The sequence below is a fragment of the Oncorhynchus tshawytscha genome, linkage group LG26 (assembly GCF_018296145.1).
Source record: "Oncorhynchus tshawytscha isolate Ot180627B linkage group LG26, Otsh_v2.0, whole genome shotgun sequence".
NCBI lineage: Eukaryota > Metazoa > Chordata > Actinopteri > Salmoniformes > Salmonidae > Oncorhynchus > Oncorhynchus tshawytscha.
Genome location: NC_056454.1, coordinates 43,493,506 through 43,619,307, shown reverse-complemented (window position 1 = coordinate 43,619,307; position 125,802 = coordinate 43,493,506). Strand labels below are relative to the sequence as shown.

The 125,802-nt window shown below is 42.7% G+C and overlaps 2 protein-coding genes across 3 annotated transcripts; both read left to right on the top strand.

The window, feature by feature from the left end:
• The first annotated feature begins 4,469 nt into the window (after nt 1-4,469).
• On the top strand, nt 4,470-83,005 carry LOC112225649 (SH3 domain-binding protein 4). 2 transcript variants are annotated; one of them, XM_024389775.2, is made up of 6 exons: nt 4,470-4,593; nt 4,819-4,870; nt 46,235-46,461; nt 46,621-49,010; nt 80,375-80,563; nt 81,260-83,005. In XM_024389775.2, exons 3-6 carry the CDS (start codon nt 46,338-46,340, stop codon nt 81,482-81,484), a joined length of 2,928 nt encoding a protein of 975 aa, XP_024245543.1. In that variant the 5' UTR covers nt 4,470-4,593; nt 4,819-4,870; nt 46,235-46,337; the 3' UTR covers nt 81,485-83,005. The 2 variants fall into 2 exon arrangements, with proteins under 2 accessions (XP_024245543.1, XP_024245542.1); XM_024389774.2 differs by lacking the exon at nt 4,819-4,870.
• A 37,805-nt stretch (nt 83,006-120,810) lies between these two features.
• Nucleotides 120,811-122,822, top strand: LOC112225648 (ADP-ribosylation factor-like protein 4C). The gene has a single exon (XM_024389773.1). The coding sequence runs from the start codon at nt 121,468-121,470 to the stop codon at nt 122,044-122,046; it is 579 nt and encodes a 192-aa protein (XP_024245541.1). The 5' UTR covers nt 120,811-121,467; the 3' UTR covers nt 122,047-122,822.
• The last annotated feature ends 2,980 nt before the right edge of the window (nt 122,823-125,802 follow it).

Below are 125,802 nucleotides of genomic sequence, written 5' to 3'. Positions count from 1 at the left end.
CTGTCATTCGACAATTTACCAATTTCACACAAACAATCCTTTAACCTGTAGAAGTTTACTCGCAGGACAAGAAACGATACCGAAAACTGAGTCAAACACTTAGACATGAGTGATGACACTCAACATAAGCAAAACCACAAACCAGTTTTGAGGACATGACAGAACACGTGCTCCCCACTGTGTTGTGTAATTCTGCCCATGCACATATTGCACCTGAGCAGCTCCTCCTCTTTGCAAGGGTCACAAAACAGAAGTAGCTATGTAATATTTATAAATATAAACTGGATGGTTCGAGCTATAATACTAGAATGCTGATTGGCTGACAGTCGTGGTATATCAGACTGTAAACCACTGGAATGACAAAACATGTATTTTTACTGCTCTAATTATATTGGTAACCAGTTTATAATAGCAATAAGGCACCTCGGGGTTTGTGATACGGTGTATATGGCCAATATACCATGGCTAAGGGCTGTGTCCAGGCACTTAGCCGTGGTATATTGGCCACATAACACACCTCCTCAGGCCTTATTGTTTAAATAGGCATTGCTTACGGCTTTGCTAGTCATGAGGCCTTTATTCCAGTTGCTTATGGTCTGAGGCATGTGATGTTTGCAAGTTTTAATGTCACATCCACAAGTACAGTGAAATGCCCATAATAGTTTCAGTTGTATCTGTATAACGGATTCATTAGCTAATCAATCACACAACTTCTATTAGATCAATCACACAATTGTCAATATTTGAATCTGAAATGCAACAATTACTATGTGAAACAAGACTAAGATCAACTGTATATCAACTTAAATACCACACTCTCTCTGCCAAGGAAGACAGTTGTCCCACCCAGAAACGCTTCCATTGAATTTAATTTTGATTGAATTGGGCTTTCAGTCCGTAGAAATAGATTAAGTATATACAGTGCCTTGCGAAAGTATTCGGCCCCCTTGAACTTTGCGACCTTTTGCCACATTTCAGGCTTCAAACATAAAGGTATAAAACGGTATTTTTTGTGAAGAATCAATAACAAGTGGGACACAATCATGAAGTGGAACGACATTTATTGGATATTTCAAACTTTTTTAACAAATCAAAAACTGAAAAATTGGGCGTGCAAAATTATTCAGCCCCTTTACTTTCAGTGCAGCAAACTCTCTCCAGAAGTTCAGTGAGGATCTCTGAATGATCCAATGTTGACCTAAATGACTAATGATGATAAATACAATCCACCTGTGTGTAATCAAGTCTCCGTATAAATGCACCTGCACTGTGATAGTCTCAGAGGTCCGTTAAAAGCGCAGAGAGCATCATGAAGAACAAGGAACACACCAGGCAGGTCAGAGATACTGTTGTGAAGAAGTTTAAAGCCGGATTTGGATACAATAAGATTTCCCAAGCTTTAAACCTCCCAAGGAGCACTGTGCAAGCGATAATATTGAAATGGAAGGAGTATCAGACCACTGCAAATCTACCAAGACCTGGCCATCCCTCTAAACTTTCAGCTCATACAAGGAGAAGACTGATCAGAGATGCAGCCAAGAGGCCCATGATCACTCTGGATGAACTGCAGAGATCTACAGCTGAGGTGGGAGACTCTGTCCATAGGACAACAATCAGTCGTATATTGCACAAATCTGGCCTTTATGGAAGAGTGGCAAGAAGAAAGACATTTCTTAAAGATATCCATAAAAAGTGTCGTTTAAAGTTTGCCACAAACCACCTGGGAGACACACCAAACATGTGGAAGAAGGTGCTCTGGTCAGATGAAACCACAATTGAACTTTTTGGCAACAATGCAAAACATTATGTTTGGCGTAAAAGCAACACAGCTCATCACCCTGAACACACCATCACCACTGTCAAACATGGTGGTGGCAGCATCATGGTTTGGGCCTGCTTTTCTTCAGCAGGGACAGGGAAGATGGTTAAAATTGATGGGAAGATGGATGGAGCCAAATACAGGACCATTCTGGAAGAAAACCTGATGGAGTCTGCAAAAGACCTGAGACTGGGACGGAGATTTGTCTTCCAACAAGACAATGATCCAAAACATAAAGCAAAATCTACAATGGAATGGTTCAAAAATAAACATATCCAGGTGTTAGAATGGCCAAGTCAAAGTCCAGACCTGAATCCAATCGAGAATCTGTGGAAAGAACTGAAAACTGCTGTTCACAAATGCTCTCCATCCAACCTCACTGAGCTCGAGCTGTTTTGCAAGGAGGAATGGGAAAAAAATTGCAGTCTCTCGATGTGCAAAACTGATAGAGACATACCCCAAGCGACTTACAGCTGTAATCGCAGCAAAAGGTGGCGCTACAAAGTATTAACTTAAGGGGGCTGAATAATTTTGCACGCCCAATTTTTCAGTTTTTGATTTGTTAAAAAAGTTTGAAATATCCAATAAATGTCGTTCCACTTCATGATTGTGTCCCACTTGTTGTTGATTCTTCACAAAAAAATACAGTTTTATATCTTTATGTTTGAAGCCTGAAATGTGGCAAAAGGTCGCAAAGTTCAAGGGGGCCGAATACTTTTGCAAGGCACTGTATCTATGCCTCAGACTTTACACAGGCGGCATCAGGTGTCTGTCTTCCTGTCTTTGTTCTGTGAGCTCAGTTCCATTGCTGGCGCATGCCTGCTGCTGTTGTATGTTTAACTAACAGTTCTGTCACTCAGGATGTGGAGTCAGACAAGCAGCCAGGTCCCACTCTCTGGTTGATTAGACACTGGCTCCCAAAGCCAATTACTCAACACATCCCTAACTCGTCATCTATCAACCGACCCAGCTGATTTAAAACGTTTGTATAATTTCAGCCAGTAGTTTTGAAAGTGGTGCTCATGAGCCAAAAACATTTTGTTTGTGTACTACGTCATCCAAATGTGTAACACGTCGTCCATTTTGCATGATATGTTACGTCCTGCAATTTTTAGCAATTCTTATTATATGTTATTATATGCTGCTAATGTCTAGTTGATTAACCTACATGTCACATTGGTTTTGCAAACACCATTTGCATATGGTCAGATAAGCCTATTTTGCCAAATCGCAGCCAGAGGCGTCTGCAAATAGGTTTTGTTTGCTCCTAGGCATAAGCGAATGTCTGTGCTTGCATACTCCCAAAAAGGCCTTCGCTTGCAAAACAAGAAAAAAAAGGTAGTATTGCTGTTGTTTGTCCCTCTTGAGACACCATAGCAACAACACAGCCAGTACACTTCCTCTCTAAGAGAAATCAAGAAATCTGCAATTAATTTTGACGTTTTTTGCCAAGGAGGTCTTAGTCGCAAAATGTTACATCAAAATTTGACATCCAGCTAAGATGTTTGTTGCAGTATTTCTCAAGTGAAAAAAAGCTGCATGAAAACTAGTCGTCTCTCGTTGAATGACAAACAAACACTTAATTGAAGAATCCTGTCCATAGTTCCCGCTCTTACTGGGAGTAGTACTGTTGACCAATCACAGATGAAGGTGAGTAGACTTCGGTCATCGAACTTCGACATGCCTTAAGAAAAACATGTGGTGTGCGCAAACAGCTGAAAAAAAACCCTGCCGAACACATAAACTAACAAAAAAGTCACAAAATGTGGTTATAATGCTGTATATGCACAAACTATTTTGATGGGAAGCCACAGGCATTATAACCTCCCTTGTCTGTCAGACACAGGTTTGGCCCTGCATGCCTTTATCTCGCCTCATTTGCACACACTGTATATAGACTTTTTCTACTATATTATTGACTGTATGTTTGCTTATTACATGTGTAACTCTGTGTTGTTGTTTGTGTCGAACTGCTTTGCTTTATCTTGGCCAGGTCGCAATTGTAAATGAGAACTTGTTCTCAATTAGCCTACCTCGTTAAATAAAGGTGAAATGAAAATATATAAATAAATGCCTGATCGGTAATCCGGCCATGGGTAGGCTACCCTTCCTTCCTACTATCCTCACTCACACCTTCCCATAAACCCAGAATGGGCTACTAATGGTTAGCAATAAACAATATCATAGCCTACACTGCAAACAAATGAAGTCAAAAAAATCAAGTATGTTATTTAATGGAATTACTTGAAACTTCCAAGAACCTGTTTCTTCTTCTCTCTTGCATAAAATACAGGAAGATTGGTTGGATGGTGTGATTCACTGAGAATAAAATGCAACCAGCCATTACCAGGACCAGTCATAGATAGGCTCTAGCTCCTGATAAAGTCCTTCTGTACTTCGTACATCTGATTTTGACATTCAATGGGTCTGTTTATGAGAACTATATGCCTATTGATCTTACAAATCTCTTACGTGGTATTTTCAAACAGTGAGGTATGATGAGAATGAGAGTAGTAGGCCAGTATATTATATCTTTTTTTATGACATTACAGTAGTACAGTGAAAAGTAATCTGAAACTCCTAAACTGACATCATATCCATATGAAAGTACTCTGATCCATGCCCCTCCCTCGCGGTGACATCAGCAGGGTCCTGCTCTCTCTTCCCATCGCCAAAGACTCACAAAGGACTACAACTGGATAGTCGGGAACTCGCAAAACTACGCCCGTTTGATGCATTTATTCCAAAGGATTTATTTAAGGGACTTTTACTAGGTGAGCTAAGATTTTAAAGTTCTTATTCCCACGTTTTCAAATGTTAAACTTATGCTCTCATCCAAATAGAAGTGCTCCCGTCGACAAAAACAGTTTGCATGATGTAGTTGCGTTCTCATAGTTTAGGAACCTCATTAGCTCATTTATGAATAACTTTAAAAAAAAATCAGAATGGAGACCGTAGTTGTGATGTTATTTTAATGGAAACTATTGTATTTTTAATAGTTGGATATTTTTACGAGCCGAAGGGGCAGTGCAGCCACTTAGCTGACCAAAGGTGGGTGGGTTTTTCTGTCTTTGCGGTGCTAATTTGTAGTTCTTACCTACATTGTTTCTTCTTACCACGTCATGCACCCTATAAATCACTATATTTCTCTGCCTCCACACAAGTTTTGCTGCCAATTATAAAAACAGTTTTGCCTTGAGTAATAGCAGTCATAAATTGTCGAAATTGTCTCCACTCTCCATCACCTATTGAACACAACAATTTAAAACGTTTTAAGAGTGGTGCATTAGCAACATTGATGTAATGCAGTGACAGTCGGTGCCGATCAAGATTAGGGAGGACGATTTTTTTTAATGATCATTATTTCTATCACAATATATTGGATGACTGATTCATATTCCATTCACCCAGCTCAAGGCTACTCGAATATGCTATATACCCATCATGAGCTTACTTCAACCTAGCCTACAACTGAAAGTTTATAATTTAGGTGAACAGGTCTATAGATAAATTGGAGTAATCTAGGTGACACATTCCATAATGCCTTGTATACTCTTGCCTGTATCGAACTGATCTTGTCTGTAAACATTAGTCCAAACAGTTAAAATGAGAGTTTCTATTGGACAAATTAATATAGGCCCCTCCCCGTTTCATTCCGTTTGCTTCCGTTTAAGAAACATTTTCGGCGGGAATGAATACACCCTTAATCACCTGCGTGCGCACAAGGTTCTTTCGTAGCAGCCACATTCAGCATTATCACTTTGCTCAATGTAAACTCAGCAAAAAAATGAACATCCTCTCACTGTGTTTATTTTCAGCAAACTTAACATGTGTACATATTTGTATGAGCATAGCAAGATTCAACAAATGAGACAACAGAAATGGAATAATGTGTCCCTGAACAAAGGGGGTCAAAATCAAAAGTAACAGTCAGTATCTGGTGTGGCCACCAGCTGCATTAAATACTGCAGTGCATCTCCTCCACATGGAATGCACCAGATTTGCCAGTTCTTGCTGTGAGATGTTACCCCACTCTTCCACCAAGCCACCTGCAAGTTCCCGGACATTTCTGGGGGGAATGGCCCTAGCCCTCAATCTCCGATACCAACAGGTCACAGACGTGCTCAATGGCATTGAGATCCGGGCTCTTCGCTAGCCATGACAGAACACTGACATTCCTGTCTTGCAGGAAATCATGTACAGAAAGAGCAGTATGGCTGGTGGCTTTGTCATGCTGGAGGGTCACGTCAGGATGAGCCTACAGGAAGGGTACCACATGAGGGAGGAGGATGTCTTCCCTGTAATGCACAGCGTTGAGATTGCCTGCAATGACAACAAGCTCAGTCCGATGATGCTGTGACACACCGCCCCAGACCATGATGGACCCTCCACCTTCAAAACGATCCCACTCCAGAGTACAGACCTCATAATCGTGGTATACAGTCTGATCTACCACAGCTGTCATCCAATTACCATTCAGGGCTCGAACCAACCAGTTTATAATTCCTTCTTACATCTACTCTCCTCCTCTCACATTTTCCTTTCGCTTGTGGACTTCAGTGCACAACACAACAGCTGTCTTTGACCAGGTGCAAAAACCTCTTCAAGCCAAACCTTCATACCTTAACCACTAACCACTTCACAGGCTACATCATTGCCACTAGGTCCTGGACCATACTAGTATCACAATACTTATTAGTATCGTGGCAAGGAAACAAAATACAAAGCGAATTTTACTTTTTTAGGAAAATAGCCCTAATCAGAAAAAAAGAAACAACAAACATAATTAAATTGTCATCCAGAGTCACATTTATTTCCCAAGCTATAGAACACAGTACTTTACATACTGCAGGTTTTGTTGATGGACCATAGAGTTTGGTCTGCTTCATGTTTGACTTTTTGCCATGGAACAAATATTGCAATACTGGGATCTTTTGGTATCAAGTTGTAACCATATTAACGTTATAGTCAACAAACTAGAACTAATTTGTTAGTAAACCCACGATCCAATAGCATTTCTCTATGTCTGAGTCGGGTTGGTGAGTAGGCTAGAGTAGCTGCATTGCCTAAGGGAAGGTAAACTAAGAAGAATAGAAAATACCACACAATAATAGCTCTCTTTCTCTCTGCTGCTTCTCCTTAATTTAAGAACTTAATTTACTCAAATCTGTTCAACTATTGTCTTTCTCTCGGAGTCAACTACTCACTACACTTCATGCACTGCAGTTCTAGCTTGCTGTAGTTTACTTGTTCAGTTCTAGGTTCCTTCTCTGGTCCTTTCATTGGACGGACAACATGTCAGAGGGTGCTGTTGAGGCTACTGTAGAACTTCATTGCAAGAAAATATTTTAATCAGTTATTTGGTGAATATTTTTAGTATAGTTTTATCCAGAAAGGATTACTTTTTTAAATGTTTCACTATTTTTCTTTTCATAAAATTCACTGAGGATGGTCCTTCCTTTCCTCCTCTGAGGAGCTTCCACTGACACAATCAAGTCTCCCCGCCATTGAAAAGCTGGTCAAACATCACTGGCTCGCATGCATGATATTCGTTGCCATGGTATCAATCAAACCAAACTCACACAACATGTAAATTAGGAGTTTGAATAGGAGTGAAATTGTGTCATATGGATATGGTGCACTTTCTCTTGTTAATTTTAAGTTTTCCCCGAACCTCATGCAATATTTCCTCGCAGGTCTCTGCGTTTAATTCTGAAGACTTGCTCGGGGGGAGAAGAGCTTCATTGGTCAGAATGTTAATTTATTCATTTAGCGCAGAGTGAAATCTCTTTACTCATCACTCTCCTCATTGACCAAGGCCTTGAGGAAGCGTTCAGTCAATGTGCTTCAAAAAATCTAATCACATCGACACATGCTTTATCATTTTTTTACATTTTATTTTTATTTTACCTTTATTTAACCAGGCAAGTCAGTTAAGAACACATTCTTATTTTCAATGGCGGCCTTATGATGTTGCTTCAATATATCCACATAATTGTCCTGTCTCTTGATGCCATCTATTTTGTGAAGTGCACCAGTCCCTCCTGTAGCAAAGCACCCCAACAACATGATGCTGCCACCCCCATGCTTCACTGTTGGGATGGTGTTCTTTGGCTTCCAAGCCTCACACTTTTTCCTCCAAACATAACAATGGTCATTATGGCCAAACGGTTCTATTTTTGTTTCATCAGACCAGAGGACATTTCTTCAAAAAGTACGATCTTTGTTCCCATGTGCAGTTCCAAACCGTAGTCTGGCTTTTTTATGGTGGTTTTGGAGCAGTGGCTTCTTCCTTGCTGAGCGGCCTTTCAGGTTATGTCAATATAGGACTTATTTTATTGTGGATATAGATACTTTTGAACCTGTTTCCTCCAGCATCTTCACAAGGTCCTTTGCTGTTGTTCTGGGATTGATTTGCATGTTTCACACCAAAGTACGTTCATCTCTAGGAGAAGGACGTCATATAGGCACTGCTGTTATTTCGGGAATATAAAATAACATATTTTCAATGCAAATGTGTCCAACTTCACGTCATGATTTGTGATCCCGGATGCTTAAGAATTTGTATTTTAGTAATTTTCTGTGATCGGGAATGTTTTTTTTTTTAGCTGTCAGGACACATCCCTATACAACTCAGCTGCCAGATTGAAATTTGAAACAACTCAGTTGGCTAGTTCAGCTGTATGTCAAGTAGTGATTTAGAGGTCGACCGACTATGATTTTTCAACGCCGATACCGATTATTGGAGGACCAAAAATAGCTGATAACAATTAATTGGCCTATTTACATATTATTTTTTTGTAATATATTTCTAATAATGACAATTACAACAATACTGAATGAACACTTATTTTCACTTAATATAATACCTCAATAAAAATCCATTTAGCCTCAAATAAATAATGAAACATGTTCAATTTGGATTAAATAATGCAAAAACTCAGTTCCCTGCTCAGAACATGAGAACATATGAAAGCTGGTGGTTCCTGAGCTTACTTGAGACGCAGACGTCCCACCTAGAGCTCTGGAAATGCACATGCGCTACGCTACACGCTAATAGTATTAGTTAAAACGCAAACATTCATTAAAATACACATGCTTGGTATTGAAATAAAGCTACAGTCATTGTGAATCTAGCCACCGAGTCAGATTTTTAAAATGCTTTTCGGCGAAAGCATGAGAAGCTATTATCTGATAGCATGCAACACCCCAAAAGACCCGAGGGGATGTAAACAAAAGAATTAGCATAGTCGGCGCTACACAAACCGCACAATAAAATATAAAACATTAATTACCTTTGACCATCTTCTTTCTTTGCACACCTTGATGTCCCATAATCAATACTGGGTCTTTTTTTGGATTAAATCGGTCCATATATAGCCTAGATATCGATCTATGAAGACTGTGTGAAAAACGGAAAAAAATAGCGTTTCATAACGTAACGTCATTTTTTAAAAGTTAAAAATTCGACGATAAACTTTCACAAAACACTTCGAAATACCTTTCTAATGCAACTTTAGGTATAACTACACGTTAATAAGCTATAAAAATCATCAGGAGGCGATGTAAATTCGATAGCCTGCCGTGTGGAAAAATGTCCGGAAAAAAAGACAGACAATGCCTCGGGTTGGTGGTCGGAGAGAATCGGTTCCCTTTGGTCGGATCTACCAAGAATCAATTCAGATTCAAATGAGGAGACTCTATACACCCTGTGGAAGCTGTAGGTACTGCAAGCTTGGCCTCATATATTACGGTTCACCTTTAACAATTCATGGGAGTGGCGCATGGATATTTTTTCCCATCTCCAGTGATCAGATTTTCCTGCGCTTTTCGATGAAACAGACGTTCTGTTATAGTCACAGCCGTGATTTAAACAGTTTTGGAAACGTCTGAGTGTTTTCTATCCACACATACTAATCATATGCATATACTATATTCCTGGCCTGAGTAGCAGGACGCCAAAATGTTGCGCGATTTTGAACAGAATTTCCGAAAAAGTAGGGGGAAGCTTAACAGGTTAACATGAGTCTTCAATATTCACAGGTAAGAAGTTTTAGGTTGTAGTTATTATAGGACTATTTCCCTCTATACCATTTGTATTTCATTAACCTTTGACTATTGGATGTTCTTATAGGCACTTTCGTATTGCCAGTGTAAATAGTATAGCTTCTGTCCCTCTCCTCGCTCCCTCCCTGGGCTCGAACCAGCAACACAACAACAGAGCAAGGTGAACAACTACTAGAAGGCTCAGAGCGAGTGATGTTTGAAACGCTATTAGCGCGCGCTAACTAGCTAGCCATTTCGCTTCAGTTACACCAGCCTCATCTCGGGAGTTGATAAGGTTGAAGTCATAAACAGCGCAATGCTTGACGCACAACAAAGAGCTGCTGGCAAAACACACGAAAGTGCTGTTTGAATTAATGTTTATTCGCCTGCTTCTGCCTACCACCGCTTAATCAGATACTTAGATACTTGTATGCTTGTATGCTCAGTCAGATTATATGCAACGCAGGACACGCTAGATAATATCTAGTTATATCATCAACCATGTGTAGTTAACTAGTGATTATGATTGTTTTTTATAAGATAAGTTTAATGCTAGCTAGCAATTTACCTAGGCTTACTGCATTCGCGTAACAGGCAGTCTCCTTGTGGAGTGCAACGAGAGAGAGGCAGGTCGTTATTGCGTTGGACTTGTAAAGTTGCAAGATTGGCAACTGCAACTGTAAAGTTGCAAGATTGGATCCCCCGAGCTGACAAGGTGAAAATGTGTTGTTCTGCCCCTGAAAAAGGCAGTTAACCCACCGTTCCTAGGCCAAAAATAAAAAAATCGGCAGCCAAAAATACAGATTTCCGATTGTTATGAAAACTTGAAATTGGCCCTAATTAATCGGCCATTTCGATTAATCAGTCAACCTCTAGTTTCTTCTAACATGAGACTTCAATATTCCAAGGTAGGAGGTTTTAGGTTGTAATTAATATAGTATTTATAGGACTATTTCTCTCTATACCATTTGTATTTCATATACCTTTGACGATTGGATGTTCTTATAGGCACTATAGTATTGCCAATGTAACAGTATAGCTTCCGTCCCTCTCCTCGCCCCTACCTGGGCTCGAACCAGCAACACAATGACAACAGCCACCCTCGAAGTAGCGTTACCCATGCAGAGCAAGGGGAATAACTTCTCCACGTCTTAGAGCGTGTGACGTGCGCTCTAATAGCGTTTCAAACCCCACTAACTAGCTAGCCATTTCACATCGGTTACACCAGCCATTAGGCTGATAGGCTTGAAGTCATAAACAGCGCTGTGCTTGCGAAGAGCTGCTGGCAAAACGCACGAAAGTGCTGTTTGAATGAATGCTTATGAGCCTGCTGCTGCCTACCATCGCTCAGTCAGACTGCTCTATCAAATCATAGACTTAATTATAACATAACACACAGAAAATACGAGCCTTCGGTCTTTGATATGGTCGAATCCGGAAACTATCATTTTGAAAACAAAACATTTATTATTTCAGTGAAATACGGAACCGTTCGGTATTTTATCTAACGGGTGGCATCCCTAAGTCTAAATATTCATGTTACATTGCACAACCTTCAATGTTATGTCATAATTCCGTAAAATTGTGGCAAATTAGTTTGCAATGAGCCATGCTGCCCAAACTGTTGCATATACCCTGACTCTGCGTGCAATGAACGCAGGAGAAGTGACACAATTTCACCTGGTTAATATTGCCTGCTAACCTGGATTTTTTTTAGCTAAATATGCAGGTTTAAAAATATGTACAGTCATCCAACGATTGTGCTTTTTTCGCAAATGCGCTTTTGTTAAATCATCCCCCAGCGTTTCATCGATTATATGCAACGCAGGACACTCTAGAAAAACTAGTATTTTCATCAGCCATGTGTAGTTATTATTTTTTTAACCTTTATTTAACTCGGCAAGTCAGTTAAGAACAAATTCTTATTTTCAACGACGGCCTAGCAACAGTGGGTTAACTGCCTGTTCAGGGGCAGAACGACAGATTTGTACCTTGTCTGCTCAGGGGTTTGAACTTGCAACCTTCCGGTTACTAGGCCAACGCTCTAACCACTAGGCTAACGTTTTTTATAAGATAAGTTTAATGCTAGCTAGCAACTTACCTTGGCTTCTACTGCATTCGTAACAGGCAGTCTCCTTGTGGAGTGCAATGAGAGGCAGGTGGTTAAAGCGTTAACTGTAAGGTTGCAAGATTGGATCCCCGAGCTGACAAGGTGAAAATCTGTCATTCTGCCCCTGAACAAGGCAGTTAACCCACCGTTCCTAGGCTGTCATTGAAAATAAGAATGTGTCCTTAACTGACTTGCCTAGTTAAATAAAGTTGAAATAAAGGTGTAAAAAAAAAATGTATATATATAATTTTAAAAAATAAAAAATTTGGCAAATCGGCGCCCAAAAATACCGATTTCCGATTGTTATGAAAACTTGAAATTGGCCCTAATTAATCGGTCATTCCGATTAATCGGTCGACCTCTAGTCTCAACGTCAACAATGAAGACGCTACTCCGGGATGCTGGCCTTCTAGGCAGAGTTGCGAAGAAAAAGCCATATCTCAGACTGGCCAATTAAAGATTAAGATGGGCAAAAGAACACAGACACTGGACAGAGGAACTCCATACAAAATCAGCCGTTTCCAGCTACAATAGTCATTTACATCATTAACGATGTATTTCTAATCAATTTCATGTTATTTTAATGGCACCCTAGTTCCAGAATCAATTCAGTCAACTTTCACCCGGTGAAAAAATATGCCCTCTCAGATGAATCTGATTCACTCATTCTGTTCTCTTTCCTTCATCCGATCTGCATTAGAGGGACTCTTGGGAGAATAATAGCAATGATCAGCCTTTACAGTGTGGATAATTAAAATCTGAGTAGCAGCAGCATTTGCATTCAGAAAGTATTCAGACCTTTTTCCACATTTTGTTACGTTACAGCCTTTTCCAAAAAATTATTAAGTAAAAAAAAAAACATCAATGTACACACAATGACAAAGCAAAAACATTTTTTCTTGAAATTTTGCGAATTTATTCTAAGTTAAAAAACAGATTCCTTATTTACGTAATTATTCAGACACCTGGGAGAATAATAGTTAGCCTTTTAAAGTGCGTACTTAAAATCTGCCTGTGGAACGGTATATCAACTCAAATGCTTGTCTTTTCCCATCATATTTCATAGTCACCTTCAAGCTTCATAATTAGTACAAAATCTCTACAAATGTATTTTGCACAGCTGTTCATTCATCTTTATACAGTGAACAAAAATATAGACGCAGCATGTAAAGTGTTGATCCCATGTTTCATGAGCTGAAATGTAAGATCCCAGAAATGTTCCATATGCACAAAAAGCTTATTTCTCTCATTTTGTGCACACTTCAAATCAAATTTTATTTGTCACATACACATGGTTAGCAGATGTTAATGCGAGAGTAGCGAAATGCTTGTGCTTCTAGTTCCGACAATGCAGTAATAACCAATGAGTAATCTAACCTAACAATTTCACAACTACCTTATACACACAAGTGTAAAGGGATGAAGAATATGTACATAAAGATATATGAATGAGTGATGGTACAGAACGGCATAGGCAAGATGCAGTAGATGGTATCGAGTACAGTATATACATATGAGATGAGTAATGTAGGGTATGTAAACATTATATTATGTGGCATTGTTTAAAGTGGCTAGTGATACATTTTTTACATCAATTTTTCCATTATTAAAGTGGCTGGAGTTGAGTCAGTATGTTGGCAGCAGCCACTCAATGTTAGTGGTGGCTGTTTAACAGTCTGAAGGCCTTGAGATAGAAGCTGTTTTTCAGTCTCTCGGTCCCTGCTTTGATGCACCTGTACTGACCTCGCCTTCTGGGTGAACAGGCAGTGGTTTGGGTAGTTGTTGTCCTTGATGATCTTTATGGCCTTCCTGTGACATTGGGTGGTGTAGGTGTCCTGGAAGGGACCTCACCTCACCCCTCTGGAGAGCCTTACGGTTGTGGGCGGAGCAGCTGCCGTACCAGGCGGTGATACAGCCCGACAAGATGCTCTCGATTGTGCATCTGTAAAAGTGTGAATGCTTTTGGTGACAAACCAAATTTCTTCAGCCTCCTGAGGTTGAAGAGGCGCTGCTGCACCTTCTTCACCACGCTGTCTGTGTGGGTGGACCAATTCAGTTTGTCCGTGATGTGTACGCCGAGGAACTTAACTTACTACCCTCTCCACCACTGTCGTGGCCATGCACGTCTCCAACTCAATCATCAAGTTTGCAGACTACACTACAGTGGTAGGCTTGTTTTTTGTTTACATCCACCTGACAGGCGTGACATATCAAGAAGTTGGTTGTACAGCATGATCATTACACAGGTGCACCTTGTGCAGGGGACAATAAAAGGCCACTCTAAAATGTGCAGTTTTTCCCACAACACACAACGCCACAGATGTCTCAAGTTTTGAGGGAGTGTGCAATTAGCATGCTGACTGCAGGAATGTCCACCAGAGCTATTGCCAGAGAATTTAATTATAATTTCTCTACTATAAGCCGCCTTCAATGTCATTTTAGAGAATTTGGCTGTACTTCCAACCGACTTCACAACCGCAAACCACGTGTATGGTTGGCATGTGGGGTTATGGAATGGGCAGGCATAAGCTACGGAAAATGAACACAACTGCATTTTATCTATGGCAATTTTAATGCACAGAAAAACTGTGCCAAGATCCTGTGGCCCATTTAAGGTATCTTTGACCAAAAGATGCATATCTTTATTCCCACACATGTGAAATCCATAGATTAGGGCCGAATTCATTTCAAATGACTGATTTCCTCATATGAACTGTAACTGAGTAAAATCATTGAAATTCTGGCATTTTAGATTTTTGTTCAGTATAAAATAAATTACTTATCTTGGAGCAACATTAACCCATGTTTTTGCACAAGACAGGGATCTATTTTAATGGATTAAAACGTTTTTCAGTTTGTCGGCCTGAGAAGAGTCTTGTTATTTTACTTGGACTGAAGTTCATGTTGAATAATGCATAGACTTGGTTAGTCCTTGTATGTTTTATTTAGTCACCCGGGGCAGAGCGTCTTCGTGCACTAACGGGTGACATGGAGATCAGTCTTTTTTTAATTTACATTTTTTGACCCACTTTTTTTCTCTCCAATTTTTCAACGGGAGGCGACGGTTGAGTCATGAATCTTCCGATCTTCCGTTGAGTCACTGCGCTTCCTAATACCCCGTCCTCTTAACCCGGAAGCCAGCCGCACCAATGGTCACTTGTATAATACCAAAGTCTCTGCCTACTTTCTGCTATTTCTCAGGTCACTTGTATAATACGAAGCCTCTGCCAAAGCATAACTCATTTTTCCGTCTTTCAGAGCTCCCTCTTGAGTGACAAATGATTTAAATGGAGTTCATTGTGTGAGTGAATGTGCATGTGATTCTAGATAAGCTGCTCCCACAGTGAGAACGTGCCTCTCCGCACTCTCTCTCTCTCTCCGCACTCTCCCTGTGGACATTAGTGCTGGGTCCAGCTGGTTATTTACACCGTCCTTTACAACAGAGGGCACACTGGCACAATTGGAATCAGACAGGGCAGCTTTGTTGGCCCCGGGGCACCCTGGGACCCTGTCTGACTCATGGATAATAGTCACTTATTGCCAGGTGTCACTCATACTAGAGGTTTGGTTGGGTCATTCTGTATTGTTCCATTCAGCCTGGGTTGTAAGTGATTGTGTTCTCTAAGTGTTGAACAGTTTTAATCAACAGTGATTTCTTAAGATGGAGTAGGCCGATCCCTCTAGTAGCTTCTGTTTGATCTCCACAGGGATGTATTAACTGGATTACCCAGGCAACACTTCTCTCAGCTTTGTTTGTGTAACATTATCCCATCAGCTTTGTTTGTGTAACATTAGCCCATCAGCTTTGTTTAACATTAGCCCATCAGCTTTGTTTGTGTAACATTATCCCATCAGCTTTGTTTGTGTAACATTAGCCCATCAGCTTTTGTTGTGTTCCAATTCTGAGTCTTGAATGTACAACCAGTGTTGTTTATAACCTGGAACACGCAGTGTCTTTTAGAAAGGGAGATTTAGGAAGTGAAACCAGAGGCTACATTTCCCTTTTGGATTCCAATGTTACCATAGCATTCCTCCTACTTCATGGTGAGACTAGCGATGTGATGAGAAGAGAATTCTACTTAAATGTCTGATTTTATAAAGCCTGCATTGACAGTTGGAAGGCACCCTAATTTTTTTTTATCGAAATAATGATTCCTTTTCACTTCATCCCTTGTGCCAATTCACAATGAAATATTTATGTTCAAAGCTTTCAAGTGAATGAAGTGGAGAGGGATAGCCAAAGCTCATAGCCATTTTCCCCTCTTTTTAGCAAAAAGGGGTTTTCCACAGTCATTTAATAAGGCATAATGCCAGTTTTAGACTCTTTGCAATGTGATACACAACCACAACATAGTTTTAATGCATTTTCAGTTAAAGTGTTGAAAGGAAATTGTATTACCATGTATGATTTGCAAGACAGAATTTTGCATGCATAGAAATGTCGGGCTATTAGACAAATGTTTACCAACCCATTCAAATCTCCTCACTGGCTGTAAACCCATCTTAATACCATGTGAGACAGATGATGTCACTGAAGAATCTAGAATCTGATGCTGTCATCAGAATCAGTCAATGTACACAGTGAGGCTTCTGTTATGGTTCTCCGTCAACATTGGTCTTTGATTACATTATCTTTGACTGGCCAATAGTCAATAGAGCCACACATAGTGTCATGAAGAGTGTCTCTGTATTATGTTTGAGCTACATTTGTAGAAAGATTTATGGTCTCCTAGACCACCGTTTATCTGCAGGCTATAAGGACCACAGGGTGTTTATAAAACTCACGACACAGAGGACTCTAGACCGCTGCTGAAACATTCACCTCTGGGATAACACCTATTCTTTAGTGCAGGGATCAAATCAAATGTGTCACATGCGCCAAATACAACAGGTGTGACCTTACAGTGAAATGCTTACTTACAAGCCCTGAACCAACAATGCAGTTTTAAGAAAAATAAGTGTTAAGTAAATGGTTAAAGTGCAGCAGTAAAATAACAGTAGTGAGGCTATATACAGGGTATTACAGTATAGAGTCGATGTGGAGGCTATATACAGGGTATTACGGTATAGAGTCAATGTGGAGGCTATATACAGGGGGTACCGGTACAGAGTCAATGTGGAGGCTATATACAGGGGTACCAGAGTCACAGAGTCAATGTGGAGGCTATATACAGGGGGAGTACCAGGTACAGAGTCAATGTGGAGGCTATATACAGGGTATTACGGTACAGAGGCAATGTGGAGGCTATATACAGGGTATTACGGTACAGAGGCAATGTGGAGGCTATATACAGGGTATTACGGTACAGAGGCAATGTGGAGGCTATATACAGGGGGTACAGAGTCAATGTGGAGGCTATATACAGAGTCAATGTGGAGGCTATATACAGGGTATTACGGCACAGAGTCAATGTGGAGGCTATATACAGGGTATTACGGTACAGAGTCAATGTGGAGACTATATACAGGGTATTACGGTACAGAGTCAATGTGGAGGCTATATACAGGGTATTACGGCACAGAGTCAATGTGGAGGCTATATACAGGGGGTACCGGTACAGAGTCGATGTGGAGGCTATATACAGGGGTAACGGTACAGAGTCGATGTGGAGGCTATATACAGGGGGTAACGGTACAGAGTCGATGTGGAGGCTATATACAGGGGGTACCGGTACAGAGTCAACGTGGAGGCTATATACAGGGGGTACCGGTACAGAGTCAATGTGGAGGCTATATACAGGGGGTACCGGTACAGAGTCGATGTGTGGGGGCACCATTTAGTCAAGGTAATATGTACATGTAGGTAGAGAAAGTGACTATACATAGATAACCAGAGAGTAGCAGCAGCGTAAATGTGCGGGGAGGGGGCACACAATGCAAATTGTCTGGGTAGCCATTTGATTAGCTGTTCAGGAGTCTTCTGGCTTGGGGGTAGAAGCTGTTAAGAAGCCTTTTGGACCTAGACTTGGCGATCTGGTACTGCTTGCCGTGTGGTAGCAAAGAGAACAGTCTATGACTAGGGTGTCTGGAGTCTTTGACAAGTTTTAGGGCCTTTCTCTGACACCGCTTGGTGTAGAGGTCCTGTATGGCAGGAAGCTTGGCCCCAGTGATGTACTGAGCCATACGCACTACCCTCCATACGCACTACCCTCCATACGCACTACCCTCCATACGCACTACCCTCCGCGGCCGAGCAGTTTCCATACCAGGCAGTGATGCAACCAGTCAGGATGCTCTCCATGGTGCAGCTGTAGAACCTTTTGAGGAGCTGAGGACCCATGCAAAATCTTTCCAGTCTCCTGAGGAATAGGCTTTGTCATGCTCTCTTCACGACCGACTTGGTGTGTTTGGACCATGATAATTTGTTGGTGATGTGGACACCAAGGAACTTGAAGCTCTTAACCTTCTCCCCTACAGATCTGTCGATGAGAATGGGGTGTGCTCGTCCTCCTGATATCTCTGTGTCTTTCTCATGCAAATCACGGGGACTTGGGCCTTGTCTGGTGTCTGAAGTAGATCCTTCTCATCTGACTTGTTAAAGAAAAAATCTTTGTCCAGTACGAGTTGAGTAATCGCTGTCCTGATATCCAGAAGGTCTTTTTGGTCATGAGATGGTGGCAGAAACATTGTGTAAAAAATAAGTTACAAAAATGTGAAAAAATACACACAGTAGCACAATTGGTTAAGTGCACAAAAAACGGCAGCCATCTCTTCCAGCGTCTTTTTTTCCATCATCATATTTTTCTTGAGTGGGTGGTCGGGGTGACGGAACATAATATATTTTTACACTGCAAATTGACCGCAAGAAGCATAAACCGATGTAATATTTGAGTAAAACACAATACTTTGAAACCAATTTTGATTATATTTGGGAACATTGTTCTGCGTAACGTGGTGTCTTTCAGATGGGACGTTAAAACGGGTGTCCTGACTCTGTGGTTATTCAAAATCCCATGGTGCTAATTGTAAGAGTAGGGGTGATCACCCTGGTGTCATGGCTGTATTCAAAACCTTGCGCATTCCATCATGGCAACCTAATCTTCCCCCTCATTCCTAATTGGCATATACTGTATCACTCCTCACCTCTCCACCTGATAGCTGATGTGTGGTGAAAGTTATGGCACAAAAATGGTCGCTGTGAATCACCCAGGTGTGTGTTACACATTGATGGTGGATGAGGTGAGTTTCCCCCTACAATATAAAGTGATTTAAGTACCTCAGTTGGTAGAAAAGTGCTATATAAATCCAATCAATTACTGTGCCTTGCAAAACTATTCACCGCCCCGGCCTTTTTCCTATTTTGTTGTATTACAACCTCTAATTTAAATAGATTTTTATTTAGATTTCATGTAATGGATATGCACAAAATAGTCGAAATTGGTGAAGTGAAATGAAAAAAATTACTTGTTTCAAAAAATTATTAAAAACGGAAAAGTGGTGCGTGCATATGTATTCACCCCCTTTGCTATGAAGCCCCTAAATAAGATTTGGTGCAACCAATTACCTCCAGAAGTCACATAATTAGTTAAATGAAGTCCACCTGTGTGCAATCTGTCACATGATCTGTCACATGATCTCAGTATATATACACCTGTTCTGAAAGGCCCCAGAGTCTGCAACACCACAAAGCAAGGGGCACCACCAAGCAAGCGGCACTATGAAGACCAAGGAGCTCTCCAAACAGGTCGGGGACAAAGTTGTGGAGAAGTACAGATCAAGGTTGGGTTGTAAAAAAATCTGAAACTTTGAACATCCCACATTAAAAAATGGAAAGAATATGGCACCACAACAAACTTGCAAAGAGAGGGCCACCCACCAAAGCTCATGGACCAGGCAAAGAGGGCATTGATCACCAAAGCTCATGGACCAGGCAAAGAGGGCATTGATCACCAAAGCTCATGGACCAGGCAAAGAGGGCATTGATCAGAAACTAAGAAAATAAGAATTTGTTCTTAAGTGACTTGCCTAGTAAAATAAAGGTAAAATATATATATTTTTTGAATTAAAAGAAAACAACGAGACCAAGATAACCCTTAAGGAGCTGCAAAGCTCCACAGCGGAGATTGGAGTATCTGTCCATTGGACCATTTTAAGTTGTTCACTCCACAGAGCTGGGATTTACGGAAGAGTAGCAAAAAAAAATAAGTGAACATGTTTGTTGTTTGACAAAAGGCATGTTTGGAGACCCAAACATATGGAAGAATGTACTCTGGTCAGATGAGAATAAAATTGATGAATCAAGGAAAACACTATGTCTGGAACAAACCCAACACCTCTCATCACCCTGAGAACCCCATCGGCAGGGACTGGGAAACTGGTCAGAATTGAAGGCATGATGGATGGCGCTAAATACAGAGACATTTTTGAGGGAAACCTGTTTGTCTTCCAGAGATTTGAGACTGGGACGGAGGTTCACCTTCCAGCAGACCCTAAACATACTGCTACAACAACACTCGAGTGGTTTAAGGTGAAACATTTTAAATGTCTTGGAATGGCCTAGTCAAAGCCCAGACCTCAATCCGATTGAGAATCTGTGGTATGACAAAGATTGCTGTACACCAGCAGAACCCATCCAACTTGAAGGAGCTTGAGCAGTTTCCCCTTGAAGAATGGGCAAAAATCCCAGTGGCTATATGTGCCAAGCTTATAGAGACATACCCCAAGAGACTTGCAGCTGTAATTGCTGCAAAAGGTTTCTCTACAAAGTATTAACTTTGGGTGGGTGAATAGTTATGCATGCTAAAGTTTTTTTTGTGATGTCTTATTTGTTATGTTTCACAATAAAATATATTTTGCGTCTTCAAAGTAGTAGGCATGTTGTGTAAATCATGTGATACAACCCCCCCCCCCAATCAATTTTAATTCCAGGTTGTAAGGCAACAAAATAGGAAAAATGCCAAGGGGGGTGAATACTTTCACTAGCCACTGTATTCATATTATTATTATTTGTTTACAATCACATATCTCTAACAGATTTCCTAAATTAAATCCATTGGACGTGATTTCCTAGTGTCTTACACTCTTATGTCCAACTATGAAAATTCTACCGTTTTTTTTTTCTTTCTGCTCGGAGTACGTGGGGGGCCAAATAAAACCATGCGCAAGCCTAATTCGGCCCGCAGGCCACTAGTTGGGGACCCTGCTTTACTGTAAGCTTTCAGTAGATTTGTGGTAGCCAAAGATAATCAAGTTTTAGGAAGACTGGTTACAATGGATTGCCTTATTCCATAGATTTTTAAAAAACTTCTCAATATTGGCTTGCAGTTTATTTTTAATTTGCAAGAGCTGAGAACAATGCACAGTCAAGCTGAGTCACAGTTGAAGTCAGGGGATGTTGGGGAGGAGACAGTGAGGCGCATGGGGGATCTGGCTTCCCCTCATCACAAAGGCATTTCCTTCTTGTTGTTGCTCCTCGGGCATGAACATGAACAGCCATCCTTAGACATAGAAGCAAGAACCTCCTCTGTTCCTATGTTCTAGGGATGGACATTTGAAATTATTTCACTATTCAAACAATATCATAGTATTTTTTTCGGATATTCGGATAGTTGAAATGCATGTTTTAAAGACATGTTTATTTTATTAATTGTTTTACTTCAATGGGGCCTTGTTTGAGCGACTCAGTAGAGGCGATGCACTCAGCGTGTTGTTAGACTCGCGCAAGTTAGACTAACGTGTCACTGCAATAGGTTATCAATAGGTTATCTATCATCTCATCTGGTAGGGTCTGTCTTGACTGCATCAAATCGATGTAAACAAGCTTCAACAATAACAAGATAGGTGTGAATAGTGTTTAGGCTACCGGCAATGGTGTAAAGTACTTAAGTAGAAATACTTTAAAGTACTACTTAAGTAGGTTTTCGGGGTATCTGTACTTTTTTGACAACTTTTACTTCACTACATTCCTGAAAATATTGTACTTTTTACTCCATACATTTTCCCTGACAACAAAAAGTACTCTTTACAGTTGGAATGCTTAGCAGGACAGGAAAATGGACAAATTCAAGCACTTATCAAGAGAACACGTGGTCATTCCTACTGCCTCTGGCCTGGCGGACTCACTAAACACAATTGCATCTTTTGTAAATAATGTCTGAGTGTTGGAGTGTGCCCAGGGCTATCCGTACATTTTACAAAACAACAAAATGGTAGTCTGCTTTGGTTAATATAGGGAATTTTAAATTATTTATACTTTTACTTGTATTTTTTAATACTTAAGTAGATTTTAGCAAATACATTTACTTTTGATACTTAAGTATATTTAAAACCAAATACTTTTATTCTTTTACTCAAGTAGTATTTTACTGGCTGACTTTCAATTTTACTTGAGTAACTTTCTATTAAGGTATCTCTACTTTTACTCAAGTATGACCGTTGGGTACTTTTTCAACCACTGGCGCACTCATAACTGTTGTTTTATTAAAATGTCTAATATCATGGTCTATCCTTGTATGTCACACAGATAATTGCATTTTCAATGAAATAGGCCTCCATTTTTTTTAAATGAATACTCTCGCAAGTAATCAAATACTGTCGTCTGTTCAGATATTGGAATAACTGTGCCCATCCCTACTCTGGACTGTATGCCAAAGAGAATATGAACCCAAATCTCTTAAGATATTCAATATCCTTCTTCTTACCACAGGGTGCAAGCTTGTCCTGTGTCTTTGGCTTTGAACACACATTTACAACAATTGTAATGACAATGTTCAGCGTTCGTCTCTTCCTGTACATGCACACACTCCCCCATAATGTTCTGTGAATGTTCCCCACTCCTCTAACTACAGACAGTTTCCCTTCCTGCACACACACACACACACACACACACACACACACACACACACACACACACACACACACACACACACACACACACACACACACACACACTCCCCCCATAATGTTCTGTGAATGTTCCCCACTCCTCTAACTACAGACAGTTTCCCTTCCTGCACACACACACACACACACACACACACTCCCCCATAATGTTCTGTGAATGTTCCCACTCCTCTAACTACAGACAGTTTCCCTTCCTGCACCTAATGTTCTGTGAATGTTCCCCACTCCTCTACTACAGACAGTTTCCCTTCCTGCACACACACACACACACACACACACACACACACACACACACACACACACACACACACACACACACACACACACACACACACTGCCCCATAATGTTCTGTGAATGTTCCCCACTCCTCTAACTACAGACAGTTTCCCTTCCTGCACACACACACACACACACACACACACACACACACATGTTCTGTGAATGTTCCCCACTCCTCTAACTACAGACAGTTTCCCTTCCTGCACACACACACACACACACACACACACACACACACACTGCCCCATAATGTTCTGTGAATGTTCCCCACTCCTCTAACTACAGACAGTTTCCCTTCCTGCGCACACACACACACACACACACACACACACACACACACACACACACACACACACACACACACACACACACACACACACACACACACACACACACACACACACACACACTCCCCATAATGTTCTGTGAATGTTCCCACTCCTCTAACTACAGACAGTTTCCTTCCTGCACACACACACACACACACACACACACACACACACACACCCCCATAATGTTCAATGTTCCCCACAACTACAGACAGTTTCCCTTCCTGCACACACACACACACACACACACACACACACACACACACACACACACACACACACACACACACACACTGCCCCATAATGTTCTGTGAATGTTCCCACTCCTCTAACTACAGACAGTTTCCCTTCCTGCACACACACACACACACACACACACACACACATGTTCTGTGAATGTTCCCCACTACAGACAGTTTCCCTTCCTGCACACACACACACACACACACACACACACACACACACACACACACACTGCCCCATAATGTTCTGTGAATGTTCCCCACTCCTCTAACTACAGACAGTTTCCCTTCCTGCGCACACACAAACACACACACACACACACACACACACACACACACACACACACACACACACACACACACACACACACACACACACACACACACACACACTCCCCCATAATGTTCTGTGAATGTTCCCCACTCCTCTAACTACAGACAGTTTCCCTTCAGACAGTTTCCCTTCCTGAATGTTCCCCACTCCTCAACTACAGACACACTGCCCACACACACACATAATGTTCTGTGAATGAATGTTTCCCTTCCTGTGCGCACACACACACACACACACACCACACACTCCCCATAATGTTCTGTGAATGTTCCCCACCTACAGACAGTTTCCCTTCCTGCGCGCACACACACACACACACCACACACACACACACCCACTGCCCCATAATGTTCTGAGAATGTTCCCCACTCCTCTACCTACAGACAGTTTCCCTTCCTGCGCACACACACCACACACACACACACACACACACACACACACACACACACACTGCCCCATAATGTTCTGAGAATGTTCCCCACTCCTCTACCTACAGACAGTTTCCCTTCCTGCGCGCACACACCACACACACACACACACACACACACACACACACACACACACACTGCCCCATAATGTTCTGAGAATGTTCCCCACTCCTCTACCTACAGACAGTATCCCTTCCTCTTGAGTGGAACACTTTACATTACACAGTGATCTGCAGTACAACAGCAGGAAAGTGGCAGTCCATTTTCATGATATTCAAACTAGCGTTTGAAAGTTGTTACTCACGCTCACTCACTTTTACAGCTGTGATGTCTGGTAACTTCCTCGGCCAGCAAGCACTGTCATTCCCAAAACAGGACAGCAGCAGCTCAAGCCTTAGGTTGAATTAATAACACCACAAAGATTGTAGTACTTTACATAAAAATATACTGTATGACATACAGTTGAATTCGGAAGTTTACATACACTTAGGTTGGAGTCATTAAACTTGTTTTTCAACCAGTCCACACATTTCTTGGTAACAGACTATAGTTTTGGCAAGTCGGTTAGGACATCTACTGTATTTCAAGGCCTACCTTCAAACTCAGTGCCTCTTTGCTTGACATTATGGAAAAATCAAAAGAAAACAGCCAAGACCTCAGAAAAGAAATTGTAGACCTCCACAAGTCTGGTTCATCCTTGGGAGCAATTTCCAAATGCCTGAAGGTACCACGTTCATCTGAACAAACAATAATACGCAAGTATAAACACCATGGGACCACAAGGCCATCATACCGCTCAGAAAGGAGACGCATTCTGTCTCCTTGAGATGAACAAACTTTGGTGCGAAAAGTGCAAATCAATCCCAGAACAACAGCAAAGGACCTTGTGAAGATGCTGGAGGAAACGGGTACAGAAGTATCTATATCCACAGTAAAACGAGTCCTGTATCTACATAACCTGAAAGGCCGCTCAGCAAGGAAGAAGCCACTGCTCCAAAACTGCCATTAAAAAAGCCAGACTACGGTTTGCAACTGCACATGGTGAAAAAGATCGTAGCCAATAGCCAATATTACATAGCCAATATTACAATAGAAAAAGTCTATATGCAGTGTTTGCAAATGAGGTAGGATAATGGAGGTAAGGCAATAAATAGGCCAGAGTGGCGAAATAATTACAATATAGCAATTAAACACTGGTGTGGTAGATGTGCCGAAGATGAGTGTACAAGTAGAGATACTGGGGTGCAACGGAGCAAAAAATAAATAAATAGATAACAGTATGGGAATGAAGTAGTTGGATGGGCTATGTATAGGTGCAGTGATCTATGAGCTGCTCTGACAGCTGGTGCTTAAAGTTAGTGAGGGAGATATGAGTCTCCAGCTTCAGTGATTTTTTTTTGCAATTTGTTCCAGTCATTGGCAGCAGAGATCTGGAAGGAAAGGCAGCCGAAGGGGAATTGGCTTTGGGGGTGACCAGTGAAATATACATCCTGGAGCGTGTGCTACGGGTGGGTGTTGCTATGGTGACCAGTCAGCTGAGATAAGGCAGGGCTTTACCTAGCAAAGACTTATAGATGACCTGGAGCCAGTGGGTTTGGCGATGAATATGAAGCGAGGGCCAGCCAACGAGAGCATACAGGTTGCAATGGTGGGTAGTATATGGGGCTTTGGTGACCAAACGGATGGCACTGCGATAGACTGCATAAAATTTGCTGAGTAGAGTGTTGGAGGCTGTTTTTTAAATGACATTGCCGAAGTCAAGGATCGGTAGGATAGTCAGTTTTGCGAGGGTCTGTTTGGCAGCATGAGTGAAGGATGCTTTGTTGTGAAATAGGAAGCTGATTCTAGATTTAATTTTGGAATGGAGATGCCTAATGTGAGTCTGCAAGGAGAGTTTACAGTCTAACCAGGCACCTAGGTATTTGTCCACATATTCTAAGTCAGAACCATCCAGAGTGGTGATGCTAGTCGGGCGGGCAGGTGTGGGCAGCGATAGGTTGAAGAGAATGTATTTAGTTTTACTTGCAGTGAAGGAGAGTTGAATGGCATTGAAGCTCGTCTGAAGGTTAGTTAAGACAGTGTCCAAAGAAGGGCCAGAAGTGTTCCAAATGGTGTCGTCTGCATAGAGGTGGATCAGAGAGTCACCAGCAGCAAACCTGACTGTGACACCAGCTGTGTCAGGAGGAATGGGCCAAAATTCACCCAACTTATTGTGGGAACATTGTGTAAGGCACCCAAAACGTTTGACCCAAGTTAAACAATTTAAAGACAATGCTACCAAATACTAATTGAGTGTATTTAATTTTCTGACCCACTGTGAATGTGATTTTAGAAATAAATGTTGAAATAAATCATTCTCTCTACTGTTCTGCCATTTCACATTCTTAAAATAAGTGGTGATCCTAACTGACCTAAAACAGGGAATTTTTACTAGAATTAAATGTCAGGAATGGTGAAAAATTGATCTAAAATGTATTTGGCTAAGACCTATGTAAACTTCCGACTTGAACTGTATGTATTACTAATGAGGTACGCACAAGTGAAATCTCATCACTGGACCGCTCTGTCCATCTGGTGTCAGTAAACATTTTTGGAGCACAATCTGTCAGGGACACAGTGCCACTGTCAATAGGGAGCCAACAATGAGCCAACACAATGTACCCTCCAACAGAAGAAGAGCTCTACATGGAAGGCTAACCACATCACCTTGGTATATGAGTCTTTATCCTGTGTGGAGGGTGATGGTGGACTATGTCAAGGGCCTTTTAATTTTTAAATCAAACAGCAAAATGATCCCTAGTATGACCTTAAAACATTTCCATATAGCTTAGTAGGACCACCCCCCCACCCCCACCCATGGTGTCTGAGTCCAAATCCTGTGTGGAGGATGATGGGGTATTGAGAATAGCTTTATACCTGAAGACATACTTGTTTTGGTGGAAATGGCTGGAAATGATGTCATTGTTGTTTTGACTGTTGGAAACATTACACCGTACAATATCCTTTGTTGGTATTGTTTTACTTTGTTTCCTTTGGACACGCCATCCCTTTGAAATGTGAAAGCAGGGTCACACTTCTCTTCCGTATTTCAGTTGGACCTCTCAAGACCTCTTCACACTAATCCTCTAATAAACTGTAGGGCTGCTATCTTTTTCCATTTTCACATTCAGCAGATTCAGTATGAGAACAGAAAGTAACCTCGCTATGCAGGAGAGCTGGATAGATATGGTGCCAATTCAAGAACACTGTTTCAGGGATTCTTTAATTATCTTTTCACTTTCTTATGCACCTATGGTTTTTGTGAGCATAGATATATTCCTACAGTATGAATAATGTCAGCACCAGGGCCCATTTCATTTACATTTCAGTGGACATATTGATGACTTTTGCAGGATCTATTTAATGACATATTTCCTCATGTCACACCTTAGATGAGGAATAAATGAGCACCTGTATCTGACCTGGAAGTAAAAGACAGGCGTAGTATCATCATCCGCTCCTTTGTAATAAAACCCATTTGCACCAGCGCTCCCCTGGGGGCCAGAACACAGCATGAACCAAATCACTGGATAAAATGAGTGGTTGTGGAGGAGATTCATAGTGCGTTTCCTCTGTGGTGATTTTTAGCGAAAAGGGAAAGAGCATTTTGGCTGTTCTGTCATAGCCTCAGAGCTGTATCAGAGTTTGATAGGCTAATCCGCTTACGCTGCCTTCCTGGTGCTGCGGTTGAGTTACCCGTCACCATCTAGCTGCCTGCCACTCTTCTCTCTCACTCACTCTTCCCTTTGAACGTAGGTTTAAACTCACTAACACATACACTGACAACAGGCTACACACGCTGTAGACAGATCTTGGTAGGCAGAGTTATAAGGCAGCCATTTGAAGTTAAGAATGCTGACTGGCAGTACTGGTAAAGTAAAAGTATGAGGAGCAGTAGGGCAGTTTTAATTTCAGCCTTAAATTATTGTTTTTCATTTTCTTCACGTGACTTTAATGGTGTAATTTATTTGGCAAGCAAGGTTTACAATGAGATGGCCTGTAGTAATGGTAGATATCAGGTTTACTATGAGATGATGGCCTGCAGTAATGGTAGATATCAGGTTTACTATGAGGAGATGGCCTGCAGTAATGGTAGATATCAGGTTTACTATGATGGCCTGCAGTAATGGTAGATATCAGGTTTACTATGAGGAGATGGCCTGCAGTAATGGTAGATATCAGGTTTACTATGAGGAGATGGCCTGCAGTAATGGTAGATATCAGGTTTACTATGAGGAGATGGCCTGCAGTAATGGTAGATATCAGGTTTACTATGAGGAGATGGCCTGCAGTCATGATTTAATTAAAGGCATCACATTTAGGTTGATTTGATTTGTTTTAAAAGACAAATTAAGAAACCTCATGCAGACCGCATCCCCCCTTACTGTCATTCATTAGTCCAATTCATTTTGTTTTGTAAACATTGGCTACTACCGCTTGCCTGACGATTCATCCTGCATTTAATTCCACTGCTCTATCCATCAGTTTGAATGTGTTGGCATTCCAAAAGTCATCGTGGAGAAGAAACGTTAGAGGGCGTGGCGTTTGACCAGCGCCATGTGGAAGGGTAGCCAGGCAGTATTACCACTGTCTAAGGGAGTTATTTTGACTGACAACGTGTCATATTTAAAGCATATTTTTTAAATATGCACTTTTCTTAAGTTGTGGGCTAGAATAGATGCTGGTGCTTTGAGAGCAAGACATGAGAGAAAACATGTAACAAGCAGTTCAACCTGTGCTACGTTGCTGTAATATCCTGCTAAAGCACCCACGTTTGAGCATGAAATAGTCACAAGATAAATCCCTGATTAGTTGTATGAAGTAGCCATATTAACTTTATCTCCCTATTAGGTGAACCAAGGAGGCAGAGAGAGCAGCTAAGCAGAGCAAAAATTGTGTCTGGCACATCCAGTGGGACTCCAGACGACATGAAACCTCATTTAGCTCTCTCTCCAAACACTTTGTTACGGAGTGTGCTACTTTTGCAACGACTTAGATTTAAGTCTCAGGTAACATCCTTACGAGTTGTTTCTGTTTGTTGAATTCCAGACGCCACTTCCCGCTATTGTCCTTGAACTGCTGCTGTGAGGTAAAGTATGGTATGGTGGTCACTGGTCAAGGCCAGGGGATGGTCTAGAGATGTACATTGGCTTGCGAAAGTATTCACCCCCTTGGCATTTGTCCTATTTTGTTGCCTTACGACCTGGAATTAAAATGTATTTTGGGGGGGGGGGTTTGTGTCTTTTGATTTACACAACATGTCTACCACTTTGAAGATGAACAATATATTTTATTGTGAAACAAACAAGAAATAAGACAAAAAACAGAGCTTGAGCGTACATAACTATTCACTCGCCGAAAGTCAATACTTTATAGAGCCACCATTTGCACCTTTCACTCGAGTGTTGCTTTAGCAGTATGTTTAGGGTCATTGTCCTGCTGGAAGGTCAACCTCCATCTCAGTCTCAAATCTCTGGAAGCCTGAGACAGGTTTCCCTCAAGAATTTCCCAGTATTTAGTGCCATCCATCATTCCTTCAATTCTGACCAGTTTCCCAGTCTCTGCCGATGGAAAAACACCCCCACAGCATGATGCTGGTTCTCGGGATGATGAGAGGTGTTGGGTTTGTGTCAGACATAGCGTTTTCCTTGATGGCCATAAAGCTACAGTTTAGTCTCATCTTACCAGAGTACCTTATTCCATATGTTTGAGGAGTCTCCCCCATGCCTTGACCCAACCCTGATATGTACTTCTCCACAACTTTGTCCCTGACCTGTTTTGGAGAGCTCCTTGGTCTTCATGGTGCCGCTTGCTTGGTGGTGCCCCTTGCTTAGTGGTGTGGCAGACTCTGGGGCCCTTCAGAACAGTATATATACTGAGATCATGTGACACTTAGATTACACACAGGTGGACTTTATTTAACTAATTATGTGACTTCTGAAGGTAATTGGTTGCACCAGATCTTATTTAGGGGCTTCATAGTAAAGGGGGTGAATTCATATGCACGCACCACTTTTCTATTTTTAATTTTTTTTAATTTTGTGAAACAAGTTTATATTTTTCATTTCACTTCACCAATTTGGACTATTTTGTGTATGTCCATTACATGAAATCCAAATAAAAATCCATTTAACAGGTTGCAAGGAAACAAAATAGGAAAAAGGCCAAGTGAGTGAATACTTTTGCAAAGCACTGTAGGCCAACCAGGGGTAGTGTGAAAGTAGATGGACACATGCATTTGATACAGACCATCAAATTCCCCCAAACTCTTTATCAAAGGCTTATGTTGGCAGTCGTAGGACAGAATGGGCTCATCTTTACCACTTTGTGGAGCAACGCTGCATTCCTCTTCTTTCACAGCCTGGGGGAGTAGAATCACTCATGCTTTAGTAAAAACATGTCAGTGGTATCATAAGTCATTTATCCCATGAAAAAGAGGTTATTGAATTATAGATGGGATGTTAAAAAGCTCAGAGTAGTTTGTTGGTATGTGTCGAGACAGAGCTGGGTTCCATTGACCCACATCTGGTTTCAAAGATAGGCCAAGAGTTGAGAGATACAGGTAAAATAATGGAAAAACACTAGACTAAATGAGGGATACAAAGTAGGGATGCACGATATATCAGTGAACATACCGGAATCAGATGATATTATCGAAAAATGGCAACATCGGTATCGGCCCGATGTCTATTTTAACGCCAATGTGAAAAACCGATGTCAAATCTGACGTGTTTACCTATATAACGTAGATACATGAAATATGACGCCACATAAAATGTTGCGCTACACGTGCAACACAGCATTCCTAACCTAGCCCACAATGTCTGCTGTGTGGATTGAGCGGTCAACAAGTCGAGCAGTCAACAAGTCCAGCAGTCATTTGAAAGAGTAAGAACATTTCAGAGAGCTAACTCAAAGGTGAAATCCATTAACGACAAGATGATGGTATTCATTGCCCTTGACAATCAACCGCTCTCTGTCGTGGGTGATGTTGGCTTTCGCGACTGGCGAACGGCCCAGCACATCACTGGGGCCAAGCTTCCTGCCATCCAGGACCTCTATACCAGGTGGTGTCGGAGGAAGGCCCTAAATATTGTCAAAGACTCCAGCCACCCTAGTCATAGACTTTTCTCTCTGCTAATGCACAGCATGCGGTACCGGAGCGCCAAGTTTAGGTCCAAGAGGCTTCTAAACAGCTTCTACCCCCAAGCCATAAGACGCCTTAACACCTATTCAAATGGCTACCCAGAGTATTTGCATTGCCCCCCCTCTCCCCCTCTTTTACACCGCTGCTACTCTTATGTTATCATCTATGCATAGTCAATTTAATAACTTTAATAACTCTACCTTCATGTACATATTGGTTCAAAATGGTGCCGGAAGAAATGGCAGCAGTTTTACCGGTGCCTAACCAATTGTGCACTTATGTGCTTACGGCAAAAAAAGAGCTTCTGGATATCAGGACAGCGATCACTCCCCTCAGATTAGAGTAAGATGTTTTCTTCAACAAGCAGGAAGCACAGGATATACTGCGAACACGCAACAAGGCCGGCATCCCCGTTATTGGCAAGAGAAAGAGACAAAGTTACAAGAGGACACAGAGCGGGGTGCCTCATAAGGATCCGGAGAAGAAGAGTGGGAAAGCTGCCGTTATCGTCAATATTACTTGCCGTACAACGTACAATCATTGGACAATAAATTAGACGAGGTAAGATCATGAATATCCTACCAACGGGACATCAAAAACTTGTAACATCTTATGTTTCACGGAACCATGGCTGAATGATGACTAGGATATTCAGCTAGCAGGATATACGCTGCACCAGCTAGATAGAACAGCGCACTCCAGTAAGATGGGGGGAGTTCTGTGCGTATTTGTAAACATCAGCTGGTGCACGAAATCTAAGGAAGTCTCTCGATTTTGCTTGCCTGAAGTAGAGTATCTTATGATAAGCTGTAGGCCACACTATTTACCAAGAGTGTTTTCATCTATACTTTTCGTGGCTGTTTATTTACCACCACATACGGACGCTGGCACTAAGACCGCACGCGGTCAGCTGTATAAGGAAATAAGCAAACAGGAAACCACTCACCCAGAGGCGGTGCTCCTAGTGGCTGGAGACTTTAATGCAGGGTGACTTAAATCAGTTTTACCTCATTTCTATCAACATGTTAAATGCGCAACCAGAGGGAAAAAAATTCTAGATCACCTGTACTCTACACACAGAGACACGTACAAAGCTCTCCCTCGCCCTCCATTTGGTCAATCTGTCCACAATTCTATCCTCCTGATTCCTGCTTACATGCAAAAATTAAAGTAGGACGCACCAGTGACTCGGTCTATAAAAAAGTGGTCAGATGAAGCAGATGCTAAACTACAGGACAGTTTTGCTATCACAGACTGGAACATGTTCCGGGTTTCTTCCGATTGCATTGAGGAGTACACCACATCAGTCACTGGCTTTATCAATAAGTGCATCAAGGACGTCGTCCCCACAGTGACTGTACGTACATACCCCAACCAGATGCCATGGATTACAGGCAACATTTGCACTGATCTAAAGGGTAGAGCTGCCACTTTCAAGGTGCGGGACTCTAACATGGGAGCTTATAAGAAATCCCGCTATTAGACTACAAAGGTAAGCACAGCCGCAAGCTGCCCAGTGACACAAGCCTACCAGATGAGCTAAATCACTTCGATGCTCGCTTCGAGGCAAGCAACACTGAGGCATGCATGACAGCATCAGCTGTTCTGGACAACTGTGTGATCACTCTCTCCGTAGCTGACGTGAGTAAGACCTTTAAACAGGTCAACATTCACAAGGCTGCAGGGCCAGAAGGCTTACCAGGACGTGTGCACCGGGAATGTGCTAACCAACTGGCAGGTGTCTAAACTGACATGTTCAACATGTCCCTGATTTGAGTCTGTAATACCAACATGTTTTAAGCAGACCACCATAGTCCCTGTGCCCAAGAACACTAAGGCAACTTGCCTAAATGACAACAGACCTGTAGCACTCACGTCCGTAGCCATGAAGTGCTTTGAAAGGCTGGTCATGGCTCACATCAACACCGTTATCCCAGAAACCCTAGACCCACTCCAATTTGCACAGATCCCAATCAGATCCACCGATGATGCAATCTCCATTGCACTCCACACTGCCCTTTCCCACCTGGACAAAAAGCAACACCTACGTGAGAATGCTATTCATTGACTACAGCTCAGCGTTCAACACCATAGTACACTCAAAGCTCATCACTAAGCTAAGGATCCTGGAACTAAACACCTCTCTCTGCAACTGGATCCTGGAGGTGGTGAGGGTAGGTAGCAACACATCTGTCACGCTGATCCTCAACACTGGAGCCCCTTGTACTCCCTGTGCTCAGCCCCCTCCTGTACTCCCTGTTCACCCAGGACTGCGTGGCCAGGCACGACTCCAACACCATCATTAAGTTTGCTTACGACACAACGTGGTAGGCCTGATCACCGACAACGATGAGACAGCCTATAGGGAGGAGGTCAGAGACCTGGCCGGGTGGTGCCTTTCCCTCAACGTAACCGAGACAAAGGAGATGATTGTGGATTACAGGAAAAGGAGGACCGAGCACGCCCCCATTCTCATCGACGGGCTGTAGTGGAGCAGGTTGAGAGCTTCAATTCCCTTGGTGTCCACAGCACCAACAAACTATAATGGTCCAAACACACCAAGACAGTTGTGAAGAGGGCACGACAAAGCCTATTCCCCCTCAGAAAACTAAAGAGATTCGCCATCGGTCCCCAGATCCTCAAAAGGTTCTACAGCTGCAACATCGAGAGCTGGTTGCATCACTGCCTTGAGGATCAGCGTGTTGAGGATCAGCGTGACAGATGTGTTGCTACCTACCCTCACCACCTCCAGGATCCAGTTGCAGAGAGAGGTGTTTAGTTCCAGGATCCTTAGCTTAGTGATGAGCTTTGAGTGTACTATGGTGTTGAACGCTGAGCTGTAGTCAATGAATAGCATTCTCACGTAGGTGTTGCTTTTTGTCCAGGTGGGCAACTGCTTTTACCTCAAAGGCACAAGATTCCTGAACAACTAATCAAATGGCTACCAGAACTATTTGTGTTGTGCATCTTCGTCCCCCCAACCCTTCTTTTACACTGCTGCTACTCTCTGTTTATTATAAATGCATAGTCACTTTACTATACATTATTGTACATACTACCTCAATTAGCCCGACTAACTTGTGCCTCTGCCCATTGGCTACTACTGCTACTCTGTTTATCATATATGCATTGTCACTTTAACCATACCTACATGTACATACTACCTCCAATTAGCCTGACTAACCGCTGCCTGTATATTGCCTCACTACTGTATATAGCATTGCTACTGTTGTTATTCACTGTCTTTTTACTGTTGTTTTTTATTTCCTTATCTATTGTTCACCTATTACCTATTTTTTAACTTAAATATTGCACTGTTGGTTAGGGCCTGTAAGTAAACGTTTTGTATTGGGCGCAAGTGACAAATAAGCTTTGATTTGATTTCCTCAACTAACCGGTGTCTCCCTGCATATTGACTCTGTACCGCTACCCCCCTGTATATAGTCAGGTACCCCCCCTGTATATAGTCAGGTATCCCACTGTATATAGTCTCGCTATTGTTATTTTACTGATGCTCTTTAATTACTTGTTACTTTTATTTCTTATTCTTATCCATTTAAAAAAAACTGCATTGTTGGCTAGTGGCTCGTAAGTAAGCATTTCACTCATTTCACTCTACACCTGTTGTATTCGGCACATGTGACTATTAAAATGTGATTTCATTTGAAATAAGCTTTTAATTTGACATGTCAAATAACACTGTTCTATTACAGAATATTGTGTGTTCTGAATTTGCACGTGCAAGCTAAGCGCCACCCTACCAACAGTAGCGCTGTCAAAGCTGTTCAAAAAAGTCTGCAAACAATTAAGCACCATCCACGAACGATGTGTTTACAATACCGCGTTGGTAATAAAGCATTTTTTGTTCGACCGCAACTTCTGGGGTAGCTAGCTTTAGCTTAGTACCTAGCTAGCACCAATACAACCAGCCTGAAAACAATGACCAGTAGAAACTGCAGACATTTTCACTATTCTTAGAAAATATTTAGAAATCCTTGTGAGTAAGTATTATCAAGGTAGCCCTTTGTTGTTTGCCTATTGAATTTGAACTGCAGTTCATGAAAATAAATAGCTAGCCAGCTACTTACCCCTGTTGCCCAAAGCTAACGTTTTAAGCAGCCAGCTATCTTCATCTGGCTAGTGAAGCTCGACCTGACCGGGTTATGTGTTGTGAAGCTAGCCACAATAAGTATTAGGCACAATCGTGGAATTTGCGGTTTGCCTTTCAAATAAAAGTACATCTTTGAAAGTGATGCAGAACGTTACAATTGGTGGAATCATGCCATGTTTAGGCTAGATAATGTTAAACAAGGTTGGAATGTGAAGCAATGAAATGGGGTATGAGTCTACTCAGTGACACCCATAGAACACAACTGTGAAGAGTTATTAGCGTTGGAGCTTTTATCGCGGGACGGTGACTGTGTGAAATCACCTGTCCTGTCAGCCTATTGTGTGTGTTGACATTCATATTGCACTGTACAGCTTCACCCAAAGATTGGGGATCAATGAAATGGGGTATATATATATTCCAATATTTTTTCACAATGTCCTCAAAAGAGTTATCAGACTAAAAAACATCCACGCAGTATTGTTTTTCCTCTGGAATAGTGTTCAATTCACATAGGTAGACAATAAATGTGGCTCGATTCACAAATTATCATTTTTGTTGATTTTATATAACATTCCAACCTCATTTAGCATGATCTATTCAATTATGGCATAATTATACTATTTGTATTCATTTGCATTACTGTCAATGACAATTTTATTTTGAAGGCTAACCGCAAATTCCACTATTGTGGCTAGCTTCACATAGATGGGTCAGACCACGATTAATCAAATAAGAACTGTGTTAATTTCGAAGGTTATTTTAGATGATGACACCTAGCTAAATAGTTAGCTAGCTAACTATAGCTACTATAACATTGTCTTTTTGTTATGTTTTTGGGGAAGAACATTGTTTGCATCCATGAGCTTTTTTATGACAATTTTACCAGCATCATAGCATGCGTCTCGATGAATTGTTGAGACATGAAATACGAGTGATAGTGTAATCAATGTGTAATAACTACGTAAAATTATGAATGCACAATTATTGTGTGACATGCAGTCATATTCAGGTCCTAATTAATCAACAAGCTTATTTGACACGTCATATAGTGTTATTTGACGTCTCTTTTTTCACATGCAAAGACCCAAACGGCTTTCCATAGAAATCCTGGTTGGGAATGAAACGTCTGAATAAATGAACAATGAAACAGCACAGCAAGTAAGTGAAATAATAAATAGGTTTTGATTATGTTTTTCTGGTAATGGGGACATACGTAAATACCAACAAAATAACTTTTTAGTCCGTGTGTGTGTGTGTGTGTGTGACCTTTTATTTAACTAGGCAAGTCAGTTAAGAACAAATTCTTATTCACAATGACGGCCTACCCCATCCAAACCCTGACGACGGCCAATTGTGTGCCGCCCTGTGGGACTCCCAGTCACGGCCGAATGTGATACAGCCTGGATTCGAACCAGGGACTGTAGTGACGCCTCTTGCACTGAGATGTAGTGCCTTAGACCGCTGTGTCCATGTATGTGTGTTAACTGTTTAACTGTACTAGAATGCTTTGAAAGGCTGCTCAAACTTTAAATATCGGTTATTGATATTGTTTTTTTGGGGGGGCAAGGAAAAAATGGATATCGATACCAACTACAAATGTAATATCTGTGCATCACTAATACAACATACACTGTGTACAAAACATTATGAACACCTGCTTTTTCCATGACAAATTTACAGCACCCCCTGCAAAATAAAAATATTATAAAACAAAAGAATTATAAAAAAAATGATCTAAAATAGTTCACTTGGCCTTTTAACAAGTCTTGTATTAGCGGACTGATATAGCCATCTGTAGCTCATTTCTTTAAAACATCTGAGACCCCTGTCCTCAATGCCCCGAAGCCATATTACAGTTCAAATGGTTTATTTTGTCACATGCCACACCCACTGTGTGTTGTTTTCCTGACTGCACAGGGGAGCAGGCAGATGGGGGTTTTGGCACCTTACACAAACCACCTCTCCTTGAGTGTGGGAGAGGCAGCAGATGTGACTGTTGATTTGATGTTTTGCCGTTTGGGTCATCCACAAAATATGCGTAAAGAAAACGGAGACTAGCTGAGATGAGGTCTGGCTTTTCAGTGAGTAGCAACACCTGGTCTGTTTTTGTTACAAGCAACAAGAATTATAAAAAGGCTTTTTTTTGTGCTTAGGTTGTCTTGACCGGAAAGACATGTTCTAAAAAGTAGACTAGAATAAATATTTTGAACATTGAGCGAGCTTCAGCTCAAAGTGCTGTCTACTCCCCCTCCTGAAGGATCTGAGTCTGTCAGACAAAATGTTTACTTGAAATCAACTTGAGCTTTTTGGATATGCACTTCATTTATCATTCTGTTTCAGTATGGCTCTTTAGCTCTCCCATTTCCTTTCCAATATATCTTCTTCCAGGTCTTTTTTCACATCTCTCTTAGTACAGAACCATCCTCTCCAAAGGATGATCAACGATCAAATGTTTCAGAGGGAATGGATATGGAAATTAGCTTGACATACTATTTTTAACTAATATACATATTCTAGAAATCCCTTTCACTGATATATCCTTGATGGTTAGATTTATTTCAAAGTACAGAGAAAACTGAGTGAAGCGAAATCTCATGAAAACTGTTCAGACTCAAGGGTTTACTATTTCAAAGATTGTGCAACGAAAGGGCCCTACTAAGATCAACAGGATATATTTCCAAGACAAGAGGTAAACCACTCTCACTTTACTTTTTCCTACTAGCTCTGACTTTGCCAAGCTATTTTGAGAAAAATGTGTACTTACTATGACATGTGGTTATCCCACCCAGGTATCTGAAAAACTTCTTGGGGATAGGCGTCCCTCTAGCGGGACACCAGCCGACAAAATCTGGTGAAATTGGAGGGTGTGCAATTCAAATAAATAATTGTAATATTAAACATTCATGAACATACAAGTATCTTATATAATTTAAAAATGTATATTTTTGTCCGAATGTATATCTAACTGCGTTGTCCGATTTACAATAGTCTTTACGGAAAAAGCGTACCATGCGATTGTCTGAGGATGGCGCCCCAGGTAAACATATTTTTCAACCAGCACAGGGTTCATAAAATCACAAATAGCGATTTAAATAAATCACTAACTTTTGAAGATCTTCCTCTGTTTGCAATCCAAAGGGTCCCAGCTACAACATGAATGGTCGTTTTGTTAGATAAAATCCTTCTTTAATATCCCAAAAAGTCTGTTAAGTTGGCACCATCGATTTCAGTAATCCACTCATTCAACGCGCAGACAAAGGAGTCCAAAAAGCTACCGCTCAACTTTGTCCAAACAAGTCAAACGACATTTCTGTTTAGTCCTCAGGTACTCTAAAAATGTTAATAAACTATAATATTTCATACAGAAAGTAGTATATTCAATAGGAAAGCCAAATTAGTAAGTGCGCGCCCTCTCCCTTGCGTGCCGAAAGACTGATATTGTTCTGGTGCTCTTCTCACCAAAACTCAATTCTTGCATGTTTTTGAATGAACGAACCTGATACCTTAAATAAAGACTGTTGATATCTAGTGGAAGCCATATGAATTGCAATCTGGAAACAGAATTACATAGGAACAATAACATTCTATTATAAGAGCCTGGGACCTAAAAAAAAAAAAATATTTCTTCAGATTTTTGCCTGCCATATCAATTCTGTTATAGTCTCAGACATTATTTTAACAGTTTGAGAAACGTAAGTGTTTTCTATCCAATGCTACCAATTACATGCATATCCTGGCTTCTGGGCCTGAGTTTACTTTGGGCATGACAGTCAGGCGGAAATTCAGGAAACTAGACCCTATCCTAGAGTTAAGATGAATGCACTATTTTATTTTGTATTTAATCTTTATTTAACTAGGCAAGTCAGTTAAGAAGAAATTTATTATTTACAATGACGGCCTACCCAGGCCAAACCCGGACGACACTGGGCCACTAACTGTAAGTCACATGACTTAATTGCAAAAAAGAAAGAAAGCTGTTGGTTCAATCAAATGTATTTATAAAGCCCTTCTTACATCAGCTGATATCTCAAAGTGCTGTACAGAAACCCAGCCTAAAACTCCAAACAGCAAGCAATGCAGGTGTAGAAGCACGATGGCTAGGAAAACGCCATAGAAAGGCCAGAACTGAGGAAGAAACCTAGAGGGACCAGCCTATGACGGGTGGCCAGTCCTCTTCTGGCTGTGCCGGGTGACTAGCAGGGTCAAATAATAATAAACACAGTGGTTGTCGAGGGTGCAACAGGTCAGCACCTCAGGAGTAAATGTCAGTTGGCTTTTCATAGCCGATCATTCAGAGTATCTCTACCGCTCCTGCTGTCTCTAGAGAGTTGAAAACAGCAGGTTGCATTCTCTGTATTCTCACAATACCAGACTTTTGACTTTGCTACCAGGTTCAGTATCACAATACTCAATACTATGACGATTCTCAATACTATCACAATACTCAATACCAAAACAATTCCACATCATCAACAGAAGGCATATTAGCCGGTCACAGTGGCATTTAATCCTGACAGATCTTTAGAGTGCAAAAAAATGGGGGAGAAATGTATGCATTATTGAATCAATTATGCAATCATAGAATCAATTTGACTTAGTTTTGACTTACCATTCTAACTGCATAACATATTGGTTGTCATTTATTGTGATGGTAAATCTACATTGATAAACTGTGTAAATCAAAATGCAGCCTGCGCAAATTCACAATACAGGTGAATGCATATTTCATAGGAGTGTGTGCATGCTTTGAGTTATTGAACTTGTTTTGGCTAATTTCACGGGGCTACAGATGACAAACAATCTTTTCCCCTTCCATTTGGGATGACTTATTTTCTTGTACTAGGCCTGGTTTCCCAATAGCAATGGAATGAAGGCTTACGATTGTTTTAACAATGCATAATTCCTACAACACCATGCAGACAGAACGGTCGCTAACTTCTTCATTCGAGCATATCAATTACTGATGGGATCGAAAGAAAGGGAGCGCTGCTTTCGAATCACATTCCTCCATTCAAATCTTTCCTTAAAACCTGTTGTGACTAGGGGGCAGTATTTTCATTTTTGGAAAAATAACGTTCCCAAAGTAAACGGGATATTTTGTCAGGACAAGATGCTAGAATATGCATATAATTGACAGCTTAGGATAGAAAACACTCCAAAGTTTCCAAAACTACTGTAAAAATATTGTCTGTGAGTATAACAGAACTGATATTGCAGGTGAAAGCCTGAGAAAAATCCAATCCGGAAGTGACTCTTGTTTTAAATGCTCTGCGTTCCGATGCGTCCCTATTGAGCAGTGAATGGGCTATCAACCAGATTCCTTTTTCTACGTATTCCCCAAGGTGTCTACAGCATTGTGACGTAGTTTCACGCCTTTATGTTGAAGAATACCCGTAAGCGGCTACATTGGGCAACCTGATGGCTCTGAGTGATTCTTGCGTAAAATACAGAGGTAGCCATTTTTCCTCTCGCTCCTACTGAAAAACCAATTGTCCCGGTGGATATATTATCGAATAGATAATGAAAAACACCTTGAGGATTGATTATAAACAACGTTTGCCATGTTTCTGTCGATATTATGGAGCTAATTTGGAATATGTTTCGGTGTTGTCGTGACTGCAATTTCCGGTCAATTTCTCAGCCAAACGTGAAGAACAAACGGAACTATTTCACCTACAAAAATAATATTTTTGGAAAAATTGAACATTTGCTATCTAACTGGGAGACTCGAGTGAAAACATCCGAAGCTCATCAAAGGTAAATGATATAATTTGATTGGTTTTCTGATTTTCGTGACATAATGCTATGCTAGGCTATCGATAAACTTACACAAATGCTTGTCTTGCTTTGGCTGTAAAGCATATTTTGAAAATCTGAGATGACAGGGTGATTAACAAAAGGCTAAACTGTGTTTCAATATATTTCACTTGTGATTTTCATGAATAGGAATATTTTCTATTTATGTCCGTTGCGTTATGCTAATTAGTGTCAGATGATGACAATGATCCCGTTCACGGGATGGGAGTAACAACAAGTTAACATAATAATTATTTCACAATACTGATGACGGATCAGCTCCCTCGCATGTTAGAATTCAGATCATAAGATATATAGAAACAACTGGCCTACCTGGTTAAATAAAGGTGAAATAAATAAAAAAGTAGCAAAATAGAACTCAGTTGATTGATCATGAAATGTATTTCAATATGATTGAAGGAGGCCTATAGCCTGTTTATTTTAATGCTCGTCTCGGTTTTCATTTGAAGCACCTTTTTATACGTTGCTTGTTTGTATCAGTTGCAACGACATCGGCAACTTTGTATTTTTAGTCAACTTTGGTCTGAAGGTGTCGGCTGACACAAAGATGCGGATACGATTTTTTGGTGTATAAAGTGACAGGAGGGCAAAAAAGCATCTACCGATGGCACTTTACTGATCTACGAGTGGTCTGAGGCAGGTGTTCGATTATGTGTTTTAATGTGCAATGCTAATAAGGATGGTTTTTGGAAAAAAACTTGGAGATTTAACAATGCTGGTACGAAGGTTCTAACGATGAATTTATCCTTAAGATGATTTTGGGAAACTGGGCCCTGATCAACAACATTTGCACTTACAATAGTGTGCTCTGTATCTTTTGCACGGTCTATTTAAGACCCATGACCTCATTCACATACACCGGCTTGAGTACAGGTGATCTTGACTGGGAGAGACGTGAGGCAGGGGAGACAAAGTTAAAGAATGTTTTTGGTGAGCATTTGAAATCTGAAATATTTTTCATTAAAATAATACAAATACATCAGTTTTTCACAATTCCTGATGTTTAATCCCAGTAAAAATTCCCTGTATTAGATACGTTAGGATACCCACTTTGTTTTAAGAATGTGAAATAAAAATAGTAGAGAGAAGGATTTACTTCAGCTTTTATTTCTTTCATCACATTCCCAGTAGGTCAAAAGTTTACATACACTCAATTCGTATTTGGTAGCATTGCCTTTAAATTGTTTAACTTGGGTCAAACGTTTCGGTTAGCCTTCTACAAGCTTCCCACAATAAGATGGGTGAATTTTGGCCCATTCCTCCTGACAGAGCTGGTGTAACTGATTCAGGTGTGTAGGCCTCCTTGCTCTCACACACTTTTTCAGTTCTGCCCACAAATCTTATATGGGATTGAGGTCAGAGCTTTGTGATTGCCACTCCAATACCTTGACTTTGTTGTCCTTAAAGCCATTTTGCCACAACTTTGGAAGTATGCTTGGGGTCATTGTCCATTTGGAAGACCCATTTGCGGCCAAGCTTTAACTTCCTGACTGATGTCTTGAGATGTTGCTTCAATATATCCGCATAATTGTCCTCCCTCATGAAGCCATCTATTTTGTGAAGTACACCAGTCCCTCCTGCAGCAATGCACCCCCACAACATGATGCTGCCACCCCTGTGCTTCACGGTTTCGGATCGTGTTCTTCGGCTTGCAAGCCTCCCCATCTTTCCTCTAAACATAACAATGGTCATTATGGCCAAAAAGTACGATCTCCGTCCCCATGTGCAGTCGTAGTTTATTTTGCTGGTGGGTTTGGAGCTTCACGGTTGGGATGGTGTTCTTGGGGTTGTACTCATCCTTCTTCTTCCTCTAAACACGGCGAGTGGAATTTAGACCAAAAAGCTCTATTTTTGTCGCATCAGACCACATGACCTTCTCCCATTCCTCCTCTGGATCATTCAGATGGTCATTGGCAAACTTCAGACGGGCCTGGACATGTGCTGGCTTGAGCAGGGGGACCTTGCGTGTGCTGCAGGATTTTAATCCATGACAGCGTAGTGTGTTACTAATGGTTTTCTTTGAGACTGTGGTCCCAGCTCTCTTCAGGTCATTGACCAGGTCCTGCTGTGTAGTTCTGGGCTGATCCCTCACCTTCCTCATGATCATTGATGCCCCACGAGGTGAGATCTTGCATGGAGCCCCAGACCGAGGGTGATTTACTGTCATCTTGAACTTCTTCCATTTTCGAATAATTGCGCCAACAGTTGTTGCCTTCTCACCAAGCTGCTTGCCTATTGTCCTGTAGCCCATCCCAGCCTTGTGCAGGTCTACAATTTTATCCCTGATGTCCTTACACAGCCCTCTGGTCTTGGCCATTGTGGAGAGGTTGGAGTCTGTTTGATTGAGTGTGTGGACAGGTGACTTTATACAGGTAACAAGTGGAGAACAGGAGGGCTTCTTAAAGAAAAACTAACAGGTCTGTGAGAGACGGAATTCTTACTGGTTGATAGGTGATCAAATACTTATGTCATGCAATAAAATGAGTATTAATTACTTAAAAATCACACAATGTGATTTTCTGGATTTTTGTTTTAGATTCCGTCTCTCACAGTTGAAGTGTACCTATGATAAAAAATTACAGACTTCTACATGCTTTGTAAGTAGGAAACACTGCCGATTTTGCAGGTTATCAAATACTTGTTCTCCCCACTGTATACACATCTCATTCCAAAATCATGAGCATTAGTATGGAATTGGTCCCCCCTTTGCTGTTATAACAGCCTCTGCTCTTCTGGGAAGGCTTTCCAATAGATGTTGGAACATTGCTGCGGGCCAGTCAAGTTCTTCCAAACCTTTTCTTCGCTTTGTGCATGGGGGCATTGTCATGCTGAAACAGGAAAGGGCCTTCCCCAAACTGTTGCCACAAAGTTGGAAGCACAGAATTGTCTAGAATGCCATTGTATGCTGTCGCGTCAAGATTTTCTTTCACTGGAACTAAGGGGCCTAGCTCGAACCATGAAAAACCATTAATCTCTCCACAGGACGTGTTTCCACTCCTCCAGAGTCCAATGGCAGCAAGCGTTACACCACTCCAGCTGACGTTTGGCATTGCGCATGGTGATCTTGGGCTTGTGTATGGCTGCTCGGCCATGAATACCCATGAAGCTACCGACAAACAGTTATTGTGCTGACTTTGCTTCCAGGGGCAGTTTGGACCTTGGTTGTGAGTGTTGCAACCAAGGACAGATCATTTTTACGCGCTTCAGCACTCGGCAGTCCCTTTCAGTGAGCTTGTGTGGCCTACCACTTCGCAGCTGAGCCGTTGTTGCTCGTAGACGTTTCCACTTCACAATAACATCACTTACAGTTAACCGGGGCAGCTCTAGCAGGGCAGAAATTTGACAAGCTGACTTGTTGGAAAGGTGGCATTCTATGACGGTGCTACATTGAAAGTCACTGAGCTCTTCAGTAAGACCATTCTACTGCCAATGTTTCTCTATGGAGATCGCATGGCTGTGTGCTTGATGTTATACACCTGTCAGCAAGGGGTGAGGCTGAAATAGCCAAATCCACTAATTTGAAGTGTGTTCACATACTTTTGATTGTATAATAAACATCTATATAATATTTCCTGAACTTTCTTATATCTCCTAGATGTAGGGACAAATCACTTCAAAACCTTGTTTCTTATGATACATTTTTCGGCATTCATGAATGTGTTATTCAATGCGTTTCTCTGGGCTATAGAAGTAATGGCCAAATTATTATTATTTTTTTAAAGATTCCTAAACGGGTCCTAAAATTCCATATCAAATAGCTTGTTTTGTAATGAAGTTTCAACATTTCTATATGCCTTGTTGCATTATTCAGTTGTGTTCTGTGTAGAATAAGAGGCGATGCAGCCCAGAATCCCAGTGAGTTCAGTGGTTCCTCAGGACAGTATGAGAGGTTGATCTAACATGATGCAGCCCAGACTCCCAGTGAGTACAGTGGTTCCTCAGGACAGGGTAGAGCTAGCAATGAGTAAGTGGAGCAGTCATGGTGCTCTAGCACTATAAAGGGACATGAGTTGTGCTGATAGACAGACTTCCTCCTCTCTCAATCAGTAGATGACGTGAGACTCATTTTACAGAAGTGCCGAAAGTAACACATTCTAGTACCTAACCGTAGTTCATGGTCTATTATTGTAAACAAGTACATACGTTTTGGTATACCATGCAACTACTCTCAGGACGTCCTGTCTGTTGGTATAGTTTAACAGAATGTAGAATTTCAAGATTGTAGACCAATGAGAGATGAGATTAAGACAATTCAGTGTCTATAGAGTTTCACATGAATGTTCAATAATATTCTTTGTCATTCTATTGGAAATGATCATGCACTCTTTGGAGTCTCACATTGAATGTCCTCTCCACCCACCTCGAGGAAGAGAACTTTGTGTGTGCAGGAATTACATGGTTAGACACAACTCTCTCTCACACACACACACACACACACTAGGGACTAGGGGTGTTTTTCTTTCACTTGCCACATTCAAATTCCTGCCACATGTGAAACTTGCAAATATCTGGGGGATATTTACATCCTGTCAGCATTTGGTAATCCATTATTTGTTCCTCTTGATTATATTAGTGAGCAGGTTGCAATTCTGATTTATTTTTCTAATCAGAATGCATCTGCCCCATTTAATGAGATTGTCAAGTGTAGCTAAAAGCTAATTAAATCCAGTTTTTTCTCTCTCTCCTCCAGACACCATGGAAGGCTGTTGATGGCTAACTCTGCCTTCGGCTTAAACGTAACTCAGGAGAGCAGCATGAACACATAGGTTGGGTGTGCAGGGAAATAACCAACAATGGCCGCCCATCGAATCAGAGCGACAAACAACAACATCGCACTGCCGCGCTGCAAGTCAGAGGGGACACTCATTGACCTCAGTGATGGAGTGTCTGAATCCAACTGTCTCACAGATGTCAAAGGTACGCTATGAGGTTGATTAACTGCGTAAAAAAAAAAAAACGTTTTGCTTGTGTAAATGTACTGTCATCACATGACTACGGTAAACCTTTATGTTGTGATATTTGTCGTAATATTGATTCTCTGATTTACCTATTTTTTTTAATGTTCTGTTTTTCCAGTGCCTTCTCCCAGTGCCTTAAGACTGGACGCCTCTGCCTCCTTCGGCACTGCCAGGGAAGTCGTTGCTATTAAGGATTACTGTCCCTCCAGCTTCACCACCCTCAGGTTCTCCAAGGGAGAACATCTCTTTGTGCTGGACACATCGGGTGGAGAGTGGTGGTACGCCCACAACAGCACTGAGATGGGTTACATCCCTGCGACATACGTCCAGCCCATCAACTACCGGGACTCCTCCTTCAGTGACAGCGGTATGATCGACAGCCTAGGAGACTGCTCTGTTGAGGAGGGAGCCAAGGAGCTGGACCTCCTTGGAGATTGGACCGGGGTGATGCTGAAACCTACTGCCCCCCAAAACGGGAACCCATTTGCCCCCCATCACCAGCACCTTAGCCGTAGCTCCACTAACCCTTTCCTCAACGGGGCCCTTCAAGGTTCTTTGGATCAGAACAGTAATGAGAACAGTAAGTCAGTGGACCTTCTACTTTTTGACAACCTAGCCTCCTCTGTCCCACCAAACTCTACCAGCAGTAGCATCAACATCAACGGCTTTGGCAGCGGCATTTTTGATCTGAAACCCATCAGCCCCAATTTGGGAGTGGGCCAGATGTTACGCAGGGACAACCCATTCTTCAGGAGCAAGCGATCCTACAGTCTCTCAGAACTTTCAATCCTGCAAGCTCAGAATGACGCCCCTCAGGCATCCTCAGGTTTTTTTGGAGGCCTGAAAGCCCCTGCACCTGAACAGTTCCAGAGCAGAGAGGACTTCCGGGCGGCGTGGCTCAATCACCGCAAGCTAGCCAGGTCCTGCCATGACCTGGACTCCTTGGGTCAGAATCCAGGCTGGGGACAAACACAGCCAGTGGAGACCAACATTTTGTGCCGTTTAGACAGTTCTGGAGGGGCCGTCCAGCTTCCAGACACCAGCATCAGCATCCACATCCCGGAGGGCCACGTGGCCCCTGGAGACTCCCAGCAGATCTCCATGAAAGCCCTGCTGGACCCACCGCTGGAGCTCAACAACGACCGAACAACGACCGTAAGCCCTGTGGTGGAGATCAAGCTCGGTAACATGGAGACCAAAACCACAGTCACCCTTGAGATGACGGTGTCCGTTGTGGTGAAGAAGGAGAGCAGGCAGACGACAAAGGTCATATGTGTGAGGAGTGACTGCAAGGAGGGGCCCTACACACCAATCCCCCAAGCCTGTATGTATGGGGACACCATCCAGGTCTGTCTGGATAACCTTGAGCCCTGCATGTATGTGTCTGTTGTGGCCCAGGCCCAGTCAGTTGCTCCAGAAACCACTGTTTGGGACAACGTGGTGAAGAAGGTCACCCTCGGTGTCTATGGTCCCAAGCACATTCACCCATCCTTTAAGGCTGTGGTGGCCATCTTCGGCCATGACTGTGCCCCAAAAACATTACTGGTGAGTGAAGTAGGGAAGCAGGCCCATGCCACCCCTCCAGTGGCTCTTCAGCTCTGGGGGAAGCACCAGTTTGTCCTGGCAAGGCCCCAGGACCTTCGGGTTGGTGTTTACTCCAACATGGCCAACTATGAGGTAAAGGCCAGTGAGCAGGCCAGGGTGGTTAGGGGTTTCCAGGTCAAACTGGGAAAGGTTAGCCGGATAGTCTATGTGATCGCCTCACGCACTGCTGATGATGTCTCAGATTTCACATTACGTGTCCAGGTCAAGGATGACCAAGACTGTATTCTCGCCCAGTTTTGTGTTCAAACTCCAACACCTCCACCCAAGACCGGTCCACAAACATCTGTGCAGAGGCGCTTCCTGAAGAAGAAGGAACTAGGGAAAATTGTCTTGTCCCCTCTGGCCATCACTACCAAATACCCTGTGTTCCATGACCGACGAATCCGCAACCTGAAGTTTGGCAAGTTGATCAAAACAGTCATCCGTCAGACCAAGAACCAATACTTACTGGAGTACAAAAAGGGGGATTACTTTGCCCTTCTGAGCGAAGAGAAAATCAAACTGAAGGGACAGTTGTGGACTAAGGAATGGTACATCTGTTACTATCAGGGTAGAACAGGGCTTGTACATGCAAAAAATGTTCTGTTGGTGGGCAAAGTAAAACCCATTTACTTCAGCGGGGCTGAACTAACCACTGCACTCTTACTGGATCAGATCCTGAAGCCCTGCAAGTTCCTGACGTACATCTATGCCTCTGTGAGGACTATACTGATGGAGAACGTAGGAAGCTGGAGGGCGTTTGCCGATGCCCTGGGTTACGTTAACCTACCGCTCTCACACTTCTGCCGTGCAGAGCTGGACAGCGAGCCTGAGAGGGTGGCGTCTGTTCTGGAGAAGCTGAAAGAGGACTGCAATAATACAGAGGGCAAGGAGAGGAAATCCTTCCAGAAGGAACTCATGACAGTAAGTTAGCATTTCCTTTCAACTATTATTCAGTCGGAAATGGGTGCTTTTGTCTGTCTTTTTGATGTGTGATTAACTTTTTTGTTTGTGTGTTTCGTCTAGTGTGCAACTTTTTTGTTTGTCTGTTTCATCTAGTGTGCATGCTTCAGCCCCTTATCTACTTCCAGCTGCTTGAGGCTATGGTCCAGTGGGCTAATCCTGTTGAGAGTGCAGTCAATAAGTGCTGTGTGGGCATCGACATCTAAGGAGTTGTGGAGAGCAGCAGAATATTTTGGCGTAGTCCAACCCCCACCGTTCCTTTCTTGTAAATCACATTGAGTTAGAGATGTGCTGAGGGCTCAGCCTGCCTAGATAATGCTCTGTCTTCATTTCTTGTGTAAATCAAAACCTACCAGAAAACAACAGTACTGTCAAACTATGTTTCTGAAAAAGTGCCTGACTTTTGTCATTGGTTGATTTTGGAAGTCATATTCAGTGTTCTGACCATTGTAGAGGGTGTGGTGAATACTATTATGTGACTTAACATGATAAACTCAGACACACTGAAGAAGAGATCCATAGAAACGTCTCTACTAGAGGTCGACCGATTATGATTTTTCAACGCAGATACCGATTAATCTGAATTTTTTTATATATATATATATAAATGGTCATATATATATATATATATATATATATTTGTAAATTGACAATTACAACAATACTGAATGAACAATTAACACTTTTATTTTAACTTAATATAATACATTAATACATTCAATTTAGTCCTAAATAAATAATGAAACATGTTCAATTTGGTTTAAATAATGCAAAAACAAAGTGTTGGAGAAGAAAGTAGAAGTGCAATATGTGCCATGTAAAAAAGCTAACGTTTAAGTTCCTTGCTCAGAACATGAAAACATATGAAAGCTCGTGGTTCCTTTTAACATGAGTCTTCAATATTCCCAGGTAAGATGTTTTAGGTTGTAGTTATTATAGGACTATTTCTCTCTATACCATTTGTATTTCATATACCTTTGACTATTGGATGATCTTATAGGCACTTTAGTATTGCCAGCCTAATCTCGGGAGTTGACAGGCTTGAAGTCATAAATTGCGCCGAGCTGCTGGCATACGCAGTAAAATGCTGTTTGAATGAATGCTTACGAACCTGCTGCTGTCTACCACCGCTCAGTCAGACTGCTCTATCAAATCACAGACTTAATTATAATATAATAACAAATAGAAATAGGAGCCTTAGTTAATTAATATGGTCAAATCCGGAAACTATCATTTCGACAACAAAACGTTTATTCTTACAGTGAAATACGTAACCGTTCCGTATTTTATCTAACGGGTGGTATCAATAAGTCTAAATATGGCTGTTACATTGCACAACCTTCAATGTTATGTCATAATTACATAAAAGTCTGGCAAATTAGTTCACAACGAGCTAGCCAGCCAAAAAAGTTTGATATACCCTGACTCTGCGTGCAATGAACGCAAGAGAAGTGACACAATTTCCCTAGTTTAATATTGCCTGCTAACAAATTTATTTTAACTAAATATACAGGTTTAAAAAAATATGCTTCTGTGTATTGATTTTAAGAAAGGCATTGGTGTTTATGGTTAGCTACAGTCGTGCAACGATTGTGCTTTTTTCGCAAATGTGCTTTTGTTAAATCATCCCCCGTTTGGCGAAGTTGGCTGTCTTTGTTTTGAAGAAATGGTCTTCACACAGTTCGCAACGAGCCAGGCGGCCCAAACTGCTGCATATACCCTAACTCTGTTGCACAAAACACAAGAGAAGTGACACAATTTCATTAGTTAAAAGAAATGAATGTTAGTAGGCAATATTAACTAAATATGCAGGTTTAAAAATATATACTTGTGTATTGATTTTAAGAGTTTTGACATGTCAGGGTTACCAACAGGGACAGTGATGACAGAATAATGTAGATGTTTAAAATGCTTAACCCTGATTGTTCCTGGTAGTCGCTCTGGATTAGAGTGTCTGCTAAATGGCTAAAATGTCAAAAGTAATGACACCAATAGTTATGTCTTGTGTGTGGCCTCCCATCTCAAACACATCTGAGGGGAAACAGTCAATAATATCTCAGCTATCAAAGAGAACAGGGAGCATAGTGATGCTTTCTGAAGGGGGCAGTAGAGACTAGAGGTCGACCAAGTCATCGGAATGGCCGATTAATTAGGGCCGATTTCAAGTTTTCATAACAATTGGTAATCTGCATTTTTGGACACCGATCATGGCCGATTACGTTGCACTCCACGAGGAGACTGCTGACTACCTGTTACGTGAGTGCAGCAAGGAGCCAAGGTAAGGTGCTAGCTAGCATTAAACGAATCTTATAAAAAACAGTCAATCAATCTTAACACTGTGGCCTCACCCCACTAGACCAGAAACCAGCTAGTTTGGGCCTGACTTCAAAACTTTCCCGCAAACCCAACCCTTTGTCTGTTTCCCTTTCTCACACTATTGTGTGGAAAGATGTTGGTCTGGAAATAGTTTTGTTCAGTATTGCCGTTGGCAAAATTGACAACAGGTCCTGCAGTAAGTTTCTACACAAACCAATATTGAAAAGAAATTCTATATGAAGTCTTTCCTTCCCTCATTATGTTTCAAAGTGTTGACAACATCTAAGATGTGATATTGATCATCAATGTTGTCATCTGTGTGTCAATTTCATTGAATTTTAGATACACTGTGTGTGTGCTATTTGAAAATTCTGACATACTTCAAGTGCAAGAAAACTTCAGCCTCCCTCACTCTCTGTACCTCATAATACATTTTTCAATAACATTGAAGTCATGGACTTAAAGAGGTATGATGGAACATAAGCTATAATTTAAGTTGGGTTGTAAACACCAGTTACAACCATTTATAGACATGGGGGGAGCTTCAGTGTGGAGAAGAAGAACTTAATATAAAGATGTGTCCATGGTGGTGAATAAAAGGCCCAATTTCTCAGGGCCCTGTTTAATTCAGTTGTTTGGTGTACACGTTTTAATTATGTGATACAATCAGCATTAAGCGTTTTCCCTTTTCATGTGTACATAGAACATCTTGGCAAATAGGATGTACCTCATTGGGTGGATCTTTGGAAGCGATGGTGCAGCAACCAATGATACTGATGTTATTACAGAATTCCAAAGTATACACAAAACAAGTTGCATGCTTATACCAAACTCCTCCAGCCTTGCATTCATAGAATGTACAATTCCTGATGGATGACTCCCAAAGACCTTAACATTCACTCTTATAGTTTATTTATGGCAAATATCGCAGCGTAAACAACTTCACACAATGTTATTTGGTGCTTATGCAGAGTGGAAAAGGAAAATCCACTTCCTTCCACTGAGGAGGTTGATTTTATGAGGCTCCACTGAGTTAGCCCAAGGTACAAGGGAGCTGAAACTTGCAGGATGGATATTTGTTAGCAACTGTGTTGTGATCTACACGTCAGTCATTTAGCAGACACTCTTATCCAGAGCGACATACAGTAGAGTACAGTAAACTGGTCCCCCGTGGGAATTGAACACACAACCATGGCTTGGCAAACACCATGCTCTACCAACCGAGCCACACAGGACCCATCAATGTACATGCATCTTTACTCGTTAGGATTAATACCTTAAGGCTAATCCAATGTAGGAAATCACTTTTCTTGTGTACACAACAATAACAAAACTGTTGTTGCTTTTTTCACCGTTGTATTTCAAGAGCTTTTTAAATGCATAGACGATGAGCCATTTTAAGAGAAGCATCTTGTGTGTGTATCCTCAAAGATATTCCATTGCATACATCGTGGTGGGCCTCCGTTGTGGTCTTCCGAAGCTTAGTATGTGGCTGTGAATTGAATTACCATCTCCTATGTCTCTCGCCAATTAAGTGTTTTCACTGACACTGAAAACAATTCTTCCTGACTTATTTGCATGTCATATGACGGAGAGGTGAGAGTGTATTTTTAGATACAAAGCAAAGGAATTCACAAGTGATTGTGTGCGCCTCTGAAAGGGAGATGACAGCCTTTGTGCTCAAGCATCTGAATGCATGCAGAGTTTCTCTCATTGTTCTGGAAGAAAGGAATTATCAGCCATGTGTTAGACATGGGACTATACCCACTCCTCCCAAATAGAGAGAGAGAGATTCCTCTGTTAGACATGGGACTATACCCACTCCTCCAAAATAGAGAGAGATTCCTCTGTGTTAGACATGGGACTATACCCACTCCTCCCAAATAGAGAGAGATTCCTCTGTTAGACATGGGACTATACCCACTCCTCCCAAATAGAGAGAGAGAGATTTCACAGATTTTCTCCCTCTGCCTCCCCCATTTTACCTTCTCTGAGTTAGTGGAACTGCATTGCCTGTACTAATTGCCTGTTGAAGCATAATGCAATTAATTAGAAACACTTTTTATCTAAAAAAAAGATGGATAATGAGTCTGCGTATGATAATAGCAACCACCAATTGAACATCACTGCTAAAGCACAAAACTACAGTACCCATGCTAAATCTATATCTAGCAACAGGCCAGTGAACTTAACTTTGTTTGAATGAAATCTGTGATGCCTATGGGGTTACCTTAATACCATGTAAGAGAAAATATGTTTAGTGCATTCTGTTAATTTTGCATGTTTATTTCATGCAAGGCTCCAGCTATGAAATTCATTTGTGATCTAGCTAATTTGACTGATTTTGTAGGAGTTTTGCTGTGGATGTATATTTCAGAGCTAGGGTAGTAAAGTACAAATTATATTCTATTTGAGTCTTGTCTAACCTACATTTGAACCAAAACACCCTGATGTTTATCCTGATAATTGAGCTGAGCAGACCATTATTTTTCTGGTACGTAGGCTACAATCCTCCAGGTTTTTCTGAATAAGCCCCCAGATTCAGTGGAGACGTGTTGATGGTACGATGGGCTATTTATTACAAACACAAAGCCTGAAGCAAGCTGAGCATAGAGATTCGAATGCCCCACTCTGTCACATCAGATATCCTTTCAGCAACAATACATTGCAACATTGATAGAACTTAAATATATACACTGCTCAAAAAAATAAAGGGAACACTTAAACAACACAATATAACTCCAAGTCAATCACACTTTTGTGAAATCAAACTGTCCACTTAGGAAGCAACACTGATTGACAATACATTTCACATGCTGTTGTGCAAATGGAATAGACAACAGGTGGAAATTATAGGCAATTAGCAAGACACCCCCAATAAAGGAGTGGTTCTGCAGGTGGTGACCACAGACCACTTCTCAGTTCCTATGCTTCCTGGCTGATGTTTTGCTCACTTTTGAATGCTGGCAGTGCTTTCACTCTAGTGGTAGCATGAGACGGAGTCTACAACCCACACAAGTGGCTCAGTTAGTGCAGCTCATCCAGGATGGCACATCAATGTGAGCTGTGGCAAGAAGGTTTGCTGTGTCTGTCAGCGTAGTGTCCAGAGCATGGAGGTGCTACCAGGAGACAGGCTAGTACATCAAGAGACGTGGATGAAGCCGTAGGAGGGCAACAACCCAGCAACAGGACCGCTACCTCCGCCTTTGTGCAAGGAGGAGCAGGAGGAGCACTGCCAGAGCCCTGCAAAATGACATCCAGCTGCTGCTCAAACGGTCAGAAACAGACTCCATGAGGGTGGTATGAGGGCCCGACGTCCACAGGTGGGGGTTGTGTTTACAGCCCAACACCGTGCAGGACGTTTGGCATTTGCCAGAGAACACCAAGATTGGAAAATTCGCCACTGGCGCCCTGTGCTCTTCACAGATGAAAGCAGGTTCACACTGAGCACGTGACAGAGTCTGAAGACGCTGTGGAGAGCGTTCTGCTGCCTGCAACATCCTCCAGCATGACCGGTTTGGCGGTGGGTCAGTCATGGTGTGGGGTGGCATTTCTTTGGGGGGCCGCACAGCCCTCCATGTGCTCGTCAGAGGTAGCTTGACTGCCATTAGGTACCGAGATGAGATCCTCAGACCCCTTGTGAGACCATATGCTGTTGCGGTTGGCCCTGGGTTCCTCCTAATGCAAGACAATGCTAGATCTTGTGTTTATTTATTTATTTATTTACCTTTATTTAACCAGGTAGGCAAGTTGAGAACAAGTTCTCATTTACAATTGCGACCTGGCCAAGATAAAGCAAAGCAGTTCGACAGATACAACGACACAGAGTTACACATGGAGTAAAACAAACATACAGTCAATAATACAGTATAAACAAGTCTATATACAATGTGAGCAAATGAGGTGAGAAGGGAGGTAAAGGCAAAAAAGGCCATGGTGGCAAAGTAAATACAATATAGCAAGTAAAACACTGGAATGGTAGTTTTGCAATGGAAGAATGTGCAAAGTAGAAATAAAAATAATGGGGTGCAAAGGAGCAAAATAAATAAATAAATAAAAATTAAATACAGTTGGGAAAGAGGTAGTTGTTTGGACTAAATCATAGGTGGGCTATGTACAGGTGCAGTGATCTGTGAGCTGCTCTGACAGTTGGTGCTTAAAGCTAGTGAGGGAGATAAGTGTTTCCAGTTTCAGAGATTTTTGTAGTTCGTTCCAGTCATTGGCAGCAGAGAACTGGAAGGAGAGGCGGCCAAAGAAAGAATTGGTTTTGGGGGTGACTAGAGAGATATACCTGCTGGAGCGTGTGCTACAGGTGGGAGATGCTATGGTGACCAGCGAGCTGAGATAAGGGGGACTTTACCTAGCAGGGTCTTGTAGATGACATGGAGCCAGTGGGTTTGGCGACGAGTATGAAGCGAGGGCCAGCCAACGAGAGCGTACAGGTCGCAATGGTGGGTAGTATATGGGGCTTTGGTGATAAAACGGATTGCACTGTGATAGACTGCATCCAATTTGTTGAGTAGGGTATTGGAGGCTATTTTGTAAATGACATCGCCAAAGTCGAGGACTGGTAGGATGGTCAGTTTTACAAGGGTATGTTTGGCAGCATGAGTGAAGGATGCTTTGTTGCGAAATAGGAAGCCAATTCTAGATTTAACTTTGGATTGGAGATGTTTGATATGGGTCTGGAAGGAGAGTTTACAGTCTAACCAGACACCTAAGTGTTTGTAGTTGTCCACGTATTCTAAGTCAGAGCCGTCCAGAGTAGTGATGTTGGACAGGCTGGTAGGTGCAGGTAGCGATCGGTTGAAGAGCATGCATTTAGTTTTACTTGTATTTAAGAGCAATTGGAGGCCACGGAAGGAGAGTTGTATGGCATTGAAGCTTGCCTGGAGGGTTGTTAACACAGTGTCCAAAGAAGGGCCGGAAGTATACAGAATGGTGTCGTCTGCGTAGAGGTGGATCAGGGATTCACCAGCAGCAAGAGCGACCTCATTGATGTATACAGAGAAGAGAGTCGGTCCAAGAATTGAACCCTGTGGCACCCCCATAGAGACTGCCAGAGGTCCGGACAGCAGACCCTCCGATTTGACACACTGAACTCTATCAGAGAAGTAGTTGGTGAACCAGGCGAGGCAATTATTTGAGAAACCAAGGCTGTCGAGTCTGCCGATGAGGATGTGGTGATTGACAGAGTCGAAAGCCTTGGCCAGATCAATGAATACGGCTGCACAGTAATGTTTCTTATCGATGGCGGTTAAGATATCGTTTAGGACCTTGAGCGTGGCTGAGGTGCACCCATGACCAGCTCTGAAACCAGATTGCATAGCAGAGAAGGTATGGTGAGATTCGAAATGGTCGGTAATCTGTTTGTTGACTTGGCTTTCGAAGACCTTAGAAAGGCACGGTAGGATAGATATAGGTCTGTAGCAGTTTGGGTCAAGAGTGTCCCCCTTTGAAGAGGGGGATGACCGCAGCTGCTTTCCAATCTTTGGGAATCTCAGACGACACGAAAGAGAGGTTGAACAGGCTAGTAATAGGGGTGGCAACAATTTCGGCAGATCATTTTAGAAAGAAAGGGTCCAGATTGTCTAGCCCGGCTGATTTGTAGGGGTCCAGATTTTGCAGCTCTTTCAGAACATCAGCTGAATGGATTTGGGAGAAGGAGAAATGGGGAAGGCTTGGGCGAGTTGCTGTTGGGGGTGCAGTGCTGTTGTCCGGGGTAGGAGTAGCCAGGTGGAAAGCATGGCCAGCCGTAGAAAAATGCTTCTTGAAATTCTCAATTATGGTGGATTTATCATTGGTGACAGTGTTTCCTATCTTCAGTGCAGTGGGCAGCTGGGAGGAGGTGTTCTTATTCTCCATGGACTTTACAGTGTCCCAGAACTTTTTGAGTTAGTGTTGCAGGAAGCAAATTTCTGCTTGAAAAAGCTAGCCTTGGCTTTTCTAACTGCCTGTGTATAATGGTTTCTAGCTTCCCTGAACAGCTGCATATCACGGGGCTGTTCGATGCTAATGCAGAACGCCATAGGATGTTTTTGTGTTGGTTAAGGGCAGTCAGGTCTGGGGAGAACCAAGGGCTATATCTGTTCCTGGTTCTAAATTTCTTGAATGGGGCATGTTTATTTAAGATGGTTAGGAAGGCATTTTTAAAAAATATCCAGGCATCCTCTACTGACGGGATGAGATCAATATCCTTCCAGGATACCCCGGCCAGGTCGATTAGAAAGGCCTGCTCGCAGAAGTGTTTCAGGGAGCGTTTTACAGTGATGAGTGGAGGTCGTTTGACCGCTGACCCATTACGGATGCAGGCAATGAGGCAGTGATCGCTGAGATCTTGGTTGAAGACAGCAGAGGTGTATTTAGAGGGGAAGTTGGTTAGGATGATATCTATGAGGGTGCCCGTGTTTAAGGCTTTGGGGAGGTACCTGGTAGGTTCATTGATAATTTGTGTGAGATTGAGGGCATCAAGTTTAGATTGTAGGATGGCTGGGGTGTTAAGCATGTTCCAGTTTAGGTCACCTAGCAGCACGAACTCTGAAGATAGATGGGGGGCAATCAGTTCACATATGGTGTCCAGAGCACAGCTGGGGGCAGAGGGTGGTCTATAGCAGGTGGCAACGGTGAGAGACTTGTTTTTAGAGAGGTGGATTTTTAAAAGTAGAAGTTCAAATTGTTTGGGTACAGACCTGGATAGTAGGACAGAACTCTGCAGGCTATCTTTGCAGTAGATTGCAACACCGCCCCCTTTGGCAGTTCTATCTTGTCTGAAAATGTTGTAGTTTGGAATTAAAATTTCTGAATTTTTGGTGGTCTTCCTAAGCCAGGATTCAGACACAGCTAGAACATCCGGGTTGGCTGAGTATGCTAAAGCAGTGAATAGAACAAACTTAGGGAGGAGGCTTCTAATGTTAACATGCATGAAACCAAGGCTATTACGGTCACAGAAGTCATCAAAAGAGAGCGCCTGGGGAATAGGAGTGGAGCTAGGCACTGCAGGGCCTGGATTCACCTCTACATCGCCAGAGGAACATAGGAGGAGTAGAATAAGGTTACGGCTAAAAGCTATGAGAATTGGTCGTCTAGAACGTCTGGAACATAGAGTAAAAGGAGGTTTCTGGGGGCGATAAAATAGCATCAAGGTATAATGTACAGACAAATGTATGGTAGGATGTGAATACAGTGGAGGTAAACCTAGGTATTGAGTGATGAAGAGAGAGATATTGTCTCTAGAAACATCATTGAAACCAGGAGATGTCATTGCATGTGTGGGTGGTGGAACTAATAGGTTGGATAAGGTATAGTGAGCAGGACTAGAGGCTCTACAGTGAAATAAGCCAATAAACACTAACCAGAACAGCAATGGACAAGACATATTGACATTAAGGAGAGGCGTGTGGCTGGAGTGTGTCAGCAGTTCCTGCAAGAGGAAGGCATTGATGCTATGGACTGGCCCGCCCGTTCTCCAGACCTGAATCCAATTGAGCACATCTGGGACATCATGTCTCGCTCCATCCACCAACGCCACGTTGCACACAGATTGTCCAGGAGTTGGCAGATGCTTTAGTCCAGGTTTGGGAGGAGATCCCTCAGGAGACCATCCGCCACCTCATCAGGAGCATGCCCAGGCGTTGTAGGGAGGTCATACAGGCACGTGGAGGCCACACACACTAGTGAGCCTTATTTTGACTTGTTTTAAGGACATTACATCAAAGTTGGATCAGGCTGTAGTGTGGTTTTCCACTTTAATTTTGAGTGTGACTCCAAATCCAGACCTCCATGGGTTGATAAATTTAATTTCCATTGATAATTTTTGTGTGATTTTGTTGTCAGCACATTCAACTATGTAAAGAAAAAAGTATTTAATACGAATATTTCATTCATTCAGATCTAGGATGTGTTATTTTAGTGTTCCCTTTATTTTTTTGAGCAGTATATATATTTATTGCATATTTTTTTCCTGTACATTCTTGCCCGAACAGATGAAACTGTGGTGGACTACTGTACACCTCAGCAAAAAAACATATATATTCTGGCACAGAACGTATGACAGAAACTAGTCATGACCCTCATAGTGGTGAAAATATTGAAACTGATTTTGTTTGTTTGCAAATCATTGTACTCCGAATGAATCCAGTGCCAGCTTTTTTTTCTCATTCAACCCACTGAGAAGAATGTCACATTTACTTCTCTTTCATCAGGAAGAGTAAAGCTCTTTGGAAGCAGGGCTTTTGGAGATAAGTTCCTTTTACCCAGAGCTTGGCCCTCATCTGTCAGTCATGCTGTTCTCTCGTAGCTAGCCAAAAGTGGTAATACAACACAAAAGTACTTGATCCAATATGATCCCTGCACTGGGCAGAGTTACACCTACCCCAGCTTAACCTGCACTCAGTCATTTTTCTCCAATATCCATGAGTCAACAAAGCTCAGCAGTCTGGGTCAACATAGGTATTAGGCTTGGTGGTATAGCTTATATACCGTATACTGGGGTATTTGGAAAAAGCCACAGAATGGTTTTTCAATACTGTCAATTTCGTCAGAACTATTTCTTTGAAGTGTTTCAATAAATTTGAATATTAGTAGCTACTTTTTAAGTTAATGCCTGCAGACATATTGCACAATAAGTTAGGCGATAATATTGCGTATTGCGCATATTGCGATCTTCATTTCACAGGTCACATTATTTTACTTTATGAAGTTTACTATAGTTCCCCAGAACAGTTGAGCCATTCACATGTTTGTTGTAAAGAGCACAACAAGAGAAAGTGGGAGCTGGTGAGTCCATAGTGTTCTATGGGCGAGTCTCTGCTGGTGAGTCCATAGTGTTCTATGGGCGAGTCTCTGCTGGTGAGTCCATAGTGTTCTATTGGCGAGTCTCTGCTGGTGAGTCCATAGCGTTCTATGGGCGAGTCTCTGCTGGTGAGTCCATAGTGTTCTATTGGCGAGTCTCTGCTGGTGAGTCCGTAGCGTTCTATCGGCGAGTCTCTGCTGGTGAGTCCATAGTGTTCTATCGGTGAGTCTCTGCTGGTGAGTCCATCTGTTCTATCGCTGCTGTGAGTCCATAGTGTTCTATTGGCGAGTCTCTGCTGGTGAGTCCATAGTGTTCTATGGGCGAGTCTCTGCTGGTGAGTCCATAGTGTTCTATCGTTCTGCTGGTGAGTCCATAGTGTTCGAGTCTCTGCTGGTGAGTCCATAGTGTTCTATCGGCGAGTCTCTGCTGGTGAGTCCATAGTGTTCTATGGGCGAGTCTCTGCTGGTGAGTCCATCTGCTGGTGAGTCCATAGTGTTCTATCGGCGAGTCTCTGCTGGTGAGTCCATCTGCTGGGTGAGTCCATAGTGTTCTATCGGCGAGTCTCTGCTGGTGAGTCCATAGTGTTCTATCGGCGAGTCTCTGCTGGTGAGTCCATAGTGTTCTATGGGCGAGTCTCTGCCATGGTGTTCTATCGGCGAGTCCTGCTGGTGAGTCCATAGTGTTCTATGGGCGAGTCTCTGCTGGTGAGTCCATAGTGTTCTATGGGCGAGTCTCTGCTGGTGAGTCCATAGTGTTCTCTCTCTGCTGGTGAGTCCATAGTGTTCTATGGGCGAGTCTCTGCTGGTGAGTCCATAGTGTTCTATTGGCGAGTCTCTGCTGGTGAGTCCATAGTGTTCTATCGGCGAGTCTCTGCTGGTGAGTCCATAGTGTTCTATTGGCTGGTGAGTCCATCTGCTCTCTGGGTGAGTCCATAGTGTTCTATCGGCGAGTCTCTGCTGGTGAGTCCATAGTGTTCTATGGGCGAGTCTCTGCTGGTGAGTCCATAGTGTTCTATCGGCGAGTCTCTGCTGGTGAGTCCATAGTGTTCTATCGGCGAGTCTCTGCTGGTGAGTCCATAGCGTTCTATCGGCGAGTCTCTGCTGGTGAGTCCATAGTGTTCTATCGGCGAGTCTCTGCTGGTGAGTCCATAGTGTTCTATCGGCGAGTCTCTGCTGGTGAGTCCATAGTGTTCTATGGGCGAGTCTCTGCTGGTGAGTCCATAGTGTTCTATCGGCGAGTCTCAGCTTTCTGCCTTGTTTTAGAAATCAGCTCTGTTATCTGAGTTAACTGTACAGCTGGCATTTTTCTCTGTGCTTCCTACTAGTGTTTTTTTCTTTTGAAAAGTATGCATCACAACTTGGTTTATTTGCACAAATAATCTCATTCACTTACGCCTGAATTTTTTTCCACACACTGAAAATTATATTCGGTAGCAACTAGCTATGCTTGTATAAATTTATGAGCTGGATTTGCCTGTCTTTGCAATTAGCTAAATGCTAACGAGAAAATTAACATATAAACTAACAGCATCTGTGTGATTTCGCTATTACTTGTGCTAATCTTGTTAGCATTTTGGTTATAGCGCCTCCTTGTATGCTATGCCGGTAATACTATAAATCCCAGGGTGGCAGAGGAATGGTATGAACATTTGGATACCACCCAAGCCTAATAGGTATTGTTGCATCTGTAAAAGTTTGTATGTTTTAGGTGACAAGCCACATTTCTTCAGCCTCCTGAGGTTGTTTCTCAAGAAAAATGTAATCGGCCACTGCTTTTGATATACACGTGCGTGCGTGTATTTGTATTTATTAGGGATCCCCATTAGCTGTTGCCAAGGCAGCAGCTACTCTTCCTGGGGTCCAAACACGTTAAGGCACTTACATTACATATAAAACAAAAGATGAAACAGTACATCATATAACATTATTACACCACTACATATCTACAATACAAAATGTATAATACCACCATACAATAATATTACAATGTACATGTGTGTGTAGATGCGTGTGGTAGCACTTGTATACATGTGTCTGTACCTTGTGTGTGTCTCTTCACAGTCCCCGTTGTTCTGTAAGGTATGTTTTTACCTGTTCTAAAAATAATTGTATCTAATTCTACTGTTTGAATCAGTTACCTAATGTGGAATAGAGTCCCATGTAGCCATGGCTCTGTGTAGAACTGTGTGCCTCCTAGTAGTTTAAACCGACAGCTTGGTACATTTAGCTTGTCAACACTTCTTATAAAAACAAGTAGTGATGAAGTCAATCTCTCCTCCACTTTGAGCCATGAAAGATGCATATCATTAATGTTAACTCCCCATGTACTTTTAAGGGCCAGCCATGCTGCCCTGTTCTGAGCCAAATATAATTTTCCTACATCCTTTTTGTGGCACGTGACCGACCACACGACTGAACAGTAGTCATCCAGGTGCGACAAAACTAGGACCTGCCTTGTTGATAGTGTTGTTAAGAAGGCAGAGTAGTGCTTTAATTTGGACAGACTTCTCCCCATCTTAGCTACTGTTGTATCAATATGTTTTGTCCAAGCAGTTTAGGCACCTCAACTTGCTCATTTCCACATTATTTATTACAAGATTTAGTTGTGGTTTAGGGCTTAGTGAATGATTTGTTCCAAATACAATGATTTTATATTATAATATTTAGGACTAACTTATTCCTTGCCACCCATTCTGAAAATAACTGTAGCTCTTTAAGTTTTGCAGTCATTTCAGTTGCTGTAGTAGCTGGCATGTAATAGTGTTGAGTCATCCACAAACACAGACATGCTGGCTTTACTCAAAGCCAGTGGCATGTCATTAGTAAAGATTGAAAAAAAGTAAGGGGCCTAGACAGCTGCCCTGGGGAATTCCTAATTCTACCCGGATTATGTTGGAGAGGCTTCCATTAAAAAAACACCCCTCTGTGTTCTGTTTGACATTTAAGTCATTATCCACAATAAAGCAGGGAGTGTAAAGCCATAACACGTTTTTCCAGCAGCAGACTATTATCAATAATGTCAAAAGCTGTACTGAATTCTAACAAAACAACCCCCACAATCTTTGGCTGAGAGAAATTGATGATACAATCATCATCATTAATTTGTGTAAGTGCTGTGCTTGTTGAATGTCCTTCCCTATAAGTGTGCTGAAAGTCGGTTATCACATTTTTTTTACTGTAAAATAGCGTTGTATCTGGTCAAACGCCATTTTTTCCAAAAGTTTACTAAGGTTTGCTAACAGGCTGACTGGTTGGATTTTTGATCCAGTAAAGGGTTCTTAACTATTCTCCGGTAGCGGATTGACTTTTGCGTCCCTCCAGACCTGCGGCACACACTTTCTAGTAGGCTTAAATTAAAGATATGGCAAATAGGAGTGGTAATATCGTCTGCTATTTTCCCCAGTAATTTTCCATCCCCAGTGGCTTGTCATGTTGATAGTCAACCATTTTTTTCACCTCTTCCGCATTCACTTTACAGAATTCAAAAATACAATGCTTGTCTTTCATAATTCGGTCATATATACTTGCGTTTGTTGCTGGCATGTCATGCCTAAGTTTGCTAATCTTGCCAATGAAACAAATAATAAAGTAGTTTGCAATATCAGTGGGTTTTGTGATGAATGAGCCATCTGATTCAATGAATGCCAAGTTAGCTTTTTTTCCCCTAAATTTCATTTAAGGTGCTTTTCACTATCAAACTTTTATGTAATTTATTTTTGTTTCATAGTATAGTTTCTTATTATTTTTATTGACTTTAGTCACATGATTTCTCAATTTGCAGCACGTTTGCCAATCGGTTGTGCCAGACTTATTTGCCAAGCCTTTTGCCTCATCCCTCTACACCATGCAATTGTTCAATTCCTCATCAATCCAAGGGGATTTAAGTTTTTACAGTCATTTTCTTAATGGTTGCATACTTATTAGTAACTGGAGGAAGCAATTTAATAAATATTTAAAGTCTAGTGTCTGGTTGCTTACACACTACAGACTAGCGAATATTCTTTACATCATCAACTTAAGAATCACTACAGAACTTCTGATATGACCTCTTATACAATATATTATTACGTCCAAGATATGGCTACTTTATTTTAATCACTACGTCCTATGTGTGTGTGATCACTACATATAGTGTGTGTGTGTGTTGTAACCCTGTATGGGTTCTTGTTTGTGCTTTTTAACAATGTTTTGTTTTACTTTCTCCATTGTTACATCACAGACTCCCACTTAGGAAGGAAATGACAAAGCTTCTAAATCAGTTTATTTAACAACCTGATCAACTCTATATGAAGGAGATGTCGTGTTACATGAAGCAAATAGTGAGTGATAACACCAAATACTGACTGTTTTTTTAAGGTATCTGTGAACAACATGCATATCTGTATTCCCAATCATGTGAAATCCATAGATTAGAGCTTAAATTCTTTATTTCAATTGACCGATTTCCTTTTATGAACTGTAAATCATATATTCTTGTTAAGTGTATTTGGGATTACATAAAACTGACGGACAAAGCAAAGCGCAAGAGAGTGTCTTCTAAAGGAATTGTTTTTGTCATTATTATCCTGTTGCTGTGCATCTTAAAAAACAGTTAGCAGACCAAGGCTAAACGCTGAGGACAACTTAGCATTAAAATGTTATCTAGACTCACAAGTGCTGTAATGGTCAAATCAATAGAAGAGCCTGACTGCCAAGTGTTGATGTGATGAATATTGCACACATACTATGCAAAGTGTGACTATTAAAACCTTTCCTAACCAGAAACTGTGGATTGATGGCAGCATTAACGCAAAACTGAAAGCGTGAGCCACCGCTCTTAATCATGGCAAGGCGACTGGAAACATGACCGAATACAAACAGTGCAGCTATTCCCTCCGCAAGGCAATCAAACAAACAAAGAGTCAGTATAGAGACAAAGTAGAGTCGCAATTCAACAGCCCAAAGACGAGACGTATGTGGCAGGGTCTACAGTCAATCATGGATTACAAAAATAAAACCAGCCCCATCGCGGACATCGATGTCTTGCTCCCAGACAAATTAAACAACTTCTTTGCACGCTTTGAGGACAATACAATACCACTGACACGGCCCGCTACCAAAGCCTCTGGGCTCTCCTTCTCCATGGCCAACGTGAGTAAAACATTTAAACTTGTTAACCCTCTCAAGCCTGCCGGCTCAGATGGCATCCCTAGCCGCGTCCTGAGAGCATGTGCAGACCAGCTGGCTGGTGTGTTTACAGACCTATTCAATCAATCCCTATCCCAGTCTGTTGTTCCCACATGCTTCAAGATGGCCACAATTGTTCCTGTTCCCAAGAAAGCTGAGGTAACTGAACTAAATGACTATAACCCCATTGCCCTCACTTCTATCATCATGAAGTGGTTTGAGAGACTATCAAGGATCATATCACCTCCACCCTACCTAGACCCACTCCAATTTGCTTACCGCCCCAATAGGTCCACTGACAATGCAATCGCCATCACACTGCACACTGCCCTATCCCATCTGGACAAGAGGAATACCTATGTAAGAATGATGTTCATTGACTACAGCTCAGCATTTAACGCCATAGTACCCTCCAATCATTAAGCTCGAAACCTTGGGTCTCAACATCGCCCTGTGCAACTGGGTCCTGGACTTTCTGAAGGGCCGCCCCCAGATGGTGAGGGTAGAAAACATCTCCACACCGCTGATCCTCAACACTGGGGCCCCACAAAGGTGATTTCTCAGCCCTCTCCTGTACTCTCTGTTCACCCATGACTGCGTGGCCATGCACACTTCCAACTCAATCGTCAAGTTTGCACAAAACTACAGTAGTAGGCCTGATTACCAACAATGATGTGTCAGCCTACAGGGAGGAGGTGAGGGCCCTCGGAGTGTGGTGTCAGGAAAATAACCTCTCACTCAACGTCAACAAAATAAGGAGGTGATCGTGGACTTCAGGAAACAGCAGAGGGAGCACCTCCCTATCCACATCGACGGGACAGTAGTGGAGAGGGTAGTAAGTTTTAAGTTCCTCGGCATACACATCATGGACAAACTGATATGGTCCAACCACATAGACAGCGTGGTAAAGGCGCAATAGCGCCTCTTCAACCTCAGGAGGCTGAAGAAATGTGGCTTGTCACCTAAAACATACAAACTTTTACAGATGCAACTTTTTTTAGAGCATCCTGTCGGGCTGTATCACCACCTAGTAAGGCAACTGCAACGACCTCAATCGCAAGGCTCTCCAGAGCACTCGATGACACAGGAAGGCCATAAAGATCAACCAGGACAAAAACCACCCGAGCCACTGCCTGTTCACCCCGCTATCATCCAGAAGGCGAGGTCAGTACAGGTGCATCAAAGCAGGGACCGAGCAACTGAAAAACAGCTTCTATCTCAAGGCTATCAGACTGTTAAACAGCCATCACTTACATAGAGTGGCTGCTGCCAACATACTGACTCAAATCTCTGGCCACTTAAATAAATAGACTTAAGATATCTCTAGTCACTTTAAATAACGTCACTTTAGTAATGTTTACATATTCTACATTACTCATCTCATATGTATATACTGTATTCTGTACCATCTACTGCATCTTGCCTATGCCACACTGCCATCGCTCAACATTGACATCAGCAAACCGCTCGCCCACACAACGCCATACATGCTAGCTGCCCCGTACATTTGAAACTGATATTCATCTGTGAAAAGCACACTTCTCCAGAGTGCCGGTGGCTATCGAAGTTCAGCATTTGCCCACTGAAGTCGGTTACGATGCCAAACTGCAGTCGGGTCAAGACCCTGGTGAGGACGACGAGCACACAGATGAGCTTCCCGGATACGGTTTCTGACAGTTTGTGCAGAAATTCTTTGGTTGTGCAAACCTACAGTCACATCAGCTGTCTGGGTTGCTGTTCTCAGACGATCCTGCAGGTGAAGAAGCCGGATGTGGAGGTCTTGGGCTGGCGTGGTTACACGTTGTGTGACCGGTTGGACCTACTGCCAAATTCTCTAAAACGACGTTGGAGGTGGCTTATGGTAGAGAAATGAACATTCAATTATCTGGCAACAGCTCTGGTGGACATTATTGCAGTCACCATGCCAATTGCACGCTCCCTCAACTTGACACATCTGTTCCATTGTGTTGTGTGACAAAACTGCTCATTTTAGAGTGGCCATTTATTGTCCCCAGCACAAGGTGCACCTGTGTAATGATCGAGACGTTTCTTGATATACCACACCTGTCAGGTGGATGGATCATCTTGGCGAAAGAGGAATGCTACTAAAAGGCATGTAAACAAATGTATGCCTAACATTTGAGAGAAATATGTTTTAAGTGCGTATGGAACATTTCTGGGATCATTTAGCTCGGGAAACATGGGACCAAAACATTACAGGTTGCATTCAAATGTTTGTTCAATGTAGAAAGAACCCAATTCTCTGGAAGATGTACGGATGTTCTCACTCACTCTTTGTGTATGAAATCAAGCCTCAGCTGTGATGTCTGAGCTCTGCACTGCAACATCAAACAGCCAGCCAGGTCACTGACTGAGAGACAAAAAATAATCACACTATTTTGTGTTTTATGTGTATTGCGTCTTCTAGACTCTCACAAATGTAGGCTCTTAATTTGATCACTAAGAGAAATTTAAAACTTGTAGTATATTGGTGTTTTAAAAAGGCTTTAATTTCCACTTTGAAATTTGACTTGATTTTCTCTTATGAAAAATATCAACCTCTACAAAAAGGTCAATTTTATTAATTTCACAGAATCCTGTTACTGCAGGATCATTTTCCTGCTGTAGCAAACTGGCTCACATGATGATCCTACATCTGCACATAACAATAATGTGGGCTTGTATCAACCCCATTCTGATAACCAGAGGTCTGTGTGTAATGACCATGGAGTTTGGTGTATGATGGACGTGGGCCAGGTTATGTCTCTGTGGAGGATCACAGCCCCACAGATGTTTCCTGTCTCATTGTTAACAGGCTAAACAGAAGCGCCAGTTATGGACCAAGAGGCGCCTGCTGTCCACTTGACCTCCCCTTTACCCCCTCTACCTCAGCCCAGCTATTACCAGACAACCTACCTCAGCCCAGCTATTACCAGACAACCTACCTCAGCCCAGTTAGGACCAGACAATTATGCAGAAATGCTCCATGTGCTGTCCAGTGTTGTTGGGTCGTGAATTAGAGGCCAGAGAGTGTGTGTGTGTGTATACTGACTTCAGTTTTCAGATGGGCTCTGACCGAGACACCTTTGCACCCGTTCCATTCTGCAAATAGGATTTGGGGAAAAAGGGAAATCTGGAGAGGTTCTAAACCGCGTAGGTGGGCACCCCAATGTGTCCTGCGCTGAGAGGGATTTCGTTCCCAACTCTGTAGCAGACCCCTACTCTACTCTTTGAATTATTTGTGGAGAGGGAGATCCCATGCAGTTGGTAGTACTAATAACAATCTGTTTCTGGAAGACTACTTTGAAAGTTGGAAGCGGCCATCGAGATGATTATGTGCCATTTTTGTACACAGCTCTCCTTTTTTCCCAGCATCCCTAGACTCCATCTTCTGTTCTTCACTTTCTGATCAACGCTCTTCTGTTCTCCCTCCCACCCTTCCTTCCCTCCTTCAGCAGTAAGGTGTGGCCAACTACTGTGATGGTGCAGTTGACAGCTCTCCATATCTGTTTCCCTCCGGAGATTTGAGACATTTGTTTGTTTTCACTCTTCTGCCAGTCTGGGTAGAATGGAGGGGGTTCATGCAGAGGGGTGGAGTGACACAATCAGAACCCAGAATTCTCTAATCGCAGCTAAGCAGACACTTGTTTTGGTTGAGGGTATGGAGGCGTTCAGTTGGATATGTGTATTCAAAAAGGAAAACATGAAGAGCGCCTACAGGTTGAAAGGGAAAAGTAGAACTAAGAGAACGAGAGCGTGACTAAAATGAGTGAGTGGCTGAGATGGCTGAGATGGAACGAGGGAGCAGAAATGGAGAGCGAAATAGAAGAGAGGTGGATAAGATGGAAGTAGAGAGACTGACAAAGCCGATACACAGTACATGAGTAATGGGAGATTATATGCATTTTTTTAAATATTTTTAGTTAAGAACAAATTCTTATTTACAATGATGGCCTACCCCAGTCAAATCTTCCCCAAACCCGGACAACGCTGGGCCAATTGTGCACCACCCAATCACAGCCAGTTGTGATACAGCCCAGGATTGAACCAGTGTTTATAGTGAAGCCTCTAGTACTAAGATGCAGTGCCTTAGAACACTGCGCCACTCGGGAGCCCTCGGGATGATTAGAGAATAAGGAGTCTAGAGAGACGAGAGATATCGCTATTCTTCAAGAAGCATCACATTCCTCAAATGAACTCCCTCAGTTCTCAACCTGCCATTGATCACTCGGAGCTATCCTTAGATCTCGCTTTCATACACTTTGTTTACAAGTTGTAAACGATCGAGCTAAGACTGATTCACGCTGTGTAAAGCCCCGCCTGCCCCTCTCAGAAATATGCTTGCCGGAGTTGCATTCAGTGAGATGATTTATGCAGTGCAGAGTTTGCGTACTGACTACTGTGCTGGTGTAAACAATCGTTGTGATATTTAGCTAAACCACTCGCACACACACACATTCAGAAACACACACACACACACACTCAGACACACAGCCACAAACGCATCACACACAAAACAACAATCCTTTATTCCTCAGTGACATTTGAGGATAACAGCACCGCGTATAATTCCTCTTCAGCCATCTGTGATGGTCTGTGGCCTGAAGCTGGCAATTATGCAATTATGCCAATCATTTTTTATATTTTTTTGCCTTCTGGAACTTTCATGTCCCTTAATGACAAACATGCCATCTGAAAATACGAATACATTTGTAAAATTATGAGCCTAGTTGGTTTAGCCACAGAAAAAGACAGCAATCTTCCCGTGGCTTTTTTGAAAGATATCACATAGAACTGCAAAAGCATTGCTCTCCACTTTCTGGAGGACCGAGTTTTGAAACCAGTGGAATTCGAGTATAATAGCTAAGGAGATGTAGAAAATTATTCTGGTTGTTTGCGAATATGGCATCCGTGACAGAGAGGGAGAAGCGTCGGGTAAGATAGTCTAGCTAGCAACATTTTAATATATTACATGTTTCTAATTTTGTCAAAGTTGTTTTCATTTCAAGTTAGTGTACTGTTAGCTAGCTAGCTAATGTTAAGTGCATGATCTGTGTAGTGATATTATTCTATTCTTATCTCAGAGCCATTTGCATTGCTAGTTATAGCCTGTTAGCTAGCTAATGTTGAACCTGGTTGGTTATCTACCTGCAGATTCATGCAGGGTAGTGATGTTATGAGTTGGGATTATGGTTCATTGTTTAGCTAGCTAGCTACATGTCTAAACAAAAGACTCCACTATATAAGTAACAATTTCAATAGAATATTCATGATGTCATTGTGACAACTGTCGATAGACGTAGCCTGAGCAAATTTACCAGCTATCTACTCCAATTTCAGAGAACTCTCGCTCGTCTGACAGTGCCAGAGTGCAGAATAACTGACAAATTTACAAACACTTAACACCAGTTGAATATGGCCGGTGTCAGTAAACGTTGGCATAAAATAGTAATTCAATTGTTGCCAGCTGCACAATTGCAGTCACCAACACTCTGGATAACATAAACAGCCTAACCAGCTTTGCTAGGGTGAGTAAAAATGGTCAGTGAGCTGTTCTCTCATATGTGTCTGGAAGTAGCTAGCAAGCTAGCCAATGTTAGCTTGGGTGCTTGACTGCTGCTGTTTTGGTCAGAACACTCGGATCAACCCTACACCTCGGCCAGAGCATCCAGTGTGCGCTCTGAACGCTCCGAGAGCGAATCGCTGAATTTATGAACTGACAATCGGACAACACTCTGAGTTTACGAATGCCCAGAGAGCACACTGATCACACTGACACTCCAGATTAAATTTCCAAACACACCCATAGTATAAACCAGCCTTTAGTCTTGAAATCTTTGGTTGTTTAGATCATGGCCTCACATGTGAATCCTTAAAAAGATGGGTGGGGCTAAGGCTTAAAAAGATGGGTGGGGCTAAGGCTTAAGAGGGTGTGAACAATGTGGCAGATAGCCTAGTGGTTAGAGCATTGAGTTCCTGGATCGAATTCCCGAGCTGACAAGGTAAAAATCTGACGTTCTGCCCTAAACAAGGCAGTTCCCCGGTAGGCCGTCATTGTAATAAGAATTTGTTCTTAACTGACTTGCCTAGTTAAATAAAGGTTAAATAAAGGTTAAATAAATGTAAAAAGTGAATGGTTGTAGACAAAGAGGAGCTCTCCAGTAGGTACCAAATATTCAAGAACCCTTTTCTCAAAAGTGAGGACACAAGTTTATCAACTTTCAAAACAGAATTACTTTCCCATTGTTCCTCAACTGTCGTGTATGATATACCATCTAGCCTCTACTTTTATCCAATATAAAAAAACACTTTCAAATTTTGCTACATAAGACCAAATCAAACCGGTCGGTCACATATTGTCTTTTGAGTATGTAGCTATATTCATTATGCTCTGTGCTCATAAACTTTCACCCCACATCCACTCCTCAACAATGGATATATTGACGACTATGTCCAACCCTTAGTCAATAATTGTCATTTCTTACCTTCCACCCGCACCTGGGATATGGATGCCTGATGAAGACCTAAGGGTCAAAATGTTGTAAATAAATATCACCTGGGAGCATGAGCAGCAGTGTGCTCAGTTCTTCTTTTCTGACTCCAATGCTTCCCACGGTTGTGTCAAGTTGGCTGGATGTCCTTTGTTGATGCACGGGAAACTGTTGAGCGTGAAAAACCCAGCAGTGTTTCAGTTCTTGATACACTCAAACCGGTGCGCCTGGCACCTACCACATTACCCTGTTCAAAGGCACTTAAACATGTTGTCTTGCCCATTCACACTGCATGGCACACATACACCAATCCATGTCTCAATTGTCTCAAGGCTTTAACATCCTTATATAACCTGTCTCCTCCCCTTTATCTATACTGAATTTGAAGTGGATTTAACAGGTGACATCAATAAGGAATCATAGCTTTCACCTGGATTCATCAGGTCAGTCTGTAATGGAAATAGAAGGTGTTCTTAATGCTTTGTGCACTCAGTGTAGGTCAACACTGAAACTATTTGTGTTGTGTGCAAAGTCAACTTTCCTGGCTCTATATGTGCAGTATTATTGTATGTCTTTTAGCACCAAGACTCCTGGCTGGGTCAGGTGTGAGCAGAGCACCAGGACTCCTTGCTGGGTCAGGACCTAGCTGAAGGTGACTTGGGAAGCAATCTCCTTGATTCCTGCAGGAAATGTCCTGTTGCTGTTATCCAGAGAGGAAGCAGGTGCTTGTCTCAGGTCTTACTTATCCTGTACAAATGCACACAGATGGGAACAGAATCCTTCTTTTGAATGTCCTTGTTATTCTCTCTGGAGAAGGGTATATATGATGTAGACTGGGCTGAAGTGGAAACTCCCTCTGCTATTGAACTCTGATCTGGGCTGAAACTGTGCATTCCTGGGTAGACGTTAGCAGGAACTCCAGGCATCCATCCCGCCATCTTATGCTCTTGTCTGTAACCTGTCTATGTCTCTGTACACACATGTCTCTGTACACACCCCCCCCCACCCTGCCCGTTTCCTGTCATTCCATGTATTCCTGCCCGTGGAACAAATAAGAGCTTTAGTTGGCGGAGCTCTGAGTCTGCTAGTCAGAGAACGGATCAGTCACGAGTCACTGAGCTTAACCATGTGTGCTGTGATTGCTCAGTATCAGTAAACGATGAGTCTTTGGCGTGTATATGGGTTTGTTGTGTGTTCATATATGTGTTTGGGTGAATGACTTTGCATGCTGCACTTCAGTCATGCCCTATGATTCTCTCTGCCTGAGGCTGTGCTACATGAAAACATATTCAGATTCCATGAGCACAGGCATAGTTTGCTTTCACCTCAACTTGACAAGACTGAGGGTTTTAAAGGGCGAGTGGTTGGTCTGGACGAGACTCCAAACAGATTAGATGTACAGAAACAAGCCATTGACTACACTGCCACAAAATAGTTTCAGACTCCTAATTATCCTTACAGCTCTGAAGACTAGCCACTCCCATGCCAGTCGGAAGAACTAAGGTGTTTTGCATGTTATTGCTCCAAACAAATGATTCAATATTTTCTACAAGTTCTTTAAAATACGATGAAAAAAACTTGACTGTAAAGAAATCATTACAACAACAATGGATTTTTTAAAATTTTATTTTAACTTTCAAACGAAAGGAATCTTCTTGGCAGGGAAAAACACATTTGAATAAATGTGGGTTTTAACAGTCTTTTGTAGGTGTCATAATATACACTACATTTCTAATAAAAAATATAAAACATTTATAACATAAAACATATAAGTAAAAAATGATATATTCCCAAATCCCCTTCCAAAAAATAAGTAATGAAATAACAAAAAAATGACAAGCTCTCAGCGGTGCAATACACGTTTATATATATTTTTTAAACGTAATATCAAGACAATGTATTTAAAAAAATATAAGTACTAAAGAAGAGGATGTTCTGTGTATATGTAAGCCTGGGTGAATGAGTGGGAGTCGGTGCAATAAGTCTCTTGAGGAGCAAGTGTGAAGAGTCAGTGAAAATAGTCTGTGGTTTATTGCACATTCGGTTGTTTTGGGTAAGGCTGCGTTTGACGTGGACGGTTACTCCGGTTTTCATTCTGACTGCGCTTTTTCTCCCCATAAGCTTGCTTGGCCCTTTTACGTTCTGCTGACGCAATCAGGTCCTAAAACTCTGGGGAGTGCCAGGGTGGGAGGTTATTAAAAACGCATCCGGATACTCTTCTCTTCAGCAGAGCGTCTGAGAGTCTGTGACATTACAGGAGACAATAAGTTATTGTGCAACAACAACAAAAAAGCACACATTAAAATCTGTGGAACAAGTCTGAACGTTTCAAAACTCAGTTTTATTTATATAATTATTTAACATTATTGCAAACAGTGAGTCCATGCAACTTATTATGTGACTTGTTAAGCTAATTTTTATTCCTGGACGTTTTAAGGTCATAACAAAGGCGTTGAATACTTATTGACTCGAAAATTTAATTAATTAGTAAAAAATTCTCTAAACAAAATTCCACTTACATTGTGGGGTATTGCGTGTAGATCAGTGGCCCAAAATCAAAATTTTATCCACTGTATAGTCTAATACTGTTCTGTACGGTGAGTGATGTGTACTTCATGTAATTGAATCAAATTCTGTTCTGTACATGCTTACTGACAAGCAATATAAGGGTTGTGAATTAAAGAAATATAAACTGCAGTCAATTTGCATTCAGTAAGAATCTTTGTAGACCATTTAATCACACCTGTTACAATTCCATGTTGCACAATCACAAATAATGCAAGGGCATGAAGTAATGGCAAACAACCAACCATATCCCATATGCTGCAAAAACACCTTCTCATTGTCGTAGCCTATGCATTCACTACTGTACCTGGTTATATTTTGAGAACCTCACAAAAATACAAAATATGTCTTGTGAGTGTTAGGAAGAGCTTGGGCTTGTATCTAATATTTCTGTATCAGGATATTCATTCCTTGGGACATGTTGATCATGTGAATGATATAAAAAAGTGGATTTTTTTATATCATTCACTTAATCGGCAATAACGAAGGCGAATTCCATGTCTGCCATTAGCGGTTTCCTAGAAACATCAGAAGTTATCCGACTTCCTGACGGTGCATATGTACATCCCCCGACCGGTGTTGCCAACAAATTTTCAGGGTAAGTTGTTTGAGGCAGGTTGATTTGTTGCTAAAAGTTGCTAAATGACGTTGTGATGTCATGCGTGATAACGTAAAACTGCATCATTACGTAGAATACACAATAACGTTACTCAAATTGACTGGCCATCTCGGCAAAAATATGATTTGACATTTGTTCAGCTACAGACTCCCACTCTTTTCTGTACTTCTGGCTGTACAATTTTGATTGACACATGTTGATTGATGTTGTAAGTTCTGTTCAAGATCAAACATTCGTGACCAACAATATTCATTGGGTTTGGCTCGTCGAACCCGCACTACTGCTGCTGCAGTCAGCCAACAATGATTTGCAATTTACTGAAATTGCTGCTGGCCTGCTGCTGCCTGTGTACGAGCTGAGCGCCTGCTGCTGACGTCACGCACAATGCACTTTTGCAGCCAGGCACGTGTGTTCTGACTGAGTGTGTGACATAGAAAATCATTTTTGTTGGAAAACCTTTCTGTTGGAAAACCACATCAGTGGCCGACTTTCAGCTGTAGCAGATGCAGTTCCCCCCGACTTCACTCTTCGACTTTCATCTGCTGTAGATTGCTTCAGCCTTTACCACTCAAACAAGCACAGAAACTCTGGGCGTCGCTAGTTACCACAGTCACAAAGCCATAAATTCACTCAATGGACAGTTGAACAGCAAGATACAGCCACCTTTCCAGAGGGAAGACGGCCACCTTTCCAGAGGGAAGACGGCCACCTTTCCAGAGGGAAGACGGCCACCTTTCCAGAGGGAAGACAGCCACCTTTCCAAAGGGAAGACGGCCACCTTTCCAGAGGGAAGACTGCCACCTTTCCAGAGGGAAGAGCCACCTTTCCAGAGGGAAGACCCACCTTTTCCAGAGGGAAGACGGCCACCTTTCCAGAGGGAAGAGCCACCTTTCCAGAGGGAAGACAGCCACCTTTCCAGAGGGAAGAGGGCCACCTTTCCAGAGGGAAGACAGCCACCTTTCCAGAGGGAAGAGAGCCACCTTTCCAGAGGGAAGACAGCCACCTTTCCAGATGATTTGCCATTGCAGCCAGAACAGACCCAGGAGTCATTTTGGCAGGATGAACATGTTTTGTGTGTGTTTATTATTACAGAGTTGTTTGCGTCTCTGTAAAAGTGTTAATGATCTTGTCTCCGAGTAGCCTATTCTTCAACTAACAACTAGTGTACACCAGTGACATTTCATAGCAGTTTATACAGTTGGCTACTTTATTGCTAAGCCTTTCAGGCCCCTGTTTATTTTCAATGTCATTGCATTAGAAACTTTTTTTTTCTCTTAGTGTTGTGTTTTTAACTTCCATCTAGTTGAGATTTCACCACCATGTTTGTATCTGCTCAACAACACAGCCATGTCAAGCTCACACAGGTTGCAACAAATGCTTACAGACTTTTCCATGGAACAAAGCAGATTACTCCATCATGCACTGGACAGACAACCGTGTACTACAACATCAGAATGAAGTTCACAAAATGCAACAGAGTATGTGGACACAGGCAAAGACCACGGCACACAGGAAAACAATAGAGACTGAAACTGAGATTCTAAGAGCTATCTACGTATTTCATGCCTATGGACCTGGCTGTAGTGGACTCTGGGCATCAAAAACACATTTTTACCGTCTGGAAGAATATTGGTGTGCCGGATGATGGAATGATAAGAAATATTCAGTTTAAGTTGGCCACCTGCTCGCTAAAATCTCATCAGGGTTTTCTCATTTCAATGCACATGAATGTAACAATGTGACATGCGTTTACTCCTTATTCGCTCTGTTATGATTGCTGGACCTATTTTGTCAACGCCTGTACCGTCTTATGTACAAAATGTATCACAGTGGAGCGAGTTGGCTTATTTCCACTTGCAACAGTTATGTGAGAACTTTGCAAGGTTGTATGGAAAACAGTATTGCACATCGAATATGCACCGCCGTAGCCACTTGAAGAAATGCTTTTTGGACCATAGTGCAATGTGTGACCAACCGGCTCAAGTCGGTCTAATGTAGCCTCACAGCTACAAAATGGTATATCATACACTGCATTTGAGGAACAATGGAAAAGTCATTTAGCTTTGAAAGTTGATTAAACTTGTAAACTTCTTTTTTTGATGAAATGGCCTTTGAATGTTTTGGTACTATTACTGGAGAGCCCTTCTTTGTCTACTCCCATTTGGCATCATTCACACTCTCTTAAGCTTTAGCCACACCCATCTCTTTAAGGGTTGATCCGAGCATTCAGTACTAACAGCAGTCAAGCACCCCTGTAAAGACCTTTGTTATAAACAGATTCAAAATAGCTATTGATATCAAATGTGTGTTTTGTGACTTGGGACTCTTGACCTTTTTATTTTTGGACTGTTCTTATGTCAGAAGATTTTGGCGTGAGTTAGAAGATGTTATTTTCAAATAAACTACTATTAATGTTAGTTTGAAAGACTGATATTATGTTTTATTTTGATCGAAATTATATGGACCCTGATTTTAACTTTCATTGTTAATTTGTTTATTTTTCATGGCAGATTCTTTATCCATAAAATTAAGTGGGCGGAAGACAAACCCCTCTTCACATAGAATTTAAATATTATTTTTGAAATGATCAGGAACTGTAAAAACAAAAAAGCAATATGTACCATGAAACTTATGACAAATTGAAAATGTATGTCAATATGTAATACCCCTGTGTGTTAGGTTTATGTACTCTTGTATTTGTTTTGTTCATAATAATATATATATATTTTTAAATAGCAGTCAAGCACCCAAGCTAACTTGCTAGCTACTTCCAGACAGAACAGCTCACTGTACATTACTCACCCTAGCAGAGCTGGTTAGGCTGTTGTGTTTTCCAGAGCGTTGGTGACTGCAGCTGTGCTGTCAGATTGTCCGTTTGTAAATTCAGAGCGTTTCGTTCTCGGACCATTCAGAGAGCACGCTGGACGCTCTGGCCGATGAGTAGGGTTGATCCAAACGTTCTGACTTCACAACGGCAGTCAAGCACCCAAGCTAACTGGCTAACATTGACTAGCTACTTCCAGACACAAATGAGAGAACACCCAACTCTGACCATTTTACTCATCCTAGCAGAGATGGTTAGGCTGTTTTCATGTTATCCAGAGCATTGGTGACTGTAACTGCGCTGCTGGAAATAATTTAATTCTGCTTTTTTTGCCAACGTTTACTGACACCGGCCATATTCAACGGGTGTTGAGCTATCGTAAATTCTTCAGTTATTCTGCACTCTGCCACACTCAGACGAGAGTACTCTTAAATTGGAGTAGTTGGCCAGACTGAATTTACAAACGCACCCGAATTGGTTACTTCCATAGTGGATTATTTTGTTAAGATATCTAGCTAGCTAAACAATGAACCATGATCCCAACTCATGACGTTACTACCCTGCATGAATCTGCAGGTAGTTAACCAACCAGGTTCAATGTTAGCTAGCCAAGCAAATGGCTCTGAGATACGTATAATAAGATCATACACGTAATGTTAGCTAGCGAGCCAGCCAGCTAATGTTAGTTGGCTAACAGTACACTTTAACTTGAAATTAAACCCCTTTTTATAGATGGATGCGTCTCCAGTTGCAGATGCCATGGTTGCCCTTAGTTTGAAGATGTAATCCAGAGACAGGTGTTTTCTCCATCTCCTCAGCTATCATACTCGAACTCCACTGAACTCAGTCCTCCAGAAAGTGGAAAGCAACACGTATGCAGTTTTACTACCCAATTAAAAAAAAACATTTAAAAGAAGCGTTAGACACGATTACCAATACATACTGACCAGCTCAAATAGACAGAAGCGTGCTATATGGCCAAACTCATCTCTCAGCATGTCCAGCCCACTCATTATCTCAGCCAATCATGGCTAGCGGGAAGGTTGCTTTCGTTTTCTGTGGCTAAACCAACTGGACTCGCAATTTGAACAATACAAGTTTGTTATTAAGGCACATGAAAGTTCACATGTTCATGTTATTGTTTTTAGTGTGTTACTATTTTAAATGTAATTAAAATAGTTTTAATTGAAGTTTGATTTGATATTAGACCTTTATTGATGATTGTATGAATATAGACACCATTAACTTTATAGTCTATACTTCTTGTTAAGACATGAAAAAAAAGATATATGTACTAGGTTATAAACCTACTAAATACATGTTTGGAGTAGTTTGCCTGCTGAGCTGAACTGTGCCGTGATATGAGGACAATAGACAAGCTGTTAAAGGCTATTAGCGTGTGTAAATATCCATGACCTTCCAGAGCCGACTGGTAAGACTCTGTTTTTGTTCTGACTTCTCAATACTGCTTTTCTACTTCTTATCATTAAAGATATTCTCTGTTTACATGTACACACTTGGAAACTGAGCCATTTTACACAGTGCTAGCCAGTCAAAAGTCTCTTTCTCCATTTGAAGTAGTGTAAAAAAAAGCATGGGTTTCCTGCTGTTTGCTGTGCTCCATACTGGCACATTGTCCCCTGGTCTGCTCCCCTGCCTATCGCTGAGTTAATCAAACAAGAATCGCTCTCCTCCTCTCAGCCCAGCAGCATAGACAGCTACTGTACCTAGCTGGAGCCAGAGAGTTGGAGCCTGCATGGCTCTGGAATGCTGTAGCCCTCCTGGTAAGGTGGTGCCTAGAGAGCCAGAGAGTTGGAGCCTGCATGGCTCTGGGATGCTGTAGTCCTCCTGGTGAGGTGGTGCCTAGAGAGCCAGAGAGTTGGAGCCTGCATGGCTCTGGAATGCTGTAGCCCTCCTGGTGAGGTGGTGCCTAGAGAGCCAGAGAGTTGGAGCCTGCATGGCTCTGGAATGCTGTAGCCCTCCTGGTGAGGTGGTGCCTAGAGAGCCAGAGAGTTGGAGCCTGCATGGCTCTGGAATGCTGTAGCCCTCCTGGTGAGGTGGTGCCTAGAGAGCCAGAGAGTTGGAGCCTGCATGGCTCTGGGATGCTGTAGTCCTCCTGGTGAGGTGGTGCCTACCGCTGTAGAGGCTCTGTTCCCGTCAGGCCCTCCTGGTGAAGTGGTGCCTACCGCTGTAGAGGCTCTGTTCCCGTCAGGCCCTCCAGAATACATCTGAAAAATAACAGACCTGAGATTATGGAAAATTACACAGATTTGACATTATGGAAAATTACACAGATTTGAGATTATGGGAAATTACACAGATTTGAGATTATGGGAAATTACACAGATTTGAGATTATGGGAAAGAGGATATTTAGGAACAATGGGAAGCATATCCAAGAAACAAAACTCTTAATCTTGTGTTCTTGTGTGTGTTTGTACCTGTGGGTTTTGTAATATTATCCTGTCCTGACCAGCTCTCTCGTGGAATTGTACTGGCAAGAATGTACAGTTTGTGTTTTTATTTTTTAACCATTCTCTGTCTTCCCCCCTCAGGCATTGCTGAAGATGGACTGTCAGGGCCTGGTGGCCAGGCTGGTGATGGACTTTGTCCTGCTGACCACGGCGGTGGAGGTGGCTGGGCGGTGGCGGGAACTGGCTGAAAGGCTATCCAAAGTGTCCCGTCTGCAGCTGGATGCATACGAGGGACCGCACAGAGACAGGAACGGAGTGGTGGACAACGAGGTGAGGCTAGGTTCTGATCTGGCATTATTGAAATACTACACACAGCTTTTGGAAATGACATGACCTGTGAACTGTAAATGGTTAAAGACTTTTTGTGCTTTACATACTTTTGGATTGATATACTATGAATGTCAGAAAACAATAGCCATTGTTAAACTGGTGGAGCATAACATGCCAGTTCCATGTGATTTTATTGTCACCCTCACTTCAATATGTTCCCTTCAATTACCACCCCACATCGTCCTCTGTCCTTATCTCTCCCTGTGCTGCACTGTGGGTAAGCCAACAACATCATTATGACCATAGTAAGTAAATAACCTTGCACGAGCGTTTGCTTGTGCGAGCTAGAACAGCTCATAGGAGCAGGAGCCTATCTCCTGTTTCTGTAGCGTGAGGCAGCTTGATGTACAAGTACACACCCTGGACAGATAGGACGCTAGTCTACCACAGGGCCTTACAATCTATACCCTTAATGCTGAGTGCGAAGCAGAGACGCATTGAGTCCCATTTTTACAGTCTTTGGTATGGCCGGGGAATCAAACTCCCAACCTCAGGGCGGGCAATCTAATCACAGGGTTACTGAGTTTATTTAATTACTACCATAGAAACATCAGAAAACAGCATGCAATTCCCATGTGATCTATTGTCAGTCCAATATGCTCCCTTCAATCGCCACCTCTCTTTCTCCCTGTGTAGGCCATGTGGAAGCCAGCCTATGACTTCCTACTGACGTGGGCTGCCCAGATTGGGGACAGCTACCGGGACGTGATCCAGGAGCTCCACATGGGCCTGGACAAGATGAAGAGCCCCATCACCAAGCGTTGGAAACACCTGACGGGAACGCTCATCCTCGTCAACTGCCTGGATACGCTCCGGAGCTCAGCCTTCAGCCCCGCCTCTCAGGACGACTGTGCCATATAGACCAAACTGACCATAATCATTGTCATCATCACTCATAGGGTGCAGCCTGTCTCCTTCCCTTATATCTCCGCTAATTGGAAAGCAATTTATTTCCCACTCGTATAGATGAAAGATAGAAGAGGATGAACCTTTGGACTGTTGATATAGACTCCGCCTCCTGCTGTCCTTCCTATGTCCATCACCATCCTATCCCCACCCTTGACCCGACCCCTAACCCCACCCCTGACCCTACCCTTGTGGATCATTTTTGCATATCTTCCTATGCTCCACAACCTTATTCCCTGTTTGTATTGAAGATTCTGAACAACAGCTGTCTGTCTGGTCCCTCTGAGTCTTGCTTCCTCTGAATCTGCCTTTAGTCCTCATGGGGGTGAGGGCTGGACTGCTAGACTACTCCCAGGAGGATTAGACTGCTAGACTGTCCCCCCTCACCCCTAGAAGGACTAGACTCCCCCTCACCCCTAGGAGGACTAGACTCCCCCTCACCCCTAGGAGGACTAGACTCCCCCTCACCCCTAGGAGGACTAGACTCCCCCTCACCCCTAGGAGGACTAGACTCCCCCTCACCCCCAGGAGGACTAGACTCCCCCTCACCCCTAGGAGGACTAGACTCCCCCTCACCTCCAGGAGGACTAGACTCCCCCTCACCTCCAGGAGGACTAGACTCCCCCTCACCTCCAGGAGGACTAGACTCCCCCTCACCTCCAGGAGGACTAGACTCCCCCTCCTACTCCCCCTCATCTCCAGGAGGACTAGACTCCCCCTCACCTCCAGGAGGACTAGACTGCTAGTCCTCAACCACCCATCTTTGTATAGCCACCAGCCAAACTACACAATGCTACAGTCTCAGTATTCACAAAGACTATTTTAATCTTCATTGTCTGGCATAGTATGTATTTTTTTTACTCTAAATATGGCACAGCATTTTTTAAAGACACTTTGACACCTTTCGTTCATAACTGTGGACTCGATCCAGTGCAAAGACAACGTTTCTAAATGGTATCCCTGTTATCTAGCCTTGTCACATGTGTCAAACGAGCTAAATATAATGTGTTTATTTATAAAGCGTCAGAGTTGTTCAGAAGAAAGCGCTCTCTTATTGTTTCCTCCTACTGTGGTCCGTTTTTATTTCAACTACTTTGTTAGTGAACATATTTCTAAGGACCGAGTGAATAACTGTGCATAACTCACAGATTAACTTTGTTCTTTCATTTCAAATAAAGTCATCTCTCACCGCTTTTTCACCTCTCTTAAATATCTTTTAAAATGAAACCATATGGCCTGCAGTTATTTATATACTAGACTTAGTGAATATGTTGTACCGAAGCTGGTCACCAGTTAATATGACTCTACATATAACTACATATATGCCTCATTCAATATCCAACCACTGTTACAATGCTAAACTCTGTTAAAGATTCTGGGTATGTTTTCTCCCCTGTTTGTGTTGTTAATACACATTTCACATCTGTTTTGTGACTGCATACTTTTGTGGAGAATATAAATAAAATGTGAATATTTTTTACGCAATTCATTATGCTGATTGCTGAACGATCGGATTTCTTTACCGCAGTAGCAATAATTTATATTCATGTTAGATTTGTTTGTGTTCTTGAATGACATTTTCCCTTACAAGCGTGGAAATTACAAGCGTGGAAATAATTAGTGATGCAACAGGTTATGTTTGGTTTTCTAATCAGCATTATGTTTGTGCTGACCACCCAACGACATCCCAGAGAATACAGCATGTTCTGTTGAGAGGAGAGAAAAAGGTAAGATGGGGGTGAGACACAAACAATTAATTGGCTGATACAGATGAAGTGAAAGCGTGGTTGAAATACACCAGCGAGAGATAGACACCCATGAAAGAGAGGAGGAGGAATAGATGGAGATGGATGGAACGGAGGAGGAGTTTAATTTTTGGATGACCTCCAGCAGCCTGTTTGTCCATCTTTCTGCTTTGCCAAGCATTCTCATCACTCCAAAAGTCTGATGTTGAAAGCAACCATCAAACCGTTTACAACTCCAGCAAAATGGTTCCAAAGGTCTCTCTCACTGCACAATAGGTCTCTCTCCCTGCACCATACTGTAGGTCTCTCACTCTCCCTGCACCATACTGTATGTCTCTCTCTCTGCACCATACTGTAGGTCTCTCACTCTCCCTGCACCATACTGTATGTCTCTCTCTGCACCATACTATAGGTCTCTCTCACTGCACAATATGTCTCTCTCCCTGCACCATACTGTATGTCTCTCTCCCTGCACCATACTGTAGGTCTCTCACTCTCTCTCCCTGCACCATACTGTATGTCTCTCTCGCTCTGCACAATACTATAGGTCTCTCTCTGCACAATACTGTAGGTCTCTAGATCTCTCTCTCCCTGCACCATACTGTCAGTCTCTCCCTGCACCATACTGTATGTCTCTCTCTGCACCAGACTGTAGGTGTGTCTCTCCCTGCACCATACTGTATGTCTCTCTCTGCACCAGACTGGAGGTGTGTCTCCCTGCACCATACTGTAGATGTTTCTCTATGCACCATACTGTCTGTCTCTCCCTGCACCATACTGTCTGTCTCTCCCTGCACCATACTGTCTGTCTCTCCCTGCACCATACTGTATGTCTCTCTCTGCACCAGACTGTAGGTGTGTCTCTCCCTGCACCATACTGTATGTCTCTCTCTGCACCAGACTGTAGGTCTCTCTCTCCCTGCACCATACTGTAGGTCTCTTGCTCTCTCCCTGCACCATACTGTAGGTCTTCCGCTCTCTCTCCCTGCACCATACTGTAGGTCTCTCTCTCCCTGCACCATACTGTATGTCTCTCTCTCCTTGCACCATACTGTAGGTCTTTCGCTCTCTCTCCATGCACCATACTGTAGGTCTCTCACTCCCTGCACCATACTGTAGGTCTCTTTCTCCCTGCACCATACTGTAGGTATCTCTCTCCTTGCACCATACTGTAGGTGTCTCTTTCTCCCTGCACCATACTGTAGGTCTCTCTCCCCCTACACCATACTGTGGGTCTTTCACTCTCTTTCTCCCTGCACCATACTGTAGGTGTCTCTTTCTCCCTGCACCATACTGTAGGTCTCTCTCCCCTTGCACCATACTGTAGGTGTTTCTCTCTCTTTCTCCCTGCACCATACTGTAGGTGTCTCTCTCTCCCTGCACCATACTGTAGGTCTCTTGCTCTCTCCCTGCACCATACTGTAGGTGTCTCTCTCTCTCCCTGTACCATAATGTAGGTGTCTCTCTCTCCCTGCACCATACTGTAGGTGTCTCTCTCTCCCTGCACCATGCTGTAGGTCTCTCTCTCCTTGCACCATACTGTGTGTCTCTCTCTCCCTGCACCATACTGTATGTCTCTCTCTCCCTGCACCATACTGTAGGTCTCTCTCTCCCTACACCATACTGTAGGTCTCTCTCTCTCCCTGCACCATACTGTAGGTCGCTCTCTCCCTGCACCATACTGTAGGTTGCTCTCTCCCTGCACCATACTGTAGGTCTCTCTCTATCCCTGTACCATACTGTAGGTATTTCTCTCCCTGCACCATTCTGTAGGTGTCTCTCTCCCTGCACCATACTGTAGGTGTCTCTCTCCCTGCACCACAAAAGCAAGTGGGGCCTTAATTAAATTTGCAGATTAATGGAGGAGAAAGAAAGCCAAAAGGACTGGAATTAATTACAACAGAGTATGGGCAGACATGCATCACAACCCTGCTTAGTGTGGGTTATGAGATCCCCCAGGGCAACTGCAGGGAAAACAGCTTGGCACATTACACACTGCACAGGAAATGTCTGTATACACCTTTAAAATATGTATTCAATTTTGCATAATCCATACAATGGTGTGTCACTGGGGGTCAAGTTCTGTTGGTGTTTTGAAATTACACTTGTCCAACTTGTTATTGTGATTAGCATAGCATTTCTCTGTTTAGTAGGGAGATCAGCTTCAGAGTTCTCTTGTTTCTAACCAGTGACTCTGGACAGAGATGTTGAGCTTTTAGTCTGAGCTGATGCGGTAATGGACATGCATAGATCATTACTGTCTTGGGAGCTGAAGATCTGAGGGGGCAAAACATAATTCCTTACTTCTTATATACCACCATACACCGTTTAAGATGAGGGAGTCCGATTTTTTTTTTTTATGAGCATGGCCTTATTTCTGTTACAGCATATTGGATGACTGTCATTAATATTTCATTCACCCAGCTCAATGCAGCATCGATAGGTTTAGGCTACTTCATGATGCTCAAATTTTTCCTATACCCATCAGGAGGTTGCTACAACCTAGCCTATGAATGAAAGTTTACAACGCAGGTGCACAGGTCAAAAGAAATGTGTGTAATCAAGGTGACAGACATTGACACATTCAATACCTTCTTGCACACTCTTGCCTGCATCTAGCTAATCATTAGTCCAAAAGATGCAAACAAGTGTTTCTAATTGGACAAATTCAGGTATGTTTATCCCCGTTTTGTTCCGTTTGCTTCCGTTTAAGAAAGGTTTTTCAACAGAAGCAGCGGAATGAATACACCCCGTTGTGTAACTCCTTCTGGCATCTACACACTCTTCCTCTCACCCTTTCCCTTCACTTGTGGACTTCATTGCACAACACATCAGCTGTCTGTGACCAGGTGAAAAAAAATAAATTGTTCAAAACTGTTCAACTACCATCTTTCTCTTTTAGTCGACTACTCGCCACATTTTGGGGGGGCTCCCAAGTGGCGCAGTGATCTAAGGCACTGCATCTCAGTGCTAGAGGCATCACTACAGACCCTCAATTCCAGGCTGTATCACAACCAGACGTGATTGGGAGTCTCATAGGGTGGCACACAATTGGCCCAGCATCACCAGGTTACGGTTTGGCATCATTGTAAATATGAATTTGTTCTGAACTGACTTGTGTAGTTAAATAAAAAAAATAAAACAATTGCAGTGCTAGCTAGCAGTATATTTTGCTTTCAGTACTAGATTCATTCTCTGATCCTTTGTTTGGGTGGATACAGTTATTTAATGCTGCAAGAGCTCTGATAGGTTGGAGGATGTCCTCCAGAAGTTGTCATAATTACTTTGTAAGTTTTTAAATGTTTTTAAATGTTTAATTATTTTTATTTTTATGAAATTCACTGAGGAGGATGGTCCTCCCCTTCCTCCTCTGAGGAGACTCCACTGCCATACACTGTCTTTTACACATCTCAATACACTGACTTCTATACTGTCTTCTACACATCTCCATATACTGTCTTCTACACTGTCTTCTACACATCTCCAGACACTGTCTTCTACATATCGCCATACACTGTCTTCTACACATCTCCATACACTGTCTTCTACATATCGCCATACACTGTCTTCTACACATCTCCATACACTGTCTTCTACACATCGCCATACACTGTCTTCTACATATCGCCATACACTGTCTACTACACATCTCCATACACTGTCTTCTACATATCGCCATACACTGTCTTCTACACATCTCCATACACTGTCTTCTACACATCTCCATACACTGTCTTCTACACATCTCCATACACTGTCTTCTACATATCGCCATACACTGTCTTCTACACATCTCCATACACTGTCTTCTACACATCTCCATACACTGTCTTCTACACATCTCCATACACTGTCTTCTACACATCTCCATACACTGTCTTCTACACTGTCTTCTACACATCTCCAGACACTGTCTTCTACACATCTCCATACACTGTCTTCTACACATCTCCATATACTGTCTTCTACACATCTCCAGATACTGTCTTCTACACTGTATTCTACACATCTCCAGACACTGTCTTCTACACTGTATTCTACACATCTCCATACACTGTCTTCTCGTTTGTGAGGAGGGATATCTGTGATCCCTTACTAAAAAAGATTGCAGACAGAGTGCAGTATAACTGCAGTTAATCTGCAATTACTGCGTCCAAAATACCACAGTCGACTGCAGGTACAGCACTTGTACTGCAGTTACAGCACTTTTACTGCAGTTACAGCACTTTTACTCCAGTTACAGCACTTTTACTTACAGCACTTTTACTGGAGTTACAGCACTTTTACTGCAGTTACAGCACTTTCACTGCAGTTACAGCACTTTCACTGCAGTTACAGCACTTTTACTGCACTTTTACTGCAGTTACAGCACTTTTACTGTAGTTTCAAAACTGTAATCTTTCTTTATAAAGGAGCTCTCATTAATGCGATCTTTGCTCCTGTCTCTCTCTTTCTCTCTCTCTCTCTCTCTCTCTCTCACACACTCACTTTCTCTGAGAGGATGAATGAAGATTATTTCCATAGCATTTGGCCCTTTGTGGTGACCAGACAGAAAACACATCAAATCAAAGTGCAGATTTTAAACAGAAACAGAGAAATACATCTGATCTCTATAGACGGTTTTAATCTTAACACAGCTTTAGTGAGTTGTTTTTCACATCAATTTTTTAGCACATTTTATGAGTGGAATAAACAGAGAGAAAATAGTTGGTTTACAGAAATAAAGCTTAGAAAGATCCACTTTTGACAATACAAAGTGTAGCTGGTTCTCTCTGACAAACAGTCTAGACTGCTAGTGACATTTTCACTCTCCATCGCTATCCCTTACTCACACTGTGTTCAAAAGCTTCCAATGTTCCACAGAAACGAATGGCTCTATCTGCACACAGAATAATAGCATAGATGAAAAAGTATAACATTTTTACTAAAGTTGTTTATCTTTTAATCTTTTAAGTCATGAATAATTTGAAACGAGCAGGAACAGGCAGCTGCCATTGACAGCAAACGCATTGGTCTCATCTGTAAACTGGTCTACTTCATAAAATGAAAAGTTCAGTATGATTTTTCAGAGTTTTGAAAATGTTTTATTCTGTGTTTCTATTTTAGTAGCTATAAGGAGAGCCAAATAAAGGTCAGCCTCTGGATGATCCTCTCTAACTGAACACACTCTGGGAATCTCAGACAGGTAATGGGCCTGTTTCCTCTTACGCTTTCAAAATTGGACGGGAAAAGATTATCACATCCCCTCAAATCATTGTTTGTGCACCTTATCCTTTCTGTCGTCTTTGCAAAGAAATGACAGATTGAAGTTTTGATTGGCGCAGGCCAAACTAGCCACACACACAGATGTCAATTCAACGTCTATTCCACAACGTAATCTCATTGAAATGACGTGGAAACAACGCTGACTCAACCAGTGCCCAGTGGACACTCACAGTAGTTAAGTATTTTTGTTCTGTTTCTGTGGACATGACCCAGTCGTTTATTCTAAATAACTCCTGACAAGTTCATTTCTATCGCACAGCTGAATTTCAATATTGAAACAAATGTTGCAGATGTTGGAGAGACAGACAGCAGGGTTTATACAAATCTAGTCAATGCTAGTCTAAAAGAAATGGGATATAACATCTAGATGATTTTATAGAGGGCTTGAAGTTGCATCACAAATCACCTAACAGCTGCACCAAGCTCCATGTTGGAAAACCAAACTCAGCCTGTTGAAAGTCCTCCAATCTCCCAGATTGGCGGGCTGCATTTTGCTACCACCTGAAATTTCAGGAAGATTTGCAATGATTTAGTTTTTCTAAGGACCCAGAAAACAGAGGCAGTGGGAGAACCTATTCAAGTAAGTACAGTACCGGTCAAAAGTTTGGACACACCTACTAATTCAAGGGTTTTTCTTTAGTTTTACTATTTTTTACATTGTAAAATAAAAGTGAACACATCACAACTATAAAATAACACCAATGAAACCATGTAGTAACCAAAAAAGTGATGGTTACTTACAATGAAATAACACATTTGGATGTAGTATTTGGCTTAAAGAAAGCTTTGCACACTCTTGCATTTGGAATGATGTAGTATCCAAAAAAGTGTTAAATCAAAATATATTTTATATTTGACATCTTCAAAGTAGCCACCCTTTGGCTTAAAGAAAGCTTTGCACACTCTTGGCATTCTCTCAACCATCTTCATGAGGTAATCACCTGGAATGCATTTCAATTGACAGGTGTTCCTTGTTAAAAGTTCATTTGTGCAATGTATTTCCTTCTTAATGCATTTGAGCCAATCAGTTGTATTGTAGGGGTGGTAAACAGAAGATAGCCCTAAGACCAAGTACATATTATGGCAAGAACAGCTCAAATTAGCAAAGTCAAATTACAATCCATCAGTACTTTAAGACATGAATGTTCAAGTTTCTTCAAGTGCAGTCGCAAAAACCATCAAGCACTATGATGAAACTGGCTTTCATGAGGACCGCAACAGGAGGTTTCTCTCCGCCACAGGAAAGAAAGACCCAGAGTTACCTCTGCTGCAGAGGATACATTCATTAGAGTTACCAGCCTCAGATATTGCAGCCCAAATAAATGCTTCACAGAGTTCAAGCAACAGACACATCTCAACATCAACTGTTCAGAGAAGACTGTGTGAATCAGGCCTTCATGGTCGAAATCCTGCAAAGAAGCCACTACTGAAGGACACCAATAAGAGGAAGAGACTTGCTTGGGCCAAGAAACACGAGCAATGGACATTATACCGGTGGAAATCTGTCCTTTGGTCTGATGAGTCCAAATTTGAGAAGGGATGATCTCTGCATGTGTGGTTCCCACCGTGATTTGCGCTTATTGGGACTATCATTTGTTTTCCTACAGGACAATGACCCAACACACCTCTAGGCTGTGTAAGGGCTATTTGACCAAGAAGGAGAGTGATGGAGTGCTGCATCAGATGACCTGGCCTCCACAATCACCCGACCTCAACCCAATTGAGATTATTTGGGATGAGTTAGACCGCAGAGTCAAGGAAAAGCAGCTAACAAGTGCTCAGCATATGTGGGAAGTTCTTCAAGACTGTTGGTAAAGTATTCCAGGTGAAGTTGGTTGAGACAATGCCAAGGGTGTGTAAAGCTGTCATCAAGGCAAAGGGTGGCTACTTTGAAGAATCTCAAATACAAAATATATTTTGATTTGTTTAACACTTTCTTGGATACTACATCATTCCAAATGTGTTATTTCATTGTTTTGATGTCTTCATTATTATTCTACAATGTAGAAAATAGTAAAAATAAAGAAAAGAGCTTGAGTGAGTAGGTATGTTCAAACTTTTGACTGGTACTGTGTATGATGAAAGTGATCAAAAATGATGTATTATTAGCTAGCTTGCTACAGAAACTTAGTGTGCAGGCTAACTCAAATGAGCTGCTAACGTAATGTTCGTTAGTTAGAACTTCTTCAGGCTAGGGTCCTTTTTTCTCAATTTCCTCCTGCTTGACATGCCCAAAGTAGACTGCCTGTTACTCAGGCCCAGAAGCCATGATATGCATATAATTGGTACCATTGGATAGAAAACACTTTGACGTTTGTAGAAATGTTAAAGTAATGTATGGGACTATAACACAATTGATATGGTAAGAGACAATCCAAAGAAAAACCAACCAGAATTCTTTTGTTTTTGAGAGCCCATGCTCTTACAATGGAAAGCTATGGCTTCCATAGCGGCTTCCACTAGATGTCAGCAGTCTTTGTTAAAGGTTTCAGGCTTGTAACTTGAATAATGAAGAAGAGATATCTATTTTAGTACGACACCAGTTTGGAAATCCGCGTTTGAGCGTGCAACGAAGAGGACACGCATCTGCTAATTTTGCTTTCCTATTGAACATTCTTCTTTCCGTATGAAATATTATAGTTTAATTACATTTTAGGGTACCTGAGGAATAAATAGAAATGTATTTTGAAGCAAAGTTTAGGTGTAGTTTTTCGGATTCCTTTCTCTGCATGTTGAAAGAGTGGATTACTCAAATCGGTGGATCCAACTAAATGGACTTTTTGGGATATAAAGAAGGATTTTATCTAACCAAACGACACTGCATGTTGTAGCTGGGACCCTTTGGATTGCAAATCAGAGGAAGATTTTCAAAAGTTTAGCGAATATTTAGTCGCTATTTGTGATTTTATGAAACCTGTGCTGGTTGAAAAATATTTTGATGTGGGGCAGCGTCCTCAAACAATCGCATGGCATGCTTTTGCTGTAAACCCTATTGTGAATCAGAAACTGCAGATGGATTTACAAGAATTTAAGCTTTTAAGTGATATAAGACACTTGTATGTACCTAGATGTTTAATATCCATAATGTTTATGATCATTTATTTGAATTGCACACATTCCAATTTCACCGGAAGTTGTTGACAGGTGTACCGCTGGACTGTGTAGCTAGCTAGCTACAATAATTTAATATCACCAGCATGCTAATTTCCTATTAACTAGTTATTAACTATGTTGATGAATTTATCGTAGTAGCTCCAAATGCATTTGTAACTAGCTAGCTAAGTTGATAGGTAGCTAGCAAACAGCCATGGAAGAGGGTGAAAGAATAAGCTAGCAGTTCCAGCTGTCAGAGAAGTGAGAGTAGGCTACTCTGGGTAGGGCAGGTAACTTTGTGGGAGGACATTATGAAACTATTCTATTATGAAACTAGTCCCTAGTGAGAAAAAGTGTGTACAGAGAGATATAGCAACATAATATTCAGGGCTGTCTAACTTGAGTATAATGCAGCCTGTTTCTAAGTGATGTTTTCTGTCCTCAGATACTGAGAGCTGTCAAACCCTGTCTGCAGATGAAGAGGTCCCAAGAGAATAAGGGTACATACATCCTTGTATACGATGGATGTTGGCACATTTTGTCAACAAAAAATACAGTTTAAAAGTCACACAATGTATAAACGTATTACTACTGGAGCAGACCAATCACACTGGGTGTGCAGGCTTCTGTTCCAGCCCAATACTAATTCACCTGATTCAATGTATCAAACCTAATTAGTTAATAAAGTAAGCTATTGCTGGGCTGAAACATAAGTCTGCTAACCCAGTAGATCAGGGAACAGTGGAGCGAGGTTGGACACTTCCGGTTTTGACTTTTTTATTTATTCACCTAAAATTATGTTTATGTAATAATTGCCTACTTGTTACTAGAATGTCTAAACTTCACATCTTTTTTTAAATTGTATTTTACCTTTATTTAACGAGCTAAGTTATTTAAGAACAATTTCTTATTTTCAATGACGGCCTAGGAACAGTGGGTTAACTGTCTGTTCAGGGGCAGAATGACAGATTTGTACCTTGACAGCTCGGGGGGTTTGAACTTGCAACCTTCCGGTTACTAGTCCAACGCTCTAACCACTAGGCTATCCTGCCACCCCATCTGAGTTGGCATACTTGTATACTTATATTACAGTGTTCATTATTTGAAGTTAAGTGTTTAAACTTGTTTTAATTTGTCACGTCCTGACCATAGAGAGCTCTTATTTTCTATGGTAGAGTAGGTCAGGGCTTGACTGGGGGTTAGTCTAGTTTATTATTTCTATGTGGGGTTATAGTTTTGTTTTTCTATGTTGGTGATTTTGTATGATTCCCAATTAGAGGAAGCTGGTAATCTTGTCTCTAATTGGGGATCATATTTAAGTAGCTTTTCCCACCTGTGTTTGTGGGATCTTGTTTATGTGTAGATGGCTGTTAGCACTCCATTGTCATCACATTTCGTTTATTCTTTTGTTGTGTGGTTCACTTACTTAAATAAAAAGATGTGGAACCCAGATCACGCTGCATGTTGGTCTGAGTATGCTTCCAATGATCGTAAAATAATTGTTAACTTAACTATTATTCAAGATTAACTAGTGTTGATGTTGATTAATCACAGCTCACGATCCTGCAATAAAGAGGGGAACACCTGGATAGCATAACAGCTAAACTAAGCTCGGAATCAATCAGACTTGACTTACAAGTGATGAAATGATCGTAGCAGACCCGTTACTGTCTGGGATCAGGTCTTCACAGGCAAAAAAAGTTTATTTGCTTTTCTGAATGTTCTTGAGTCTTATCTTGGTGTCACCGATGTTGTTTCATGACTGCAGGGAATCTGTAAACATATTTTTCCCACGTTGCATTTCCTGTCTTGTTAGAGCAACCAAATACTCTACAGAAAATGACTGAGGTGTTGAATCAAATAGTTTTAGGCACTGTTCATTGTTCAGGCACACATCATGCAGTTTGGGGTAGCCACTCGGCTGTTGTTGTCAGAAGAATTCATGTGGCGCTCTTCCAACATGGCCACCAGCTGCAAGCCCTCTATAGTGGAGATCAAGTTAATAAATTGCCTGGCTTAGCTGATGAGACAGTGGATTTCGCAGTCAGAGGGAACAGAGTAAATAGGCATTTTATCAACATAGATTTAGCCAGTGGTAACTTGTTGAATAGACACCAACTGGAATGCAGTTTTAACCAATCAACATTCAGGATTGGACCCACCTGTTACATAATGAACCATCAATCAATCCTGGTCATCATTCACTCAATCAGACTAATAAGAAGCAGCTTGTTCCTAGTTTCACAGTGTGACCAACACCCTGTCACTGATCTATAATGGCACACATCTACTTAGGCATTGCAATCACACCTACTGTCAGCTAGCATATAGATCAGAGCTCATTGTAATAACACCTGTTCTTCTAATGTGTCTAGGTGGGTATGCCTGGCTGGATTTGAGCCAGTGATATCAAGTAGAACTTGTCTGCGGTGAGTGTGAGGATATTTTCTCTTTCTCACAGATGTTTAATTAAAGTGGCTGTTGAATGAGACAGAGCAATATAGACTCACTGCGGGTCAGTTGATTACATTTTCCAGACATTTTCACAGACAGGTTTCACCTGAAGAATGTATATGATGTCAGCTGACATGTGTTTGATGCCATTCCATTAGCGCCGTTACAGCCATTATTATGAGCCGTCCTTCCCTCAGCAGCCTCCTCTGGTGTGATGGCAATGGACCGCTTAACCCTTTCTATGGTCTATCAGAGAGAGGGAAAGAGAGAGCGTGAGAGAGAGAGAGAGAGAGAGAGGGGGGGGTGGAGATAGGGGGACCATGAACAATACTTCTAATGGAAAAGACATCTAACCTTACAATGTGCAACAGGTAACAGTGAACAGGGTTTGTGTTTCCCACTTTAAAATAGATTTAGGTTTAGAGGTGATTTAGAGGTGATAGACATGCTAAAAGACTTTGTATTCCTTCAAATCCTATTGCGGCAACGTGTGTCACTGTCAGACTCCTCTCTCCCCGAAGGCCAATCAAATGCCCATTTTTCAGACCTCCTGCAGAGGACATCAATGGCATATTAGGATGCAGGGTTGAACTGTTTGTCTCCAAGGAAACCGCTCCAATGTAATTGGCTACAGGGAGAAAGAGCAGGTAGAGCATGTGAGACATGCTCCTGAACCTACTCTACCCTATCCACAGTGGTCAGATAAACTGCCACATGTTGGTTGAAGTGCAATGGCCGAATAGGAATGCTTCTTAAATGTCTAAGATCCTCATTATCGCGTCCTCGATGTTTGAATCAATGCCCATTTGATACTTTCAATTCCAACACCCTTTACCTCAATCCGTTAGTTTCAAGTCAAACTCTTAAGCATTTATGTTTCATTAAAGACGGATTATAAAAGGGATATAAGGGGCATAGGAAAGAATGAAGTAACAATGGAAAAAACATCTGATGATTAGGCTGAGCAGAGAGGGGAGGGAGGTTTTTCTCACTATCATTATCTGTGAATATGGGGTAATGGTCTGAGAGGCTGGATTTCACAGGATTCAGAAGATTAGGCTCTCGTTAGTGCTGCTCCCTCTTTCTCACTCTCTCTGCCTTCTCCTGGGCTGTAGAAACATTCTTAGGGCTGTTAGCCGTACTGTCCACACCAAGTAGTTTTCAACCTATGGTCCGCGAACCAAGTGTTGCTGTATATATTCAGAACCAATTCCATGTCATACTTAGAGAAGATCTTATGTCAAGGCTTATTGAAGTGTGGTTGCAGGATCTAAAGCCTTTTCTTCTGGGGTGTTTCTATAGGCCACCAAGTGCTAACAGTCAGTGTCTAAATAATATGTGTGAAATGGAAATGCTTGATACTGTATGTGATGTGAACAGAGATGTCTACTTTCTTGGGGACCTGAATTTTGACTGGTTTTCATCAAGCTGTCTGCTCAAGAGGAAGCTTCTTACTGTAACCAGTGCCTGTAATCTGGTTCAGGTTATTAATCAACCTACCAGGGTGTTTAGAAACACTACAGGAAAGAGTTCATCCACATGTATTGATCACATTTTTACTAATATTGTATAACTTTTTTCTAAAGCTGTATCCTTACCAATTGGAATCAGTGATCACAATATAGTGGCTATATCCAGGAGAGCCAAATTTCCAACAGCTAAGCCTAAAATAGTGTATAAGAGATCATACAAAATATTTTGCTGTGACTCTTATGTGGATGAGGTAAAACATATTTGTTGGTCTGATGTGATTGATGAGGAGCTTCCAGACACTGCACTTGATGAATTTATGAAATTGCTTCTTCCAATTATTGATAAACATGTACCTGTTAAGAATCTGACTTTTAGAACTGTTAAGCCTCCATGGATTGATGAGGAATTGGAAAACTGTATGGTTGAAAGAGATGGGGCAAAATGAGTGGCTAATAAGTCTGGCTGCACATCTGACTGGCTTACTTACTGTAAATTGAGAAATGATGTGACTAAACTCAACAAAAAGAAGAATAAACTGTATTATGAAGCCAAGATCAATGATATACGGTGGCTATATGGTGGAGTACTTTAAATGAAATTATGGGCAGAAAGACAAATCACAAAACCATTTGATTTTGCCAATTATTTTCTTAATAATTTAATTGGCAAAGTGAGCAAACTTAGGCAGGAAATGCCAACAACAAACAATTGTATTTATGAATAAAATAAACTAATAATGAAAGAAAAGCATTGCAAGCATTGCAAATTTTGTAAAGATAATGCGGGGAGGTGGAAATATTATTGTTATCGATCAATAATGTCAAATCTCCTGGCATTGACAACTTAGATTGAAAGCTACTGAGGATGGCAGCTGACTCTATAGCCACTCCAATCTGTCATATTTTTTTATCTGAGCCTAGAGGAAAGCCTTTGTCCTCAGGTCTGGAGGGAATCCAAAGTAATTCCGCTACCCAAGTGCAGTAAATCAGCCTTTACTGGTTCTAACAGCAGACCTATAAGCTGGCAGCCAGCTCTTAGCAACTGTTGTTTGACCAAATACAATGCTATTTCTCTGTAAACAAATTGACAACAAACTGTCAGCATCCTTATAGAGAAGGGCACTCAACACGTACTGCACTGACACACATGACTGATGATTGGTTGAAAGAAATTGATAAGAAGATTGTGGGAGCTGTACTGTTAGATTTCAGTGCTATCTATCTAATTTAACTCAAAGGCTTTTCTTTAATGGAAGCTTCTCCAATGTCAAACATGTAAAGTGTGGTGTACCGCAGGGCAGCTCTCTAGGCCCTCTACTCTTTTCTATTTTTACCAATGACCTGCCACTAGCATTAAACACAGCATAAGTGTCCATGTATGCTGATGATTCAACCATATACGCAGCAGCAACCACAGCTAATGAAGTCACTGAAACCCTTAACAAAGAGTTGCAGTCTGTTTTGGAATGGGTGGCCAGTCATAAACTGGTCCTGAACATCTCTAAAACTAAGAGCCTTGTATTTGGTACAAATCATTCCATAAGTTCTAGACCTCAGCTGAATCTGGTAATGTATGGTGTTGCTGTTGAACAAGTTGAGGAGACTAAAAATCAAATCAAATCAAATGTATTTGTCACATACACACATGCTTGTGCTTCTAGTTCCGACAATGCAGTAATAACCAACGAGTAATCTAATCTAACAATTCCAAAAACTACTACCTTATACACACAAGTGTAAAGGGATAAAAAATATGTACATAAAGATATATGAATGAGTGATGGTACAGAATGGCATAGGCAAGATGGAGTAGATGGTATAGAGTATAGTATATACATATGAGATGAGTAATGTAGGGTGTGTAAACAAAGTGGCATAGTTTAAAGTGGCTAGTGATACATGTATTACATAAAGATGCAGTAGATGATATAGAGTACAGTATATACATATACATATGAGATGAGTAATGTAGGGTATGTAAACATTATATTAAGTAGCATTGTTTAAAGTGTCTAGTGATATATTTTTCCATCAATAAAGTAGCTGGAGTTGAGTCCGTGTGTGGGCAGCAGCCACTCAATGTTAGTGGTGGCTGTTTAACAGTCTGATGGCTTTGAGATAGAAGCTGTTTTTCAGTCTCTCGGTCGCTGCTTTGATACACCTGTACTGACTTCGCCTTCTGGATGATAGCGGGGTGAACAGGCAGTGGTTCGGGTAGTTGTTGTCCTTGATGATCTTTATGGCCTTCCTGTGACATCGGGAGGTGTAGGTGTCCTGGAGGGCAGGTAGTTTACCCCCGGTGATGCATTGTGCAGACCTCACTAGCCTCTGGAGAGCCTTACGGTTGTGGGCGGAGCAGTTGCCGTACCAGGCGGTGATACAGCCCGACAGGATGCTTTTGATTGTGCATCTGTAGAAGTTTGTGAGTGGTTTTGGTGTCAAGCCAAATTTCTTCAGCCTCCTGAGGTTGAAGAAGCGCTGCTGTGCCTTCTTCACCACGCTGTCTGTGTGGGTGGACCAATTCAGTTTGTCCGTGATGTGTACGCCGAGGAACTTAACTTACTACCCTCTCCACTACTGTCCCATCGACGTGGATAGGGGTGTGCTCCCTCTGCTGTTTTCTGAAGTCCACAATCATTTCGTTTGTTTTGTTTTGTTGAGTGTGAGGTTATTTTCCTGTCACCACACTCCGAGGGCCCTTACCTCCTCCCTGTAGGCCGTCTCGTCGTTGTTGGTAATCAAGCCTACCACTGTAGTGTCGTCCGCAAACTTGATGATTGAGTTGGAGGCATGCGTGGCCACGCAGTCATGGGTGAACAGGGAGTACAGGAGAGGGCTGAGAACGCACCCTTGTGGGGCCCCAGTGTTGAGGATCAGCGGGTGGAGATGTTTTCTACCCTCACCATCTGGGGGCGGCCCGTCAGAAAATCCAGGACACAGTTGCACAGGGCAGGGTCGAGACCCAGGGTTTCGAGCTTGATGACGAGTTTGGAGGGAACTATGTTGTTAAATGCTGAGCGGTAGTCGATGAACAGCATTCTCACATAGGTATTCCTCTTTTCCAGATGGGTTAGGGCAGTGTGCAGTGTGGTTGCGATTGCGTCGTCTGTGGGCCTATTTGGGGGGTAAGGAAATTGGAGTGGGTCTAGGGTGTCAGGTTGGGTTGAGGTGATATGGTCCTTGACTAGTCTCTCAAAGCACTTCATGATGACGCAAGTGAGTGCTACGGAACGGTAGTCGTTTAGCTCAGTTACCTTAGCTTTCTTGGGAACAGGGACAATGGTGGCCCCCTTGAATCCTGTGAAGCAGTGGTTCCCAAACATTTTATAGTTCCATACCCCTTCATACATTCAACCTCCAGCTGCATACCCCCTCTAGCACCAGTGTCAGCGCACTCTCAGTCTCTGCCTGTATTTAGTTTTCATGTTAGTGCTGAGAATCTACTCTCATAAAGTATTCACCCCCTTCACATTTGTCCTATTTTATTGCCTTACAACCTGGAATTAAAATAGATTTTTTGGGGGGGGTTGTATCATTTGATTTACACAACATGCCTACCACTATGAAGATGGAAAATATTTTATATTGTGAAACAAACAATAATTAAACTTGAGCGTGCATAATTATTTACCCCCCCCCCCTCTTGAGAGAGAGAGAGACACCTCTTGCAGCAATTACAGCTGCAAGTCTCTTGGGGTCCGTCTCTATAAGCTTGGCACATCTAGCCACTGGGATTTTTGCCCATTCTTCAAGGCAAAGCTGCTCCAGCTCCTTCAACTTGGATGGGTTCTGCTGGTGTACATCAATTTTTAAGTCATACCACAGAACCTCAATTGGATTGAGGTCTGGGCTTTGACTAGGCCATTCCAAGACATTTAAAGGTTTCCCCTTAAACCACTCAGTGTTGCTTTAGCAGTATGCTTAGGGTCATTGTCCTGCTAGAAGGTGAATCTCAGTCCCAGCTTAAATCTTTGGAAGACAAACAGGTTTCCCTCAAGAATTTTCCTGTGTTTAGTGCCATCATTCCTTCAATTCGGACCAATTTCCCAGTCCCTGCTGATGAAAAACACCCCCACAGCATGTGGGGATGGTGTTCTAGGGGTGATGAGAGGTGTTGAGTTTGCATCAGACAAAACAATTTCCTTGATGACTTGAAGCTAAATTTTAGTCTCATCTGACGAGAGTACATTCTTCCATATCTTTGATCTCTTTGTTGCCTCTCTGTTTAATGCCCTCCTTGCCTGGTCCGTGAGTTTTGGTGGGCGGCCCTCTCTTGGCAGGTTTGTGGCGGTGCCATATTATTTCCATTTTTTAATAATGGATTTAATGGTGCTCAGTGGTAAGTTTCAGATATTTTTTTTATAACCCAATCCTGATCTGTACTTCTCCGCAACTTTGTCCATGACCTGTTTGGAGAGCTCCTTGGTCTTCATGGTGTCGCTTGCTTGGTCGTGCCCCTTGCTTAGTGGTTTTGCAGACTGGGGCTTTTCAGAAGAGGTGTATATATACTGAGATCATGTGACAGATCATGTGACACTAAAATAAAGTATACCTGTGTGCAATCTATGTAATTATGTGACTTCTGAAGGTAATTAGTTACACCAGATCTTATTTAGGGGCTTCATAGCAAAGGGGTGAATACATATGATTTGCACCACTTTTCCATTTTTTTTTGTGTGAATATTTACCCCTTTTTCTCCCTAATTTTGTGGTATCCAATTGTTGTAGTACCTACTATCTTGTCTCATCGCTACAACTCCCGTACGGGCTCGGGAGAGATGAAGGTTGAAAGTCTTGCGTCCTCCGATACACAACCCAACCAAGCCGCACTGCTTCTTAACACAGCGCGCATCCAACCCGGAAGCCAGCCGCACCAATGTGTCGGAGGAAACACCGTGCACCTGGAAACCTTGGTTAGCGCGCACTGCGCCCGGCCCGCCACAGGAGTCGCTGGTGCGCGATGAGACAAGGACACCCCTACCGACCAAGCCCTCCCTAACCCAGACGACGCTAGGCCAATTGTGCGTCGCCCCACGCACCTCCCGGTTGCGGCCGGTTACGACAGAGCCTGGGCGCGAACCCAGGGACTCTGATGGCACAGCTGGTGCTGCAGTACAGCACCCTTAACCACTGCGCCACCCGGGAGGCCCAGGCCCTTTTCCATTTTTTAAATTTTCATTTTTTGAAACAAGTTATTTTTTAAATTTCATTAGATGAAATCCAAATAAATATCCATTTAAATTACAGGTTGTAATATAACTGTAACGGCTTTCTTCTTCCTCTTCTGAGGAGGAGTAGCAAGGATCGGACCAATACGCAGCGTGGTAAGTGTTCATCTTGATTTTTAACAAGAACACTGAACAAAACAATAAACGACAATGTGACAACAAAACCGAAACAGTTCCGTGTGGAAACAAACACTGACACGGAAAATAAACACCCACGAAACACAAGTGGGAAAAGGCTACCTAAGTATGATTCTCAATCAGAGACAACTAACGACACCTTCCTCTGATGAGAACCATACCAGGCCAAACGCAAAAACACAACATAGAAAACGAAACATAGACAATCCACCCAACTCACGCCCTGACCATACTAAAACAAAGACATAAAAGGAACTAAGGTCAGAACGTGACAGTACACCCCCCCACCCCCAAAGGTGCGGACTCCGGCCGCAAAACCTGAACCTATAGGGGAGGGTCTGGGTGGGTGTTTGCCTGCGGTGGCGGCTCTGGCTCGGGACGTGGACCCCACTCCACCATAGTTTTTGTCCGCCTCCTCAACCGCCTCCGTGGCCTCTTTTGAGCGGCGACCCTCACCGCCGAACTCCCACTGGGGACCCTAGCAATGGGTCCCGAATGGACGGGAGATTCCGGCAGCGCCGGACGGACAGGAGATTCCGGCAGCGCCCATCGAGACTCCGGCAGCACCGGACAAGCGGGAGGCTCCGGCAGCGCCAGGCAGGCGGGAGGCTCTGGCAGCGCTGGACAAGCGGGAGCACCTGTAGGGAGGAGACGGAGAGACAGCCTGGTGCGGGGGGCTGCCACCAGAGGGCTGGTGCGTGGAGGTGGCACCGGATAGACTGGACCGTGAAGGCGCACTGGAGGTCTCGAGCACCGAGCCTGCCCAACCTTACCTGATTGAATGCTCCCCGTAGCCAGGCCAGTGCGGCGAGGTGGAATAGCCCGCACTGGGCTGTGCTGGCGAACCGGGGACACCATGCGTAAGGCTGGTGCCATGTACCCCGGCCCGAGGAGATGCACTGGAGACCAGATACGCTGAGCCGGCTTCATGGCACCTGGCTCAATGCCCACTCTAGCCCAGCCGATACGAAGTGCTGCAATGTACCGCACCGGGCTATGCACGCGCACCGGGAACACAGTGTGCCTCACGGCATAATACGGTGCCTGCCCGGTCCCTCTCTCTCCTTGGTAAGCACAGGGAGTTGGCACAGGTCTCCTACCGGACTTCGCAACGCTCCCCGTGTGCCTCCTCCCAATACATTTTTGGGGCTGCCTCTCGGGCTTACAACCGCGCTGCCGTCCTGCCTCCTCATACCACCGCTTCTCGGCTTTCGCTGCCTCCAGCTCAGCCTTGGGGGAGAGATATTCTCCGGCCTGTGCCCAGGGTACCTTGCCATCCAGAATCTCCTCCCATGTCCAGGAGTTCTGTGATCGCTGTTGCTGCTGCTGCTGCCCGTTACCACGCTGATTGGTCCTTTGGTGGTGGGTGTTTCTGTAACGGCTTTCCTCTTCTGAGGAGGAGTAGCAAGGATCGGACCAATAAGCAGCGTGGTAAGTGTTGATCTTGATTTTTAATAAGAACACTGAACAAAACAATAAACAACAACGTGACAAAACAAAACCGAAACAGTTCCGTGTGGAAACAAACACTGACCCGGAAAATAAACACCCACGAAACACAAGTGGGAAAAGGCTACCTAAGTATGATTCTCAATCAGAGACATCTAACGACACCTGCCTCTGATTAAGAACCATACCAGGCCAAACGCAAAAACAAAACATAGAAAACGGAACATAGACAACCCACCCAACTCACGCCCTGACCATACTAAAACAAAGACAGAAAAGGAACTAAGGTCAGAAAGTGACAATAACAAAATAGGAAAAATGGCAATGGGGATGAATACTTTTGCAAGGCACTGTACCAGGTTGCAAAGGGCATCAGTGTTTTAACAGCATGATTTGCCAGGGCAGGATACTCTGAGCACAGCCCAAATCAGAAATCTGGCAGTGGCTTCTGATTAAATTCAATTTTCACAGAACCGCTTGTTGCAATTTCGATGAGGCTCTCTTGTTCAGATATCGGACTGGAGGCAGGGCATGAAAGTGGACTGGAGGCAGGGCATGAAAGGGATAACGAATCCAGTTGTTTGTGTCATCCATTTTGGGAAAGTGCCTGTGTAATTGCGCACCGAACTCACTCAGGTGCTTTGCTATATCACATTTGACATTGTCCGTAAGCTTGAGTTCATTTGCACACAAAAAAATCATACAATGATGGAAAGACCTGTGTGTTGTCCCTGTAATTGCAGACAGAGAAGAGCTCCAACTTCTTAATCATAGCCTCAATTTTGTCCTGCACATTGAATATAGTGGCGGAGAGTCCCTGTAATCCTAGATTCAGATCATTCAGGCAAGAAAAAACATCACCCAGATAGGCCAGTCATGTGAGAAACTAGTCATCATGCAAGAGGTCAGACAAGTGAAAAACATCTCCCAGATAGGCCAGTCATGTGAGAAACTCGTCATCATACAAGCGGTCAGACAAGTGAATATTATGGTCTGTAAAGAAAACTTTAAGTTCGTCTCTCAATTTAAAAAAACTTGTCAATACTTTGCCCCTTGATAACCAGCGCACTTCCGTATGTTGTAAAAGCATTACATGGTTGCTGCCCATATCATTGCATAGTGCAGAAAATACAGAGTTCAGGGGCCTTGTTTTAACAAAGTTAACCATTTTCACTGTTGTGTCCAAAACGTCTTTCAAGCTGTCAGGCATTCCCTTGGCAGCAAGAGCCTCTCGTAGATGCTGCAGTGTACCCAAGTGGCATGGGAGCAACTGCTTGCACGCGCATTACCACTCCACTATGTCTCCCTGTCATGGCTTTTGCGCCATCAGTACAGATACCAACATGAGCAGCAGCTACAGTGCCTTGCGAATGTATTTGGCCCCTTTGAACTTTGTGACCTTTTGCCACATTTCAGGCTTCAAACATAAAGATATAAAACTGTATTTTTTTGTGAAGAATCAACAACAAGTGGGACACAATCATGAAGTGGAACGACATTTATTGGATATTTCAAACTTTTTTAACAAATCAAAAACTGAAAAATTGGGCATGCAAAATTATTCCACACATGCGTAGATCATCCGAGGTAACTCTGGGTCTTCCTTTCCTGTGGCGGTCCTCATGAGAGCCTGTTTCATCATTGTGCTTGATAGTTTTTGCGACAGCACTTTGATTTTTTTTAACACTTTTTTTGGGGGTTACAACATTACTCCATATGTGTTATTTCATAGTGTTGATGTCTTCACTAGTATTCTACAATATAGAAAATAGTAAAATAAAATAAAACCCTTGAATGAGTAGGTGTACAAACTTTTGACTGGTACTGTGTATGTTTTTATTGTATCATTTTTTGAAATGAATACAGATGTTCGGCTAACAAAGGAAAGGAGGGGTGCTCAACAAAAAGGACAAAAGTCATGAGAAGGGCTTACCAAGAAAAACTTCCAAAAGGACTGATTCGAGGTAGAGAGGAGTTGGAGACAACAACAAAAAAGCAGAGATGTATTTATTTTTGCTCACTTTAATCCATTGTACAGGATGTGAACAGGTGACTGATATTTTGACCTCAAGCTGACATTGAAACATCAATCACCTGTTTGCATCCTGTACAATTGATTTATTTTAGCTCATTTTCATCCATCTCTGATTTTTTTGTTGAGTGCTCCAATCCCTTTCTACCTCAAATTAGTAATTTTGGATGTTTTTCTTGGTAAGCACATCTACTATTGTTTTTATATGTTATGTTAAAATAATAAAAAATATATGTGCCTAATTTGTATAAATACAGGACATTCGGAAAGTAATTAGACCCTTCACTTGGTCCACATTTTGTTCACATTTTGTTACAGCCTTATTCTAAAATGGAGTAAGTATTTTTTGTCCCTCATCAATCTTAACACAATACCCCATAATCACAAATCGAAAACAGGTTTTTTGAAATGTATTTAAAAAATTAAAAAACAGATACCTTATTTACATAAGTATTTAGACCCTTTGCTATGAGACTCGAAATTGAGCTCAGGTGCATCCTGTTTCCATTGATGATCCTTGAGATGTTTCTACAACTTGATTGGAATCCACCTGTGGTAAATTCAATTGATTGGACATGATTGGAAAGGCACACACATGTCCATATACTATTTCATCTGTATAAACACTATAATATTTTCACTGCCTCCACATAAAACACCTTCTCCACAGTCCTGAGCCGTCCTACTTTGACCTCCTTCACCCTAACAGGGCACTCTGGGAACTCTGGAATGTGATTCCCATCACAATTGCAACACCTTGCTTCCTCAAGACTCTTCAACAATGATATTCCGTTTGCACATGGCAAAACTTTTAACATTTATGACATTGAAGTGGCTTTTGTACATAAGCTCGCACCGTATATCTCATATAACCCAGCTTTACATGGGCCGGGAGAAATTCTTAATCAAACATCAATAATACAGAAAGGCTTTCCTCCTTTCCATTCACAGTGTGTGTTATGCGACGTGAATCAACTATTCCTGTTCATCTTAAACCATGAAGCCTCAATACCCATCGCGACGCCAGATATGACACCATTTATCGGTGCCCTAATCTGATAATCATGACATTCCACTTTATGCATTAATAATGTATACATCTCCTTCTCCTTCTTTTGACACACGTGAAATCAACATACCACTCCTGGTCACTCTGATTCCACTTGTTCCAATGCATCCTTCACCGTCTTTGTGACTGCAAACGTGTTTCCCCTAAAAAACATCATTGCTCATGAATCGCACTCCAACAAGGAATGAGGTGTTATCATAATGAGGCTTATCTTGATTTACAACCTCAGCCATTTCAGCTCCCTTCTTAGATGTTACAGTATTCCACTAATTTCCTCTATCTTCACTCGCGCCAACAGATTCCAGCAGTGTTTCTGCTTCCGCTATTGCTCTCCTATCTTCTGTTACATCTGCACCTGCCACACCCTCTACTGCTGACACTCCCCCTAACCTGCTGCCACTCCCCCAGTGCTCAGTCCTTCTTTCTCTGTGTGTGTGATTGTGTGGGCGGAGACGTGTGCTGGAGGCAGAGCAGATCCCCACCAGTTGCAACCTGTACCATAATCAAGACCTCTACAAATAATCAGCCCTACCAATTCCATGCTGCCAGATCGTAACCTCTGCTCAGTCAGTCTGCGTTTTTATCCGTTTGTTCCGGCATAGATCATGGTTTCGTGTTGTGTCTGGTTTCCCTTGCCTGACGCTGTTTTCCTCGCCGCTACAGTTATGTCCGCTCTAATTCTGGTCCCTGTCTCCAGTCCCATGTCTCGTCAGTCCTGCTACCATGTCCTGGACCCCCCACTCTACTGATTCCTTGGATTCCTCTCTGGACCTGCTTACCCAGCCCCAACTCCCCTCACTCCAGCCTCAGCCTCAGCACCTGGCTCCCTGCAACCCGCCCGAGCATTCCCTGGCCTGCACCCCATCTTCCCCCTGTTTTTCAATAAATCCCTTAGTTACCTTATCCCAGTCTCCTCATCTGAGTCTGCTCGAGTTCACCTGGTCCACTCTGCGTAACACCCTCAGGTCGACCAATTCCTCCATGCACTCTTTAAATAGCCTACCTCCATGTCAGTGAAAGGTTGTCAAGTTAAAACCAGGACATGAATTGAGAGGGTGTGAGAGGATATTTCATAGGCCAACTTTTTTTATAAAAAAAAAAAGGCAAAAAGACCAGGCCTACCCATTGTTGGGTCTGATTATATAAAGTGATCTATAAAAGTGCTTTGGTCTACAATGCTTTATGCTAGAAACAAGCTGTAAAATACCCAGGAAAGACATGACTCTGATGCATTGGGGATATCCGTGTTTAGTTTCTTTGACATTTAGAGGCTGAGCTACAACATCCTATAGCCAAGGAGACCAAACATTGACTTGCATGGGAAGTAATCTAATTCTGTCACTATCAATTGAATAAGCTATTCACTTTCTGTACAATAGATGTTTAAAACCAGACAGCTTTTACGGAAACACTTGTAACATTCTCACGTTGGGTTAAGTCACAAAAGATCAGTAGCCAGCAGTTAAAACTGACATTTTTTCTGCATTGGTAGACCTACTTTGTCTGGGGTGGAAAGGCAGACCTTACTTTTGAAAGTTTCATGCTCATTTAGTCTCAAATGTAATTATTTGCAAACAAGGACAGTTTCGTTGTAAACAAGACACTGATTTGGCATTGGAGAAATGCAAGATGAACACATAGGCCTATCTATATTGGTCATTTGTGTGGTATTAAAAATAGATTCTGCTAATATGTAGAATTGCATGAAATGTTCATTTTTTCCGTACCTGCAAGATTCATGCAATATGATGATAGAGCTCTTTCCACCCCTACTCTTCTCCACGGGATCTGAGAACCCACAACCTTCTGGCCCGCAGCCCTGTGCGCTATCAACATTCCCACGTTGCCATCTAATGCTAACAGGATGAAGAACAGTTTCTATAACTGCATATCTAAGGCTCTGGTCTCCAATAAATGAGGCTAAACTGACATGTTGTCTGCTATCCACTTTATGTTGTAATTATAGGGGAGTGTCATTTAATTACATTTTTTAAATAACGTTCAGGGAGGGATTAGGTAAAATATATTTTGCTGAAAGGAGGGCCATCCATTTTCATTTCAGAGAGGTACAATTTTCCCCATGTAACCCTTATTATGAATAACATTCAATCCCTCATATACACAACGGAAAGACAATGTACAGCAATCCATTGAGCGCATCTACACCATGTGTTTGACAGGTCATTACAAACATTTCCGCGGTCATAATGTTAATGGGGGAAAACAACAGGCACAAGCAAGAGTATGAAGAGTCGCAGGAGTAAAATGAAAGCAATCAATCAAGCGAGATTTAAGTGACAAGTGGAATTATGCGTCCCTCAAACACAGGAAATAGATGACTGAAGAAGACGGATCCTCAGGTGGGCGGGGCATGGGCATTGCTACTCCCTGGCTCTCTGAAACTCTCTCTTTATCGTCTTTCTTTCGCTCCCTCTCTACTAGGTGGTGTGCTTTCTATATGTTGTGGAGGTGGCTGGGTATTGAGTGGAAGGACAAACAGTGGGATGAAGGGATACATAGAGATGAAACCGAGAGAAATGTAGGTGAGAAGGAGAAAGGAAGTGATAAAACTAATTGAAGGTAGCATCTCTCTGTCATTATAATCTCGTTACTATTTATTTAGTTATTTACGTTATCCATCATTTTGTTCCTGTAAATGGAGAGGCAATCAAAGGACATGAAGTCAAATATTTCTTCTCTCCCCTGCTACTAGAGGCAAAGAGACTAGAGGGACTACCTATTGAAAGAAACATTGCAGTTGCTGTGCTCCTAGTAAACCCTGATGCCATGGCAACCCCCAGAGTGCACTCTGGCAAATCGCCATAGCCTTTGTGTTGAAGAGTGTGAGAGAGAGAGAGAGAGAGAGAGAGAGAGAGAGAGAGAGAGAAAAGAAAGCAATACTACAAGTAGGATAGAGATAAATACTACCTGTGGGGATATGGGTACACTGTGCTATACACTGTTCCTAGAGGAAAATGGGGACACTAGGATTTATTACTGTGTACTAAACTACAAGCAAGTGATATATTCAATGATCAATACAAAGTGCACAAATGGCTTTAATGAACAACAACCATATACCAGTAATCAGAATATCCAAACTTTGAGTGATGGGGTTTGTTGGAGCATGAATGTTCATTATTAGTTGGCATTGAAGACACCATTATCTCATGCTATTAATTCTGCATCCAAAATGTTTTGCCTCCTCATTTATTTATACGCAACATGGTATGTAAATTAGATCAAACTGTAGCTGCGAGATGGCTTGGTATATTCACATTAATAAAGGGCTAATGTCCACCTATTAGATTGCCATCTCTGCAGACAGCTGTGTGGAAGGGTATAATCAGTGGGCGAATTTGTTTTCATTTCCGCTCGGGTGATGGATCGCATCTCGCATCCTGAGGCCGAGGCTATCAGCATGTCCCCAGTTTGAGTGACGGCTAAGTTGATTTGGCTACGGTTACATTTGGGAAGGCTGCTGGGTTCGAATACTAGTCATTTGAGGAATCTTGCATTTCTTATCTCTATTACTCAGCTTGAAGTTATTAAGAGAAGGGCCGCAAGTAGCAATGGGATCCTACTCCTCTCTCCAATACATGTCCCATGTTACATGTACAGTGGTGAGAACAAGTATTTGATACACTGCCGATTTTGCAGGTTTTCCTACTTACAAAGCATGTAGAGGTCTGTAGTTTTTATCATAGGTACACTTCAACTGTGAGAGACGGAATCTAAAAAAAAAATCCAGAAAATCACATTGTATGATTTTTAAGTAATTAATTTGCCTATAGGGAGGAGGTCAGAGACCTGGCAGTGTAGTGCCAGGACAACAACCTCTCCATCAATGTGAGCAAGACAAAGGAGCTGATAGTGGACTACAGGAAAAAGGGAGCCAAACAGGCCCCCATTAACATTGACGGCGCTGTAGTGGGGCGGGCCGAGAGTTTCAAGTTCCTTGGTGTCCACATCAACAACAAACTATCATGGTCCAAACACACCAAGACAGTTGTGAAGAGGGCACGACAACACCTTTTCCCCCTCAGGAGACTGAAAAGATTTGGCATGGGTCCCCAGATCCTCAAAAAGTTCTACACCATCGAGAGCATCGGTTGCATCACCGCCTGGTATGGCAACTGTTTGGCATCTGACCGTAAGGCGCTACAGAGGGTACTGCGTACGGCTTCCTGCCATCCAGACACTCTACACCAGGTGGTGTCAGAGAAAGGACCACACAATTGTCAAAGACTCCAGTCACCCAAGTCACAGACTAACGCATTACAGGCGGTACCGGAGCGCCAAGTCTAGGTCCCAAAGGCTTCTTAACAGCTTCTACCCCCAAGCCATAAGACTGCTGAACAATTAATAAAATTTCCACCCAGACTATATACATTGACCCCCCCCCCATTTGTTTTTACACTGCTGCTCCTCGCTATTTATTATCTATGCATAGTCACTTTACCCTTCCTACATGTACATATTACCTTGACTAACCTGTACCCCCACACACTGACTCAGTACCCCCTGCATATACAGTGAGGCAAAAAAGTATTTGATTCCCTGCTGATTTTGTACGTTTGCCCATTGACAAAGAAATGATCAGTCTATAATTTTATTGGTAGCTTTATTTGAACAGTGAGAGACAGAATAACAACAACAAAAATCCAGAAAAACTCATGTCAAAAATGTTATAAATTGATTTGCATTTTAATTTGCATTTTAATGAGAGAAATAAGTATTTGACCCCCTCTCAATCAGAAAGATTTCTGGCTCCCAGGTGTCTTTTATATAGGTAACAAACTGAGATTAGGAGAACACTCTTAAAGGGAGTGCTCCTAATCTCAGTTTGTTACCTGTATAAAAGACACCTGTCCACAGAAGCAATCAATCAGATTCCAAACTCTCCACCATGGCCAAGACCAAAGAGCTCTCCAACGATGTCAGGGACAAGATTGTAGACCTACACAAGGCTGGAATGGGATACAAGACCATCGCCAAGCAGCTTGGTGGGAAGGTGACAACAGTTGTTGCAATTATTCGCAAATGGAAGAAACACAAAAGAACTGTCAATCTCCCTCAGCCTGGGGCTCCATGCAAGATCTCACCTCCTGGAGTTGCAATGATCATGAGAACAGTGAGGAATCAGCCCAGAACTACATGGGAGGATCTTGTCAATGATCTCAAGGCAGCTGGGACCATAGTCACCAAGAAAACAATTGGTAACACACTACGCCGTGAAGGACTGAAATCCTGCAGCGCCGCAAGGTCACCCTGCTCAAGAAAACACATATACATGCCCGTCTGAAGTTTGCCAATGAACATCTGAATGATTCAGAGGACAACTAGGTGAAAGTGTTGTGGTCAGATGAGACCAAAATGGAGCTCTTTGGCATCAACTCAACTCGCCGTGTTTGGAGGAGGAGGAATGCTGCCTATGACCCCAAGAACACCATCCCCACAGTCAAAATTGGAGGTGGATTTCTTTGGGGGTGTTTTTCTGCTAAGGGGACAGGACAACTTCATCGCATCAAAGGGATGATGGACGGGGCCATGTACCGTCACATTTTGGGTGAGAACCTCCTTCCCTCAGCCAGGGCATTGAAAATGGGTCGTGGATGGGTATTCCAGCATGACAATGACCCAAAACACAAGAAGCTCAAGAAGAAGCACATTAAGGCCCTGGAGTGGCCTAGCCAGTCTCCAGACCTTAATCCCATAGGAAGTCTGTGGAGGGAGCTGAAGGTTCGAGTTGCCAAACGTCAGCCTCGAAACCTTAATGACTTGGAGAAGATCTGCAAAGAGGAGTGGGACAAAATCCCTCCTGAGATGTGTGCGAACCTGGTGGCCAAATACAAGAAACGTCTGACCTATGTGATCGCCACAAGGGTTTTGCCACCAAGTACTAAGTAATGTTTTGCAGAGGGGTCAAATACTTATTTCCTTCATTAAAATGCAAATCAATTTATAACATTTTTGAAATGCGTTTTTTTCTGGATTTTTTGTTGTTACTCTGTCTCACTGTTCAAATTAACCTACCATTAAAATTATAGACTTATCATGTTTTGGTTTTGCCCTAGCACTACACAGCTGATTCAAATAATCAACTAATTATCAAGCTTTGATCATTTGAATCAGCTGTGTAGTGTTAGGGCAAAAAACAAAACATGCACCCCTTGGGTTCCAGAGGACTGAGCTTGGGAAACACTGCTTTGCTTTAACATTTGTCAGTTAATGTATATGGTCCAGTACAATCTCAAGACCAGGCAGAGTTGAAAGATATTGCAGAGTGAAACAAAAGCTAAAGTCGGATGTGTTATTGCTTGTGGGAAACCTGGTGTATTGGTACTGGTACTGGTACTGGTACTGGTATTGGTACTGGTATTGGTATTGGTACTGGTACTGGTACTGGTTGTAGATGGTGCAAAATCTGTTGTGTTGGTATGGGTTGTGGAAGAAGCATTTACCAGAGATATCCAAAGACGGAGTGTTGGTTTTTACCATGGCACAGTTTGATATGACCTAGTTCTATTAGTGTAATTCCTGAATGTTTAATGCATTGTATCTGTATCACAACGATACAATGACGAAACATGACAAGATGCAACATGGAATCAAATGTGCAGAAGTCAATGTGGTCGCTGGAGGGAAGACTAAAAGGATTTACCACAACCTGTGATGTACTGTGAGACTGGGGCTGACACTTACCCACCACAGACTGGGGCTGACACTTACCCACCACAGACTGGGGCTGACACCACCACAGACTGGGGCTGACACTTACCCACCACAGGGGCTGACACTTACCCACCACAGACTGGGGCTGACACTTACCCACCACAGACTGGGGCTGACACTTACCCACCACAGACTGGGGCTGAAACTTACCCACCACAGACTGGGGCTGACACTTACCCACCACAGACTGGGGCTGAAACTTACCCACCACAGACTGGGGCTGACACTTACCCACCACAGACTGGGGCTGACACTTACCCACCACAGACTGGGGCTGAAACTTACCCACCACAGACTGGGGCTGACACTTACCCACCACAGACTGGGGCTGACACTTACCCACCACAGACTGGGGCTTACCCACCACAGACTGGGGCTGACACTTACCCACCACAGACTGGGGCTTACCCACCACAGACTGGGGCTGAAACTTACCCACCACAGACTGGGGCTTACCCACCACAGACTGGGGCTTACCCACCACAGACTGGGGCTTACCCACCACAGACTGGGGCTGACACTTACCCACCACAGACTGGGGCTTACCCACCACAGACTGGGGCTGAAACTTACCCACCACAGACTTGGGCTGACACTTACCCACCACAGACTGGGGCTGACACTTACCCACCACAGACTGGGGCTGACACTTACCCACCACAGACTGGGGCTGAAACTTACCCACCACAGACTGGGGCTGACACTTACCCACCACAGACTGGGGCTGAAACTTACCCACCACAGACTGGGGCTGAAACTTACCCACCACAGACTGGGGCTGAAACTTACCCACCACAGACTGGGGCTGAAACTTACCCACCACAGACTGGGGCTGAAACTTACCCACCACAGACTGGGGCTGAAACTTGACCCCACCACAGACTGGGGCTGAAACTGGGGCTGACCCACCACAGACTGGGGCTGAAACTTACCCACCACAGACTGGGGCTGAAACTTACCCACCACAGACTGGGGCTGAAACTTACCCACCACAGACTTGGGCTGACACTTACCCACCACAGACTGGGGCTGAAACTTACCCACCACAGACCACCCACCACAGACTGGGGCTGGAACTTACACACCACAGACTGGGGCTGACACTTACCCACCACAGACTGGGGCTGAAACTTACCCACCACAGACTGGGGCTGAAACTTACCCACCACAGACTGGGGCTGAAACTTACCCACCACAGACTGGGGCTGAAACTTACCCACCACAGACTGGGGCTGAAACTTACCCACCACAGACTGGGCTGACACTTACCCACCACAGACTGGGGCTGGAACTTACACACCACAGACTGGGGCTGACACTTACCCACCACAGACTGGGGCTGAAACTGGGGCTGACCCACCACAGACTGGGGCTGAAACTTACCCACCACAGACTGGGGCTGACACTTACCCACCACAGACTGGGGCTGAAACTTACCCACCACAGACTGGGGCTGAAACTTACCCACCACAGACTGGGGCTGAAACTTACCCACCACAGACTTGGGCTGACACTTACCCACCACAGACTGGGGCTGGAACTTACCCACCACAGACTGGGGCTGAAACTTACCCACCACGGACTGGGGCTGAATCTTACCCACCACAGAATGGGGCTGACACTTACCCACCACAGACTGGGGCTGACACTTACCCACCACAGACTGGGGCTGAAACTTACCCACCACAGACTGGGGCTGACACTTACCCACCACAGACTGGAGCTGACACTTACACACCACAGACTGGGGCTAAAACTTACCCACCACAGACTGGGGCTGACACTTACACACCAAAGACTGGGGCTAAAACTTACCCACCACAGACTGGGGCTGAAACTTACCCACCACAGACTGGGGCTGAATCTTACCCACCACAGACTGGGGCTTACCCACCACAGACTGGGGCTGACACTTACCCACCACAGACTGGGGCTGAAACTTACCCACCACAGACTGGGGCTGAAACTTACCCACCACAGACTGGGGCTGAAACTTACCTACCACAGACTGGGGCTGAATCTTACCCACCACAGACTGGGGCTTACCCACCACAGACTGGGGCTGACACTTACCCACCACAGACTGGGGCTGCTATCTACCACAGACTGGGGCTGAAAATGACCCACCACAGACTGGGGCTGAAACTTACCCACCACAGACTGGGGCTGACACTTACCCACCACAGACTGGGGCTGACACTTACCCACCACAGACTGGGGCTGAAAACCCACCACAGACTGGGGCTGACCCACCACAGACTGGGGCTGAAACTTACCCACCACAGACTGGGGACTGAAACTGACCCACCACAGACTGGGGCTGAAACTTACCCACCACAGACTGGGGGCTTACCCACCACAGACTGGGGCTGAAAATGACCCACCACAGACTGGGGCTGAAACTTACCCACCACAGACTGGGGCTGAAACTTACCCACCACAGACTGGGGCTGAAACTTACCCACCACAGACTGGGGGCTGACACTTACCCACCACAGACTGGGGCTGAGACTGGGGCTGAAACTTACCCACCACAGACTGGGGCTGAAACTTACCCACCACAGACTGGGGCTTACCCACCACAGACTGGGGCTGAAAATGACCCACCACAGACTGGGGCTGAAACTTACCCACCACAAACTGGGGCTGAAACTTACCCACCACAGACTGGGGCTGAAACTTACCCACCACAGACTGGGGCTGACACTTTCCCACCACAGACTGGGGCTGACACTTACCCACCACAGACTGGGGCTGACACTGGGGCTGAAACTACCCACAACAGACTGGGGCTTACCCACCACAGACTGGGGCTGAAACATACCCACCACAGACTGGGGCTGACACTTACCCACCACAGACTGGGGCTGACACTTACCCACCACAGACTGGGGCTGAAACTTACCCACCACAGACTGGGGCTGAAACTTACCCACCACAGACTGGGGCTGAAAGTTACCCACCACAGGCTGGGGCTGAAACTTACCCACCACAGACTGGGGCTGAATCTTACCCACCACAGACTGGGGCTTACACACCACAGACTGGGGCTTACCCACCACAGACTGGGGCTTACCCACTACAGACTGGGGCTGAAACTTACTCACCACAGACTGGGGCTGACACTTACCCACCACAGACTGGGGCTGACACTTATCCACCACAGACTGGGGCTTACCCACCACAGACTGGGGCTGAAACTTACCCACAACAGACTGGGGCTGAAACTTACCCACCACAGACTGGGGCTGAAACTTACCCACCACAGACTGGGGCTGAAACTTACCCACCACAGTCTGACACTTACGAAAAACATGTCTGGACATAGTCCAAATAGGCAACCTCCTTCTCACACGAAGACAAGTCTTCACAACAAAATAGTTGGTGAAACGAATAAATCACATAACAAAATATTAGTTTGTATTACTCTCATGGGAAAAGTAAGGATTTACTCTGAAAGCGATCAATGATTTCTGAATCTTGAAATTCAACTGTAATAATGGATAAACTATAGGTCTTATCAAAATGAGGAAGAGTGGAGGTAACTGAAGAAGATGATCAGTACTGCCAGCACAGACTCCAGGTTGAAAAACACTCCTCCTCATTCCCTCTTACTCCTTTTGCAAAATGAGACACACCTGGCAGTGTGTGTGTGTGTGTGTGTGTGTGTGTGGGGGGGGGGTCCAAGTGTTTCTGCAGTGACTAGTACACATAGGAAGAGCGATGAACAGTGTGAGTGTTAACATGCGAGTGTGTTTTTGCTGCCATTTTGGTATTTTAATAGGATCCCCCATTAGCTGTTGTGAAAGTAGCAGCTACTCTTCCTGGAGTCCAACACAAAACATGAAACAAGACATAATACAGAACATTAATAGACAAGAACAGCTCAAGGACAGAACTACATCCCTTTTTTTTTAAATGGCACTCGTAGCCTACATATCAATACATACACACAAACTATCTGGGTCAAAGAGGGGAGAGGTGTTGTGCCGTGAGGTGTTGCTTTATTGGTTTGTTTGTTTTAAACCAGGTTTGCTGTTCATTTGAGCAATATGAGATAGAATGGAGTTCCATGCAATAATGGCTCCATGCAATACCATCAGCGTTGACTGGTGTTCTATGGTACATTGGTTGACGTTGGGGACACAAGTGTGTTTTGCTACGGCTCAGAAAACACAAAATACAGATGGTATTGAACCATCGACGGGGTGAACTCTACTTCAGTTATGAACTAGACCTGACCCTTGTCTCTAATCCTGGTTAGTGTAAATAGAACAATTTTAGTTTACGGTAATAACCTCTGAAGAAGATAGAACCTCGATGCAGATGTTTGGTGTCTGTCTGCCATCTAGTGGACAAATAAACACTCTTTAAATGTATTCAAGTTCTGAGCGTTCTGAGAGTTTCAGTCAAGGAAGGAAATAACAAAAGGTTATTGTCATCATACATGTATGAAGTTATTACCAGCCTTTTAATGTCACATTGTTGATCTCCACCATAAACCTGTAGCACGATGTACTGAAAATCTGAAGCGCAATGTACTGAAACCTTACAATTTCTGACGTATAAGGCAATGATACCGAGTTATATGAACTAAGTCATCTTCAGTTCCTCACAGAGGCCGTTATATATTAGGATGAAACGTAGAGAAACATATTCTAATATACTCCCACGATTATGAGCCATTTTCTAGGTAACCCGGCACTCCCCATGTCTCTCTGTGTGTGATTGTGAGTCCATTAGCAGGCTTGGTGCATCATGCCAGGCGGGCAGGCTGGTCGCTCAGAGAACCATTCCATTTGGTAGGGTCAGCAGAGGGGAGGTGTGTGTGTCTGTGTGTGTGTGTGTGTAGGGAGGAAGGGAAATGGATGGTGAGGCCTGAGAAGGGAAAGGAAGGGAGAGAGAGGCCCCCTCCAGTCATCAGTCTCAGAGCTCTCTGTTCTCTCCCTCTACTGCATTAGATTATATATGGCCTGTGGAGGGCAGCCAACTTCTAATGAAATGATAAAGTGGCTAGCAAGGATCCCTTTTACATTATTATACATCTGGGTTCATAGCAACTCCGCTAATGGCAATTAACAATCACTTCCATATTCCCATGTCTTCCAAATTAAATGAATATTGTAATATTCAACACAATGAAATACTGTAAAGATTTGTCTGATCATTTTTAGAGGAAACATGGCATGGAAAGGGCTGGAAGGATTTTAATATAGAACATGCTGAGATTAATATGTGCTAAATTTAGACTATTTTAGGATTTAATTAGGGTCAAGTGGTGCATCTGTATAGCCTATGCCTTTTCATGCCCTCCATTTATTTTCAAAATGTCAGACCATCCAGGAACACATGGAACAGCACTGCTACCAGACATGTGCATGTGTTCTGTTATGTAAGGGGCTTATATTTCTGTGTATTTGTGGATTGAAGGATAATAGAATACAACAAGATTACAGTTGGTGTTCTGGGGCTTTTTAGGGTCAGGTTGAATGGCACATATTACTGATTTTCAGTTTCATGTAAATCCTATCAATTCTACATTTATATAAGTGTGTGGGTGGGTCATTGTCTGAAATCAGGACAAAAGCCCCTTATGTATCCCTTCACCTATTATATAATATATGCTCTACCTCCACAACATATGCAGTTTTCTCGGTTACTTGTTCTAAATCACAGCTTGGACACCTCACTTTCTATGGTTTGAAATAATGCTGCATTCAAGGGTTTCAAGTTTTATTGGTTGGAAACTCGGAAATGTGCGACTTGGAAACCCGTTGTAGAAAGATAAGGTCAGGGTTTACCACTTGGAAAGTATCCAAGTAAACCAATAGTGAAGCGATACGCAACAACAACTAAAAACTACCCACATTTTTCCTCGGAGGTGCCGAGTTGTCTTGAACGCAGGCCCATTCATCGCAATCTGTGTGTTATTTCGGGGCATCGGATGAATTGAGAACTACGCAAGGAGAACGGAATGTTTGGGGGTGTTGCTGACACGGGGATGCCTTTCACATGACATGCATTCCCGACCTACCTCAAAAATCCTTTATCATCATGGTTACCTGATGCTCGGGTATCTTGGAATAGTAGCCTATAGCACAAATGCAAATAATATACCCCCGCCACTGACCATAAACCTACCCTAGGGGAGGCCTATCACATATGGGTGGGATTTTTTTATGAACCTACTAAAATATTACATGCTAAACGTGTCATCATTAAAATGTCCCGTTCCCATTCCCCAGAAAACAACATGCGCATGCGTGACTAGGCATGATTCTATTTATTTTGCCTACAGGCTGTTATTGCTGGGCCTCGACACAAGGTGGCACCGTCCTCCATGTATTTGTAGCCTTCTTTCAAAAAACCTCTACCTTTATGAAAATATTGCATTGTAATCTCAGGAGGAGAAATCTGACATTGTTAAACCTATAGGCCTACTAACTCTCCACTGAACATAGCATGTCGATTGTAGTTATTCGTTTGTGCATTTATTTATTAACCTACTGTAAATAGTTACTATAGTTTGCGGACGACACAACAGTGGTAGGCTTGATTACCAACAACGACGAGACGGCCTACAGGGAGGAGGTGAGGGCCCTCGGAGTGTGGTGTCAGGAAAATAACCTCACACTCAACGTCAACAAAACTAAGGAGATGATTGTGGACTTCAGGAAACAGCAGAGGGAACACCCCCCTATCCACATCGATGGAACAGTAGTGGAGAGGGTAGCAAGTTTTAAGTTCCTCGGCATACACATCACAGACAAACTGAATTGGTCCACTCACACAGACAGCATCGTGAAGAAGGCGCAGCAGCGCCTCTTCAACCTCAGGAGGCTGAAGAAATTCGGCTTGTCACCAAAAGCACTCACAAACTTCTACAGATGCACAATCGAGAGCATCCTGGCGGGCTGTATCACCGCCTGGTACGGCAACTGCTCCGCCCTCAACCGTAAGGCTCTCCAGAGGGTAGTGAGGTCTGCACAACGCATCACCGGGGCAAACTACCTGCCCTCCAGGACACCTACACCACCCGATGTTACAGGAAGGCCATAAAGATCATCAAGGACATCAACCACCCGAGCCACTGCCTGTTCACCCCGCTATCATCCAGAAGGCGAGGTCAGTACAGGTGCATCAAAGCTGGGACCGAGAGACTGAAAAACAGCTTCTATCTCAAGGCCATCAGACTGTTAAACAGCCACCACTAACATTGAGTGGCTGCTGCCAACACACTGACAATGACACTGACTCAACTCCAGCCACTTTAATAATGGGAATTGATGGGAAATGATGTAAATATATAAACAATGCTACCTTATATAATGTTACTTACCCTACATTATTCATCTCATATGCATACGTATATACTGTACTCTATATCATTGACTGCATCCTTATGTAATACATGTATCACTAGCCACTTTAACTATGCCACTTTGTTTACATACTCATCTCATATGTATATACTGTACTCGATATCAGCTACTGTATCTTGCCTATGCTGCTCTGTACCATCACTCATTCATATATCCTTTTGTACATATTCTTTATCCCCTTACACTGTGTATAAGACAGTAGTTTTGGAATTGTTAGTTAGATTACTTGTTGGTTATTACTGCATTGTCGGAACTAGAAGCACAAGCATTTCGCTACACTTGCATTAACATCTGCTAACCATGTGTATGTGACAAATAACATTTGATTTGATTTACTAGCTCCAGTTCACTAGTTTTAAACATTGAAATAGTAATTCGCAGCCTATACAATAAAACGCTCATTCTCAATATTACTAGGCTACCTCATTTGAATTGATCAATATTTTACACAGCCTTACATACAGGCTTATGTTTTAAACCTGTGCTTTAAACCCTATGCTTTAAACCCTATGCTTTAAACCTGTGTTTTAAACCCTGTGCTTTAAACCTGTGCTTTAAACCTGTGCTTTAAACCCTATGCTTTAAACCTGTGCTTTAAACCTGTGTTTTAAACCCTGTGCTTTAAACCCTGTGCTTTAAACCCTATGCTTTAAACCTGTGCTTTAAACCCTATGCTTTAAACCTGTGTTTTAAACCTGTGTTTTAAACCTGTGCTTTAAACCTGTGTTTTAAACCTGTGCTTTAAACCTGTGCTTTAAACCTGTGCTTTAAACCCTATGCTTTAAACCTGTGCTTTAAACCTGTGTTTTAAACCCTGTGCTTTAAACCTGTGCTTTAAACCTGTGTTTTAAACCTGTGTTTTAAACCTGTGCTTTAAACCTGTGCTTTAAACCTGTGCTTTAAACCTGTGTTTTAAACCTGTGTTTTAAACCTGTGCTTTAAACCTATGCTATAATCTCCATGCATTTTCGTTATCATCACCCGGTCAGGAATATTCTCACACCGGTAATAATCCATAGGCCTATTGGGGAATTGAATAAAATCAGAATTACGCAAAGGTTATTAGATCTCTAGACAAATATTTCGATATGCATGTGACGTGCATGTGGACACCATAATAATACATGTGCATTTTGTTTGGCATGGCTCGAATAGGTGGAGCGTATGGTATGGTATGAGAGGGAGGCAGGCTACTACGCTGTTTAGCAGTCTGCTTCCTCATCCTCTCATCAGTGTGTATGCAGCGACCGCAGGGGTAGGACCGTTTATACCGTGACGCACAATAGAGATCATAACATCAACCCAAATATAGCTTCGATAACTTTAACGTCGTTTATGGACGCAGTGTAGGCATATCTCAGGATTACCAGAACTCATCGACAACCTCTGGAGTGAATTTATTTATGTATTTCGTACCCGGACCGGAGGCTAGTTTCTTTGGACAGCCTATGTGCCAGAGGAGACGCGGGTGACACAAGTGCGCAGTGTTCACGGGAAAAACAGCAGAGAGACCGCAAGGAGGGTGTTTGTTGTTTGTTGTAACCCACCAAGCTTAGTCCTTAAGCTGTTCAGTGAGTGCGAGGAATTTGACTGTCACAAAATGGAATCTTAACTGGAGTGTGTGAGGAGAATTGTAATGACCACCGCGTTGCGTCCTACAGACGCGGACACTGTCCACCAATGCTGCTGAGGGCAAAACAAGGATCAACCAGCCAGAGCGCACGGCGGGCCTGTAAACACCTTGACATTACGTTTGTTGATATTATTTGTGTGGATTCATAGAAGCGCCTATTGAATATTAAAACGCTATAGCCTATTAGGCCATCAGATAGGTGCTACATAAAGGAGCCAGGCGTTCCCCTCAACTGTTTCGAGAATGGGCAACAGTTTCTCCAACATATCTGCTTTCCAATCACTACACATTGTGATGCTGGGTTTGGATTCCGCTGGCAAAACGACTGTTCTCTATCGTCTGAAATTCAACGAATTCGTAAACACTGTGCCAACAATTGGATTCAACACTGAGAAAATCAAACTGAGTAATGGTACCGCGAAGGGGATCAGTTGTCACTTCTGGGACGTCGGAGGTCAGGAGAAGCTGCGGCCCCTGTGGAAATCCTACAGTCGGTGCACGGACGGCATCATTTATGTGGTGGACTCAGTGGACGTTGACCGGTTGGAGGAGGCTAAAACAGAACTGCATAAAGTCACAAAATTCGCAGAGAACCAGGGGACACCTCTTCTGGTGATAGCCAACAAGCAGGACCTGCCCAAATCTCTTCCAGTCGCAGACATTGAAAAACAGCTGGCTCTCCACGAGCTCACTCCATCCACCGCATACCACGTCCAACCTTGCTGCGCCATAATTGGCGAGGGACTTCACGAGGGTATGGACAAACTATATGAGATGATAGTAAAGCGGAGAAAATCTTTAAAGCAAAAGAAGAAACGATAACGACCGCCCATGTGTCGTAACCTATAAGGACCATTTTTTACGCAAAATTACTGTATCTAAATGCTTTTCGGGTATGCCGATGTTGCCCTAAAATGACGTTTACTTTGCGGTGATTTTTGTATTTCCTTTCATTGGGTTATTGTCAAAGTTGCTGACGCTATGAACCCTATTAACTGAACTAAGCTTTTGTACGGAAGAGGGTGCCTCTGTGTGTGCAAGATATATACCAAGGTTAACCAAAAAAAACATGAAATGACTTTTATCACAGGAACAAAGCATTGATAAATGAAACAGGCTGGCCCGTTATTTACTGCTTTACGGTGGATTCTAATTCTGTAGCTCAACATGTGATTTTGAAGTAGCATCCCATAGCCTACCTATAGGCCTACTGTGATGGACTATGGACACGTCTTCACGGAGTGCTTCTTCGGACAGCAAGTTTGACTTTGCACGTTAAGTGGATGTGGGTCAAAATGAAATGGACCCTGTTCATTCAGAGAAAATAACAAACAGATGTCTGTGTTATGACAGTCTCACCTCAGTCTCTGTCTCGGTATATTAATGAAGACGTCAACAAGGCTTTGGAGTGTTGAATTAGCTTTTACTATGCGTGATGGACTAAAGATAACATTGCCTGCAACCTGGTCCACTACTTTGCACTTTTCATTTCCTAACAAAATAATAAAGTACTACACTGTATAGCAAAACACAGGCTGTTTATGGACCTGAAAGCCAAAATTGAAGTATTTTTTTTATATTAAAATATATAAAATGCATTGTGACTGATTTACTTTTATTTACATGGTGGGAGATAGGAATTCTAGTTTGAACCTACAGGAATAGCATAACAATGTCAACAGCTGACCAGGGTGATGGTGATCCACCGGAGGTGTGGTTTTTAATGTGAATTATTGAGCTGACCTGATGTTTGACAAGGAGGGTGACTGAAGGGGTGGTCACCCAGTTCAATGACTTTAGTCTATCAGAGAGCTAATGGGGATCTCTCTAGTCAATGCTGATCTGCCAGACATTACTACTTAGTCTGTTACTCTCAATCTAGAGGGTGCTGTGTAGCCTAATCATTTTACGATTTAATGTGTGACTAATTTGAGCTCACAAACCAGAAGGATAAGTATGGTGTTTCAGGTCTTAGAATGGAGGTGTTTTGGATATGCCTACCTGTCACGCTCGCTATCCTCAAACTCCCTGTCATAAATCAACCAAGGTGCAGCGTGCATGTAGTTCCACATCTTTTAATGAAAGTGAAATTGAAATAACCAAAAAACAAACAGGTAAACAGCAAAGAACGTGACACAACCGAGGTGCACGGTAAAAATAATTACCCACAAAACACAGGTGGGAAAAGGCTATCTAAGTATGGTTCTCAATCAGAGACAACGATAGACAGCTGCCTCTGATTGGGAACCATACCAGGTCAAACACATAGAAATAGAAAAAACACATAGAATGCCCACCCCAACTCACAACCTGACCAAACCAAAATAGAGAACATAAAAAAGGAACTAAGGTCAGGAAGTGACACTACCTGTTGGTGTTGGATGAGATTCAAACCTATTCTGTTTTCCCAGTTCACCAACAAGCAAAGCAAGGGTTAATTTGTGTGTCATTTCTATTTCTATTATAGAGCTGCAATGCAGAGTCCGATGTCTTCATGCACAGACACTGGGTTACCTGTGAGGTATTAGTAACTGGTTCTCTGTGAGGTATTGGTAACTGGTTCTCTGTGAGGTATTGGTAACTGGTTCTCTGTGAGGTATTAGTCACTGGTTCCCTGTGAGGTATTAGTAACTGGTTCTCTGTGAGGTATTAGTAACTGGTTCTCTGTGACGTATTAGTAACTGGTTCCCTGTGCGGTATTAGTAACTTGTTCTCTGTGAGGTATTAGTAACTGGTTCTCTGTGAGGTATTAGTAACTGGTTCTCTGTGAGGTATTAGTAACTGGTTCCCTGTGAGGTATTAGTAACTGGTTCCCTGTGAGGTATTAGTAACTGGTTCCCTGTTAGTAACAGGTTCTCTGTGAGGTATTAGTAACTGGTTCTCTGTGAGGTATTAGTATCTGGTACTCTGTGTGGAATTAGTAACTGGTTACCTGTGAGGTATTAGTAACTGGTTCTCTGTGAGGTATTAGTAACTGGTTCTCTGTGAGGTATTAGTAACTGGTTCCCCGTGAGGTATTAGTAACTGGTTCCCTGTGAGGTATTAGTAACTGGTTCCCTGTTAGTAACGGGTTCTCTGTGAGGTATTAGTAACTGGTTCTCTATGAGGTATTAGTAACGGGTTCTCTGTGAGGTATTAGTAACTGGTTCTCTGTGAGGTATTAGTAACTGGTTCTCTGTGAGGTATTAGTAACTGGTTCTCTGTGAGGTATTAGTAACTGGTTCTCTGTGAGGTATTAGTAACTGGTTCCCTGTGAGGTATTTGTAACTGGTTCTCTGTGAGGTATTAGTAACGGGTTCTCTGTGAGGTATTAGTAACTGGTTCTCTGTGAGGTATTAGTAACTGGTTCTCTGTGAGGTATTAGTAACTGGTTCCCTGTGAGGTATTAGTAACTGGTTCTCTGTGAGGTATTAGTAACTGGTTCCCTGTGAGGTATTAGTAACTGGTTCTCTGTGAGGTATTAGTAACTGGTTCTCTGTGAGGTATTAGTAACTGGTTCCCTGTGAGGTATTAGTAACTGGTTCTCTGTGAGGTATTAGTAACTGGTTCTCTGTGAGGTATTAGTAACTGGTTCTCTGTGAGGTATTAGTAACTGGTTCTCTGTGAGGTATTAGTAACTGGTTCCCTGTGAGGTATTAGTAACTGGTTCTCTGTGAGGTATTTGTAACTGGTTCTCTGTGAGGTATTAGTAACTGGTTCTCTGTGAGGTATTAGTACCTGATTCTCTGTGAGGTATTAGTAACTGGTTCTCTGTGAGGTATTAGTAACTGGTTCTCTGTGAGGTATTAGTAACTGGTTCCCTGTGAGGTATTAGTAACTGGTTCTCTGTGAGGTATTTGTAACTGGTTCTCTGTGAGGTATTAGTAACGGGTTCTCTGTGAGGTATTAGTAACTGGTTCCCTGTGAGGTATTAGTAACTGGTTCTCTGTGAGGTATTAGTAACTGGTTCTCTGTGAGGTATTAGTAACTGGTTCTCTGTGAGGTATTAGTAAATTGTTCTCTGTGAGGTATTAGTAACTGGTTCCCTGTGAGGTATTAGTAACTGGTTCCCTGTGAGGTATTAGTAACTGGTTCCCTGTTAGTAACGGGTTCTCTGTGAGGTATTAGTAACTGGTTCACTGTGAGGTATTAGTAACTGGTTCTCTATGAGGTATTAGTAACGGGTTCTCTGTGAGGTATTAGTAACTGGTTCACTGTGAGGTATTAGTAACTAGTTCTCTGTGAGGTATTAGTAACTGGTTCTCTGTGAGGTATTAGTAACTAGTTCTCTGTGAGGTATTAGTAACTGGTTCTCTGTGAGGTATTAGTAACTGGTTCCCTGTGAGGTATTAGTAACTGGTTCTCTGTGAGGTATTTGTAACTGGTTCTCTGTGAGGTATTAGTAACTGGGTTCTCTGTGAGGTATTAGTAACTGGTTCTCTGTGAGTTATTAGTAACTGGTTCTCTGTGAGGTATTAGTAACTGGTTCTCTGTGAGGTATTAGTAACTGGTTCTCTGTGAGGTATTAGTAACTGGTTCTCTGTGAGGTATTAGTAACTGGTTCCCTGTGAGGTATTAGTAACTGGTTCTCTGTGAGGT

Excerpts from the sequence above, each read along its gene's own strand:
- LOC112225649 (XM_024389774.2), top strand. The coding sequence starts at position 46,338 with ATGGCCGCCCATCGAATCAGAGCGACAAACAACAACATCGCACTGCCG. Across the intron at positions 46,462-46,620 it reads CTGTCTCACAGATGTCAAAG|TGCCTTCTCCCAGTGCCTTA; the intron begins GTACGCTATGAG and ends CTGTTTTTCCAG. Across the intron at positions 80,564-81,259 it reads ACGGAGTGGTGGACAACGAG|GCCATGTGGAAGCCAGCCTA; the intron begins GTGAGGCTAGGT and ends CTCCCTGTGTAG.
- LOC112225648 (XM_024389773.1), top strand. The coding sequence starts at position 121,468 with ATGGGCAACAGTTTCTCCAACATATCTGCTTTCCAATCACTACACATT.